The 144,179-nt window shown below is 32.4% G+C and overlaps 6 protein-coding genes, 2 long non-coding RNA genes and 2 pseudogenes across 11 annotated transcripts; 6 read left to right on the top strand and 4 right to left on the bottom strand.

Annotated features, from left to right (window-relative positions):
• Positions 1-28,433: 28,433 nt before the first annotated feature.
• Positions 28,434-33,594, top strand: LOC146939062 (asparagine synthetase, nodule [glutamine-hydrolyzing]). Its single transcript, XM_085752861.1, has 13 exons — positions 28,434-28,682; positions 29,923-30,061; positions 30,168-30,263; positions 30,368-30,509; positions 30,603-30,796; positions 30,924-31,085; positions 31,213-31,293; positions 31,900-32,121; positions 32,227-32,361; positions 32,451-32,531; positions 32,626-32,712; positions 32,806-32,913; positions 33,070-33,594. The coding sequence occupies exons 1-13, from the start codon at positions 28,603-28,605 to the stop codon at positions 33,301-33,303; spliced, it is 1,761 nt and encodes a 586-aa protein (XP_085608987.1). The 5' UTR covers positions 28,434-28,602; the 3' UTR covers positions 33,304-33,594.
• Positions 33,595-34,721: 1,127 nt separating this feature from the next.
• Positions 34,722-38,652, bottom strand: PMR5 (Pmr5/Cas1p GDSL/SGNH-like acyl-esterase family protein (DUF828)). Of its 2 annotated transcripts, none has more exons than XM_085752858.1 (5): positions 38,022-38,652; positions 37,756-37,927; positions 37,014-37,192; positions 36,613-36,771; positions 34,722-35,284 (listed from the first exon to the last, which is right to left on the bottom strand). In XM_085752858.1, exons 1-5 carry the CDS (start codon positions 38,309-38,311, stop codon positions 34,948-34,950), a joined length of 1,137 nt encoding a protein of 378 aa, XP_085608984.1. In that variant the 5' UTR covers positions 38,312-38,652; the 3' UTR covers positions 34,722-34,947. The 2 variants fall into 2 exon arrangements, with proteins under 2 accessions (XP_085608984.1, XP_085608985.1); XM_085752859.1 differs by having other exon boundaries at positions 37,756-37,941; positions 38,022-38,611.
• A 12,496-nt stretch (positions 38,653-51,148) lies between these two features.
• On the bottom strand, positions 51,149-59,308 carry LOC146939060 (uncharacterized). The gene is made up of 11 exons (XM_085752860.1): positions 59,196-59,308; positions 56,675-58,825; positions 56,447-56,567; positions 56,204-56,289; positions 55,767-56,011; positions 53,706-53,792; positions 53,482-53,581; positions 52,858-53,065; positions 52,650-52,773; positions 51,797-51,854; positions 51,149-51,536 (listed from the first exon to the last, which is right to left on the bottom strand). Exons 1-11 carry the CDS (start codon positions 59,259-59,261, stop codon positions 51,408-51,410), a joined length of 3,375 nt encoding a protein of 1,124 aa, XP_085608986.1. The 5' UTR covers positions 59,262-59,308; the 3' UTR covers positions 51,149-51,407.
• Positions 59,309-63,862: 4,554 nt separating this feature from the next.
• Positions 63,863-65,926, bottom strand: LOC146939059 (uncharacterized). Its single transcript, XR_015031537.1, has 2 exons — positions 65,852-65,926; positions 63,863-64,299 (listed from the first exon to the last, which is right to left on the bottom strand). It is a non-coding gene; the product is annotated as an uncharacterized LOC146939059 (long non-coding RNA).
• Positions 64,261-66,605, top strand: LOC146939058 (uncharacterized). Of its 2 annotated transcripts, none has more exons than XR_015031535.1 (2): positions 64,261-64,339; positions 65,920-66,605. It is a non-coding gene; the product is annotated as an uncharacterized LOC146939058 (long non-coding RNA). The 2 variants fall into 2 exon arrangements; XR_015031536.1 differs by having other exon boundaries at positions 64,262-64,395.
• Positions 66,606-73,071: 6,466 nt separating this feature from the next.
• Positions 73,072-77,970, bottom strand: LOC146939057 (2-oxoglutarate (2OG) and Fe(II)-dependent oxygenase superfamily protein). Its single transcript, XM_085752857.1, has 3 exons — positions 77,409-77,970; positions 74,546-74,861; positions 73,072-73,640 (listed from the first exon to the last, which is right to left on the bottom strand). Exons 1-3 carry the CDS (start codon positions 77,843-77,845, stop codon positions 73,413-73,415), a joined length of 981 nt encoding a protein of 326 aa, XP_085608983.1. The 5' UTR covers positions 77,846-77,970; the 3' UTR covers positions 73,072-73,412.
• A 12,432-nt stretch (positions 77,971-90,402) lies between these two features.
• LOC146939056 (PHD finger-like domain-containing protein 5A) lies at positions 90,403-93,346 on the top strand. 2 transcript variants are annotated; one of them, XM_085752856.1, is made up of 3 exons: positions 90,416-90,560; positions 91,732-91,825; positions 92,856-93,346. In XM_085752856.1, exon 3 carries the CDS (start codon positions 92,878-92,880, stop codon positions 93,208-93,210), a length of 333 nt encoding a protein of 110 aa, XP_085608982.1. In that variant the 5' UTR covers positions 90,416-90,560; positions 91,732-91,825; positions 92,856-92,877; the 3' UTR covers positions 93,211-93,346. The 2 variants fall into 2 exon arrangements, with proteins under 2 accessions (XP_085608981.1, XP_085608982.1); XM_085752855.1 differs by lacking the exon at positions 91,732-91,825 and having other exon boundaries at positions 90,403-90,560.
• A 3,441-nt stretch (positions 93,347-96,787) lies between these two features.
• Positions 96,788-97,944, top strand: LOC146939055 (putative F-box protein At1g33530; annotated as a pseudogene).
• Positions 97,945-103,498: 5,554 nt separating this feature from the next.
• Positions 103,499-104,653, top strand: LOC146939054 (F-box/kelch-repeat protein At3g23880-like). The gene has a single exon (XM_085757899.1). It carries the CDS (start codon positions 103,499-103,501, stop codon positions 104,651-104,653), a length of 1,155 nt encoding a protein of 384 aa, XP_085614025.1.
• A 7,812-nt stretch (positions 104,654-112,465) lies between these two features.
• LOC146939053 (F-box/kelch-repeat protein At3g23880-like) lies at positions 112,466-113,697 on the top strand (annotated as a pseudogene).
• The last annotated feature ends 30,482 nt before the right edge of the window (positions 113,698-144,179 follow it).

Genomic DNA, 144,179 nt, shown 5'->3' with positions numbered 1-144,179 from the left:
CGCAACCTCCAGGTCTCTTCTCTGCACAACACACAACGTTTAGAATATCATAATATTGGTATTCCAACTGCTAAGGACACAACTCGACTCACTACTTGGCCGGACGGACCGACCTGCTCTGATACCAATTGTAACACCCCGTTTTCCCAACATAAAAATTTCATTTAAAATCAGAGTATTTAATTTATAACGGAATGCCACACACTACTTTAACATCTCAAACAGATAATAATAATTATCCTTCAAATTCAACATCATGAAAAATCTTAAACTGTTGCAGCGGAAAATAGTTCAACATTTAAAAGTCTTGGCACGCAGGCCTTATTGAAAAATCTCATAAATTAGTTCATAAAAGAGACACGTAAGGAATAGAAGTAAAAGCAAGCCCCCATCCCGTTACGTATCAGAGCACCTAGACACCAACTGAGAGTCCACTCATGAACGCCTCTAATCTTTATTACCTGCACATTACCCACGGTCGAGGCAACATATACGCAGAAGGAATGAGATTTCATAATCAATACATTAAGCACATAATCCAATAAAATGCATTTAACAACTTAAACATTAATAACATATCAACAATTAACAATTAGCATATTTTTCATTTCATAACAATGCAATCATCAAATATCATTACTAATTTTCATCACAAATCATAATCAATTTAACACTCAACTTGACGACACAACTCATCTTTGACCATGCAACTCTATCAACCCAACAACAACTTGACAACATAACTCATCTTAGACCATGCAACTCTATCAACTCAACAACAACTTGACAACTTAAACATCATGAAACTTCTTGATATGCAAATGCATGTGGTACCAATCAACAACAAAATGAGCATAATAGGCTCCTCAACGTGTGAGCACAAAGGCTGCCGGGCCTAAAGCCCCCAACTTTAATGAGCATGCAATGAACATCAACTTCCAACAACTTAGACAACAACATAAACAACTCATACGACTCATAATCATGGACAACTTCTTAAACTCTTGCAACATAGACCGACTCATGCAATTTCAAGACTTTAAAGGTCAACAGCAATGAACAGCAACAGATTTACAACTTATAACAGTGTTGGAATATCTCAACATCATTTAAGGAATGGATTACATCAACATAAATATCATAAAACATCATAACATCATTCATGCAACATTACTAATCATTTCAGTCATATAAACAGACTTCTGCAACATCTGGAAACATCCTAAACCTCCCTCATTCTTACTTCTAAGGTCAGCTCAAGACCATACGTGCGAAAGGATCGCATCGGGACAATTTTGGGCAACTGACAGCCTAACTCGCAGTGGCGAGTGAATAGTGATTCTACTCGTAGTGGCGAGCTCAAAGGTCTGGCTCGCAGTTGCGAGCGATGTTACTCGCAGTTGCGAGTATCTTGGGGTAGCTCGCAGTTGCGAGTGCTCTTGCTCGCAGGTGCGAGCGATGAATGTCAGTACGGCCAGAAACCTAAAAATTCCAACTTTTCACTTAATCTCCTAATTCTAACCTCAATTCAACATATAATTATCATCTTATGGCATATCTAAGTTCTGTACACTAATTTAGCATCAACCTAACATCTTTTCATGATTCAATCATCAAATTCGGTCTTAAACCTAATTCTCAATTCTCACCAAAACTTAATCTAATCATGCTAAATTCATCCTATAGAATCATACTCTTAATAATATTGAAAATTAGTCTCACCCTTACCTGGTTATAGCAGAAATCGATAGCCTCCTTTTGTTCTTCTCTCTTTCTGACTTTTCTCCATTTTTCTCCAAAAACGTACGTATTCTGTTTTCTAACTTTTGTTGTCTATTTATCTCTCCTAATTACTCTTCTCACTACTAATTGCTCATCTCACAACACAGCCCAATTTTTAATATTTTATTTTATTTCTCATATCTTATTTTATTTAATAATAAAATAAGTCACACCAACATAACAACTTCACAACATCAATATACTTCACGTCATTCTAGAAAATCACATAATTTATCTATAAATCATGCAAACTATTTAAATTCTTAAATCATATAAATATATATAAATAAATATATAAATCCTCATTAAATTAAGTAAATAATTAAGACGGGCGTTACACTAACACTACTGGTCCTAAAATGTAGTCCTAACACTACTGGTCCTCCTGTGGACTCCTAGACCTCCTCCTCGGAACCGGCTGCTACTCAAACACACTATAGTCGATACGGAGGCCCTCCAAAATGCCAAAGAAGAGTGGATTAGAAACCACCTCTGGAATCCCCATCGCATGCTCCACTCTCTCTCTCTCATGCTGCCGATGACCTGCAATGGATCGGGAGGATGTCTGGCCCACTCCTGGTCAACAAGAATATCCTGGTATACAGGTCTCGGCATGACAATGTCAGGCTCTGGAGCAGGGTTGACGATGAGAGGGTGGGACACACGGTAGAACCACCTCACGTACCTCTCTGTATGCTTCCAAGGCTCGTCGTCTGGGACCTGGCGACCCCTCCGCTGGTGGGGAACGACATGAAGAGCAAACTCCAAGAAGGCAGCAGCCACATCTGCTGCGGCAAGAGGCATAACATCAATAGGAGGTCGGGGAACCCTCTGAACATGTCCGTACTGCCTCAGCACCCGCTCCGGCAAGTGACGCACCATCCTCTGACTGCCTGCCATGATCCATCCAGAGTACCAACACACGTCATGAAAAGGCGTCATGTCTCGTCGGTGCTCGTACGGCCTCCAGGTGACATGACAATGCTCCATCGAGTCCAACAAGCCTCTGAAGTGGTCAGCATGAGTAAACCCCCTTTGAGGTTTCCATCTACCCACATACGGGTCCTCCCGGTCGTAATCTAAATATTTGGACCTCGGAACCACATGTCTGAAGTGAGCTATAACCCATCCCTGCAAACACAAACAGACAAAATATATACATGTCATACAAGCACCTATACATTTATGTTTAACTTAAAAAAAGAGGAAAAAATATATTACCACAAGCAAGCTCATGTAACCACCAACTGAGCCAACATTTGCGTCTGAGGTAAGATTCAGCTGCTCATACAAGAAAGCAAGTCTCATCGCGCCCCATGACCACGTGCCTATGTTAGCCAAATCCCGAATGGCAAGCATCCACAGCAGACTAATGGTTTTGCTGTTCTTGCCGGCAAAAAGGGTGTAGCCAAGCAAGAGCAACAAAAATGCCTTCACACAGGCGGGCCTAATATGACTCAGCTCCTGCTCCTCCTCCTCTGATAAATCCTCCCCCAGCAACTGGTTGCACCTATTCAACAGGTAGTCATACTGGTCTTTCAGGGCCGTGTAAGAGACAGCAACACCAAAATCAGTCACATACCCAACCGCAGCCTCCACCGGAAACAACAGGTGGGTCACCAACATATCCATAGCTGCATCATGATCTAAATCCTCCTCATGAATGAGCCGTCCAGCTACGGGGATGCCTAGGAGACAAGCGACATCATCCAGTGTGATGGTCATCTCCCCAACAGGCAGATGGAAGCTGCTGGTCTCCTGATGTCATCTCTCAGCCATGGCACACACTAAATCGTGGGAGATGTTGTCGTACCCAGTCAGAAGGAGGGGCCTTAGACCCGATCTATCAACCGGTTCCCAGAACCAAGGGTTAGCATCTGCCGGCATTGGAAGGGACAGGGAAGAAAGCTTCAGTTTCCTTCCGTGAGATATGCCTTTCATCTTACGATCCGCTTGCAACTGAAATACAACAAAAAACTTCATAAATATTATAAATATGATACGTAAAATAAACATGAAATAATAAACTATATATATTATACGTAGAATATTATACGTAGAATATCATTAAACATGAAATAAACTTCATAAATAAAAATATGTAGAATATATTATACGTATAATATTATACGTAGAATAAACTATATATATTATATATAAAAGAAACATGAAATAATAAACTAAAAATATTCTACATTATACGTAAAATAAACTTCACATAATAGTAAAATATCATTAAATTAAATAAAGCAAATTATACTTACTCTTTTATCGTTCCAAAGCTTGCATGCCACGTGTCTACCGAAGTCCGGTAAAAGTGACAACTCGTAAGACCCCCTGGAAAGCCCCCATCCTCATCCTCCATAACTGGCTCTGCATGCTGCTGCTCAGGATCCTGCTCAGGATGATGCTGCTGAGGAGGCTGCTCAGGATGCTGCTGCTGAGGTGGGTCGACAAACTGATGCTCAGGCTGATACCCCTCCTGAAACTGATGCTGATACTCATACCCCTCCTGATACTGATAACCTGGCTGAAATCCAGCCTGCTCCTGATAATGCTGATCCTGATAAGCCAGCTCCTCAAACTGATGCTGATACTGTGGGGGGGGGGGGGTCCATAATCTGGGATGCACTCGTCTGTGACGTCGATCCCCCCGCAGCATCAACAGTAGCAAGACTCGTGGGCCCCACTCTCCCTCTACCTCGACCTCGACCTCGACCCTCCGGAGGATGTAGTGCTTGCTTCTCCCTACGTGCACTACTAGTAGGGGCCATCCTCCCTAACCTAAGCCTATCAGGCCTCTCCTGCTCAGACATATCTGCAAAAAAAAATCAAAAAATATTTAACACATTTTCACATATTTTCGACAGCAACATACGTGTAATCTTTAGCAATACAACAACAACACTATAATGTCCACAGTGTCATTTGAATCTATAAACTACCACATTGCAGTCAAATTAACTATACTCAACATTAACAAACATAACTCTAACTAATTACATCATTAACAATCCAATAAAACCAAAAAAATTATCATTGAGACATTTCACCGAACACGTAGTGTGCATTCTTCAAACAACTATGTAATCTAGCATTTTCAAAACCCTAAATTACCACATTGTACCCTAAACAACATCTAAACAACAATTCCTAAGTTAAATCATCACTAACAACCATAATCTTTAACATGCAAGACAATTTTTTAAAAACCTAAAAATGTTAATTTTATACTAAAATTCGAAAATTTCTACCAAAATAATGCAAAGAAGTAGTTTAATAATCACTTACTTGATATTGTGGAAGAAATTCGGTTTGAATGGTGCAAGAATGGTGAAATTTGGATTTGGGGGTGAAATTTTCGTTTTTTGAAAAGTTGAAAATAGAGGTTCTGTGTTGCTGTGTTGGCGAAAACCAACTTAAGTAACGCTGCGCAACTTAAGTTGCGTTACCGTTATAACTAACGCATGTTAACATGCGTGGCGTGCCTTAAAATGCGTAGGGTCATAAAGGTAATTTACTTTGGGACTGAGCAATACTGTTTGGGTAAAGAGCAGGTTTTGTTTCACAATTCTTCAATTTGGAACCCACAAGTTTCAATCGCTCGATTTTAGCCCTTCAGATTTTACAATTGTTTGATTCTAAACACTTAAGCTTCAATGGCTAAATTTTAAATTTACCCCCTTTTGTATTTGATAATCCCTCATCTACATTTTGGTTGAAAAACATTGATGTGACATTTAAAAAAAAATTAAACAAAAAAAGCTAGCATGACTTACCCTCTTCTCTAACAACTAGAAATTCCTATTACCTATCTCTATTAAAACGTGTTTCTTTCAAACTTTTTTTCCTATAATTTTTGTATGGTCTTGCTAATAATTAGGGCATTTGTTAAGGATTTAAAAATAGAAATTTTCATGTAGAATTTTTTTTTTTTATGTTTTAATATGTTGAATACACAATACTTCAAAAAAAAATATGTTGAATACACAAATTCTAAATAAAATTTCTAATTTAAACTTATTTTAGGATACTTGTTAGTCTTTTCCTTTTTTTTATCATTCTCTATACAACTCATCCATGGCTACACCAAATTCATCATCAAGTCCATCTAATTTTCTTAAGTCTTATTTAATAGTTGTTCACACAAAACCCTAATTTCTTCTATTCTTGTTCATTTCTTTTGTTATTTTTTCCAGCTTTTGAAGCACAAAAAACGGTATTAAGTTTCAAAGATATCAATTGATAGAAAAATGAAGAGGCAGCATTTTGAGAGGAACCATAGTTGAGACTGTCGTTGAACAACTGCCCACTTACATTCACCATGAACAACCATTGTTCTAAATTTTGAAATTCAATAAATTGATGAACTTAATTGATGTAGTGCATGTTGTTGTTATTGTTTCGTTTCACAATGGAATAGTAAAGCAGTCAATGCACACATAAACATTAATTGGGTTTCTACTTCAGGAACTTAAGTTTGTTTGGATGCCAAAAAAAGAAAAACACGTAAGAAAGAAATACAGAAGAGATAAGTAAAAGAGAAGGAAAATAGAAGATATAAATTGTTTCGATGATATATGTGAAAAGAAAGAAAAAAAATTGAATCTTTCTCTACTTTCATGAATGAGTAGAAAGAAAAAACTAAACATAATAAAAGATCAACTTTATGGATTTTTGATGGAAGACAAAAAAAGATGGTAGAGGAATTAGGGGTGTTCAAAACCGAACCAATCCAATAGTAAAACTGCAAACCGAACCAATCCAAACTAAAGCTGCAAAAAACCGCATTTGGTTCGGATGTATTCAGATCAATTTTTTACTCAACCACATGGTTTGGTTCGGTTTGTGGTTTTGATTTTACCAACCAAACCAAACCAAACCAAACCGCAATATAATAAAAACACTAATTAAATATATATCACTTGGACCAATACTCTTAGAAACTCAATGAAAACTTTAAAAAAATGGCATATTTCTCCCTTGTAAAGTTTCTTCTTTGCTTTTTCTTTCGAAAATGTATTTATGTACTGCTTGAACTCTTAGGAAATGATAAAATTTTTAGTCTTTTGTATTTCTTACAAAATATGATTACTTTTTGTTCGCGTTTAAATTTGGTATACGTAGTTGGGAACATTGTTGGATGAAAATAAAATTGTAATTTTGGAGGAAATTTAAAACATAGCTGAAAATATGTTGTGTTTTAGCTTTTTAATTTGATTTTAATGTTGGAAACAAAAAAAAATTATTGTCTATAAAAAACAGCACCAACCGATCCAATCCAAACCACATTGGTTTGATTTGGTTTGGTTCGGATTTTATTTTAAAAGTCAACCGAACCAAACCAAACCACATACTTATTTATCTTGCGGTTCGGATGACTTTTAACCTCAAAACCGAATCAAACCGCACCGCGAACACCCCTAAGAGGAATAGTGAAGTAGGAGTAGACTTAGTTGGTTTAAGCATCTTCCCAAAAATGGTAGTTAACTGCTGTTGAGTGTAATATCGTCATTTTGAAGTGTGAGAGAACAATTTTTTAAGTGTAAAGAGCAATTTCCTCAGGATTATTTCAGAAAGTTGCTTTTTTGACATCAAAAACTTCACAAAAACACAAGCAAAATACTTAAATGCCCCCAACTGTAGTTAACTACCGTTGGAATATCCGGCAGCAGTTAACTACCGCCGTCCCCAATGGTGGCTAACTACCGTTGAATTCATTTATTCAATTCACACTACACAACACTTCTTCTTCTCAATCTTCACTGCTTTTATTCACTACCCAAATAAAAGTCTTATAGCAATTTCTTGAAGCTGGGAGCTAGAGCAGTTTAACAACTTCCAAAACAATTTGATTACTCATAAATTTCTCAATTTCTCAAAAATGTTTTTCATCTTTGTTGATTTGTTGAAAAACAGTCATAAATTAATTACTCAAAAACTTATATTCAGTACCTGATTTGTTGATTTCTCAATTTCTCATAGCAGTTTTTCATCTTTGTTGATTTGTTGAAAAACAATCATAAATTAATTACTCAAAAACTTATGTTATTTACTTATCAAAATTTGGAGGATATGAATTGCTGCAACATACAGATGAAAAGAGGAACTCAAAACAAAAGTCCAATGTTTTTCTGTTATTTACGGGATATGAAGACAAAAAACAAATGCTTGGCCATGGAGAAAGAGACAGCTCTTCAGATTGATGATGAAAAAAAATTGGTGAAGCTGTGAAGAAATTAATTCAGCGGTAGTTAACTACCGCCGATGCCCAACGGTAGTTAACTGTTGCTGGATATGCCAACGGTAGTTAACTACTGCTGAAGGCAATTTGGTATTTCACATGTGTTATTAGGAAGTTATGGATGTCAGAAAAGCAAATTTTATTATTTCACGGTGAAAAATGGGCTTTAAGTTTCTAACGTGATTATGATAAATGGGCTGAAGTTTTTTTTTTAAGAAAAATGGGCTGAAGTTTTTATTTTGTTAATTTAAATTAAAATGGGTGTTATAACATTATGGGTGTTAAAAGAAGTTATTTAATCTTGCTTCTGATTGTGATTTGTGGATAACTTTGGAGTTTTGTAATTATCATTTCACCGACAAAGTAGCAGAAGGATTAATGTTGCCACTAGGATTAGTATTAATAATTGTGGCCTTGGATTTTCTTGTAACAATCAGCCATGAGGCTTTGTCTTCCATATGTATATCTATGTGCCAGCCATGAATAAAGGAGTTTGAATTTAAATAAAAATTTCACATTATGTGTTTGAGTGAGATTTTCTCCTTTTTGAGTTCTTGTATTAGAACTTGTTTATTGAATCATGAGTTCTCATAATTTCAACCTTTACCACTCTCTCAGATAGGGAAATCAGTGTGCGGACTTTTTGGCTAAACTTGGAGCATCAAATGATGTTGAGTTGTCTATCCACACTTCTCCTCCGGAGGACCTGCTGCCTCTGCTTAGCACGGATGAATTAGGAGTTCTCTTTATGACGCGCTAGCCTCTTTCCTTTTGTCTGTTTTTTTTCTTACCATTGGAGCTTGTAAGATTTATATCGACGCCCGATATAAATCTTACAAGCTCCAATGACTTGGTGAAAGTATATAAATCCAGCTCAAAACAAAACAAAACCTCATCCTAAGTTACATATCGTTGCCGGAGATGTTGATTCAGTTGGCTATCTCTATTTTTCCATGTAATGAAAACACTTGTAGAAATAATCTGCAATCAACCATATGTTCACTATTATAAATCTAACTCATTCAGGCACATCCACAAATATACATGTTTTCAATAATAATAACAATAACTTGATTCTTTTCTATTTCTATCCTTTTTCATTTGAGAGTATGTCTAATTCTTTTAAATTTGTAGTTGTGACAAAGAAACATTGCTCAACAACCATTTACTTTGTGTATCTTCCGTAAGGTATTTTTTGTATGGTCACTAGAGCAAATCTATTAGGTACAGACACGGAGATATTTTTCTCCAAAATCTAAAATCTATTTTTTATTAATTATTAAAAGAAGTAGCTCATCGTGTGTGTTTAAAAACCATAAATTTATCCTCGTGAGCTTAACTCAATATGCAAGGTCCGGGTTCAAACCCCAACCACAAAAAAAAAAAAAAACCATAAATTTACTCTTGTGACTATATAAGAATAACCCAATAAGTAAATAATGTGTATTTTTATGTATGTGCTTAAATAATTGGAATCGTGATCGTGACTAAACGCAAATTTACAGTTCAGCTAGAAGTTCGTATCTTTTGGAATTGATCCAGAACTACAGGCCCCCATCTTTGAATCTTCAACTAGCTGGGCCTATTTATTCATGTATGAATATTTTATCATTTAATTTTATTTATATTTATATGGGTAAATAATGAGAAATTCTAATTGACCATCACTCTATTTAAAACTATGGTTTCCAATCTACAGTGCATAACATATTATCTCTTCTCCCATTTAGAAAGAACTTGAGACATAAATGTATTGATTAAAGAAGAACCAAATCGATTGCTGCTAACCTTTGTTGTGTTTTAGAATAGATTATTGTTTTTCTTTGTTCAAATTGTTGTTGTTGAATGGGGTCAGCTAAATATTCCTAATACATAATTCATTAAGAGCAATGTTATATCTCTAGAAAAATAACATCAAGAATTCTTCAAGAATAAAGAATAGCCAATCACAATGCACTATTTGCCACAATTCAAGGAGGTGTGGCTGAAAAATAGGAAGTGGACAAATAAATCATCCAATTAAAATTTGCCAACTGTGTCTTGAAAAATTCTTGAAACTATTTTTCTTGAGAAGTAGTATTTTCCTTCATAATATCCTTGATAAATCAAACATGTTGTAGATTTGATTATATTAATAGTCAATATTTTAATTGCTTCTCCTACTAAATTGTACTTATGACTTGTATTGAGCATGTATATCGTGAAATTGACCTTTATTTAGACCTAATTCTAACAATATAAACATTATTGATTGCATTATAGATTTTCTACTTTTTTTTTTTTTGAAAGAAGATTTTATACATGTTAATGCATGCAACATGTGATAGGGTGTGTTTTTTTTTTTTTTTAAATAGAAATGATAGTAGGATTTTGATTCAACCTTCTTTTCAATCATGTATATATCCACCGATTTTTTGAATTGAATATCGTATTCAGCGAGTTAGATTAAACCATATAATTAAGTTCAAGATCTCTAATTAAGCTGAAAAATATTTCTACAATCTCCGTTGGAATTGGAGAATCGCAAGAGTCAAAAATTAAACTCTTAAATTATTTATGTAATATGTTCACTATCTTACCGATTGAATCAGTTGATTGTTAATATCTGGTTTTAAATTATATCTACTTTATTCTTTCAAAAAAAAATTATATCTACTTTATACAATAAAAAACTTTATTACGAAAAAAAAATAACAAACTTTATCTATAGTAATTATTTAACCCTTATCCAAATATCCAGTCGGTTGAAAAGCACATTAATTCACCTGCAACTCTACAAGTCTTAACTCATTAATCTTTGTAAATAAAAATAAAAAAAACTCATTAATCAAATTTGAATGTCATAAAGTTGAATTCGAACAAATAAAATACCAAAACCTATTGGATTATCTAAACCATAATTCTAACCATGGTTATTATCCACTAATTGATAATTTAAAGTCATTGTCCAAGAAAATGAAAATGTTTTTTAATGTTCTATAAGAAAATACTTTTTGTGGTTAATTTCGTTGCTTTTACACACGAAACTGCATCGTGTTGCCGCACACTTTAATTTTTTAGGCCTTTTTTGTGTTTTTTAAGTGATTATGATGAGGGCATGATGGTGAGGTTGGGTTGTTTGATGGCACCAAACCAACGAAAGTTGTATCATCATTTTATTTTATAATGGTTTATGTTATACTAGGTACCATAGCTATTAGATACGTCATTTACACAATGATGGATAAGAAAATTATATAAAATAAAAAATAAAGAGAACGAGGGATAAGAAAAATAATATATTTGGGCTTCGTTCCAATGGGTCATATTAAGAAAAATAATTATATGATTGTTGTTTAATAAATTTATAAACTAAAGTCATTTTCAGTGACTCCACCACATGCGTCTTCCTACGCCACATAACTTTATATATATGGTTTTATTATATTATTATAGCCAATTGCATTCCCCATCCATACCATGACGTCGAGCAAACAACATAAATAAAATAAAAAAAAATTAAGAAAAAAAAAACATGAATAAGATAAAAGAAAACTCACTTTTTTAATTTTTTTTTATTACTTGTTTGAAATTACTATGAAAAAACAATACTTGTTTTTTTGGAGGAAAAAAAAAAACAAGTTAGGAAATAAATTAGCATGCCATTTTTTTAAACGGGTCATATTGTTTTTGTTAATAAACGGGTCATATTGTTAAAAATAATTCATGACAAAGTGATGATTTAACATTTGACCTCCTTATCACCTAACTTCTTTTGTGTCAAAAAAATCATCTAACTCTCTAACTTCTCTCCATCATATCAATCTTATATGCAATAACTATTATATTAGACAAAAAAAAATATTATACTAATTAAATATGCAGCCTTTTTTTAGAGAATTTTAATATGCCAATCTTGTTGTAGTGAAATATTGCAACACATCTTATAAAAAACTTAATTATAAAAAGAGGGAATTTTCAAACTAATTGTTTAGTCCAAAATAGTAGTAGTACTAGGTTTTAAATTGATTAACTATTCATTTATTGTCTAAAGTACCTACGGAAAAATTAAATAACAACTTGTGATCTATTTTTTTTTCCACTAAAACTTGTTATCTAATACTAGGTTTTTTATCTCCCTTAGTATTAGACTATGTGCAATGGAGTGTTGAATCTGACATTCAACAAGAAAAGCCAGGCCAATGGAGTGTTTAATGTGCAGGTGAAACTGACGTGGATGAGAGAAGTGTTTAACGCATTCAACACAATTGAATGCCTCAGACTTGCCACGCGTTGCCTTCTGGTTGGACGGTTTTTGGCGCGTGTCGTGCAATCGCCGACAGGACGCGTTTACAGCAGAGGAAGGAGAGAGAAGCTGAACGTTGGAATGTGGGGGGACGCGTGTTGGCTTCTCATTGGACGCCCGGTTTCTAATTTTTTTTAATAATTGTACATTAATTATTTCGTTGAAAAATAATTTTAAAAAAATAAATAAATATATCAAAATTCATGATTTTTTTTCCTCTATAAATAGAGACTTGGTTTATTTCATTTGGACACAGAAAAAAATACCAAGTTTTTCACTATCTTCTTCTTATTATATCTTTTTATTAGCAAACTAAGTGAAGTTTTAATCTTCTTTTTAGTGAAATGGATCCCAATAAATTTTTTAAATAAATTTTTTAAATATTTTTTCAGTTTTTCTTTATTTTAATTTAATTATAATCGATAATTGTAATTTTATGTAATTATAAAAACAAAAATATAAAATTAAATAAGAATAAGAAATAAAAGGTGGTGGGGTAGAGTGTTGAATGAAAAAAACCATTGGAGAGGTTAAAGTTGAATGAGTGTTGAATTAAGAGAGAGAAGATGATGTGGAGTGTTGGGAATTGAAAAAGTGGGTGTTGAAGGGTGTTGAATGTTGGTGACCATTGTAAATGGTCTTATGCTTTATATACGATTTATGCAGTAAAAAATATCCTATTGTGTGCGTTACAATAGAAAATAATGGAATCTTTTTCCTATCTACTTTCTATTATTGACAAATTCTTCTTAGCATAACGACAAATTGAAGTCGTTTTACTCAATTAAATTTGGATTCCTTCCCCATTTTCTACGACCTAAATTTTGAATACTTAAATCATTATCATGCTTTATTCTAACGATGCCATTTCGTTGGCATTTCCTAGTACCTTCAAATTTGGAATGAATGACCATCGACTTTGCTTGATGCTTTGAATTGCCAATACTTACAATCCAAGTCTCAATATTTATTTTGGACTATTAAAAGAAGACTCATTTTTTTTACTCAACTTAAAAGGTTGTAAGAGATAATGCACTTGATTATTTTTCCTATATTCGTGATCCTCAAGCTCAATAATTTTCCAAGAAAGTATAGAATATTGTTATACTAATTGGGCTACAAAGAGGTACAAAAAGGATAAGATTAAATAATAAGACACCTTTAACACTTGTACACGTGTTTATTCGGATGTGCTTGTTTTTATCTTATATACCATGCCTCAGTTGTTGAGTTTTGACCAAGGCAATTATATGAGTACTAACTAACTCCTCCATTATACTACATGTGATGAATAATTCATCAAAAAATACATGTGATGGATAAACTTTATTTTTTTTTCTTCTTGTGGATAATGAATTGATAAGGCCAGAAGCTACACAACACCCTACATTTTGCTAAATTTTGCGATAGAGTGAATCACATCAATGTATCTAAAGTAAAGGATAAAGATGAGACCACAAATGTTACAATAATGAAGTGACTATTGATTCTTCTTTTTATTATAAAATAAAATAGAGTAGTTGATGTTGAGTTTGATTCATCATTACTAGGTCACTAGCTAAGTTTGCTCCAAAAAAAAGGTCACTAGCTAAGTTTTGTATTATGATTTAACTAATTATAAATGCAATTTTGGTCCTCTATTTGGCAAAACGGTGCATTAAGTCACCTGATATAAACATGAATATCCTAATTTCTAATAGTCTTTAAAAGTAAGGTGTGAAATGAGTCGTGAACAAGCATACAAAAAAAATCAATTGAAATGATACAATGGATTTGCACTAAACAATGTATTGTTACGTCATTCGATTGGATGATTAAAATCATAGATTATTAAAAAAATTGAAATAGTGAACAAAATTGCACAACTAGAAATAAGTGAGCAAAATTGTGGTTTTGTCAAAAGAGGAAAACCCAGATTGTATTTAAACCTATGTTTCATTAGCTTTTAGGGTTAATAGTGTTTTTCACCCCTGTAATATAGGCCATTTCCGGTTTTCGCCCCTGTAAAAATTCCGGTTTGATTAATGCCCTTGTAAATTTTTTTTTTTCCGGAAAACACCCCTCCCCCCTCCAACTCAGCAGATTCGCTGACGTGGCTTTTTTTTCATATTTTATTTTTTTTTAATGCCACGTGTAAAAAAAATTTCCAGGTCATATTTTTTTTAAAAAAATATTTAAAAATAAATTTTAAAAAATAAAAAAATCCAAAAAATAATAAAATATTCAGTTTTTTTCCAGAAAATTAAAAAAATCGAAAAAAAATAAAAAAAATCCAAAAAATCATAAAAATAAAAAAGTTTTTTAAAAAAAATTTAAAAAATCGAAAATAATTTTTAAAAAATAAAAAATCCAAAAAATCATAAAAACATACAGTTTTTTTAAAAAATTTTAAAAATCGAAATATAAAAAAACAGAAAAATAGTCATATTTTTTTTCCAAAAGATTTTAAAACCGGAAAAAAAATAGATTTTTTTGAAAAATTTAAAAATTAGAAAAAACCTATTAAGATTGTTTTTGGAAATTTAAAAAATCAGAAAATATTATCAGATTTTTTTAAAATTAAAAAGATTTTTAAAAATTCTGGAATTTAATTTTCAAAATACAAAAAAAGTAAATTTTCAAAATTAAAAAAAAGGTCAGATTTTTTATAAAACATTCTGGAAAAAAAAATAATTTTTTAAAATCTGAATACAAATATAGAAAAATTCAGATTTTTTATTCGAAAATCTTATACCACAATTTTAATAAAATATTGCGAAAAAAATCATATCATTCCAAAAATTATTTTTTTTGCCTAATGATTCTAACAAAAATCCATTTTGGGGCTATAGTAAGACTTTTTATTCTCAAATAATATCAAAGGGTTTTGCCATCGTCGTGAAAAGATTTTATGAGATTTATGATTTCTACCTCCTCTAAGGAAGAGCTTAATTATAGGAAAAATGGAATTTCCATGACTTTTATAAAAACCTCTAAATTTGTATTCACATTTTTAAAAATTAATTTTTTTTCCAGTATGTTTTATAAAAAATCTGACCTTTTTTTTAATTTTGAAAATTTACTTTTTTTGTATTTTGAAAATTAAATTCCAGAATTTTTAAAAATCTTTTTAATTTTAAAAAAATCTGATTATATTTTCTGATTTTTTAAATTTCCAAATACAATCTTAATAGGTTTTTTCTAATTTTTAAATTTTTCAAAAAAATCTAATTTTTTTTTCCGGTTTTAAATTTTTTAAAAAAACTGAATGTTTTTATGATTTTTTGGATTTTTTATTTTTTAAAAATTATTTTCGATTTTTTAAATTTTTTTAAAAAACTTTTTTATTTTTATGATTTTTTGGATTTTTTTTATTTTTTTTGGATTTTTTTAATTTTTTGGAAAAAAAACTGAATATTTTATTATTTTTTGGATTTTTTTATTTTTAAAAATTTATTTTTAAATATATTTTTAAAAAAAATATGACCTGGAAATTTTTTTTTACACGTGGCATTAAAAAAAATAAAAAATGAAAAAAAAAAGCCAAGTCAGCGCCACGTCAGCGAATCTGCTGAGTTGGAGGGGGAGGGGTGTTTTCCGGAAAAAAAAAAAATTTTACAAGGGCATAAATCAAACTGGAATTTTTACAGGGGCGAAAACCGAAAATGGCCTATATTACAGGGGTGAAAAACACTATTAACCCTAGCTTTTATAATGAAGACTTATCAGGTTTGTAAGAAGTTGACTTATGTAATGACATCATTCGTGGGTAATCTGTAAGCACTTATGTCAACTCTAAGTCTTAAGGTTTGTTTTGATCCTGATGAGTTTTCGAGACTAAGCCCAAGAATAACAACTATCAAACCTTATCCCATTAAATGGTCAACTACTTGGATCAAACGACATCAAAATATTAAATTAAATATCATATATCTATCAAACTCATTATTTCCTAAATCTTTCTTGATATGTCCAAGAACATAACTACGATGACACGATCTTAAAGCTCGTGTTGCCGACGATCTAGCACGACGCTGGAGAGCTCCGGTACTGTGGAGGTTGTTCGGGAAGAAACATGCAAAATAGGTAGCTGCTCTGACGCTAAAGTCAGTGTTTGTACTCGAGAGAATAGTGCGAGAAAATGAGTGAAAAAGTGATTGTACTTGGGGTGTGGATCCACACTTATATAGTTGAGATCAACATAATAGCTTTCGTGAAATCCGACGACGGATGCGGGAGTTAGTTAAAGATCGATTCAAGGATCGGGATTAGTCACGGGGAGGTGCTCTTATGTGGTAAGACGCATAGGTGACCTCCTATAGGTCCTTCCGTGGAGGTGACCTCCCAGTCTAGAACATTTAGTAATAGTTTTGTTCTTACCATGAAATTCACAAAACTTCTTTCTACATGCCTAAATTATCTAAGCATCATTTCCTCCATCTTATTTTTTTTCTTCTATAAGTGCTACTCCAAGTCTCTCTACTATTTTCATTTCTAATCTTATTTCAAGACCTAGCTCGCCTAAAAATAATTATTAAAAAAATACTTTGTAAAGATGAGTTGGGCTAATATAAAAATATAAATTAGTATTAGAGCTATTTGTTGAACTACACACAATTTATTTTCGCACACCAATAATGTTGAGTGTGAGGGGTGCATTGTAAAAAACATAAATTCCATAATGAATATAAATAAGAGCTAAAATAGATTTATAAATAGTGATATTCATCAGTTTGCATGTCTATTTTATTAGCCTAAGTTAGACATAACATATAAAAATAAATTGTGTTTGGATAAGTTAACCATTCTAATAAATTTAGGATTTTAGACGATATAAATTAGGCTTAATTGCATGTTTGATCCCTTATCTTTATTTTAGGGGTCCCTTATGTTTTGAAAGTTTCTAGTTGGTCCCTTACGTTTTAAATTGGTCCAAAACGTCACTCACGTTGGAATAAGTTAGTCTGTTTCGTCACTAGACCGTTTAAAGATTTGGGTTAACAATGTCGGTAGGTTGAGGATAATAGGGAAATTTCATGGATCAAATGGGATACTATTTTCTTGAAAAAAGAAGTTGGAGGGCTGGGGATGCGGAGGTTGAAGAAATTTAACTTAGCATTATTTGGTAAATAGTTTTGGAGGGTGTTGGAGGAAAGAGAGAGTCTTTGGCATATGGTTTTATGTGCTAGATATGTCGTAGATGGAGGTAGGTTGCGGTTAGGGGGTGGTGGAGGTTCGATTTGGTGGCATCAGTTGAATAAGGTCATTGAAGGTGTGGGTTATTGGATGGAGGGTGGTTGGTTAACAACGTTGGTAGGGTGGTGGGTGGTGGGTCTTCCACTCTGTTTTGAAAGGACCAGTGGTTAGAAGGAGTGTCATTGTCGACTAGATTCCATAGATTGTTTGATCTGGTAGAGAATAAATTTGTTTATGTAGCAGACATGTTCTACTTAGGTTGGGGGGTGAATGGGGAAACTTGGACGTGCAGACATAGGTTATTTGCTTGGGAGGATGAGTTGGTGAGGGAGTCTGTCGATTGTTTATCTGTTGTTGTTTTACATGTTGATGTGGAGGATAGGTGGAGGTGGAGATTTCATTCATCTTCTAGATACACTGTGAGTAGCGCCTATCGACTATTGTCCCATACGTTAGATCATGATGTGGTGGACAATGGTTACAATGATTTCCCTCATATTTTGTGGATTAAGAAGGTCACGCTAAAGGTCTCTACGTTTGCTTGTCGTTTGTTTTAGAATCGTCTTCCTACCAAAGACAACTTAATGAGACGTGAAGTGCTTCCCATTAATGATCAACTTTGTACAGGCGGATGTGGGTGTACTAAGGATAGAGATAATTTGTTTGTTACTTGTGTTTTTTATGGTAATATTTGGTATTTGATTTGAGGCTGGTTAGGGATTTGTTCGCATCATCTCGCAACATTTTATCGCATCTTCATCACTTCTGTGGCTTAGGAGGTTTTTCAAAAAACTTTTGTTTTGCTTTCAAGATGATTTGGCTAACAGAAACAAGCGTATTTTTCAACATAAGGATGGGACTATTCATTCCATCATTGAGCATATTAAAATTCTAATGTTTTGGTGGTTTAAATCAAAGATTGTCTCCTTCGATGTTCACTAAAATATTTGAAGACAAAACCCTTTGATGTGCCTCACTGCTGCAATTTAATTTTTCGCCTTCTCCTTAGTTGGTCCTTGTTTTTTCTCTTCCTAAGCACTTCTTGTGCTGGTTGACACTTTTGTGATAATATATTCAATTTTAGCCTCTTAAAAAAACAAAAAATGTGTGTAAATAATTTTACTTTTAGAATAATGAAACTAATCATTTTATTGAGAATAGTGTACAATTCAAATATGATAATTAAATAGGGATAGATGGAGTTGGCCATGTATTAAGCCAAACATTTTTGCGAGAAAAAATAAAAAGTAATCACCGACTGAGAATGCATCATGTTTCACGTGAGTCTGTTTGTGTTGGTGTTTGGCCAACATTATCGTCATCGATATCTTCTTTTTTAGCTTCTAAATAAACAAAATAAAATAAAATACGTCACTTTATACATATAAAAGTACATCATAATTTGTTGCTCAACATTTTTTTTTAACAAACAAAAATAAATTATATTAACACTATTATAACAGTCGCCTCAATACAAGATGTGTCGAAAAAACTACTAAAATAAAACAAGCAGTTCACACCAAATACAAAAAGTGTTTATTCAATGCTTAAACACGACAAATGATTCGACCACCACAAATGTTCACCAAATACAAAGCTAGCCTTTTTTAGCTTTCAACCACCATAAAGAATATGCTAAAATATGGTTTTAGTCTCTGCAAATATGTCTCGTTTTGGTTTTAGTCCCTGTAAAAAAAAATTTGTTTTTGGTCCCTGCAATATTTTTTGTTTTTTAAAATAGTCTCTGACCCCAATTTTGTGATGATTTGCATACGTGGCACATGATGACTGAACCCATTTTGCAGTTTTTGGTCCCTGCAAAATATTTTGTTTTTTAAAAAGGTCCCTGCAAAATTTTTATTTTTTTTTACAGGGACTAAAACCAAAACGAGCCATATTTGCAGGAACTAAAACCATATTTTAGCCTAAAGAATAATATGAAGACAAAACAAGCAGATTAGAAGACCTCTTAAATATGGGGTAACAGTCATTTTTCCTTTCTTTGTTCACCATATACAAAGCGCCTTTTTGATTTCAGTATTAATACATTCTTTGTAAATTTATAATTGTCTCAAAAGTTGTCACATAAATGAATGTTTAAATAACAAACCGCTTTAGTAAAATTACGTTGTCACTATAACTTCGTCCAAACACCCACTGCAACAATACTTGACATACACTTAATTATTTCAAATTTTGTTTATATTTAAATTGATCCATGTTTATTTTATTAAAAAAATTCATCAATTATGAATACAAGAGGTAGTCAAAAGCCATTGATATCTATAATTTGTAGAATATTTAATTTTAATCCCTTAAATATGAGTGAGATTAATGATTAAAAAAATATTGTACATATTAGATATAGATCAATTCTTTTTTTTTTTTTTTGAAGAAAGATATAGATCAATTCTAATATAACGAAGTTTGTTGGGACAAAAATATAACAACGAGAACCAAAAACAAAATATAGTATATACTATTATTATTTTTTGTTTGTGTGAATCGCATAGTGGGAGTTTTCAATATTTAACTAAGTTATTCATTAAAATATATAGTTTGATTAATGTTAAATTACAGCGGAGATCATTTAAATTACTTAATTGTAACAAATTGATCATTTAAGTTTTTTTTTGTACCATCAACGTTCTTTAAGTTATTTAATTGTAACAATTTAGTCTTTTTCCAAATACTTAGGTTATTTTAGTTATTTAATTGAAACTTTTAGGCTCCAAAATAACTTACATTTTTAAGATCTAAAATCCTCTAAATTGTTACGGTTAAATAACTTAAAAGACCTAATTAGTACATAAATTTTTTAAATGATCAACTTATTACAATCAATTAACTTAAAGGACTTAAGTGGTCAAAAAGAAATTAAAGGACCAATTTATTACAACTAAATAATTTAAAGAACATGTAATTTAGTCTTTGATTAATTAAACAACTTGAAAAGTATGTGTCATACGTATGACATCAAACAAATACTACTTCGACCAAGTTAGAGAATTGTGTATCATTAATATTTTGTTTAGACAAAAAAATTGGTATTATTAATGAATACTTACAAACACAGATTTAAGAATAACAATTCTTTTTAAGAGTCATCATCAGTCAAATTCACTTATGTGGATTAGGAAATAACGAAAGAAAATAACATATGAACGACCTACGGAGATACCAAAAGTCGTAAACTATGCTTAAAAGGGGTGTAAACTATATTCTTTTTCACTAAAAACAAAATGAATCTCTTTATAACCTCAAAAGTCACAAATATTTTTGGATGCAAAAGATCGACATTGTTTTCTCAACTATGTTTTCCAACATGGATGACTTCTATGGATAAGGACATGCATGAAGTTTTAGTTTTAGTTTCTTTTTGCCTTATGAACACAAAATACCAAAGATGTATCAATCATTTAATACGGCTTCAAAATTAATCGAAACTCAAGATTTATTATAAACTAATTAACAATGTGTAATTTTTTTATATAACAAAATAATGTGTTTTTTATTTTATCAATGACAATGCATATAATATAATGTACATAGAAATTATCCCCTAGGGATGTCTAAAAGCCAAAATTTATTCAAATTCAATAGCTTTTTAAGGCTTTTTGATCGTTTGTTCTTTTCTCTCTGAGATGCATTGCTAATCAAGTAATCATGATCAGATATGCGTTCATATTTTTTTACATAAAAAAAAAGTAGAGATATCTTTTTTTTTTTGACAAAAAAAATAAAGTTACCTTTTGGCGTACAAAACTATTAGGGAATTTATGTGATAATTTGTATAAATTGATTTTATTTTTAGTATTCTATTTAACTTTAGTTTTTATACTCAATTTACATGTCAATTTCGCCAAACTACAAAATTGAAAGTCAAATAAGATACTTTGTGAAAATTAAAAAGTTTATATTGTTAAATTAACTTGAATCTCACTCTTAAAAGTTTGTTTATAAGATGAGAATAATGATCAACCACATATAAAATTTAGGGTTAAATATGTTTTTGATCCCCTATAATTATTTCAACTTTTTATTTTAGTCCCTTAAAATCTTCCTTCGATGTTTAGTCCCGCAAAAGTTCCCATGCAATTTTGGTCCATGCTTTAAGTCAGGTCACATGTACCCTTTAAATTTTTGAATGAGTTTTTACATGAATGTTTAAAATGTTAGAAGAATCTATCAAAAAACTGATATTTTTAACCAAATATGAATTTTTAAGAACCAAAAACATAAAAATCCATATTTAGATCATGTTTTGTCAAAAAGAAATTAATTGTTTTTGGGACAAATTGTTATAATATTATAAATTTTCTTAAAAAACTAATTCAAATTTTGAATGATACAAGGGAGAGATTGTTATAATATTATACATATGAGTTGATTGAAAAACATAAATTAAAAGTGGAGATAGAAAACTTTTAGGGGATCAAAGTCGAAGCGAAATTTTAGAAGAAATAAAATGAAAAGTTGAAATATTTATAGGGATCAAAAACTCTTTAACCCTAATTTTTTAGGGATAATAACAAGGGACTTAGTAAAATGACTACTACTCATAATTTTCCCTTCCCCTAATTGTTTTTTAAACACAACTTTAATGCGCGCCCACACACAAATATATATATATATATATATATATATATATATATGTGTGTGTGTGTGTGTGTGTGTGTGTGTGTGTGTGTGTGTGTGTGTGTGTGTGTGTGTGTGAGTTTTGCTAGAAGCCACCCATGAAGGTGTCTTTTAGCAATCCACACCTCAAGGTGTGATTTCCACTTTTTAGTTATAACTTTGCTAAAAGACACCTTTATAAAAGGTGTCTTCTAGCAAAACCATATATATATATATATATATATATATATATATATATATATATATATATATATATATATATATATATATATAGGATTTGCTAGAACACACCCACTAGTTTTTATGTGGGAGTGTTTTAGCAAGCTACACCTTAAGGTGCATTTAATTACTTTTTAGTTATAACTTGCTAAAACACACCTTCTAAAATACCAAAGAATCTTCAAGTTACAGGGTTGAAATCTAAATAATTTTTCTTACAGAAAGGTAAACCAAAAACTGCTAATATTAGAAGGAGGTAAATATATATTAACAGTCATAATTTTGATACATTCAAATTTTTTTTTTGTCTTAGATGAAGTGGTAATCCATTGAAATTAAACTCACACACAACTGTGAGGTCTCAGGTTCGAACCCGGGTCACGACGTCCAACTTTGCAATTTCGGCATTTGTTAGTTGAGCTAGGACTTCTAGACGTTTCTACTCGACAATTTAACTTGATTAATAATGGAAGATGGAGGGTTTTCAAGCGTTTAGTGCAATTGAAAAATAAAAAAAATTTGAAATCGAATGAGGACATTCGATTAGGATTTCCTGAATCCTCTCTATTTGATATTATAAGTTCCAAATTCAATAGCTATATGAGGTTTATGTTCACGATGTTTAAAAAAGTAGATCACAATTCAAGATCTCATTTATCTAATATATAGAACCCTAATTTCTTAGGTGATACTCATATTCTCAAAAGCATGAGAGAACGTTAAATTGTGCCATACTAATCAACTGTCCTATTTCTAGTACTGATTACCTTAGCAAATATTATATCTAGATCAAATTACAAAACCTAGATTCACTAGTGTTCTATAACCTAGAGTCGTTTCAAAGTTGATTAGAAAATATTATGAACAATATATAATAAGTAAATGTAATTCAAATTGAAGAAAAAAAAATCATTGATTACATGGTTCAAACAATCTCATAGAGGTTCATCATTCAATCCTAATCTATCGAGATTAGTCACCTCTAATTGTTTTGGTCGCACCTCTATACCTTTGAGCCGTAAGGATTCCGAATCTCATTACTGGATGGATTGGTTTACCATGAAATGAGATCAATCATGTAGCTAGACACTTATTCTTGTCTTGTCCTTTTTCATTTCATGTATGGTTTACCATCGTTTAATTGGATTGGCTAAATCTTCTTCAATGCGGGATGCTGCTAAGTGGGAAAAATGGAAGAGTGTCAGGCTACTCGTATGGTTAGCTAGTAACATGGTGATGTTTCAAAGAGAAATAAGGAAGGGAAAATCCAGGCATGACTAAACTCAGATTAGTTTAAGGTTTTTGCTAACCAATGCCCTCAGGGTAATGGTTAAGGTAACCAAAATTAGTAGTTTTACATTGGAAACAACAATTTGTAAACTTTTTACAAGTTGATTTGACCACTTTTTATCACTTTCCAACACAAAATTTCTATTTTTGTTCCTTTATCCACTGCACCAAGGACACTCTTTAGCATTTCCTTTAGTTTAATAACCCAATTGAATGTCTTAGATCGATAAATTCATAATTGTATATGGATTCAAGTATTCATTCTACATCCATTAATGATATCTTTTGCTTATAAAACATTGCATATTAGATAAAAAAAATTAATTGTATACTTGTCATTGAGGAATAACTAGTTATTCACACCTTGAATCTACATTTTCATTAAATTCCATAACGTTGTCTCATCTTTTTTTACCTTCATTTTAATAGGATACATATCAATGAATTATCTTACAATTATTTACGTGTATATGTGAAGTATTCTATAACTCACTTTCAAAAAAATTAAACAAATTAATCTCGATACTTCTTAGATACATAAGTATATACGAATCTGACACATATGCGTCTCTATTTTTAGAGTATATGAACTTGTTATAGGGTATTCCAAATCCTTCAAATGATTTGAAATTAAAAAAATAGTTAGCTATATATGATTTTTATCTATTAACTAAGTGTTTAAATTCAAATAGTTAATAAATTTTAATTAAAGTCAAGTTTGTTGAAAGTGTTGGAGTTTGATTTTTTTTCTTCCTTCACAGAAGCACGATACCAATAAAAATTATTGACCAAAGTTTAGTCATCAAAATTATCCACATAATTTCTCCTTTTCTTTTAACAGAACCAACTATCAACATAATTTCTCCAAGGAATGGGAGTGTAAGACAAGAATGATCTTATCCACTTCCACATGTTCAGACGCGGAAAATATACATTGAATAACCAAAAGGATTATTGATTGAATGTGATGTGAGCAAAAGAGGACAAAAGAAATTTGAACAACTAAATTATGCATACCATCTTTTATTCAAAATTTATTAAAAAAAAACATTAAAATCTCCCTCATTAAACCGATAAGGATCTTTTCAGAGTGGATGTAGACAGTTTTTGGGAGCAAATTCACATAAATTCATAAACCATATCACATTCACAACTGAAATTATATAGATTCCATGGTATATCCATTTTGAAGTAGTTTGTTTTGTTGACTCATCCATTTTGAAGTAGTTAGCTTGAATAACATTATCTATTAATATTTCAAAAAAAGAAAAGAAGCTAGAATAACATTATCGTCGAATCAATAATTTAATAGATACACTCATCATTCTTTTGCTAAATTATATTTTTAACACTATATAAGAATGTTTTGATGATAAATAATTCAATTATCAATTTTCAAAAAATATTAATGCGGTAATAATAATAATAATTCAATTACAATGGATACATCCTATCATTAACATGCATAAATTCTCCAACGCAATCCTGTCAAAAACAAAATTCTCCTATGAAATTAGGTGGCAATATATGAAGAGAAGTTTTATTCGATTCCTATTCAAATAATGTGTTATCTTTAAAAGAAGAAGTCGCTATTCACTAATCATATCCACGTAGATAACGCGTAAGGATCATATATTGCACAAGTTACTGCCACGCAGTTTTGTTGAAAATATGCACCAATTGATTTGGACTTTTATTAATTTTATCCACCCATCATAATGTATCAATTTTTTCACATATACAATTTTGTTTTTATAATAGAGATACAATTCTTTTGAAGGAATCACGTACATTATTTGTAAGTAACTTGCTTAACTAGGTATAATTCGTCATACTTGAACTTTTCTATATGAATTGTAAATTCAATTAATACATTTTGATGGTTTGTTTAGGTTTAGGGTTAAGCAGTTCCATTTTATTTTTATTAAAAAACAATTTATTCTTTTTTAGGCAAAGAAAACAAACATTGAAAATTTGATTAAAAAGAGGGTCATTTATTTGTTAGATGAAGAAAACACTAAAAACAGTAAAAAAAAAAATTGAAAGAAGTAAAAAAATAATAATGAAATTGGACAATTTTGTACATATGACTAATACACTTTACAAATGCATCCGGTGACACATCACGATGTAGGTTTTTATTGAGACATCCTAAGAGCATCTTTAATGGGGTGAACTAAAGTGGGTGAACTAAGTTACTTTTTGTGGGGCCAAGATGCCAAGTAGGACTTAAGGAATTTATAGTAGATTTAAGTAGTTTTTACTTTAATGGTGATTGTTTATAAAGAACTCAAACTTGACCCCACATGTTTATATTTTTTTATTTGTAATTAGTTTTGATTCCGAATTAATATTAATTTAAATATTTTAATTAAAATTTTAAAAATATTAATTATTAAAGTTGCAGAAAAATTATTTCAATAAATTTTACCAAAACAAGTTGTAAATAATGATAAATATATAATATTAAAATTAAAAATGATACGAAGACACAACAATAATACATAAAAACTACGTTTTTTTATTGAAATTCAAAATAATACATAAAAATAAGCAACAAAATGTAGAAGGTGAAATTGTGTGTAAAAAAATATGAGGTAGTAACTACACTAATTTATAGGAAGATAAAAATTAGAGAAATTATTGCCGTTGGTTCTTGTAAAATTATTACCGTTGGCTTTTTATAAAATAAGGTAGTAATTGCTAGTTCAAAAATGGTACCGTTGGCTTTTTTGTAAAATTATTACCGTTGGCTTTTTTTATAAAATGGTACTACTACTACATTGTTCTTTTATTACCATTCCCTCTCCAAGACTTCAATATTTTAATAATAAAAAATGGTAATTGGTAGTTCAAAAAGAGATAGAGCACCGTGTGTTGTATAGTTCACGTGAACTAATATTAGTTCACCCACCATGCCACATCATCCATCTCCAATGCAAGTGAAGTATAAACAATGTAAACTATAAAGAATCAAGCCATTAGTTCACCTGCACTAAAGATGCTCTAAGAACAGTTAAAACTAAATCATATTGTGATGTGATTTGATTGGATTATTTGTTAAGATTTTATTAAATTGTTTATAGAAATTAGTTTCTTGAATGTAATTTTTTTTTAAAGATTGAATGTAATTATTATTAATAATTATTTATCAGCAAATTTTAGTCAAAAGAAATATTTATAAGCAAACAATTTACTAATGAGGTTGTAACCATGTGGCAGAAGTCCACTTGTTTATGGTTGTTCTTTTTAGCCAAAAAAAAAAGGATGATATTTGATTCATTCAAATTGATAGAGAAATTGATACAATACAAATTCAAATTCGTTAAAAACAAAAAAGATTAATCTTTGAACAAACTTACATAACATTCCTTGTTATTAGCATAAAACGATAGGGTACATATGTCTACAAATATAAATATATTCAAGTCTCTGAAAATACTCATGTCTTCAAATTTGCAACATTGACGACGCCAAAATTATTGATGAAATATGCACTTGATTAAATCTAATATTTCAATATGAATCAAATAAACATCGCACTTTCAATGAAAATCATAAGCACATCGCACAAAGACAAAAAATTAAAACAAACGGAGCCGTGCTAAGACAATGAAATCAGAAAACAAACAAAAAAAACTGAAAAATATGTGTAAATAACTTATTTTACTAAAAAAATAAAGAAAAATAATTTAGTGATTTCGTGTCAAAATTAACCTTAAATGACTCATCTTAGATATATCAAAAAGAAGAAAAATGGTGATGACTAGAATTTAAGAATGAGAAAATAGAAAATATACAACATCGAAATAGAGTCAATGTCATGAAAAAGAAAACTAAGGAATTGAGTTATCTGAAAATAAATAAACTTTTTGGTCAACAATAAACTAAAATAGATAATTTTTGTGATTGCTCATCTAATCCTTTAAAAATACGGGATTTTGAAGATAGTTTCTTATAGAATATATTTTTGAGGTTGATGACAGAAATTCTCATTCAAGTGACCTCTGGCAAACAGACATATTTTAACTATTTTAAATCATCATAAATACCCTAAACATTTCCCACAATTGTTTTTGACAAATTATCTTTATTATTATTATTATTATTATTATTATTATTATTATTATTATTATTATTATTATTATTATTATTATTATTATGTGAAAATGGATAAAAGCTGACGTAGCACTTGATTGGTATCAACTAGCAAACAAACAAAAAACAGTGTGGATAAACCATTCTCACACTTCTATTATTTGGGAGGAAGCAGCAAACCGCTCAAGCATAAACTAGAATCAAACAAAAGACTAAATAAATATCAATTTTTTTGTCAAAAAAATTAAAAAAAAATATCAATTTTACTTTACGTGATTGAATAAATAACATTTTGAACAAAAAAACACGAACAATAATTTTAGTAAAAAACAAGGGTCTTACTAACAAATATGGTTGAGACACTCTTTGATAATCCAAAATAAATGAGTATTTTTTTTTGAAAATATCAAATATCTTAATTTCTAATACATTAAGTATACCCATTTTCATATATACTTATGACTTATAGACCTTAAAAAATAGCCCAAGAACAATCTTTATAATTTTTCTAAACTTAAAACTAAATTGAAGAAAATTAATAAGGCGACAAAAATATCCCATAGCAAACCACGTCACACCACGTAGCAGTGGTCCCTACATCGAGTCACCGCCACCAACCGGTTCCCGGTTACCAACATTCCCAAAGCCAAAACGACACCGTTTAGCACCCACCTTACGCATATAAATACGTGTACTTAACTCATCGTATCTCAACCATTCTACGTGTTGGTTATTCCACACTCTTTGCACCTTGTTTTTCGTGTCTTCTTCTTTTCTTTATTATCCTCTCTTCACATTTTATCCAATCCTTTTTTTTCTTTGTCTCTTCAAACAAAAACCCTTATAGAAACTATTGTCTTTGATCATCACAATGTGTGGTATACTTGCTGTACTTGGTTGCTCTGATGACTCACAAGCTAAGAGGGTTCGCATCCTTGAGCTTTCTCGCAGGCAATTATTCTTCTCATTTTCATGCATACATATATATCTTATATTTCTTTTATATAAATACCCTTTAGGTTAACTTTGATATTTGTATTCAAAGTTTCTTGTTTTGCATGTTTTATCATCCATGATCAAACACTTATTTACCTAGAGTTTTTTATTTTTTATTTTTTGTATTTTTGTGGTTTACAAGCTCATGGGAGTGGTTGTCCTTTGATATCAAGGATTAATATTCTTATTTTTTAAAATTTGACATGAAGTTTTTATTATATTAAGAATTGAGTGATGAGGACGAGGAATGAAAGAATGGAAGTTCAAAATATTTTAGTTTTAAGAGGGTATAATTATTTTTAGCATGTAGTTGCTAAAAATACTAATTAATACATATATGGATATAATATAATATGATATTTATATTATTATAAGTAAATATGATAAGTGATATACAACTAAAAGATACTAGAAAAATCACCAAAATGGTGCTGCTTATTATTTGTTTCCTCGTATTAAATGTCATAGTGATGTCTAGTTTCTACTAGTCCATCCAATATTTTGCAATTGAAAAAAATAAAAACCATCAAATATTTTAAAGAGAATTATATGTAAGAGTTGAAAATATAATTATCCATTTAAATTGGGCCCCAATGCTTATCTTTCAGTTGTAGCTTGTAACTAGTAACTAGTAGTTAGTTTAGGATAAACATACTTGACTTTGACAAGGTGAGTACACAACTACACCCTCCGGTCACTAATATAAGCAAAAATTCACTTTTTAGGTTCATTCAATTAATGATGTATGTAGTCTATAATAAAGACTACATACATCATTAATTGAATGAACCTAAAAAGTGGATTTTTGCTTATATTAGTGACCGGAGGGTGTATGACACATTACATAATTTTAGCTTATTGAGAATAAACAAAAATAAGACATGGGGTCCACATGTTGTTATGATGCAATAATTGGTTCGGCAATTAACCCAACAAAATCAACGAACAAGAGATAAAATTAATTTATTTTCTTCAAAAAAAAAAAAGAGATAAAATTAATTTGTCCTACATGTGGAATTTTTATTTTAATAAATCACGTGGGAATTTTTAATTGCCCATTCATATACATAAAGTCCAATTAGAATCACTACCAAAAAAGTCCAATTAGAATAATAATCAATAAGTAACTTTGGTTAATTTGATAAGTAATTTGATTGATCATATATTAATATTTATGCATATGATGATGTCACAGATTGAAGCACCGTGGTCCAGACTGGAGTGGGCTCCACCAACATGGTGATAACTATTTGGCTCATCAAAGGTTAGCCATTGTTGATCCTGCTTCTGGTGATCAACCTCTCTTCAATGAAGACAAATCTATTATTGTCACGGTAATAATTAACCCTTGTAATAATATTCTATAGTTTATTACATTTTTTATATGCTATATAGTATAATAAAGTGGCAGTAACAAATAAATTTTATCATAAAATTCAGGTGAATGGAGAGATCTACAATCATGAAGACCTCAGGAAACAATTGCCTAATCACAAATTCCGTACACAATGTGACTGTGATGTTATTGCACACCTGGTTAGTATGTCGCGGTCTAGATTGCGGTCGCGCGGACCTTTATTTAAAACATTGCTAATTATTGTACCATTAATGTTATTGATTTTGGTAATTTTTGTTGTTAGTATGAAGAGTATGGAGAAAATTTTGTGGACATGTTGGATGGTATCTTTTCATTTGTTCTGCTGGATACTCGTGACAACAGTTTCATTGTTGCAAGGGATGCTATAGGTGTCACTTCCTTGTACATTGGTTGGGGACTAGATGGTAATTAGAACGAGTTCATTTGTTCAATTCGTAACTATAGAGCGAAAGATTTGAATAATTTGTGACAAGTTTGGCACGTTTTTGTTATTGTAGGTTCTGTTTGGATTGCATCAGAATTAAAAGGGCTGAATGATGAATGTGAACATTTTGAAGTTTTTCCACCTGGTCATTTGTACTCGAGCAAAGACCGGGAGTTTCGTAGATGGTACAATCCTCCATGGTTCAATGAGGCAATTATTCCAACAACCCCTTATGATCCTCTAGTTTTGAGGAATGCCTTTGAGAAGGCAAGACTCAAAAACAAATTGACCAAGAGTTTATAAAGCGCTTAGACAATTCTCACATTTTTAAGTCGGTTCTGTAAGGTCGAGTTAGACTCAGTATAGCTAATAGGATTGATATGTTTGATTACAGGCTGTGATAAAAAGGTTGATGACTGATGTGCCGTTCGGTGTTTTACTATCTGGAGGTTTGGATTCTTCATTGGTTGCAGCAGTTACTGCTAGATACCTGGCCGGCACAAAAGCTGCTAAGCAATGGGGAGCTAAATTACACTCATTCTGTGTAGGGCTTAAGGTATGCATCTATTCTAATTATGAATGAAAAATCAATTTTAGTGGATTATTAAAAAAAATCGATGGAAAAAAACATTCATTTAAGGTTGTTTAATTGCTTTAATCTTTATTTATGGTATGTTGATTAGGGTGCACCTGACCTTAAGGCTGGAAGAGAAGTAGCAGACTTTTTAGGAACTGTCCATCATGAATTTCAGTTTACTATTCAGGTATATAATCTGCTTCAAATATTACTTTTCTGCTCATAATTGCGAAAAGTTGCGGTCAAATAGGGCTGATGCGACTTTCATTATAATCGCATACAGACTTTATAAAAACCAATGTCGCAGTCTTTATTGTGGTCGCAAATCTACTTGAAATAGTACTTGTCTACTCAAAATTGCAAAAAGTTGCGGTCTAATAGGGTTGATGCGACTTTGATGATAATCGCATGCAGACATCAAAAACCTTGGTGTCGCTCAGAATTTATGTCACAAATCAACTTGAAATAGTACTTGTCTGCTCAAAATTACGAAAAGTTGCTGTCAAATAGGGCTGATGCGACTTTGATAATATTTGCATGCAGACATCAAAAACATTGATGTCACAGTCTGAATTTGGGTCGCAAATCTACTTCAAATAGTACTTGTCTGCTCAAAATTGCGAAAAGTTGCAGTCAAATAGGGCTGATGCGACTTTGATCATAATCGCACGCTGACATCAAAATACTTGAAGTCACAGTCTAGATTGCGGTCGCACATTTTTATAATATCATAGGGGGCAAACAAAATTATGATTCATTATTTAATTTTATTTTATTTTTGTGGTGTATGTAGGATGGCATAGATGCAATTGAGGATGTCATTTATCATACAGAAACATATGATGTAACCACAATCAGGGCAGCAACACCTATGTTTCTGATGTCTCGAAAGATCAAATCATCAGGAGTCAAATGGGTGATTTCTGGAGAAGGATCTGATGAGATTTTTGGAGGGTATTTGTATTTCCATAAGGCACCAAACAAAGAAGAGTTTCACCAAGAAACATGCCGCAAGGTAATAGACCTACATCACATCGCTCATGTTTGAAGGGAAAAAATGAAGTTGTCGAAGTAAATTTTTTTGATACGATTAGATAATTTTCTTTTTTCTTGAATGCAGATCAAAGCTCTTCATAGGTATGACTGTTTGAGAGCAAATAAATCAACATATGCATGGGGTCTAGAAGCTAGAGTACCATTTTTGGACAAGGATTTCATAAAAGTTGCAATGGACATTGATCCCGAGTACAAAATGGTAATGATACATGAATACAAAAAATGTTGCTATGAAACATTACCTAAAGATGTAACATTTTATTAAATGTTTTTATTCAATTTTTTCAGATAAAACATGAAGAAGGAAGAATCGAGAAATGGATACTAAGGAAGGCTTTTGACGATGAAGAAAATCCTTATCTGCCTAAGGTACTCTACTCTACTTTTCCATTTGCTACAATTTATGTCGATAATTTGCAAAGAGCTTGTCAAACTAATATCTTATAAATTTAATTTCATGCAGCACATTTTATATAGGCAGAAGGAACAGTTCAGTGATGGAGTTGGCTATGGTTGGATTGATGGTATTAAGGACCATGCTGCAAAACATGTAAACATAAATCCAACATTTTCTTTCCAATTTCATTTTACTTTTGTTGTAAGTCATGTCGCTAATAATTCGTTCTTGAATTTTTTCGTATAGGTCACTGATAGAATGATGCTCAATGCTTCTCACATCTTTCCTTTCAACACTCCACTTACCAAAGAAGCATATTACTATAGAATGATCTTTGAGAGGTCTTTCCCTCAGGTAACTTAATCAATCAAATCTTGATTTGTCACCAAGCGACATTGTTATAAAAATAGCTTATACAGAAGAACTTATATGATAAGCGCTTAATTAAGTTGTTTATCCCAACATAACCTTAATAAAGGCCTAATCAAATCTCTGTGTTTCGATTTGTAGAACTCGGCAAGACTAACGGTTCCTGGAGGAGCTAGTGTTGCATGTAGCACAGAGAAAGCTATTGAGTGGGATGCTTCTTGGTCAAGCAACCTTGATCCATCTGGAAGAGCAGCATTTGGAGTTCATAATTCAGCTTATGAAAACCAAGTCAACTCAGTTGCCAAAACTGTAGAGCCAGAGAAGATTATACCAAAGATGGAAATTTCTAATCTTGGAGTTGCCATTCAAAGCTAATATGAGACATGGCAAGGACTACTTGCCTAATAAAGCCAGAATATTATTATACTACATATAGTCAATAATTGCATAGAGGAAAAATTTGCCTGTTGTGTATTTTATCAAGGCAAAATGCTATGTTATGTATAAGGCTTTCTATTTAGCTGTATTTAAGTGCTGTGTCATCCACATCTAGTCTTTCTTTTAAATTGATGTGGTGATTTGAACACTATCATATTGTAATTTGGTTTTGTTTAAGAAATGTTGTGTATTATGTTAAATTTGAATGCAAGGTCCGCTATTTGAATACTGCTTATGACCAATATATTTTTAGCTAGATGAAGCATCAAGCATATTCTACATGCCATAGCAAACAAAAAGAAAATGATCATAGACATAAATATTATACTCTCAAAATTAATCTTATCAGCAGCAATGCTCTAAAAGGTTCTGTCAAGGAAAAAAACAATGCTCTAAAAGGATGTCACACTCATTAAAAGGGGGGAAAAAAATTCACCCTCCTATTTCTAATAAAACTACACATTTCAGAGAGTACCCTATAATCTATTCAGAAGTGTACTTTCAGATATCACAAAATATATGTTTCTTTTGTTTGTACATTCAAAATCATATTTGAGGTTGAGAAAGTTTTTCTCCATAAAACTTTCTGGCATATACCTTCATAACAATAGATAGTGAGACTAATAAAACTCATTTAATACGGAGCACTCATAACTATAGTTCTGAGAGGAACTTTTTACACCTCTGACCTCTCAAAGTCACTTATGAAGTACACATCCAAAAAAATCTGTTTAGTGTTTTCTAACGTTTTTTTTTTCTTTCTTTACGAAATACATTTTTGAAATCTTGTATCGTATTCTTAAAAACTTGGGTGAATAGAGCTGCTCTCATAATTTCTCAATCCACCCTCCAAAAACGCGGGGATTTACCAGAAGTATGCTTATGGCAAATGTGAGCACATAGAGGGTTTTGAAAAACTACCATGGACCCTTCTAGATTTGTGGTCATTAATCATTCATTCATTGGTATATTTGTTGTTGAAAAGGGAACTTCGAATTGGGAGGGTGATCCTCCTGGTGAACCGACTGTACCCCAAACCGACACAGGTGAACAAGTAGAGTATACTAGGGCGCTTGAGAGAACCATGTCAAAGGAACTCAGCAAAATGACCCCGTAACTTCGGGAGAAGGGGTGCTCTCCTATCTTTTGATTAGGAAAGCGGCACATACGAAGGGGTAGCAACTGTTTATTAAAAACACAGGACTCTGCTAAGTGGTAGCATAATTCATTATCTTTCTCTTAATGACACATTGGTAGATTTGCTCTTTTTTTTTTTCTTCAAAATATTATAATATAATTCATCAATCTTAGTATTTAGAGTGTATTTAACATGAAAAGTTAATTGAAGATGATGGTTAATCTCCAAAACGGGAGTAGTAATCCTAATTTTTGTAACGCACTTCGGAAATATGTCTTTACATCAATTCATTATCATAGATCTTAACATATGAATAATTGTGTTAAATGTTAAATAATTAGCTAGTGCATAAATGCATTGCCTACTTATAAAAGGAGCAACAACAAAATTAATGATAAATAATTGTGTTAACTAATTAATTAGCTAGTACTAAAACACAAAATTTAGTAGAACAATGTAGTATAGAACAATTCATTCCAAGTATCAGGTAAACCAGGAAGACACCAATGACTGCAATCTGAGTAAATAGGGTTAGCTCTTTGTTGAGGACTCAAATCACCACTATAAACTGAAGGGTGTGCATCTTTTCTAAATGCTGATAACATTGTAATGTCTAGAAGATAAACAGGGTAGTTCATTTCTCTAATCACCATGTCTATGACCTTCATTTGTTCTGGAAATACACCAGGGTATGCTGTGCCAGTGCTACTGATTGGTCCAGTTTCTCCGTAGCAATTCTTTGATGTTGCTGCTGTTACTCCAGAAGTCCATTCATTTGGGCTGCATATAATGACATTGAGTTTTAGCATAGCTTCTAAATAAATATAGACATATACTAGGTTAATCTCACAAAGTAACCGAGTTTGAGATCTATTTAAGAGTTTGAACTCTCTTCACAGATGTTTTTCTTCAGAAATATATTTAGTATATGTTCGGATTGGTGATGAGTTTGAAGAAATCACGGTGGTGCTGTGCTTTTGTTGAAGCTGTAAAGTGTAGTTTTTTGTTGAAATTATGGTGGGACAAGTACGACGTCAAACTCACTATCAATCCAAACATACAGCTGGAGTATCATAACATGTTTTAAACTTTGGAACACAACAATGTCACTTTTTTATGTGGTTTCACATCTATATTTTAATTTCAATGGACAATGCTAGTCACAATGGTAGAAAAGTTGTGATGATGAAACCACAAAACTACAAAAAAAAAATTCAGCAGTATTGGGCTGCAGACCAAGACACTCCCAATGTGCTAATACTGCTTAGTCACATTATAATAAACATTTTTTGGTCTTCCTCCATGTGACATTTAAATATATGTTTTATGAAATGGGTGGCTCGAGACCTCCACTTACAAATGTAATGTAGTACTAGTAAGTAGTTCATGGTAAAAATAAAGTGTATATATGTGTGTGTATATATAATGCATTTTATTTCACCGACATATTTATTTATTTTTGGTATTATATGATCCTGCACATGGAGAGCATAGTTCTCCAAATTGAGTCAGAATATCAAATTGTGGACAGGCAATAGAAATTGGTGAGCATTATGATATGCTATTGTGTTATGCTACTCATATAATACATTTATTACCAGCCCATACAAATGTTAGTGATAGAGATAGGGCTTGTGATTTGTGTGATAGAGATAGGACTAACACAACAAGCCCATGAATTTAAGCCTTGCGGCGTTTCTCTTTACGCCCCAAATATATCTCTAAGTCCCCCTAAATACATACTCCCGATAATTATTTACCGGATGTACAATTTTTTTTTTTTAAAACGTCTATCCGGTATATAACTATCGGATGTGTATTCAAGGAGACTTAGAAATATTAATGGGCCTAAAGAGAAACGTTCTAAGCCTTGAGACTCAAATTGCAATGAATCAAGAGAATGGGCCTCAAGCCCTTAAACGTAAATCATAGCAAATTAAATAATTTATAAACCAAATAAATTTCTAGGCTTAGGATGCTTTTCCAATTGAACAAACACAGTCAAAAAGCCTTAGACATCTTCCATAGCAATAATGTTTATAGTACAATAATGTATGAGAGAGAAATAAGGTCAAGACAGTAGAGAGAGAGAGAGTCAGAGTCCCTACTTGATATGTGATGGAGAAATTCCTAGGAAGAACACCTTGGTTCTGCTTTTATCAACCTTGCTGTCCACCCAATTAGCCCATGTTTTTAGACCCCTTTCCATTGCTGCTAAACGATCCATATCTTGGTAGAATTTTCCTCCTAATTCCATATAATCCCACCTGCACTTAAAAATAACCCCCAACAATCAAATTACTCTAATCCGATATGATAGGACACTGACGCGTATCCGACACCGGGACACATCTGATCTGAAAAATATTCGTGCTTACTAGGTAGGGATTAAAATGGTCAAAAAATATAAGGACTTAACTTAAAAGATCTGCAATCTTATAGGGACTGAAAATCTATTTAACTCTAAAATTTTTAATATAAGATAATTAAGGAAAAAACATTTGCCTACCCTTGAAGAGATCCTTCATGTGTCCACCAATGTCCAGAGTTAAAGGACAAGATATCAACATTCTTCCAAGCATCCCCATTTACATCTATCTCCTCCAGTTTCAAAACTCTCTTCCCTTGGACCACATCAACATCTACCAAAAAAGGAGCTTTATAAAATGAAAGGGTCACACCATAGTCCTGCACATACCATATCAAAACTCAGTCAAGAAAAGCTTTTGTGGCAGCTGTAAAATGTGACTTTTTATGCATACATCAACATGAACACTGATTTGCTTCCAGTTTGCATCAACTAGCCAAAGACATATATAAATGGCTTAATAGTACTATACTTTTGTGTCCCCATCAAAGACACCTTTTTTCCACTAGATACTAGCCCATTTAATTAAAAAATATTAATAACCTAACTCCCCCTGATTTTAAAGGAAATCAACAGAGGGTTAAACAACTTTACCTTTTCTTGTGAACAAAAATTGTTTTTTTGCCCTAAAATCCCAATTATAAAAATTGAAACTTTTTGAGAAAATATCTCGTAGGTCATTGTTATTATGATAGCAGGTGGTCCTACCAATCTTAAAAAAACTATGATATCATCTAAATATATGTAGATGGTCCTAACACAAGCCCACAAAACCGACTTATAAGATAATCACTGCCACCACTTATAAACATTTGTTTATGTCATATCACATGAATTAAATCTAATTTTGAGATGCATCTAGAAAATGTAAAAAAAAACTCACCAAGAATCCGAAGGTTGAGAGAGGCACTCCTCTAACAAGTTGTGTTTGTGTCTGAGGAACTTCATTATATATCATACAAATCAATGATTCCCATTGATTCCTCCCTAAAGAATCACCAACAAACATTATACTTTTTCCCTTCATTCCCATCAGAAACTGAACTCCATTGAACCTAACAACAAGAAGCTACAAAACCATTCAAAAAAAAAAACACCACAACACAAAAACACATAACAAAAAATACAAACTTTATGAATCTTTGTTACCTTGGAAGCTCACAGTTAAGTGGTCTCCATCTATATCTAAGGTAATCAGAATCAGGACGACCAAACATTTTACAGTTGAACTGTGGATCTATCATGGGACAGTTTGAAGATTGGTAAAAAGGGTAAGTGTCATCAGGAACCCATGTTCCTACAAACAATGCACATGTTGTTTGGTTGGCATGAATCATTGGTCTTTGATGGTGGAGATTGTTGTGGTGGTGTTTCAAACTGTATAGTATAGCTGAAGAAGCTATGTAGCATTGAAGGGTAAGTATGAAAAGAGTTAACATTGGAGAAGGTTACAGAGAAAAAAGTGTGAAGACAAAAGGTTATAGGGAAAGAGGGTTAAAGAGGAGGGATATTTGGACTGTTTTGAAAATTTATATTTATATTATATATAAAAATTGTTGAGTTTTTTGTTCTTGAGATTTGGTGTGTGTGGAAAAAAGATTTAGAAATTTTGTGTTTTGGTTTTGTGGATCATAACATGTGATGTGAGTATTGGATGGGAGGGATGGGAGCGAATGTGTTTATTTTGCGTCTGTCTCTACCACATGATATGAAGTTTGTGGTATGTGATTTTATTTTGTGTTTTTGGTAAAAAGCCACTTGCTTTTTATGTCGGAGAAGCAAAGATTCTTTAATGAGAGAGAACTTGACTAAGGAGAAGGGTATTTTGGGTGGGTCCTACAAAGTTGTGATTAGTAGTATTTCTTGGGAGGTGAAAGAAGATACAATAGGGAAGGTACTTGTGCTTATTTTAAATTGGTTTAAATTTACTTTTACCCCTTATTTTAATTGAATCTGCATTTTGCTTTTGAAGTTTAAATCTCGGTATTTTATCACTTCTATTTTGATTGAATATGAATTTTGCCCCTTCTTATTTTAAACTTGGAATTTCGATTTTTAAAATAGGAGGTGGCAAAATTCAAATTCAATCAAAATAGAGGAGGTAAAATTCATATTTTTAAACTAGAGGGCAAAATTCAGATTCAATCGAAATAAAAGGGGTAAAACTACATTTAAGCCTTTTAAATATGTTAGAATATTTTTAGAGTAAATTATGCTTTTTTTTTTTTTTTTGGTGAAGAGAGTAAATTATGCTTTCGAAATGTTTAAATTACGATATACTTTCTCTTATGTTATGATATATATTTTTCTCTTTTGAAAGTAAAAACCAAAATAAATTAACTCTTGTCATTTAAGAGATGAGTTTGAATTACAATCATATCTCCTAAAAAATACTTATGTACTACATTTTAATTTATTTTTACATTAATGATAATTTTACGACACCATTAAAAAAATTCATTTCTTTTTTATTTCAATCTCAATGATACAAAAAATATGTTAAACAGAATTATCAACATAAAAAAGTTCTGAAACTCTTTAATTAATCAAGGTACCATGAATGCTCCTTTAAAAATAAATAGACTAAATTCGTTAGCAAATGAAATAAGAGATAAATTGAAATGTTTTAAAATCAAAATTATGTGATTGAAAAGAAAAACTAATTTTTTTTTAAAAAAAAAGGAGAGAAGACTGGAAAAGTAAAGACTTAAATATGCAACTAGTCCCTGCAAATAGGGCGTTATTTGCTTTTGGTCCTTGCAACAAAAAAAAAAGTCATTGTAAGATTTTCTGTCTTTTAAAATAGTTCATGGACCCACCAAAGCGTTGAAGTAACATAGTTTGCCTATGTGACAGTTGCTGACTGTGCGACTTTTGCCACGTGATGCTACGTGGCTGTCCACGTAATATTAAATTTTAAAAATAATTAAAATTTTTGATAATTGTTTTTTGAAATTAAATTATAAATAAAAACTCTGAAACTATATTTAAAAAATCAAAGAACTGAAAATAAACTTAGAAATTAAAATTTAAAAAATCAGAAAAAATATTTTAAAATTTATGATAATTGTTTTTTGAAATCTGAATTTTTTGTTAGAAATTTAAATTTATTTTTTTGAAAAACAAAATCTGGAAAAAAAAATTGAAAATAAAATGTGAATTTTTTTCAAAAATTTAAATTAATTTTTTTTAAAGAAAATCTGAAATTATGATTTCAAAAAATAAAATAAAATCAACGTTTTTCAGATTATATAATTTTCAAAAATATTTTTTCATATTTTAATTTTAATTTTCAAGAATTTATATGCAGATTTTATAAAATTATATAATTTTTGAAATTCTATTTTCAGATTTTTTTATTTTTAAAAACAAATTTTATAATTTTTAAATTGTTTTTATTTTTTTAATTAATTGAAAAACCATGTCAACGCCACGTGCTCAAAGTTGCACAGTCGGTAACTGATACGGCAGCACCAAACTGACACTTCACACTTTAAGTGGGTCCAGAGATTTTTTTAAAAGAGAAAAAAATTGCAAGGACCTAATTAAAAAAAAAATTGCAAAGATCAAAAGTCAAACGAGTTATATTTGCAGGAATTAAATGTATAAGCCAAAAATAAAATATAGACTAAATATAAATTATTTAAATTTTATATTAAATTATTTAAATTTGTAGTTGTGATTGGGAATTGTGACCACACGGACAAAAAAGTTGAGGTTAAAGAAAATGGAGAAAGGGAGAAAGAAATAAAGAAAAAAAATGAGGGAGGGATGAAGATGTGAGAAGGATGAAGAGAATGTGAGGGGAAAGAGGGAGGGAGTACATTACATGACTACCCTTGTGAGACATAGCGTTGAGTGTGTATATGGTTGTTTATTAGTTCGATGAAAATGATGTTATTTGGAGTATAGATGAAAGGGATGAAACTATGGGTGGTGCTCATGGTTCAAGCAAAAAGTGAGGTATAGTAATGGGGTGTGGGAGTTATGGATTACTGACTACAAGTAACTCATGTGTTAAATATGTATGAAGTGAAGAGAGAAAAATGAAGGTGGTGTGTGTTTTGCTACTTCCCTTTTCTAATCTAACATTGTTCACAGCTATCCCCTCCCTCTTTTGTGGGTATATTTATACTCAAAAACTAGGTTAAAACCTTTGTTAGATGAGGAAGATATTAAAACTTGAAAAATGAAACACAACAAAATGTACCCTACTACTGATCAGTGGAGTTGGTGGGTTATGTTGTACTAGTGTTGGGAAGAGCAAATGATAAAAATAGAAAATCAAATGCTTTTTGATCTCCTAATGAATGAAGAAGGAAAATATATCCCAATACGAAGAAATGTGTTTTCTTTGTTGCTTCTTTTGTCAAGCTAAATTTGAAAATGGCCATGTGATAGAAATTTACGGTTTTCATACTTTTCCTTTATTGTTATTTATTTTTATTTTTAAAAAAAAGTTATGAATGCATAGAGATAGATGTTAGTGATGATGAGTCAAAACGAAAGAGCTAGATGAATAATCTTTGAATTTAGTTTATTTTTTCAGATTCTTTCATTTCCCAATATTTGTTTGCTGTATTTTTTGCTTTCCGGGTGCAATTTTTGTATGTTTTATCTGTGATCTATGAATTATTTATATTTGGGTTTTTAGTTGAAATTTAATGGTTTTTATCTCCATTAACCACTCAATTCTTAAAATATTCATGAATTATTTAATTTGTTTGTTCATGAATTGTTTTATCTGTGATCTATGAATTATTTAATTTGTTTGTTCATGTTAATTTTCTTTAAAAATATTCATGTGAACTTCGAACACTTCATCCCTCGCATTATATTATGTGATTTAGCAAATTTTCTTCTATTAACTATTTTTTTATAATAATGAGGGCTGAAACACGAAAACAAAAGAAAACTACAAAGCAATCAAATGAACTCAGCAATCCCCAAAATATCACTTAACAATAAATATCTACTAATTTGAGTCCATGGTTCATAAATCATTTTTTTTTTTTGTTGATAGAATTCTTTTAATAACTCCAATCATAGAGTTGCTAAAAAAAAAACTCTTAAGCATAGAGATAATGTCCTATTAAATACAAACTAAATCAACTTTGTTAACAAAAAAAAAAAAAACACACACAGACTAAATCAACAGGTATGGTAACATATTTTGAGTTACTTCCAATAACTAATTAATATAGTCATGCATCAAATATAATAATTTTGATAATTTAGGTGGGTAATAGGGTTGGTGTTTGTGGATACTTCCCTTCATAACTTGGTATTTTGAAAAGGATCGAGACGAGAGAACACTTGTTCTATGAGAGCATATATGGCCAAAAGGTCAATTGGTTTGTCACTTTCTTTGAAAGAAGAACCTTAGCCCTTTCCCACGAAAGAACACATCAATATTGATAGGGGAATTAGTCACTTTAGTCCCTGAATCGGAAGGGATTCGTCATTTTAGTCCCTGAATACAGATAAATTGCAAAATAGTCCCTGAATGTAGACTTTGTTAGTCAATTTAGTCCCTGAATGCAAACTTCGTTAGTCAATTTAGTCCCTGAATGTAGACTCCGTTAGTCACTTTAGTCCCTGAAATTGACCATGCAGGGACTGTTTTGCAATTTCTCTTCATTCAAGGACTAAAGTGACGAATCATCTCTCATTCAGGGACTAAAGTGACTAATTCCCCATATTGATAAGGTATATGTTCTTTTCTTTCCTTAGCTCACTGTTATCGAACATAATTGTATTATTATCTTCTGTTATTGTTGAACATTTAAGATGTTTAATTTCTTGACAAAAAAAAAAAAGAGATCTTTAATGCTCGTTTCCGGCAAAGATTCATTTATTTCTTAGGGTGTGTTTAGTTTGCACCACCAATAAGATTGGTCCAACTTAAACCATTTTTTTTTTCACCTGTAGATAAAATCACCCATCAAATCTTACTATGCACCATCCACACCAAATCCTATCCATAAAATATCTCTCTCTAATTCTCTCTTTTCTCTTTAACAATTTTATTCAATGTTTTTTTTTTTAAGAAAACAATTACGGTAACTGCTACGGAACCAAATCCATTGGACGTATTCTTCTTCATGTTGTTATTTTTCTACTCTTCTTCATGTTGTTATTTTTCTACAATCCAAAAAAATTTAGATTTCATTTATCTATAAATCTACAAGTTTAAACTTTTTTAATTCAAGGATTTTCCATTTTACAATGTTCTTAATTTTTTCAAAATAAAATCCATTAAAACTTTAGAGATTGTTCTAATCCATTGTTTTTGAGTTTCTAAGAAGTAAGAACAGACTTTAATCCAATAACTTTTTTATAAAAAAAACAGAAATCTAGAACCCTTTTCTTCTTCCTCTCATATTTCTATTGCTTTGAAACCCACACACATAAACACAACCAGAGAATAACAATTTGTAGATAATATGAGTGACACGAGGATTTTAAGGCAATAGAAATAGAAATGCATTTCTTAGTTGAAGAACAACGAAAGATGAAAGGAAGGATTTGTTTTTCATGTTGAAGATGAAAATTCATTTCTTAGTTTTCTAGATTTATGTTTTTTTAGTTGTGGTTGGTGATAATGATGATAAAGAGTTTTTGAGTTATTAGATCATGATGGTTGGTTTAGATTTAATTTTGCAAGTGTCTGATTTTAAATCCAGATTTGATTAATGATAATGAGAGAAATAATGGTTTAATTGGAAGTTGGAAGATGACCAGGGAGAGAGGACTCCAACAGTCCAATGAGATAAATAAAGTTTATGGATCATATTTGGTGTGGATGGTACATAGTAAGATTTGGTGATTGATCTAATCTAAATGTTAAAATAAATGGTCTAAGTTGGACCAATCTAATGGGTGGTGCAAGCTAAATGTCACCTATTTCTTACTCCCTCCGGTCACATATATAAGCAAAAAACAACTTTTTAGGTACATTGAATAACTAATGTATTTGACCTATAATTATGATCGAATACATTAGTTATTCAATGAACCTAAAAAGTTGTTTTTTGCTTATAAATGTGACCGGAGGGAGTATATTCATTGAATAACTTATCTAAAAATTTGTTTCTTAGATTAATTGAATAATCAATGTATTTACCAGTTATTGAATGAATTTGAAAAAATAAATTTGTATATCAGTTATTCAATGAATATAAGAAATAAATGGGAGGTTGAGACATAATCCTCAAACAGAGGTTTCTAAAACACATACCACCACCCTTGACCTTGCATATAGAAAGTTTCTCCCAAACTAACCATTTAATTCCTTTAAGCTTTGTTTGGGAGTTTGGAGGGGAGGGGAATGAAGGGCATTAGGGGGTCAAAAACTTAGAGGAAAATTGAGAAATCTCATTTTTTTTAAAGAGTGATATAAATTAATGTTTATGATTAATATATTTATAATTTTAAGAATATTATAACAACATATTAAATTTGAAGAATTCATATAAATCCTCCAAAACCCTCCTCCAACACAATTTTTTTAGTTCCCTCAAATGAGAAGGGTTTTATATTTTGAAGAAAAATAAGCCCCCCAAAACTCCTCCTTCCAATGTCCACTATTTCTTCCACTTACTCATTCCTTTTTTTTGTTTTTCAAACTCTCCCCTCCCCTACCTTCTCCTCCAAACTCGCAAACAAAATCTTAGTGTCTCCAAATTTCGTCCCCGCCAAAAAGAGTTCACCTTTCTTTCAGTTTCATCCCCAATAGAGGAGGGAATGAGAAAGATGGTCATTGCATAGTTAGAACTAGATTGTATGGCTCATTTGATAAGAACTTATCTTCTTACCTTTTATAGAGTCTTTCCTGACCAAGAGCTGAGTTTTTTTTCTCCAAATTACATCTTTGATATACTTGAAAGTCCTTTTCTTGTTCCGCTTATCATGGAAGGCCAAATACTTTCCAGTTCCAATATTTGTGTATACACTAGGATAGATGACAAGTTATCATGATTCTCTTGAAATGTATTTCTATTGAAAAATGCATCCTTTTTTTTTTAAGAAGCCAAAATGAGTTCTTTTAAAACACAAAAATATCTTAATCAACATAAGAAGTGCAAGGTGAGGAAATAAAGACCCTTGCTGTTTTCACAACCAATGTTTTCTAATAACACATGAAAATGACAAAAAAAAATCAGCAGTAGTTAACTACCGCCGGTTTTCTAGTTATAAACCAGCGGTAGTTAATTATCGCTGAGGTGTTTTTGGTCATTTCCATGTGTTATTAGGAAGTTTTCTATGTTAGAAAGGAAATTTTCAGAAACAAAAGTCATTACAAAGAGACAAACAAAGCGACAACCAACAAAACAAAAGCAACAAAAACAATAGCCAGGAAACAAAACAAAGTCACTAGTTAGATAAGATGACTGAAGCACTAAAGAGAACAGATCCACCAGAGATGAAAATCAAAAGCTTTTTTTTTGTTTTGTTTTTAGCTTGCAACCACCAAAAAAAATAGAAGCTTCATTTTGCTGGAGAATGCAAAAATTATTTTCTTTTCAAATAACCCAAACACAAGACAGTCAAATCAAATGTAGAGAAGGTCGACATTTTCTAGACTCTCCTCATAAGCTTTCAAATTGAGTAAGGTGATAAAAAAGAGTCATCAGACCTGCTTAGTGAATACTTAAACCAATGCAAAATGATAAATCAAACGCTGCCATCAAAATCACAACCCAAAAATAAGTGATTAACATTTTTCTCCACCCCGCAAGAACTGGAACAAACATTAGAGTTAGACGGTAGAATTCCATATCAGGTAAGATTGTCCTTCGTCGATATACGATTGTGAATAATCGCCCGAGATGTCATAACGATCAGTCGGCTCCACAACATGCATTGAAGAGGACTAATCCACCAAAGATTAAAAATCAAAAGCTAATTTAATTAATTTTTTAGCTTTCAACCACCAAAAAGATAAAAACTTCATTTTATCAAATAATTGATTCAGAGACGACTCATTTTGCTGAAAAATGCGACAACTATTTTCTTTTCAAATAACTCAAGCACAAGACATCCAAATCAAATGAAGAAACACAAACACAAGACAACGAAATCAAATGAAGAGAAGGTCGACATTTTCTAGACTAACCTCCTAAGCTTTCAAATTGAGTAAGGTGATCAGAAAGAGTCATCGAACATGCTTGATGAATACTTAACCAATGCAAAATAAGAAATCAAATTACCATCCAAATCACAACCCAAAAATCAGTGATTGACACTTCCCTCCATCCTGAAACCACTGGAACAAATATTAGAGTTAGACTGTAGAATTCAACATCATAGCAGATTGTCCTTCGTCGATATATGATTGTGTATACCCGCCAGGCAAGCAAAAAAACTCTTCGAAGGGGCATATTTATTCTAGACAACATCCGAGATGTCATAACGATCAGTCGGCTCCGCAACAGGCACTGAAGAGGACTAATCCACCAAAGATAAAAAAAAAATCAGAAGCTAAATTTTTTTGGTTTTTAGCTTTCAACCACGAAAAAGATAGAAGCTTCATTTCATCAAATAACTATTTGAGAGACAACTCATTTTGCTGAAAAATGCGACAAATTTTTCTTTTCAAATAACCCAAACACAAGACAGCCAAATCACATGAAAAGAAGGTCAACATTTTTTTAGACTCTCCTTCTAAGCTTTCAAATTGAGTAAGGTGATAAGAAAGAGTCATCGTACCTCCTTAGTAATACATAATGAGAAATCAATTGCTAACATTAAAATCACAACCCAAAAATAAGTGATTGACACTTTCCTTCATCCCGCAACCACTGGAACAAATATTAGAGTTAGACTGTAGAATTCCACATCAGAGCAGATTGTCCTTCATCGATATAAAATTGTGTATAATCGTCAGGTAAATAAAAAAACCTTCAAAAGGGCATATATTTATTCCAGACAACATCCGAGATATCATAATGATCGGTCAGCTCCAAAACATGCACTAAAGAGGACTAATACACCAAAGATAAAATAAAAAAAAAAATCAAAAGCTATATTTTTTTTATCTTTCAACCACAAAAAAAAAAAAAAAACAAACTTCATGTTATCACATAACTGATTCAGAGACGATTAATTTTGCTAAAAAATTGCGACAATTATTTTCTTTTCAATAAAGCCAAACACAAGACAACCAAATCAAATGAAGAAAACCAAACACAAGACATTCAAATCAAACAAAGAGAAGGTCGGCACTTTCCGGACTAGCCTAAGTTTTCAAATTGAGTAAGGTGGTGAGAAAGAGTCGTCGAACCTGCTGAGTGAATACTTAACCACTGCAGAATGAGAAATCAAATGCTACCATTAATACCACAACCAAAAATTAAGTGATTGACACTTTCAACCCACTTGGGTTGGCCTGGTGGTATTGGCTTGGGACCTGGGAGTGTGCTCCTCCTCGAGGTCTTAGGTTCGAATCTCTCTGCTATCAATTTGGGTGAGCTAATTTAGCTTCTTCAAAAACAAAAAAAAAAAATGATTGACACTTTCTTCCATCCCGTAACCACTGGAACAAATATTAGTGTTAGACCGTAGAATTCCACATCAGAGTAAATTGTCCTTCGTCGATATACAATTGTGTATAACCTACAGGCAAACAAAAAAAAGCCTTCAAAGGGGAAGATTTATTCCAGACAACATCTGATATGTCATAACGATCAGTCGGCTCCACAACATGGACTGAAGTGGACTAATCCAACAGAGATGAAAATCAAAAGATAATATTTTTTTTAGCATTCAACCACCAAAAAGAAAGAAGCTTCAGTTCATCAAATAACTGAACTAGAGACTACTCATTTTGCTGAAAAATGCAACAGTTATTTTCTTTTCAAATAACCCAAACACAAGACAGCCAAATCAAATGAAGAAACCCAAACACAAGACAACCAAATCAAATGAAGAGAAGGTTGACATTTTCTAGAATCGCCTCCTAAACTTTCAAATTAAGCAAGGTGATCAGATAGAGTCATCGCACCTACTTAGTGAATACTTAACCAATCTAGAATGAGAAATCAAATGCTACCATCAAAATCACAACCCAAAAATAAGTGATTGACACTTTCCTCCATCCCGCAACCACAGGAAAAAATATTTGAGTTAGGTTGTAGAATTCAACATAAGAGCAAATTGCCCTTTGTCGATATACAATTGTGTATAAACGCTAGGCAAACCAAAAAACCTTCAAAGGGGCTTATTTATTGCAGACAACATCTGAGATGTCATAACGATCGGTTGGCTCCACAACAAACAACATAAGATAGACACCCTAAAGAACACATGTCCTCCACATACACCAAAAAATTCTGTGACAACTCAAAAAGACGTCTGAAATTATCTCGTAAAGGACCTCTAACCACTGGTCTAACCAAAAGAACGTTTTTGCCCTCATCATCAAGAACCTACCTACCCACATCCCGTTAAGTCTACTGATATTCACTATTTCTTTCCACCAACTTGACTTCGTTCTCTCTCCCTCCTTCACCCACCATCATCCCCATATGAAGCTACTAAAATCTTAAATAAAGGACCATCTGCTCCACATGCACCATCAAACATCACTTACCCAACAAAGCCAAATTAAACTCTCTAATCATCTTAACCTTAATCCCTTGTTCTCGTTGTCCAAACAAATAATGTCTCATTTAATACAATAAGTTTTCCTAACATCCTTTGAAAAGAAAAACATATTTTAAAACATATTTGATAGAGGAGATGATGCATGAGAGAGCTTTGAAGAAGGACAATGTGTTCTACCAACCCGAAGACAAATTTTTACTTTTCCACCTAGATAACTTCTTTTAATATGTTCTACCAACAGATGCCAAAAGTTTAACCAACAATGATCACCCTCTAAGAAGCTAGCCGTGGAGGGTTACCTCCAAATAGCTATTTAGCATGATGAGGTCTCGTTCGTTAACGGAATTAACCACCTATTGTAAGACCAAGAGACAACAAAGCAATACAACCAGTTTACAGTTCAAAACAACAGATGACTCAGTCGGCCAAGAACCAGACACATTCACACCCAACTTGCTTTTGTTAAAATTCACCTTTAGGCTAGAGACTACCTCAAATAAAATGAGATTGACTTACAAATCTCTGGTATTAGCCCAACTTTTCTCTCACAAAATCAAAGTGTCAATAACAAACTCTAAGTGAGAGATACAAACTGCATTTCCCTTGCAGATTTTATAACCAGAAAACTTGTCAGCCTCAACGGTTGCATTTAACATAATATCCAATCCTTCAGAGGATCATCTTGGTGCAAACCTCTTTTCAAATTAAATTCATCAGTTTGGCTACCATTCACAAGAACCGATGTTGCTTCCATGCTCACAAATTCCATAATCCATTTGAGCCAAAATACACGACAGTTCATCTTCCACATAACAACATCCAAACAATTCCAATCAATTTGAACATTAATAATTCCTTTTTGAACTTACGCTTCATCCACCACTTCGTTAGCAATAAGAATCTCATCAAAAATCAGCCTCTCTTTGATAAAGACCGACTGAAAATCAGATATGACATTGTCGATAACCTTGGGAAGTCTATTTGCTAAAACCTTTGACAACATTTTGTACACACATCCAACAAGAGAAATTGCTCTAAACTCCGACAAGCCTTGAGGATATTCGTCAATCTTTAAAATTGGAGCTATAAACGTACAACTCAACCCTTTTACCAACTTTTCATTTCGATGAAACTCCAATATAAAGCGCATATCCCAAAAAATCCTTGATGAAACCAAAGTTAATTCCACCCCGACCAGGACTTTTGAAGCTATCACAATCCACACGGCTTGTTTAACCTCCTCACTAAACAGCCTGGTCAGCTCACCTCTTTTCATAACACGAGAGTATTGAAAGAAAAATCCTACAAATTAGGTCTATTAATAGTATCTGACTTAGAATGATTAGCAAAGTGATTATAGACAGTCACTCTAACATTCGTCACCCCTTCTATTTGAGTACCATTGACATTAATAGTAATAATAGAGTTGATCCTCCTTCTGCTAGACTTTTAAAGTTGAAGAAAGAGAGTGTAACTCCTCTATCTCATCTACCACGAAATCGTCCACTCCCCCTTTATTATTCATGGTTAATATGCGATCTTTTACCTCTTTTATTCTGCCAACCAATTTTGAGGGGTTTAAAGCCAATTTTTTAGACTGTTTAACTAATGTCTTTTATGCTCATATTTATTGAATGGCTTGAGGATCGTTCATACGTGGTCTAGTTTCATCTTATACCTGAAAGATAAAAGACAATGATATGCAAATAAAATGCAAGTAATATAGGGTACCCCAAGACAAATTTTGGTTCCATCCAATTCCCCCATGATGTTCAACTAACCTTCAACAAAAAGGACAGAGATAATGAGACAACTAATTTGCATCTGTGGATGGAATTCCCTGCGGGAGCTGCCCCATTTGGGGATCCGCGGACGGTCCCCCGTGGGGATAAGGATGGTGCCCTTGAGGGTAGTGCGGAGACAGGGACCCGCTCCCAAGTAATTCACTAAAATACATTTTATAATTGTTTGTATATACAAATATTTCATGTTATATTTATTTGATTTTTCACACATGTAGAAATTATTTTCTATGTAATGTTTACCATAATGTCTTATTTTTTATTTGATTTTAAATTATTTTTACAAATTAACTGATTAAAAATAAATAAAAATAGTTATTTTTTCATTTTTACTCAAGTTCATCTTTATGTGTAGTACTCCCGCGTCTGCCCCGCTGACATCCCTAGAGACAACAGACTCCCTTGTTTTAAACCTCGTGAAGGTGCCCCGCTGACATCCCTAGAGACAACAGACTCCCTTGTTTTAAACCTCGTGAAGGAAAAATAGAACCTACAAGATCAATATTAATCAACATAAAGTAATTAACAGTGGTAACATGCAAAAGCATCCAATCACCCCATCTAGAGGCAAACCCTAATTTTTGCAACATAGTTACATACCTGATTACAAGCCAAAGAAAAGATCTCAGAACCACATAGCTTCCAAAACCACTTATAAAAGACAATTTTCAAACCATCAGTGTAAATTTTATAATGAACAATTACTTCTCATTATTTGATGGATTTATTCAGTCATCATATGAAATTAAACTCTTTTGGTGTTTCTTAATTGTAATTTATTCACTAAACTTGTCTAAATCTTTGAACATATTTGAAGAATTTGACTCTGGATTTCAAATATATAAAAAATAAAAAATAAAAACATTATTATAGTTTTTTTAAAAAAATCCATTGCTATACCCAAAAATGTAGACAGTTAGCTCTATCCATCCCACTAGAATTTACCTCGTGAGTTAGTATAAACACATGCAAAGTCTCCCACTTATGCACATATATACTTTGTACCAAGGAAACACAAACAAAAAGAAAGAAGCTATAACTGTGGATATAATGTGCATTGATGAAAACCACTTCATTCTCCTTCAACAAAATCTTGTGTTTCCATTTTTACTCCTAATTATAAACCCTACGCTTCATGTTCCCCTTTCGCCTTCCTTCGTCTAGAGTAGACCAGTCCACTCCACTTTACAAAAGAGCACTCTTGAGTCGTTACAATCTGGCAATGTTGTCGATCCTCAGGAATTGGTTGCTCCGCCTATAAACCAATCAAATTATCAGTCTCAACTGAAACAAGAAATTACATAATATACAAGGAAATAAGTAGAAAGCAAATTGTGAAGTAGTGTCAGTGTTGTCAATGTCAGGCGCAGATTTCTGTTACGCTGCAACACTATAGCGCCACAATAGCATTAGCGGTTATTTGACAACAATTTGCATGAAATAACAAATCACTGCAGCTGCTTGCTGCTTGACAACACTGTGTAGTATAACACGATGGAGACAAGATGAAAATACCATGGTGACACAGTCGATAACAGCACTGCCAAGATTATCATTATCGCCTTCAGAAGTACTGCAAAAATATCAGGTTCGTTAGATACAACATCAGTATCACTACCAAAAATCGTCTAAGCAATGTACTTACGTAGTTCCACTAAAGATGAAAAAAACTTATTTTGAATTGTTTATTATCGCAAAAAACATCAACCATCACATATCACAAGAAGGAAGCTAAACTTATTTAATGATGCCATAAATCATTATTCATGTCAGCACTTTTATTAGATGGAAAAAAGACAGCAATATATGTGTGCTGCTTTCAGCAATGTGAATCCTTTCCATTTTTACTTTCAGCAATGACAAACCCATTGATACATAACAGAAACTTTTAATACTTTCAACAACAATCTCTGTGCTGTAAAAAGAATGTGGGATGCTGGTGTTGTGGCATCTCTAAAAGTATAAACAAATGAAGTAAATATAGAATCCATAACAGAAATAGATATATGCACTAATATATTAATAATATTATCAAGACTTGCTTCGATTACTAAGAGTATGTTATGTTCCAAATAGATTACAAGATATATTATGCAGCAGACAAAAACTATCTTATAAAAGAAGTACCAGGAAAATTAACTTTCATTACAATTTACAACTAACATTTTAAATTCCACATCATCAACATATTTAATAACAATACGACTGTACAGGGGGGTTCATTTTTACGGCGAGAAAATACTCAAGCGACTTTCCTTTTCAGGGCCACAATATTAGATCGCCTTTGCAGTCACTCTATCACAATTATATATCAAGCATTTAACGCCATCATTTTTGTAAGGATTAAATAGACAGAGGTGAGACATACTCCATCATTTGTTGATCCAACGATTCTCTTTTGTCTATCTCTTCTGCTTGGTAAACTTCAGAAACTGGAGACTTATTACTAGCACTACTGCTTCCGGAGATAGCATCTTGTTTTCGTTGGAACTCTGCAAAAAGAAACATTGAAGTTGTAAATGCAATCACCTTGGCAAGGTACACACTTGTCTCCAATAGGCAATCAAATTACATACCAGTTGGCAAAACCGAATTTGGAGAGGGAATATTTGCTAAAAACTTCTGGCACATGATGGTACCCGGAAAATCTAGGAAAGTATAGTTTAGAAATTGTGATCTTTCAAAGTTTGGCATCTTTGAAAATCCAAAAGCGCCGGTCCATGTATCTACCACAGTGGGAACAGCAGGTAAAACGAGACGTTCCACTCCTAATTGCGTGAGCTTCTGATGAAAGAAAATTATTATATTAGTGTATATTAGTGAGAAAGTGGAAGTAAAAAGAACCATTGAAAGCCAGGAAAAAATTGACAAGGAAGTTGCTAATCAAACCAGGAAAGTTTGATAAAATAAATTGTCATTAATGTAGTTTTAGTTAATAAATGAAAGCAAAAATTTGGACCATTAGTCAACCTTGATATCTTTGATAATGATAACAAAATCATAGAATACAGTTCGGAATTACTTTTGCCATAATCTCAAGATTGCAATCACCATTGGAACTAATTAATTAAGATATAAAGTAGGAATGGGAGTATTATAGCCAATATACAAATCACATATATTATGATGATAAAAATGAAAAGGGGACGTCATATGAGGGATCAAGACAAAAAGGGAAAATGTGTTCCTCGTTTATTTACCTTCTCCAATTCATCCATTAATATGCGACACATTCCATGACGACGATACTGAAATCTGGTACCAACAAGAGGTACTTCAGCTACCTTATCTCCAAGGACCCTAAGAAAAATGAAATAGTTAATCAAGACGGCCATTACAGAAGGCATTAAAAACAGCAGCTCAAAAAGAAATGCAATCATTCAGTCAAATAAAGCCTACTTCTTCATGATAACAATATACTCACCTAATAGTTGCTACACTGACCAGATCTTCATTTCTCTCCAGAAGTACGGAATAGAAACCCTGGAAATTCATTCGATTAAGTTCTGACCTGAAAAGTTCATAAACACAGATATCAGGTATATGCCGAAAAATACAACAATAATTCACACAATTTAAAGACAGCTATAAATCCATTGGTAAATTGTATAAATGTTTATAGGCCCAAAACTTCCACATTTGTCGATTATTTTAAATGAAAGTTCCCTGTCGATTATTTAAAGACAGGCTGTCAGAACTGTGATATCTTAAATGATACTTTCCTATCAGAACTATGAAAATTTCAAATCGAACATCTTAGCAAAACTGAGGATAGCAGATATGATATCATCAGGTTGCAATTTCAAAATATATGGTAAGGAACTATGATCAGCAGGTTTATACCAATAAACAAACAAAATCTGTTCGAAACAAAATAACAGAAAAAAGGGCAGCCCGGTGCGCTAAAGCTCCCGCATACGCAGGGTCTGGGAAAGGGTCCCACCATTTTGGTGTATTGTACGCAGCCTTACCCTGTTTTTTACACAAGAGGTTGTTTCCAAGACTTGAACCTGTGACCTTTCAGTCACGTGACAACAACTTTACCGTTGCGCCAAGGCTCCCCTTATCATGAACATATAACAAAGGCTTAATTGCACTTTTCACCCCTATATTTTGCCAATTGTGCGATTTTACACCCCATTGTTTTAATTGAGCGATTTTGCCCCCTATCATTTTCCCCCTTTCTGGTTTGGAGGCCCCTTGGGTGTTTTAGTGATGATGTGTCCGTTTTTGATGACGTGTCAGCATTTAATTTATGGCATGAGTGTAAATCATATTTTTAAAAAACAAAAAAAAAAAAAAAAAAATTTGGGAATTAAACAGAGGAGTCACGTGATCTCCTTCCCTAATTTCCCCATTCCTTCGATGCCTCCTCCATTTTCTTCCTAATTGCTATCTTTCTCCCCCATCCCTAATTGCTCGCTTTCTCCTACCCTGTTATCTCTCATCTTTTCTCCCATCCTTCCTTGATTTTGAACAAATCATGTATATACGTTGTATTTTTCTGTACTTTCATTGCATTGATAGCTCATGTATCAAACAAATATCACAGAGAAAATTGTCTCCTAATCAGAGAAAATTATCATTTTATTTCTTGTGTCTGTGAAGATATGCTAGACCAAATAAAAAGAGCCAAAGAGGAAGTATGCAAATGTGCAAAAAAATAAATCCTAGATATACAAGTGCTTTGAGAAGTCAATGACTTCTATGTCTATATAATTTATACTTTAAACAGCCACAAATTATAAAGGGTAAAGGAATTTGGGTGAGAAAAGTTAATGATAAGTTGCTTGATAATAGCAGCAGTGACAATGTTTTTTGCAGTTAAACTAATAACTTTTCAATCAGAAAATGTTTATAGCATTGACAATGTTTATAGCATTAAAGTTTACGTTCCTGTCATCAATCAGAAAATGTGATGCATATAGTTGGTATCAGAAAGTTCAAGCCTTTTGATCATGAATTCATATACCAGGCGTCTCTCAACATCATGAATGCAACAGCCAAGTAGTTTCACAATGTTTGTAAGGCTGAAGATTTGCAATTAGCTTAACTTCATTTATGAACTCATTTGGTGATTGTCCTGAAGTATTGCAAAGCCTTTTCACAACTATATCTTGTCATTGAAATGGAGGAGGCATCGAAGGAATGGGGAAATTAAGGAAGGAGATCACGTGACTCCTCTGTTTAATTCCCAAAATTTTATTTTTTTTGTTTTTTAAAAATATGATTTACACTCATGCCATAAATTAAATGCTGACATGTCATCAAAAACGGACACATCATCACTAAAACACCCAAGGGGCCTCCAAACCAGAAAGGGGGAAAATGATAGGGGGCAAAATCGCTCAATTAAAACAACGGGGTGCAAAATCGCACAATTGGCAAAATATAGGGGGGAAAGTGCAATTAAGCCTATAACAAAATATAAAAGGTATTCTAATAGAACACCATGAACATATTTTGATGGATATGAAACTCTTACCATCGGCTGAATAAAACATTTTCCATCAGATCTCTGCAAGAAGAGGATTCCTTTAGGGGCTCGAAACATTCATGCATCAATGAAAGAGCAACATTGAGTTTGCTGTAACTTTCTGCCAATAATCCACTTTTACTATTATCAAGTTCACAACTCTCAGAGTCGGCACACTTCACTAATGTCCATGTTAGATTGTCCGCACCCACTGAAACTGGCTGTCCTAACAGACTTTGAAGGGCTGTATATAACTGAAAAAATAGACAAAAGTTTAGAGTGTCGTTAAACTTAATTGTACTTGCCAAGTTATAACATGCAATGTCGCCCAAATCAAGTCTCAATGCTCGTTAAATTCATTAAATCTCAAGTACAAGCATTGATAAAAATGACATATACAGAAATATTGGCTAAACTCAATAAACAAGGGGATGCATTTAATATACCTTTTCACAGTCTTTTCCGCAGAACCGGCTTTCCACATAACTTCCGGATTTACTGGTATCTCTACTTTTCAGGCACGCAACATGATCTACATTAGGTTGACAAAGATGACATAGTAAGTACAGTATATATTGATTCAGAGATGCACACAATACACATCAAAATCAAAAGATGTCCAAGTACGGTAAGTACAGTATGTATTGATTCAGCAATATGAAAGCGGATATATGTATCGGCACACTTACATTTATGTTCACACTGAATGCATGTAAGGAAATGCTCATCCTCACCACCCCCGTTGAATTTGCTTTGGCTACAAATCCCGCATCGACACGATGGACAAAACCATTCACCATCAGGGAGATCCTATACATGAAAAATGAAATCCAATTATCGGTGCAGAAGAATAAAACTGAATTAAGTACGAGATGCACTAAATATAGCATGAGCGAGAATGAAAATAGTTAACCTACCTCCAGACCAAGACACGTCTTATGATATGAAGACGGGCATTGATCACACAAAAGAAGTTCGCCTCCAAAGCGGCAAACGGAACAAATGTAGTCGTTTTCACCTTGACGCAAATGACTGTGTGGTTTTATCATAGCCTCCTTAGACTTGTGATCTTGCATTATTTGTATCTGGCAAGATAAGAGCGATCTACCATCGGCCAGAAAGATATTGGCACTTGGTCTGATGGTATTACTGCCAGTAGCATGAAATTCGAAGGAAACAAGACTGTATATTCTTGAACAACAGTTACACTTGATGCCTTCATGAGTTATTCGCCCAGAAAGCACAGTACGGTGCCCACGTTTTGCTCGACAAAAAACTTTAGACCTTGGTAACAACATGTTGCTGTCTATCAACCAAGACAGAACATTTAAAGGTTTATGATGTGAAAGGCAAGAGGAAGACGCCTTTGGCACCCTTTCATTTGATCTCAGTACCCTTAGAGTTGATTCATCCCTTCGGCGCTTTGGCAGGCTGCCATCTGAATTCCTCAAGCGTTTTCGCTTCCGATTTGCACTTGATTTATTCGCAGCAACACTGTCTCTACTTGATAAATCATCACTCAATACCTGATCAACATTTTCCTCATGAATGGTCAAGGTATTTAAAGGTTGCATGCCAGAAATAGTCGATTTCTGAATACTTTCTTTAAGTAAGAAACTGCATACTGTATTCAATGAGAAGAATTTCTGTTTCAGTGGAGAAATGTATAAAACACCTCTTCTTCTATTATTTGGAGGTGGATCAATTGAAATCCATCCTTCTGCTTTCAGATGATTTCTTACTTTTGAAATAAGTTTCCTTTTAACTGCCCGATTGCAGGTTTTCTTGAGTGCATGTTTGTGGTATTCCACAATGGCTTGAGGACAATAAGCTTGTTCATCTGCCACTGCAACAGATGGAAGCCCCACAACTAGAGGAGATACTCGGTTCTGAATCTGTTCAGATGGACTAAGAGGCACATTTGGAACATGACAGTCACCGGCAGGATGCCTTATACCAAGACCATTTTCGGACGGAGAAGAGTTCATCATTGATTCAGCTTTACAAAGTTCAATAAGTGAGTAGTAAACTTTCTTATTGCAATGGATTCCATTGGGTGGCTTGTACCTGTATTGTTTACCACCCTGGTGAATGTCAATTTCCCATCCAATATATGCAAGATGTTTCCATACTTTTTCCTTCAAAGATGTCATAGTTGCCTTGCCGTCAAAAGCAAGCACATATTGCTTAACAGCATCGGGACAGTATTCAGTTTCAGACAATATTACATGTTCCCACGGATTATTTGACTTTAAATCAGTTGACAATCTGTGTTCTTTTTTCTCAAAATTGATGGCAACCGCTTCACCAGCACCGTTGCATGAAACTTCATTTTGAAACTTACGCAAGTCCTTTCCAGACGAAGGAACAACAGGTTCTTTCTGCTCAAACTTTTCCTTTTCAGATAATAGTTCACCTGATTCCATCTCCGGAAGTTTCAAGGCTGAGAAAACTTCCTTTACTGTAACAGCCAAGTAGTCACCGACTACCTCCATTATCAAGTGTCTCCACAAATCCTTCTTATCATTCAATGTCCATTCACCAATCGCGGCGAATTCCTTTTTTTGTCGCACATCGTACCAAATTTGCCTTACCGATACCGGAAGATACAACTCCTCAATCAATTCAAAAAGCAACCATTTCCCTCGTCGCTCCCACTTCTCCGTAACTTCATCCCAATCCTGAGTAATCCGCATTTCCTGAATTCCGACCTTCATTTCATCACCCAAATCAGGGAAAAACACAGTCCTCTCCTCCATTCCATCACACTTATCATTCACAACACCTTCCCACCAAGCTTCCTGGTAATTTACATCAACACACAAACCATACTTAAGATCACATTTCTCAAACTCAACCAAAGGAGGCACTGGCCTAATCCTCCCATGTTTACTCCATGACCCGATATCACCATCCAAAACACTTGAAACACTCACTACCTCCACAAAATTACCCAACCCATTATCATTCAGAATATTCTCATATCGAACATGACGCTTCAGCTTCTCACATTCAATAACTATCCCTGGATGCCATGATCCCAGAAACCCCTCTTCAAAACTCTTCACCTGAAAATTAAAAATTCAAACTTTTTAAAACCCATAAACCAAAAACTTCAAATCAAACTACCAACACTAATAAAACCCCAGGTTCCAACAATCAATAATGGGGCCCACGAAGAGAAAGTGGGTCCCACGGATTAATGGGTCCTGATACCACTTCTTTCTGTAAACAAGTGATCAAGAACCTCATTGCAAGAACCCTAGAAACCCATCAAAATAAAAACTTTGCATGAACCCTAAAACCCATCAAAATAAACATAAAAATCAAACCTTTTCAACATCATAACAGTCACATTATCAACAATTTCAAGAACCCACAAAAAAAACAAAAACCCACAAAAAAAAATCAAGAACCTAGAAAGAATATCGACATTACCTCAACCCTTTCATTGATTTTCAGCTTTGATTGCGAGTTTGATGAAGTCTCGAAACCCTCCTCCATTGATAGGGTTTGGAGCTTCCAACGTTTTCTTCGTATTTAGTTGAAACAGGTTTTGTTACTGAACAATGTAGGTTTTATACGAAAGGATTATAGGAGAAACAAAAAAGAGAAAAATAAGGTAAAATCTTTTGTTGTTTTTGATTTGATAAGGTCTCTTTCTTCTCTTCTGAGTAATTTTTTTAAACTTTGCTCCCAAGTAAACAAACGTCACACTCCTTTATTGACACCTACTCTCTCTCTCTCTACACACTCTCAATAATAATAAATTAATGTCAAAATCCACAATCATATCTTTCGGTTTTTATTGACAAAAAACGATAAAATAACTTTTATTTAATGGTGTTGGATTGAAACTTGGGTTCCAAGTCTTATGTTTGATTTTTTGTATGTCAATTTTAATGGACCAGCAGGTGGAAGGTGAGATTAGACTTCTCAGATAAATCAGTACTTAAGTCAAATACTGAGTTAAAAAAATAACGATTGAATGATTAAAAGAACTAGATAATGAAACATATAAATGTTATGAACATCTTCTTCCTTCAACCAATGAAAAATGTCTACTCAAAACATAGATTTTGCATTAAATAGTATTTTAGTAGAAGATCCTATCAAAAAAAGTATTTTTATTACAAGATTTCTACTTAAATTAACATAAATTTCGTGTTACAATTTTTTGTTATAAAAGTCTCATTACCAACACAATAAAGCTACAATTAAGAGGATAAATAGGGTTGGATCAAGCAAAAGGTGATTGAGAGATGAGATAGGCAAGTGTACAAAATCCCGATAAGTAATAAAGTAGTAAGTTTATCCTTTTTCACAGGGATTGCCGTTCAACTTAGCAATTAGCAAAACTTTTTTTAAATAGTGAAATTAAAAGACGGATTAATTGTCATGCACAATGCAAGATTAGGTTTATGATTCGTGATATTAATAACGATTAGGGAATCTTTGAATTCCCCTTCGTCTTTATTGGAATTAAGATAGAGAACAATCAGTTATGTGGTGTCTACTCATGATTTAAGAAACTAAATTTAGAAATCCTTATTAAACCTAAAGACAACATGTGCAGCAAGATAACCTATTTATAATTACGGTGTTACCGAAAGGAAGATTTTGAAATTACGAAGTTTCATACTTAACTTCATTGATTATAATGATGAAATAAGCAATTGGAACTACCATGAACAAAGTAAATTCGGGTTGTCAATCCTACTAATACCCTACAAATCAATTTTCAAGATTACCAATACAGATCTCAATTGAAAAAGCATTAAGAACAGGCATGAACAAATTAAATCAAACACAAGAAAAATCGTAATTGAATATAAACTTTATTAATTGAATCCAACAAATAAGAATGGGTTCATCTTAGAACCCTAATTAAAGAGGTTTAGTTGCTCATGGCAACATATATCATAACAAACAATAGAAAAACATACCCTAGAGAGAACAAGAGAATGATGGAATCCTGCATTAGAACTCTGATGTTTGACCCTTGCCTTGAACCGCTATCTTTCTGAATGAATAATAATGTGCACAAGGGTCTCTATTAATAGCATATGATTACTTAGGGTTTAAGAGAATAAATCTGGGCTTTTTGCACCAATCCAACTTGAAAAATAAGCAAACTACCGTTTCTGGGCGTGTCTGTGCGTAGGGGCGCGTGAACCTAGGCGCAGGGGTGCATGAGGCAGTAGCAAATGTTGCCTCATGCACAGGGGCGCATATGCCAAGCGTATCTGGTAGCATCTCCTGTGTGATTTCTTGCGTTTTCGTTCGTTCTTCCGTCTAGAAACTCCTAAGAACTTGAAACGTATTTTCTTCACTTAGTATTGTCTCCAAAAACCTTCTAAGAACCATTGGTCTTCAATTTCATATCCCCAATTTAGGATAAAAGTGAACTACAACTACTCGAGTGAAAACAATACAATATGTTCCTCAAACCATTGACAACTCGTCTAATTCTCATCTTATTTGTCTTCAAATGCAAATAAAGTACTAAAAACATAGCCAAAAATATCATATGATGCTTCAAAGTTTAAATAGAACTAGTAACAAACCCGTGCTGACGCACGGGTACAGTAAACGTTTGTTATTTGTAAAAAATCATTAATTTATATAAGAGTTATTGTGTAAATTAATTATTTATTTATGTGAATAATTTATGTGTTGTCCAATTATTTGTGTATTATATGTTTGGATGTTATAATAAACTAAATTGCATTGATTATATAATTTATACTTCTGGGAATAAGTAGAAAACAGTTAATTTCGAATATAATGTAGAAAATAGAATTGACAGGTAATGCTAATGCTTTGGTACAATCTTATGAATATATAGTCATAAATAGACTAATATAAAATAACCCACATAGTCCTATTTTACATGAAATACATGACAAACATAACAATTATTGATCGAAAAATTAAATCTGACAGCACATCCTGGTCGGAATTCATTAGTTTGGACGAAATTATTCCACTTAGGTCAAATTTGTGTAGTTAATTTGCGATCTTTATTGACAATGATGTTCAAAGTTTGATTTTCTCCAATGTCTCTAGATAGAATTAGGTTGTCGTATATGTTGTGCTTTAGAAAATTTGCAAATTCACATGATAATTTCTGCATAAGAAAATCATATATTAGACGAAGTTAATATATTATAAATAATTATCATAGGTATAACAAAAGTTATAAACGAAAAGTTGAAAATGTAGAAGTCAAGAATACTTAACCAGTTTGGTTTGTTCAAAGTATTTCCACCATAACAACTTCTCTCGTGTATCATAGTTAGTTTAGTCAAATAACAACTCATCCCGTGCATTTAGATCTACAATTTCTGGATCTGAAATTTTACTCAATGCTCGCTTCTCCCATGCATTTTATTTATTTACAATATTTTAGACAACATCCATTTATCATGTGCATTTTATCAGGAGAGTTCAATATAATTGTAGAATTAAATTGATGTAATATTCTAAATAGTATACACGTTTTATCAGGAACAAATTTTTATAAATGACAACTTGTCCCATGTATCAAACTTAATTTAGTCAGAGATAACTTATCACGTGCATTTGAGTTACTTTTGATATTTGAATCAATGTTCGCTTCTCTCATGCATTTTATTTATTCACGATATTATAGACAATGTCCATTTATGCCGTGCATTTTAGTTGATGAGGATTCGATATAAGTATAGAGTTAAAATGATGTGATATTCTAAATAGTATAAACGTTTTATCAAGAATTGATTTTAATAAATGACAACTTGTCATGTGAATCAAAGTTAATTTAGTCAGTGTCAACTTATCTTGTACATTTGAGTTAAATCTAAAATTTTAGTCAATTTGTCCATTTGTCCCGTGCATATTAGTTGATGAGAGTTCAATATAATTGTAGAATTAAATTGATGTGATATTCTAAATAGTAAAACGTTTTCGCAAGAACAATTTTTTATAAATATCAACTTCTCCCGTGTACCAAAGTTATTTTTGTCAGTGACAACTTATCCTGTACATTTGAGTTACTAATGTCAATGCCTGCTTCTCCCGTGCATTTTTTTATTTACGATGTTTTAGACAATCTCACTTATCTCGTGCATTTTAGAAGATGACAATTCAATATCATTGTAGAATTGAAGCGAGGTGATATTCTAGATAGTATAAACGTTTTATCAGGAAGATTTTTTTTTATAAATTACAACTTGTCCCAGATATCAAAGTTAATTTAGTCGGTGTCAATTTATCTTGTACATTTGAGTTAATTCTGAATTTTTAGTCATTGCCCACTTCTCCCATGCATTTTATATATTTACGAAATTTTAGACAATGCTCACTTATCTCTTTAATTTTAGTTGATGAGAGTTCAATATAATTGTAGAATTAAAGTGATGTGATATTCTAAATAGTATAAACATTTTTGCTAGATCAATTTTTTATAAATGACAATTTGTCCCGTGTATCAAAGTTAGTTTAGTCGGTGACAACTCATACCATGCATTTGAGTTACTTTTGGAATTTTCGTCACAGTTTCTCTCATGCATTTTAGTTGTTTACAAAATTTTATATAATATCCATTTATCCCGTGCATTTAGGAGTGATGAATTAGTTATTGACAATTTTTCCGTGTATATTAATTATTTACTTGATTATTTTGAATTATAATTATTTTAAAATTTGTTTAAGGGACGACTTGTCTCGTGTATGATAATTATTTTAAAATTTGTATCAGGGATGATTTGTCCCGTGTATAATAATTTTTACTAAACAACTTGTCATGTGCATAATAATTATTACTAAATTTGTATTAGTGACTACTTATCCCATATATAATAATTATTTTAAATTGTTAGCGGTGACAATCTATTCTATGTATAAAATTTATTTTAAAATTAATATCACTTACAGCTTGTCCTAATACATATATTTAAATAATTACATATATTTAAATAATTAATTGAGTTCCTTGGAGAAAAAAATAATTAATCTTAAATAATTACATATATTTAAATAATTAATTGAGTTCCTTGGAGAAAAAAATAATTAATCTTCCGTATACCATAAAAATTGAAGGGAACTTTTGGCAAAAAAGAAAATCTTGAGATGCAATAATAATTTTTAATAAGAAAAAATAAATAACAGGCATGGGCTTGTTTAAATTTCGGCCCAATAAAAACCAACAACCCAAATATAAATACCAAGAAAATCATAAAGCAGTATTCATTTCAGCTTCCCTTCCTCTCTCTGTCTTCTCCGCCCCTAATAGAAACCCTAGCCGCTGCCACTCTCTTTCTGGCCACCAACCCCTCCGTCCAGCCTCCTTTTTCCAAAAGAAATGCATATTTTTGATGCTCCCTTCATCCTCTATCCTTCTATCAAATCATAATTACAAAAGGAGGAATCTTGAAAATCAAGTAATTTTTTTTATTTGTTTGTAAAATTTGACCATTTTTTCTGTTGACCACCGTACTGAAATTTTCACCACCGTATCAGAATGTTTGCACAGTAACAACATGGTGCTATTTCTTCTCAACTTTATGCTATGCAACAACATAAGAGATAGACATTAAAATGTAAGTATCAAATCTGGTTTGGATTTGGGAATTTTGTTTGCTAAAATGTTCCACAGGTAATTGAAATTTAGTTTCATCTACAATTTTAGAGATTTTTGAGGCATTTTCTTTCATCTGGCTATTGGTTTGTGTTGATACATTCTCATGAATTAACTTTGTTGATAAATTAAGCAAAAAAAAAAAAATCTAAGCCATATGGATTTGCTTTTTTACTGTTTGCATTTCTCTTAATTGATTTTTGTAATAGAAGTTGTATGACATGATTTTCTAGATCCAAAAACTCATGTGTAATTTTGTTTTTACAATGAATAAAAATCGGATGTATCATTTGTTCCTTTACATAACATAAATAAAGTAATGAATACATAATATTTTTATTTCCATATCTGTTCTGTAGAAAAAATATGTGAGCAGGACATTTATTTTTAATATATAATAACTAAAAATAGTGCTTAAATAGTGTTTTTTTATATAGTAACATTTGTTGAATCTCTAGAAATAGGTTAGCATAAAAAGACCATTTATCTTGTGTTTTGAAGAAAAGAAAACATAAAGAGTTCAATTATCCTCAAGGCACTATTGACATGGATTTATCTCCTAGTTCATCTATCTGCAACAAAAAATTTCAATTTTTTTTCTACCACAGCATTATACAAAAAAATAGTGACACCTATCACCACTGTTTTTTCTATTATTATTTATTATGATAATTTTTTTATCACACATCAATTCCTCAACTGTTCACACGTGATATGTCATAACAACAAATCAATGACCCATCAACTATTTCTTAAAAAAATACACATCAACTCTTTATTTATTGTTATTTATTAATAATGAATAGTTATTTTTTTAACCTAACCAAGTAAACATAATTTTTCATCTCTATGCACCAAAAAAAAAACTTAACCTCCTTTGCTTTTTCATCTCCACCGTGTACCACCAATTACACCAACCACCTTTCAGTCACACCCATTTCACCTCCGGCGACTTATATAATTTTTTTTTGAATATTATCCACCATTTCATTCTCCTCTCTTTCTTTTCAAATCAGATTTTCTTCAGGAGTTACCTTTAAAATTCATCACTTTTTTAACTCATAAAATTGAAAAATACATTTATGACCACATAGAAATATTAGTACTCTTCTAGCTGTTTTTCATCATTTATTTACCCTCTTTAATGTTTCTTGGAGAGATAGAACATTGTTTAACATTCCTACTAAGAAAAAAAAAATCCACTGTTAAAACAAATGAAGTTAAAGATGACAATGACAAATAATGAGATTAGCATTTGAAGGATAGATATTTGAGCATTTGATTTTGTAACACAAGAAAGCATGTCTATGAATGAAAGTAGAAATGTGTCCAAACATGTATTTTATGTAGATTTTATTTTATTTCTTGAACTCTTATTTTGACTAATTAGTTATATATATTTTTTTCAAAACAGCAAGTATTACTAAAATCCAATAGAAATTGAAGAAAAAAAAAGAAAGGATCGTTCACTTACCCATGTTTTCTCATCATTTACTTCTGCTTTTCTTTTAACTTGTATGTGCTTTTCTTCTTGTTTTATAGTTTGCTGGAGACACAAGAAGATCATTCAACATTCTTGTAACATATATGAAGTAGAGATATCTAAGATGAGAAGATGCAAAAGCTATAAAATGTGTCCACTCACTTCTTCTCCCACTTATTCATTGTTTTATTTCCTCTTATATGTATATTGTTTCTTATGCATTCATGGAGAATCTTACAAAAAAAGAAGCTTCATTTAACATGTTATAGAGATTTGATATGAAGAGGGAAAAAAATTAAAGACAATGCACAACCAAAAAATGAGTTTATTATCATCTTCATACCTTTGTGATGATAAAAGAAGTTTCATTTATCTTCAAGTGTTCAAGATTTTTCTAAATGGTTAGAAAAAATTGAGAAGAAAAAATAGTATAAAAACAGTATTTGAAGGAGTATAAAAACAGTGAAAGAAGAAAAAGGGAGAATGATATAATAGTGAAGGAGTATTAGATGATATATAAAAGAGTATTTGAATTTTGAAATTTGAATTTTTGCCCCCCAAGAGTACAACTTGCAGCATTGGTAAATGATATAAATGCTGACGCAAAAGCAATTTATCTAGTTGCAATGTAAGTGAAAGAGTGTTTTTATAGAGCAAATAAACTGAACCAAATGCCTTTAGTAGTTACATGACATCATCATAGTTAATTTTGGTCATTTAGTTCAATAAAGTAATTTTTAGACAACTTTTACCCTCAATTGTGTGATTTGGCAAGCAACCAGCTTAGGGTAATAATATATTTTCCACAACATCTTCTCTTCTTATATTAAGAGAGATGTTCGTGGTGCAGTTTGGATTAGTTTTGAGGCAAAAACAAACATACACAAGGATAATATCAAAGTTTAAATAGAATGTTCGTGGTGCAGTTTGGATTAATTTTGAGGGAAACAAAAACATACACAAGGATAAAATCACGCCTGAGCTAGTTTGGGTTGAATTACTCATTTTAAAAATCATATACGATATGATGATTAAATGTAGTGTTATTTGGATTGATTTTTGAATATATAAATTTCAATTATAAAATTCTATTAATATTAATATTATAAGAACATGATATAGTAATACATTTAATGCAAAATACAACATATAATTATTGAAAAAATAACTTTATAAAATGGTTAATTTTGCTTGAAACATGTGAAATAGTAAAAATGATAGATTAAATTGAACTAATGAGTATTATTAAAAAAAATTAAAAACAACAGATAATATTTTAATACATAATGTCATACTAATAAATAAAATGAGTATGTCCCCTAAAATAATGTGTATTAAATTTATGTATGCGATTTGGTTTGATTTTGATAAAAAAAAAAACAAAATCTTAAATCTAACTCAAGAGGTTGAGTCAGCAAGGACATGTTATATTCAACTTTAATTTGTCCAAGTCATTAACTCATAGGTTATGTTTGAAACAACAATTTTGTTCATTTAGGGTCCTAAAGTCAAAATCCATAGTGGAGAAATTTATTGAATACAACGTAATCAACAAATTTTGTTCATTTAGGGTCCTAAAGTCAAAATCCATAGTGGAGAAATTTATTGAATACAACGTAATCATTGTTGATTTATAGAATATTGAAGTGAATATTGATGAACAAGATAAGGATTTACTCCTGTTGAGTTCGCTACTCAAACCTTTTAAGCATTTCAAGGATTCACTCCCTTTTAGAACTGAATCCACTATTTGTTTGGAGGAGGTCCAATCAACGATCAGGACCAATGAGCTAAACATGCTTAATTACTTAAAGGTGGAGAATACTGGGAAAGGCGTGAGTGTGTGTAAAGAGGAAGAGGTGAAAATAGAAGAAACTAGGTTAAATCAAAATCAAGGAGGCAATAAGTTAAAGTATAAATGCTTAAATTGTCACAAGATCAACCACTTCTAGAAGAATTGTCTTCGGATAGAGGGCAATGATCGATGTTTTTGTACAAGGAGCAATTTTCTTAAAGGAGGATTGAGAAAGTGCAGAGGTGTTAATGGTGACAAAAAGCTAGGAAGCAGAGAAGAGGTGGGTCATGGACTCTAAATGTTCTTATCACATTTGTCCAAGGAAGAAATACTTTGAGTATGTGGATCTGAAATGAGGTGGAGTATTTCACCTTAGAATGGCAAAACATGTAAGGCTTAAGGTATTTGGTAAGCATCATAGTTGTGAATCGAAGGAACGTACAAGTTTTTCTGACTATATAAAGTCGAAAAATATAAAGAAAAAACATAAGTGCACAAGTGTGCGAAAGAGAAAATGATTGACCAAAAGGATGGAATACCAAGGTTTTGTTAGGGTTTGAGTGTTGTGTATCTTTTGATGAATTGGGAATACATTATGAACATCATTGATAGTTAGGAATCATTAGGGAAAGAATTAAATCTTTCTCTAGTGAATTCTTGAGAGAAAAATCATTGAGAGGTTTGAGAGAGAAAATGATAAAAATTAGGGATTAGTCTTGGTGAGCATTGAAAATAATTTCTTGGTCACTTTTACAACCCTAGTAAGAAAATGGAAAAGGTTAGAAAATAGGGTATGTTCATCTTGAATTCTTGAAACTAATTTATTTTAACTCTTTTGTATATATTGTAAAAATTTATTGATGGTGGATTGAAGATTAAAAATTTATTTTAACTCTAGATATAGGTCAATTTTTATGTAGAGCTGGGTAAACAATATTTTGGTGTGAATCACCTATCCTCTTAAGCTTTTGTTGTTTGGATTTTTTTTTTTTTGAAATATATTTTGTTCTTTGGATTGATTGTTTGTTTAACTCTACACATAAGTTCTAGATTTGTTCTTGTTGAATTAATTGTTGCTTGGATTGTTTAGTTCGTTTGTTGTCATAGTTGTTTGTTTCAAATTTTAAACATCTTGAAGTATTTCTCACATAAGAACATAGATCAAATACTTAATTTCTGAAACATATTCTTAACGAGAAACATACTCAAGCTTTTAGTAACATTAAATATATCTTCCCATTGCTTCTAAATTCTTTTCAATTTTTTTTTGACACAAAATTCTTTTCAATAATTGTAATTTAACTTCAAAACAATTTGCTTTTCCATCAATATTTCAGCCCGATGCACTGTTTTAACATTATTTTACTTATTGCTACTTTTTCAATTTCACAGTTTAATATTCAAGTCATCTTTTAAATTAAAGTCTTTTTACATTCAAGTTCTTTAAATTTCATAATCATTTGAAGTCAAGTCATTTAATTTTGAAAACAAAGTAACCTTAAATTTTTTTTTATTAGAAAAGAAATACTCGTATATAGATCTATATATAATGAAAAGTTTGTATGAGAATTCACCATCGAGAAAAGAAAACTATCATGATAAAAAGAAAAAAAGTTACTAAAAACTCTTCTACAAATATTCAATCCATGGAGCTAACCACTCTCTTATGCAATATTTTATAGAAGAAAGAAAATAAACATTTCCCATAGAGCATATATGGAGGTAACAAATGTCCTTGACAAAGGCCTTAGTTTTCCTGGGGCCAATAAGTTCTTGGGAATGTTTCATGCTTATCTTTTGCAACAAGAAGATTACAACATGGTAAACTAGACACCACAACCAAGAATTTGATGACACTGTGTAGGAACATAATATCTATCAAAATTGAGAGTTAAAGGACTAAATACAATGTTTTACATTAGGTAGAACAAGTGTACTTTGAATTGAAAAAAAAATAAAAGTCCCATATCAGATTGATCATACATATGAGTAGTGTTTATATAGTGGGGTGTACATATTTTTGTAGAGAGTAAGCACAAGATAACTTGCTAAAAGACACCTTCTATGAAGATGTCTTCTAGCAAAACCCTATATTATATATATATATATATATATATATATATATATATATATATATATATATATATATGTATGCATGCATGCATGTATATAAATTTTGGAAAAATCCGTATCAAGTTTTAATTTTGACGGACTTTATTTATTTCCAGAACATGAACAAGTAAAAATATATTCCGAAGAAAAAAAAAGAAAAAAAAATCTTATTCGAGGCAATTAGAATTGATTGGAACAACCAAACCATTTTTAATAGAAAGAAATGTAGTGGGATAAACGAAATCAATAAACAAGTTCCTCGATGGTCATACAACTTAATCGACGAATTAGAGCAAGTGACGGAAAGACTGACAAAAGAGGCTCAAATTCGTTCCCCAAGAGTCGAACGTATAGTAATTTTTAATGGGAATACAAAATTCACTGAATTTGAATCTTGTTCCTAGAAATGACAATGAGTCTATTCCTGAACCGGACCTAAATCACGAATTTATTCTACTAAATTTTTCACGCGAACCAGATTATGACCGAGATATAATTAAGGGATCTATACGCCCTCTAAGACGTAAAACAACGACTTCGAAACTTTTTCAAGCAACTGCAAATAATATATATATATATATATATATATATATATATATATATTATTTATTATTCAGAAATGTTGAATTAAATAATTAATTTAAGGAAAATGCTAACATGTGCCTCAAGGGCACATTTTAAGGAATTTAAAATAGAAATGAATGTCTTGAAAGTTGTGCATTCCACTTTATTTAACTTTTTAAAGTCAAAATCTTGTTCTTTTCTATAAAAAAAAACTTTTAATTTTATATTCTAAGGGCACAAGATAACAAGACCCTTAATTTAAACATTATTATATTGAGTACCAAAATATTTTTGATCAAATACTAAAATATATTAGATTGCATACCAAAATATTTCAGATTGTACACCAAAATATTTCAGCAAAACAATTTGAGATATTTTTTTTTTGTACAAGATCAAATATCTGAATTACTTGTTTCCCAAGTTTTGCTAAAATATTTTAGAATGCTATCAAATTTTTTTTTGGTGCACACAATCTGAAATATTTTGGTATGTCATCTAATATATTTTAGTATTTGATCAAAGATATTTTGGTGCTAAGTAGAATATATTTATGTACCCAATATTATATTTTTGTATTCAATTTGAGATATTTTTTATACAAAATCTAATATGTGAATTACTTGTTTCCAAAGTTTCTCACATATTACTTTTTCCTCACAATCCCAATTCATGCGACAATGTCTCTCCCCAAAGATCATCTCTATTCTGACGACCACCTCTCCCTCTCTCTCTCTCTCTCTCTCTCTCTCTCTCTCTCTCTCTCTCTCTCTCTCTCTCATCATATCAACTTCTCTTTTATTTCATCTACACATGCATTCGAACAAGTCCAAGAAAAATGATATGTTTGTTCACTACAAATAACATCGCCCACACACACACACATATCCACAAACGCCTTTAACGAGATCAAATGAGCAATTTCTCTAGAGAGCAACCCATAGATGATAGATTGATATGGGGTGCGTTTGTTTCAGCTTTAAAAAAAATAGATTTTGTGTCAAAAGAATCTAGAGATTTTTTTTTAGAGATTTTAAAAAAAATCTAAAGTTATTTGTGTTTGCCTACGTACTATCCATAAAAATCCATTTTGTTAAAAAAATGAGTTCTAACATGCACATGTGTTATCTCCTTGTTGTTGAAAAAAATAGATTTTGAGAAAAGCTAATCCTAATAGCTTTTCATTTTAGGGTCAAAATAGATTTTTTTGATAAAATGATTTTTCTAAAATTCCTAATCAAACACTTAAAAATGAAAAAATTGATTTTTTAAAGGAAAAAATAGATTTTTTTTGAAAAAAATTGAAACAAACGGGCCCATGTTTAATCCTCTTGTTGGAAATCTCTTTCTTTAGAGAACAACCCATATATCTATAAAAAAAAAATAGACATAATCGATTTTAAACAGATAATGGATTTTTAGAAAGATTTAAAAATGGATTTTCGATGGAAGACCATCAATTAATTTAATGGTTAAGATTTGGTGTAAATAATTAGATTTACATCTTGTGTTAATCCTAACTCTATATAAAATCCAAAGTCTTACTTAGTCATTCAAAAATGTAAGCTATATCTTAAAAAAAAAATTGTTTATTGTTAACTCTTTGATTTTTGGGAGAATGAAACAAAGATGAATATTGTGAATTCTTGAATGTCATATTCAATATAATCAAATTCAATCATATCTCTTTTTTTGTTATCTCTTCAGTTTTTGGGCTTTTTTATTTGGGGTCTTGTTAACGAGTGCCCTGGAGCACTCTTTAAGCATCCTATATTTAGTAATTATTCTTTTAAAAAGTAAACTATTACAATTTCCAATGCATTCAATGTACAACTTTTCATAAAAACTTACTAATTAAAGTGCTTAAAGAGTGCTCCGGGAGCACTCGTTAACATTTTCCTTTTATTTGTTATCTCTTCAGGTTTTGGGAGAATGAAACTTTAATAATTCAGAGTTTGTCTTAGATGCAAGTAAAGTCTGATTAAAAATTATTCTAATTTATGAAGATAACATCTAAATTACATTGTTATGACCATAACAATATCCAATTCATTAAAATTAACATTCTTTTTTAGCTTTTATCTAAGACTTTGATCTTTTGTCAAAAAAAAAAAAATCTACGACTTTGATCTCGTTATTTTCGATAACAGTCAAATTTTGTTTATGAATGATGAAACATTCTGTATAGTATTAACATTTAAAGAACTGAGAACGTGTACATTATGTACTGTAGTATAGTATAACATTTAAAGAACAATGTACAAATATATTGACAGTGAATTAAAATTTGGTTCGACGGACGCTGTAAATATTTTTAACAATAAATAACAACTAATTTGACAAAAATATAATATAATAAAGGACCTTTTTTTTGACAAAAATAAATAAATAAAGGGTCTATGGAGTAGTTTTGTCAACTTTGCATAAACCAAATATAATAGATAAACAACTATTACTTGCGATCAAAAAACAAAAACAACTTTGCATAATAGTTAAATTTGATTCGTTATGATGGCTAAAAGCTAACAATGCCACGTTTGTGTACGGCTCTCAAAGATAGTGGTCGGACTCTTTGTTATATTTGGGTATCGACTAACCTTTACTCATGTAATTACCTTGTACGACTGTTTGTTTTAGGGGTGGCCATTTAGTACATCTTGTACTAAGGTGGTTTCACTACCTTTGTTAATATATTCCATTTTTATGTCTTAAAAAAAAACAACTATTTCCCACTTTTCAATTTGTCCAATTCTAAGCGGGTGAAAATTTTAAATTATAAAAAAAAATCCATTATAGCAAAAACAATTTAATTATTTTTAGAAACTAGATATCTGATCTAAAGACGAGTTGATTCGGAAGAGCAATCCTCTAGAATAGCTAATAGTCTTCTTTACGAAATTCTACTACGGTCATAAACATAAATTAATAGTGTTTGAACACTTACACATAAATTTTTTCTAATAATAATAAAAATTGATAATAAAATGATTTGGTATTTTAAAGAAAAACTTTTTTATATGTATGTGACCAAACACTATTGATTTATGTTTGTGACCAAAAAAAATGTCGTCTTCTTCGCAATTAGCCTTGGTTCTGCTGAAACCTTGAAAGCCCAACTTTATTTCCAAGGGTTTTGATGTCTTGTTGCACTTGTGCCCTGAATTCATTGTAGGTAAATGGCTTGTACTTGTTGCTCTCAATCACAACGTCTTCACCAGGAAATACAAAGTAGCATATTGAGATCCTCTCTATATCTTTCTCTACCTTCACTCTATGTGACACACTCTTGTATCTATCGCTGCTAATCGCCTAAACCAAAATAAATACATTAGAATAGACACAGTTATATAACTTTAAAATAAAATCCTATTTATTGTTGAGAAATGGTAAATTTAACATTGACCCCTTTATTTTTCTAGAATAAGTTACAAAAGTATAAATTAAAATTGGTCAATATACACATAAATGTATAATTTGCTAATGTACTACTACTCATTCTAAAAATTAAATAAGTGCATAGGGGGTCCATAGGGATTAGGGAAAGCCTGTACGACAGCTTTAGGCCTCTAATATTAAGACTTGTAATATTTGAGTGTTATTTTTGGATTTAAATCACCTCATGATTGAATCAAATATAAAGTCTATGTTCATCATCTCACAGTTAAAATTTATGAAGTCTCATTTATATATATTTTAAGTTGTAAACTCTAATAAATTTTAATGGTAAGATGATGAACACAATCACCTCATACTTGATTCAAAGGTAAAAGTAAATGTCCCTTAAACCACTTGGTTGTAGGATTCTCTCCTCAACTTTATGGTCCTTAGTTCGAGACTTAACACCTTAAAAAAAGAGAAGTGTTATTTGAACAACCAATTTTTTTTTTTTGAAAGAATTTGAACAACCAATTTGGTGACAACTTATTTGACAACCATATTTTACAAAGAAAAAAGTGGTATTGACACGGAAACCATAGCAATAGAGAGATAAAGTAAAAAGTAATGTGAGTATGAGAGAGAAAGTTGTTGCAAAAGTTGTCACTAAATGGATGTTCAAATATCATTTCTCTGAAGAAAAAAAAAAGTAAGAGAATCAAAATCTCTATTTTTTGGGTATATATATATGTATATCTAAACAAAATATTTACATTTACTAATATCACATATATATTGCAGACCAAATTAAATTATGAGTAATGAAAAAAACTTTAGACCTGCATCATGTCACCAAGGTTGACAATCAATGTATTGGAAGCTGGCTTTATAGTGAGCCATTGATCATCTTTGAGAACTTGAAGTCCACTCACATGGTCATCTGGGTTCAATATGGACAAAACTGAACTATCTGTATGAACCTCCATGCCCCAACCAACATCAGTGGGTGGATAACGATAGACACGTATGATGCCAGTGTTTTCTGATAAATATGACTTTGTTGTTTTGTGATTCAGCTCAAGATTCTTAACCATTGCTTCAAATAAAGTTGTAGCAATTCTTGAAAGATGGGTTGCATATTCCATTAGTAAAAGCCTTGCAAAGGAAACATGTAACTATTAGAATAGATTTAAATAATCGGTTAAAAAAATTCTTTAAATTCAAGACATGATATACAAGATATAGAATTTTACAGTGGATTTTTTTGTCAAGATAATTTTACATAGCATTAGTATAACTTTGTGCGTTATATTAATAATGTGAAAACAAAGATTTGTTAAAAAATTGTACCAAAAAAATAAATTTGTTAAAAAACCATGAAAAAAGATGAAATAATATAACCAATTCTATGTTAAATTAATCATTTTTCAGGAACAAACCGTGATTATTGTGTTTTGGTGTTAACTTTCTGTTTTTCAGAGGAAAAGCGATCAACTTAATTTAATAAAAACGACAACAATCAAACATTATTCCATTGCCTTAACTATGAGACGGATATTTGTTGAGATGCTTAGTCACAACCATTTTAAGTCCTATATAATTCTTCCATCCAATGTAGAGAAACCACATAACACAAAAAAACTTAAAAATAAATTTAATATGATCTATCTTCAAATATTTTTTTGGCCTACTTTTTTTTTTTGAAAGAATCTATCTTCAAAGATATTAACAGGACTTGAGTGCAGAATATTTGGGATTACTGGGAGTTTGTCCTTTTTTTTTATTATAGGAAAGTTTGTCCTTTTCTTCTTACAATGAACAATTATTTATTTATAGGAAAGTTTGTGTCTTCATGTAAGATTCTTTTTCTTTGTTCCAATTTTCTTTTCAATTGTTTTTGGTTTATAACAATATTTTTTATAGATGATGAAAAGGTAATGACCATTAAAAATTTATACACACAAGTTGAGGAATTGGAATTTAAATCTTAGTCGCAATGTTTATGCAAAACAATTTCGACAATTTTTATCGGTTGAAATAAGAATTGTAAATGGTTTTTAATAAATTTTTTCAACTAAAAATAATTATATTTGAGATGTATCAAACATTAATATAGATATCACTAAAAAAAAAGATATCACTCATATATGTGCTTCAAACCAAGACTAATATAAAAGTCTAACATCTTTAACCGGACTCTCTCTCTAAAAAAACATTTAACTAGACTTAACTCATAATTTTTTTTGCTTGTTTTTTACATTGAGAGCAATAATTGCAAATGTTATCTAAAACAGTCGGCCATGTTTGTCTTTTCATTTTTTTTAAGGAATATTTGTCTTTTCACTTGATTGTTTTCTTTTCTGAATGAAAATGAAATTTGGTCCAATTTATGAGAGGACCTTAAAAATAATGCTTAGTAATTTTGCTTAACATGAATTTCCACAAAGGTCCGCTAGAAAATGAATTTTAATGTTGTGAGTTTAATTATGTTAACAAGGATATTGTATAATGCATGCAATAGTCGAGTTCTAACCGCTATACTATTTGATAAAAAGAATTAAATAGAGTTGACAAATATTATTCTCTCCTATTAAATAAAAAGATACACTACTACTCATTTTCAATTGTATAGAAAGCTAAAAACAAAAAATCACTCTCTCAAAAACAGTAATTTATCTTTGGGTCATGTTAACTTGTGCCTTTAGGGCACAAGTTAAGGAGCTTAAAATGGAAATAAAAAATAAGTTTTATATTGAAAATATAACTTTTGAGATTTTTAAGACATTAAATGCACAATTTCCAAGCAAAAACTTCTACATTTGATTTCTTAACTTAAGTCTCAAGGACACAAGTTAACATTTCTCTTTATCTTTTGATTTCTGATGGAGTATAGTATCTTGTTTAAACTGCACGTTGGATAGTATCTATCAAATCTGATAATCCATTTCAAGGATTTGCACAATCCAAATATCCAATTGGTCAAAACACCGGTTCATGCAGTGTTATTGGGCACCAAACAAAATGTCACATTCTCAATAAAACAAATATTTGCACCCAACAACCGACCCATAAATCTATGTTATAATTTTCCACATGCATGGACAAACTCCCAAAATATAAGACACAAAAGATGGCCAAGAAAGAGACATACAATAAAACAATACTCTCTCTCTCTCCTTCCACAATTATTTTCAGACTAAATCCTTTTACACAAATTAGAAAGAAGCCATCAATGGAAAATATTAATGATAATAACAACAATAATATCAAGTAAAAAAAATAATATTATTGTCCATTTGACTAAATCCTTCAAATTAGTTTTTTTTAACTAAATTATCAAATTGGTCCTATTGACCATTTGTTAGTTTATTATTATTGTCATCATAAATATAAAGTAAAAAATAATATATGTTTATGACTAGAAGTAAAATATAATAATTGATAGTAAAATATACGTTGAAAATTAAACTATAAGTTTTTGAAACGATAATTTTTTTGTTGCAAATGTGATCATTATCATGAAACACAGCTTATAATAATAATAATAATAATAATTCCTCAAAAAATAATCCCTTCATAGTAGTAGTAGTAGTAGTAGTAATAATAATAATAATAATAATAATAATAATAATAATAATCCCTTCATAATATAATATAATATAATAATAATCATAATAATAAACTTGTTAATATTGTGCATACCTGATGGACTCGAGTGAAGGAAGTTGATGTTGGAAGTGAGAGAGTTGACACAATGGCACATCAAAACCTTCAACCCAATTGATATTTTGAGGACCTTTTGTTATTGCTGTCCGAGATGGAGTTAGGGCAGGGGTACCCCAAAAGTATTTGATAGGGCTTTCATTGCATGCTTCTTGTTTTGATTCAAAGGACAAAGAAAATAGTTGTTTGGTTAAATCTTGAAGTTGTTCCAAAAGGGTTATTGGAACACCATGATTAACCAAACGGAATAGACCCCATTCCTTGCAAGCCTCATCCAAATTTTTGTGTTCTAAGCACTTGAGATCTATGATTGGAATAGGATCTGAGTCTTCAACTATGTCATTTGGGACATAAAGGTTTTGTGGTTGGTTATTGTGTTGGCGGAGAATTGGAGGGTAGGAATCCAAGTTGTTCATTTTTGTTTCATGTAAAAAGTTGAGAAGTTGAGAGAGGGAAATTATTGGAATAGATTATGAACACATGTTGTGAATAGAGAGAGAAGGGATTAGAATGATGAGGTGACTATCAAATTCATATAAGTACAAAATATATACAAGGGATTCATTAATATTTTATTTATTTATTTTACATATCTGTATCTATACCATAATATAAAAGCAACTCGATTCAAAGATAACTAACTTTTAACTAATTTTTTATTGAATTATTTTTTAGAAAAATTTACCTTTGAGAACTTATTCTTTTTTAAATCCAAAATCCAAATCTAAGTATACGTTTGGTTTCAATTTTAGAGGGTCAAAAGTTATATACCGTAATATATAAGCAACTCGATTCAAAGATAAGTAACTTTTAACTACTTTTTTATCAAACTTTTTTCTCGAAAAATTTACTTTTGATAACTTATTCTTTTTCAAATTCAAAATTCAAATCTAAGTATGTGTTTGATTTCAATTCTAGAGGGTCAAAGGTGATTTTAGAGGTTGTAGAATTGATTTTATGATGATTGAATGATTTAAAGTATAACTGATTTTGCTCGTAGAATTGATTCTACTTGAAGGTACAATTTCTAGCTTTTGGATTCTACAATTGATTTTAACCTTAAACTCATCGCTAAATCTACTTTTACATAAATACATTCAAACATAAATCACTTTACACTCAACTCACTTTTATCCAGAAACAATTTTACATAATCAATTTACTAAAAATCAATTCTTGTAAAAAGCTGAATCAAACATACACTAAATCTTATAATTGTAGGAAATTTGAAAACTATCTCCTAATAAACTATCCATTTTATTTGAATTTTTTTCTTTACAATTCTTTATCAAATACAATTTTTTTACATGATAGGAAAACCTATACTATAAACCAAAAATAAATTAAAATAAAAGATAGTACGTACGTACGTACGTACGTATGCATGCATCTATGTATATATAATTTAGAATAACAAATATATTTTATAAGAGTTTATAAATAATAATTTGTTTGGATTGGTGATATGGTGTTGATATTCAACTTTAAAATGTATTCCTCTCAACGTCTTAGATTCATTCTCTTCAATATTAATTTCAATAAAATAGTTTGACATTTTTTTTCTTCTAAAATGGTTTATGAATAATAGCACCCTCATTTTACAATTCGATTTTTTACAGGTACTAGTTAATATGGAAACATTTTCCAAATTAAAATTAAGTAGAAATGCGGATGACTATTATTATTATTATTCGTAACTAGCAAAAATTATGATTTTTTTATTTTATGAAATTTTGATTTTGATTAAAACTAAAAATATAAATGTTTGTTGCTTTCTAGTTATGACAAACCAAATTAAACATGATTATATATTTCAATAACACCAACAATATAACAAAAAAAATATAATCTAAATTCCTTTTTTTTTTTTTGTGACACCAACAACAATCTTTATTATAGAAAAAAATTGTTTAAGGGTATAATTGAGATAGTAAAAAAGTAAGTATAAATATACTCATCTAATTTGTTAAACTTTTTTTATAGAAAAAATTGTTTAAGGGTATAATTGAGATAATAAAAAAGTAAGTATAAATATACTCATCTAATTTGTTAAACTTTTTAAATGATAAAGGAAAAAAAAATCAGACATATATATTTACATCGTGTTTGTTACATTTTTTTAATATTTAAATTTATTCTTATCTATTTGTTACATAAGTTATTTGTATGGGAATTAATCACTTTAGTCCCTGAATAGGAAATGAGTCGTCACTTTAGTCCCTGAATGCAGATAAATTGCAAAATAGTCCCTAAATGTAGACTATGTTAGTCAATTTATTCTCTGAATGCAGATTCAGTTAGTCAATTTAGTCCCTGAATGTAGACTTCGTTAGTCACTTTAGTCCCTGAAATTGACCAACAGAGTCTACATTCAGGGACTGTTTTGCAATTTCTCTACATTTAGGGACTAAAGTGACTACTCTTTTCCTATTCATGGACTAAAGTGACTAATTCCCCTTATTTGTATTGAAAATTAAAGACATTTTTAAAAGAAAAAAGTCAGTTCAAAGATGCCGTTGTTTTCTTTATGCATAATACTGATAAAATCACAAGTGTTGCCATTCGTGGGCAAAAGCATTACAAGTCGACAAGTGTCCATATGGCTCCATCTACCCAAGAGCATTGCAATTTGCAAGTGTCCAAATGGCTCGTTAACTATTTTTGTGTTTTCTATGATAAGATGTCCATATTATTAGACATACACGTGCAATGAAAACAAATTTATAAAAAAATAATGTTACATTTATTTTTAAATAACTCGTTTTGTTAAAGTCACAATCATTATGTAACCAAAAAAAAGTCACAATCATTATAAAATGGGATGAGTAATAATTATATAAACTGCTCCTCCCTTTTTAATTGTCACTTTTAGAGAAAAATTTTGTTTCTATTTAACTGTCATTTTCAAAATTCAATACAACATTAAATGTTGTTTTACCAATATTATCGTTAGATATTTATTGCAAAGAGATAAACATATGAAATGAAATATTAAATTAATAAGGCTATCATAGTAAAAGTAAAAACAATTGTATCAAAAGTAGTAACATTTATTGATTATCTTGGTTTGTGTAAAATGTCAAAATGTGACAATTAAAAAAGTACGGAGGTAGTACCAAATATGATGGATAGGTACAAATGATAAGGAATTTTAGCTCCTCAAACATGTTGTCAAATGTTCGATTTCTATTTCATTTGTATGAAAAAATCGGGTCGGTAAAGGAGAATTTGTCTTGTGTATCTCACATGTTCTTCGATAAAGATTAATCATTGTTAAACGACAATAGAAATTTATACCAACGTCGCGTTGCAGTAACTAAAAAAACAATCTACAACCTATATATATATATATATATATATATATATATATATATATCAATTATATTACAACTATTTTTAGTATAGGTAAAAATTGTCAAATGATGTCATAAATAGGTTGGAAAGAAGTGTCAACAATTAGTTATCTTTCATAAAGGCTATGTTTGGATGAGAAGAGAAAGTAAGAGAAAAGATAGTAAAAGGAAAGACTGTAAGAGGATAGAAAGGGAATGAATTGCTTTGGTTGTTTGGTTTAATAGAAAGTGGATTAGAAAATTGGAGGAAAGAAAGATCTATTTTTTCTAATTGACATATATACCCTTATCTTATATCTATGCACACCCCTTTAGAAATAAAAAAAACAATAAAACTAGGGGTGCTTTGGACTTTTTGAACAAAAGTTAGTTGTTTCCCCAACCTTTCTGCACATATTGCCATGGAAAGGTTTTTAGTGTGGGACCCATGTGTCTCATTCTTTCCTTAGTTGATTTCACTTAATCCAAACCATGGAAAATGTTTCTTTCTCTTGTTTTTATCTTCCCCTAACTATCTTTCCATAGAAACAAACACACCCAAAATGTTAGGCGTAGGACCAACTTGTTTTTTGTCAAGTTTTTTTTCTTCTGTTAGGTGTAGGACCAATTAGATTAGACAAACCAAACTTGAGGGAGTAATAAACTTAGGACAAGAGGTTGGTGATAATCATTAAAACCTCACATATATATAAATGGAAGATTTGATTTGATGTTTAAATCTCGATGACGACATTTAGTCTAATAAACATTCTTAAGAGGAGTGTTAGCAACGCCCTTTCTAATAACATATGTATTTTTCAACATATTCTCTTTTATTAATTAAAATTCATATGAATTTCATAGAATTATGTGAGTGTCATAAACTTGTTAAACTTGTTGTGATTTATATGAATTTCAATAAATAAATAAATAAATAAGAGGGTTTTAAAAATGTGTTTTTAATTTTACCAAAATCATATGTGTAGATAACTTTTTTTTTTCGTTTTTAACTAGAAAATTCGAATTGTTTTTCTTTATAGTTACTTTCAAGACCGGAGAACAAAAATTGTGTCAAAACAAAAAAACACCAGAGGACATAAATTAATAAATAGTTTATTTACTAAGAAACATCTATATAATATTTTTGAAAAGGTTCATGTGATGATAACTCAGTTGGTAAAGACATTGCATTATATATGAAGAGTTGAGTTTGAATCTCAAATTTCCCACTCATCCACCTTAAAATTGTAGAATTTTAGTCGTTAGATTATTCGATCAATTTTTTTTATTTTCAATAAAATTAATGATTATATTCCAAAAAAAAATTAATGATTAATTTCTTGACCAGTCTTTTAAATTAAAATACGTACATGTCTTTTTGATTTTGTTAATTTTACTAAGGAAATTACTAATATATGTTAGAAAAATGATATTTGTACAGTCATTTTAGGCTTAATTGCACTTTTGGTCCCCTAAGTAATTTCTTGTTTTCATTTTGATCCCGTAATTCGTAAAATCATCATTTTGGTCCCTCTTGTTTTGCTCCGTTAATCAATTTGGTCCAATCCGTTAGTTTTTTAATGTCTAAAATTTTTGATTTTATTTTAACCATTTGATTACATGTACATTGTATTTAATAGTGTACCATCAGCATCTAGTTTTTTTTCACTTTTCATCATCTTCTCTCTTCTTCTTCCTCATATATATGTCAACATTTTCCAGATTTTTTTTCTTTCCAAAATACAAAAAGCTAAAGAAACACATCACAACACAAAAAATACCTATTTTTTTCTTCTAATTACTTCACTCTTCTTCTCCAGAATCTTTCATTTGCATCTCTCTCTCTCTCTCTCTCTCTCTCTCTCTCTCTCTAGTGGGAGAGAGAGACAAAGCAACAATACAAAATAAATGGCTTCTCAATCAATCATCAAAATCAAAACCAAACCAAAACAAAACAACAAAGTCTTGTTTGTTTTCACAATCACTTCTCAAAAAACACGTTTTGCATAATCATTCATAAGAAGAAGAAAACGAAGAATAATCGTGGTTGGGGTATTCAAGTAATTTCATCTCATCTCATCTCCTTCGTGCTTCTCTGACGGTGCCGGCACTACCATGTTCTCATTCATGAGCACGGTGGCCACCTCTCTGATTACGGCGGTGCTCTTCACGACAGTGGCCGACATCGCTCTCGTCGTCGTCTTCTATGGTGCAAGTAGGTATACACAAAAAATTCCTCAAATGAACGAATCATAATCGCAAAAACCCTAACTCAATTCTTCACTTTGATTCAAGCATTATCAGAGTGGATACAACTCAATTTTTGATTCTAATTCAATCACAATAGCTAAAAACACCATAGCCAAAATTGATTATGCAACAAAAGCTTTCGATTTCGTTTTTTAGTTTTTGATTTTTGGTTTTGTGATTGTAATTTTGACATGGTGAGATTAGGATCTGATGAGGTTTGTGAAAAGATTAAAACTTTGGTGAAGATTTGATTAGTTGGAGATATGATGAAGATTTTTATAATTAGTTTCTAGAATTTTATAAAGGTTTTTGGATCTGATGAGACTTTAGGAGATTTTAGGCTTAATTGGATTTTTATAATTTGTTTCTGGATTTTTCTAGGTAAATGATGAAGATGATGATGGTGTTGATGAATTTATGGAATTTTTTTTATGAAGTTTGATGAAAGTGATGAATAAGAGGAAGGAAGAAGGTGAAGAATGAAATATAAAGTTAGTTGTTGTTGGTTCACTGTAAGATACAGTAGACATATATGATCTATAACAGTCATCTTTTAATAAAAAAGATCAAACAATTTAAATTAAGAAAATTAATAGGATCTATGGTGGACCACTCTTAAGGTTGGTCCACCATAAACATTTGGGGTTAAAGTTAACGGTCAGGAACCTTTTTGACTAATGGAGCAAAACAAGAGGGACCGAAATGTTGATTTTACGAGTTATGAGACCAAAATGAAAACAAGAAATTACTTGGGGGACCAAAATTCCAATTAAGCCATCATTTTATAACAACTTTTGAAACAACTATCTTATTTTTATTGTGTTCTTAATACTTTCAATTATTATGACTTTTATGTCAATATCTAAATACATTTCTAATAAATCTTTAGTTGTTTTATAAATTATCTCAAAAATAGTTGTTTAAATAAACTATACCTTTGTGGATTTGCATAATCCAATTGGTAGAAACACCAATTCATGCAATGTTATGTTTAGTTTTTTGACGCAAAAAGGTGATGAGGCAACTAATACAAAACAAATCATTTTTGCACCCAACAAGCGGGTGGCATTTAACATGGGAAAGGAAAAGAGCTTCCCACCATGGGAAAGTTAATCTTGCCCATTAGATTAAGTAGAGAACATATTTTTATCATAGTCTCTCAACTCCATATCTAACCACCCACCCTCTCCAACACATCTTCCTCCTTGCCTCCCCCACCTACCTCATTGGACTTTCTCACTTCATCCTTATCAACAGCTCCGATGTTACCTCAGTCCATCACAGTAACAGAAAATACCCATATCAAACAAAAGTAACTATGTTCAGTAGTGTGGATCCTTCGGAAACAAATGTTCAGTAGTGTGGAGTAACAAATTCATCTCATTGTTTGTGAATCAACTTTTGTTTACAAATTACAAAAAATAATACAAATAAATTCTAAACTTGATTGAATCTAAAATAAATAAATTCAAATCAACCAAAATGGATTAATATCTTTTACGATGAATTATATACATTTATTTCCTAGCCTTCCATATTATCAGCATCATGAAAATTATTTAAAACTGGATTAATTTCAGATGTAATGGACAACTAAGCTTGCATCTGTGGAGTTTGGTTTTTTCATGGATTTTTTTTTATGTTGGAACCATGCTCCAATCTTATAATGGTGAATTTTTGTTTCCAATGTACGTTAGATTTGTTATAATTGAAGGGAGAAAGTACAATGAGGTAGGTGGGGGAGGCACGGAGGAAGATGTGTTGGAGAGGGTGGGTGGTTAGATATGGTGTTGAGAGACTATAATAAAAATATGTTATCTATTTAATCTAATGGGCAAGATTAACTTTTCCATGGTGGGAAACTCTTTCCCTTTCCCATGCTAAATGCCACCTAACAACCGACTCATAATTCAATGTTCCATATTTTCCACGCATGCACAAACTTCCACAAAACAAGACACAAAAGGTGGCCTAGAAAAGGACATAAAATAAAATACCACTACTATACTAACAAACAAATTATAAAAAACAAATAAACAAAAGTTGAAGAAGACACACGACAAATTACAATTGTTAAGGAGTCTAAAATAGAATTTTTATTTTAGGATTGATGCATTCAACACATTAAAACTTGAAAAAGTAATTTCTTTTACATAAATCTTACCAATTATTTCTATTTTAGAATTCTTAACAATTTAGGGCACTTGTTAGCAAGACCTTACAAATATTATACTAGTAATAATCATTGTGAAATTGTTAATTGTCATATTGCGCATACCTGATGGACTCGAGTGAAGGAAGTTGATGTTGGGAGTGAGAGAGTTGACATAATGACACATCAAAACCTTCAACCCAATTGATATTTTGAGGACCTTTTGTTATAGCTGCCCTAGTTGGAGTTAGGGCTACCCCAAAAGTATTTGATAATTAGGGCTTTCATTGCATGCATGCTTCTTGTTTTGACTCAAACGACAAAGAAAATAGTTGTTTAGTTAAATATTGAAGTTGGAATAGGGTCCGGTTCATCACCCTTTATGTTATTAGGGTCGTGTAGCTAGGTTTTGTGGATGATTGTTATGGATTTGAATAATTTGAGGGTAGGAATCCAAGTTGTTCATTTTTGTTTTCCTATACAAAACGTTGAGAAAGGAAAAGTTATTGGAATAGATCATGAACACATGTTTTGATTCAGATAGAGAGAGAGGATTAGAATGATGAGGGGACTATCAAAACCATATAGTACAAAATATATACAAGTGATTCATTCATATTTTCTTTTAATGATTTTTTCTATTCTCTATATATATTATATATATAAAAAAAATCACGAGTTTTGTGGCTGTGGGGCAAAAACATTGCAAGTCAACAAGTGTCCATATAGCCCCATCTGCCCAAAGACCTTTAAAAATCTAGAGAAAGTCCTTGTACTGTACGGGGTATTTCCGTTTTCAATTCAGCAAAATATTTAATCTCTTTTGTTTTTTAGTTGGTAAATGAAGTGATATCCATCACCTTAAATTGAAACATAGAAGTGCGAGTGTCAACATAGATAATACATGAACATTTGAACAAGAAGAAGAGAAGAATTCATGGAGGTTAGAGTTTCATAAATATAATGAGGACAACTTAAATGCATGTACAATAAGAATATATACTAAAGAATATGAAAGTTTAAAATACCGTTAATAACAAATACTCCATCCGTTCCAAAATATTAGCAAAAATTGGTCAACAAAAGTTAATGTATGTGGTTCAAAAATTGTACCAGACACATCAACTTATGTTTACCCATTTTTGCTTACATTTTGGGACGGAGGGAGTAATCAGCTAAATTACATCAGAGGTCCTTTAAGTTTGAGGTTTGTAACAGATTGGTCATTTAAGTTATTTTGGTCACACATAAGTCCTTTGTGTTTGTAAACGTTTTCAATTTAATCCTTATGTTAACTACAAAAACGATGATGTGGCAGAAGGACTAAATCGAAAACGTTTACAAACTTAAAAGACTTATGTGTGACCAATATAACTTAAAGGACTAATCTGTTACAAACCTCAAATTTAAAGGACTTATGTGTGACCAAAATAACTTAAAGGACCAATTTGTTACAAACCTCAAACTTAAAGGACCCCTGGTGTAATTTAGCCTAAATAATAACTATAGTCCCTCCGTCTCACAATAATTGTCTCTTTAGCATTTTTTCTTTTTCTCAAAATAATTGTCACTTTAGAATACCAATGCAACATTTATTACTTTTTTCCATTATTACACCCTTATTTATTGAATTTTATTCAACTTAACTACTCCACTAACTACATTTAATAAGGGTATTTTAGTAAATGATATTAATTTTACCATTGAAATCAACGCAATTAATCATTTCCTTAATAATCGTGCACAAACCTTAAACGACTATAATTTAGAGACTGAGGGACTATTATTTAACATCTTTCCTTAAACTCATGATGCATTAGTTGAAAGCACCGAGAGTTTGCCAACTAAAAATCGAAAAAAAAAATGTTACTTGGAGTGCATCTTTGTGAACAAATCAACAATCTTTAAAGACGAGGATGTAAACGGTATAGTGATTATTCCATGCCGAAGATGATGACAAGTAAGATGGGAGCCGATCTCAATGTGTTTGGTGTGTTCATGGAAAACCGAGTTATGAGCAATTTGAATAGAACTCTTGTTATCACAGTACATCAGAGTTAGTTTAGAAAGAAAGATAACCTATCAGTTAAGAGCCATTGCAGCCAAATAATTTCAGTAGTAATGGATGTCATAGCACGATACTCAGCTTATGTAGAGGAGCGAAAGACATTGTCATGTCTCCTACTTTTCCAAGAGATAATAGAGTATTCAAGAAAGATACAAAACCTTGTAGTGGACTTACGATATGTAGGATCACCAGCCTAGTCCGCATCAGAATAAGCATACAACTCCAATGATGACGATGAGGGAAATAGAAGACTCTGAAATTGTGATCCCCAGAGATAACAAAAAAATAAGAAGAATTGTTGCCCAATTAACTATAGTACTGTGAGAGATAACAAATTGACTGACAATATGAACAACATATGCAATATCAGGTCTAGTAATCGTAAGATACACCAGGCTGCCAACCAAAGTACAGTACAAAGTGAGATATGATAAAAGAACACCATCAAACTAATATCATTTCACATTTAACTCAAGAGGAATATATGCTAATTTAGTATCAGAAAGACGAACCTATTCAAGAATATTGGCGATGTACTTAGATTGAGAAAGAGAAGATAGCCTTTAGGAGAGTAGGCAACTTCAATCCAAAAGAAGTAGCGAAAAGTACCCAAGTCTTTCATCTCAAATTGCTTGGCTAACTGTAATTTCAAATCATCAATCCCATCAACATCATTACTTGTAATAATCATATTATCAACATATAATGAGAGTAAAATACGACCGTGTCCTAACAAACAACGAAGAATCATGATCACTGCAACAGAAGCCAAGAGATATAATCACAGTGGTAAACTTCTCAAACCAAGCTCGAAGTGCTTGTTTTAGACTGTATAAATCCTTCTTTAACTTACACACTTCCCCTGATTATGAGAATCACCTTGTCGAAGTACCATATAAACTTCTTGAAGATCACCATTTATGAAAGCATTATTAACATCCGTTTGAGAAATATGACACTAACGAATAGATGCAACAACAATAAGGGTACAAATAGTAGTTATCTTGGCCATGAAAGCAAAAGTTTCTTCGTAACCCATACCATTTTGTTGAGAGTGTCCCTTACAGACAAAACGAACTTTGTAACACTCACAGACCTATCAGACTTGGTTTTAATCTTAGTGGAAGAGGAACTTAGTCACAAGTGTCTGTATTATGAAAAGCAGCAAGTTCCTATGCCATAGCCTACCAAAGAGGATCAAGTATAACTTCCTTATAGGAAGATGGTTTAGAGAAATTGTGAATAGAGCTTAGAAAATAAGCAAAAGAAGAAAAATAAATGGAATAGACAAAATAAGAAGTTGAGTAGACTTAAGGTCACGAGAAGGATAACAAGGAGGATGAAAAGAGGATGAGGTGGAGTAAGATGAACAGACGTAACATGTTGTAGGATAACCATGGGGACAAAAGGGATATTTGTGTATGGAGTAGCCATGGTATCATCCTTGCAATTCTCAACATTACAATCAAAGCAAATATCATCATTAGGACAAAAAGGATCAATATTAATTAACTTAGAACTTCTAGGAGTATGAGAATCAAATGAAAGACAGTAAATTGGTATGTGCTCAAGAAACACAACATGACAAGAAACATACAATTTCATACTTTAAAGATTATAAAAATGATAACCCTTTTGACCATTCCGATAACTAAGAACAACACATATTGTTGAAAAGAGGAGACCATTTATTACATTATACTTGTGGAATAAGAACGAAACAAGTAGAACCAAAGACCTTTAAAGAAGTATATTCAGAAGCGACACCATACAAATTTTCAAAGGGAGACAAAACTAAAGTGATAGATGAAGGAATTCAATTAATAGTATGAACAATAGTGAGAATTGCTTCGCCCTAAAACTCACTTGGAACAGAAGTAAACAACAAAAGGGAACAAGCTGTTTCAACACTATGACGATGTTTTCTTTCAACAATGTCATTTTGTTGAGAAGTATTAGTGCAAGAACTCAGTTGAATAGTACCATCATAAGAAAGTAACTCAAATAACTAATTAGAAGTATATTCACCATCTAAATCAGAACGGAAACACTTTATAACAACATTATGTTTGGTTTTAACCATGGCAAGAAACATAAGATAAATACCAGAAAACTCAAAACATTTTTTCATAAGATATACCCAACAATAACGAGAATAATAATCAATGAATTGAACATAATATCTAGATCCAACTTTGGTAAGAACCAACGATGGACCCCAAACATTAGAATGGACTAAATCAAAAGGTGCATGAGACATAAAAACACTTTTATTAAAGGGAAAAGCAGAAAATTTAGCAAGCTTACAACCATAACAATAAAAAATGTCACTAATTTTCAATTTTCCCAAAGCTCTGGCAGAGGCTAAATATCTTAATGTAGATGTAGAAACATTACTAAGATGAGAATTCCACTGACAAAAGTTAGAAGATGATAAATTCAAATAAAAAGATGATAAATCAACATTGAAATTAGCAGTTGAGGATGCATTATCTAGAATTTTGATGATGTTTTACATGTTTCTATCTATTGACTGTAGATACAATCTATGTGTTTACACTATAAATTTCCTTTCTTTCTTCCATATTTTTCATTCTAAAGTCATTTTTTTTCCTTCTTCCCCCTTTTTTTTGGGCGGTTATAATGTCATGGTTTTACTATTAACCTTTCATACGAAGGGTCAACAGAGACCTTGATATCAATAGTTCAAGGGTTATCATGATTCGTCAAAGGGGATAATCCCACATCAACTTGTATTTTAGATCAGTTTGAATTTGGGATTGTTCAGATCAATTTTCACTTTCTCCTGCTAAATCATCTTGTTTTCATATCTTCTTTGAAGAGCACGCAAGAGGGATGCCTTCTCCTTGAAACTTCTTGTACTGCAAATTTATCTTTAGTTTCCAAGCATTTTTTTAATACATATACAACGTGATGTTAATGTAAATGAATCATGAAATTCAGTTAAATTAATAAATTGTGTTGTAACATTTAAATTGTATTATCTCTTTAAATCAAATTGAATTTGCACATCCAGAGTTTCAGATTTTATAATTCGAAAAACATTAAAATCATTTCGGATTCTAAAATCCAATCGGGATAAAATGGGCAAATTAGAGAATGCGCGAGAAAGGCGGAAGGTGGAAAAAGAAATTCTCAAAGAATGTTTGTAAGTTTGCGTTGGGCTTTGGGCTCATGAGAATCTTGATTGTTCTATGAAGTTCCACTACGTTCTCTTCTCCACTCTCAAATTTCTCACTTTTCGCATTTTCTCATTTCCCTCTTTGCACTTCCGCCAAAGCGACATCGTTTAACACTTCTCAGCACAGGTTCGTTTTCTTCATCTTCATCTCGCTATGCTTTTCGTTTCTGCACTTTTCCATAACGGTTTAAATTTTCATTTTTCTTCCAATTTATGGTTTATTTAGTGTGCTTCATGATTAATGATATAAGTAATATGGTTGAAAAAGTTAGGGCTTGTTTGGATTAGCTTATTTGAGCTTATCTACTTACATAAACACTTTTAACACTATTTTAGAGAACTTATGAAAACAACTTGTGATTTTTCTTATAATGTTTTTTCAGCTTATTTTCATAAGCTCTTCATGATAGCTTATATATACAGATTATAGATTATACAAAAATGATTTTATTCATTTTATGTTGTTTTATGGAGATAGCTTATTCATAAGCGCTTATATGATAAGCACTTATACTATATGCTTCAAAGTAAGCTGATTCTGTCATAGAGAGACCCTTTTTACTGTTTGTAAGCAAAGAAAGCTTGACATAGATCATCGTCACATTAGTCGTGGTTATTATAAGCAAAGAAAGCTTGACATAGAGTCATAGACCATCCTCAAGGCAGACATCGATAGAAAAGTAGACTAACGATGTGCATTATGTTGTGCTAAGGTTGCTAATTTTTGGTTTGTTTGTGGCTGCTTCAATTGATAAACACACACACACACAACCACACACGCACATACAGTCAAACTCTGACAAGATTTAAAAAATTGATGCTTAATAAGTGGACTTTAGAGCACCATGGTCGTCTTAGTAGGTTAAAGGAAATCAACAATGACATTTAAATATCTCGTGATCATCTTTAGGACGCCAAATTATTATAATAGATAATTGGAAGTGGAAGAAGAACTTAAAGCTATTATTTCATTTTAGGACAAATGTAAAGAATATTTTAGTTGGCTAAATATACTATGATTACTGAGGCTGCGTCTTTTTTTAGATAGCTAAACTTTTTTCATTTTTGGAAGTTTGAATTACAAGATTACGTGCAAAATGAAAGGAAAAAATATAAATACTTATGGAAGTTTTATCTTTTATTTCTTTGGCTGTAAGCAAGTGGCTAATATTTAGGAATGTTGATTCTAAGAACTTATGTCTTATATTTGCATACCTTTTGTTTGTTTACTAGTTAATTCGACAAAAGCAAAAGCTAGGGTAGGCAGTATGTTTGTTAACACTTTTTTCAATATTTAGGATGTTGGACTCTCTTGACGCAAATTCCGAGGGGAATGGCCGCCTTTGTGAGTAAACACTTAAGGGGGCTAGAATTCATTGATGGGTGCTGCTGGTAAACATTATACTTGAGATTCTGATAAAATATCTGATTTTTTTAAAGACAAGTCCATGCTTTGGCCTTAGTTCACTAGGTTCAGTGCCCTTCTCAATGAGTGGGCTTTGATGCTTCTTGGGGGTTTTTGTTAGAGTGTTCATATGGATGAGTAAGGTGTGGGTATAAAATAAAAAAATCAGTACCTGTTAGAGCATGTTAGAGGTTTTAGAGTTTTTGATAGTTGTTAGTTGTATCAGACTATGTGAGGTTACTGTGACATTGTGGCATTTGTCAAGTGGGAACTTGTTTTATTGATAATTAGTGATCTACACGTTAGACATTTCAAAATCCTTCATGCATCGACCTGAGTTTTTAAATTTTCTACACTCTTTACTTTCCGATTCAGTGTGAGGTATATGGTGTTAAACTGTAAGTTATAATAGTTTTAATGATGTAATTGTTGCGAGGCAAGGCTTACTAGCATGTTATTAGGCTCTTGAAGTTTTATAAGCTAGCTAGGATTGATAAGCCTTTCACTACCATGGTTTTGGGATATTCTCTCAGGAGTGATAAAACAGAATCTAGAGCCTATTGTGGGGGTGGTAAAATTATCACTTTTGGTTAGCCTTATGTGGGAAACTTGGTAAGAAACAACATCATTGAACACTTGCAACAGCAGTGGCCCTTCCTTTATGTGTAGGATCCCATCAACTGGAAAATTATAAGTTCTGCTGTTATGTTTTTTAGGTAGTCAGTTATCTATTATGATTATTAGCTACTACCGGAATCCATATTTTTCATATCGAAAGGTCACGATCATGTTTTAACTACTGTGATGAAGAGACTATCTGATCCGCTGATTAAAATATATTTCAATCTCGTTTGCATTTTGCATATTTACCAGGAAAGATTATTCCCAAGCTACAATGAAACTTATCTCAATACTTTGTTATATATTTAGTTTTGCTAGAACTTTAGTGTTTTCGTGATTATATTCTGTTCAACTTTCAATTGTAAACAAAACTAATGATTTTGTTTGCATATTCAGCATCTAGCAGGTTGTTGAAAATATGGCCAAGCATCATCCTGATTTGATCATGTGCCGTAAGCAGCCAGGAATTGCTATTGGACGATTATGCGAGAAATGTGACGGCAAGTGTGTGATATGCGACTCCTATGTGCGTCCTTGTACACTTGTAAGGGTCTGTGATGAATGCAACTATGGATCATTTCAGGGTCGATGCGTTATATGTGGAGGAGTAGGAATATCCGATGCTTACTACTGCAAGGAATGCACACAGCAGGAGAAAGATAGGGATGGCTGCCCCAAAATTGTCAATTTAGGGAGTGCCAAAACTGATTTATTCTATGAACGCAAGAAGTATGGGTTTAAAAAAAGATGAAGATGATGGATTCAACATTTGTGTTTCTATTGAACTTTTTTACTCAATGTATGCCGTGATTTGATATTAGCACCATAGGATGAGACTTTTTGCATGTAAACTTTTATATCGGATACATTCATTGTATGTTTAGTTATATCTTGGGTGTTTCAGATCATAACATACAAATTACGAAATATTTAATTGATAAGTAGATATTTATTCTTTGTGGTTACAATTGATAAACAGATTAGATTATTATACCAAATTATGTCTGAATTCTAAATAATCTAAAAAAAGTTTATTGAAAAGAGTGTTTAGTATTTCTTTAATTTTTGTTATCAATTTTAAATATCACATTACTTAGCGAGGTAATAACAAGTTGAACCGGAGTAGGTACTGATTCAAGGTTATATGCAATCAGATCGGAATCGATAGCAGTCAAATATATAAAGCAACAATAATTTATATTTATATAAAGAAAAATCATAAAGAAAAATGGTAACAAGTGTCCTTAAAACAAATAACGGTCGGAAAAAAAAAACCATTTTATGCCCAAACATTAATATTTCACCATTGTTTAACCCTTAAGTTTGAACTGGTTTCCATGAATTGATGTTTTTTAAATATTTATACCATTAAATTTGTTATTAGTACACTTGTAGGTAGTGAGGCCATCCTTAGCATGAACCGTTAAAATAAGCACTAGGTTCGATTCCTGAGTTTGATCTAAGTTTGCAAGACTTCAAAAATTATTGAGTTTTGTATGTCCTGTTTCAAAAATTATCGAGTTTAATATGTCCTATTTTCCGTCATAGACTCATTTTTAATGCATTACTTGATCGTTTTAAAGGTATGCTGAAGACTTAAAGCCTATTTAAAATCATATTTTACACTAAGTCCTAACAACACCTATAAACCTACTACTAAATAGGCCAAGTCTTATAAATAGCTAAAACACACAAATTGATCTACTATTAAATAACGGAATCTTACGAAGGTCTAAAATACCGAATACCTACTACTAAATAATCAAATCATACGAAGACTTGAGTTTATAAAATGAACTTCAACGATATCAATAATAGAATATATATTATATATATAAAAAGCTTAATAGGTCGGTCTGACATGCTTAAACAGTCTTTTTTTGTAAGCCTTAGATTGACCTATTTAATTAAATAGACTTTATAAAAAGCTTGAGCCTCACCTTCTTATTAAACGAGCTGGACCAAACTAAACTTTAAAAAGATTAGACCGTAGGCTCCTATCGACCTGACCTATTCTCATCCCTATTATACGATTAGGTATCCTTTCATCTTATTATTAGTGTTACATTAATAATAAAGAATGCCTTATTTTGTTTTCTATGTAATACAATTAGTTTTTTTTATTTGTAACCTCTAATTAATTCCATGTACATTATTTCTAAGTGATTATATTTCACTTCGTATTGACGATAATTAACATTAATGCATCATTGTTTAACAACAACAAAAACGTGCATAGAAATATCACCATGCAGAAACTTATGCATTCAATCATCAACAATAATATAACGTTAACAAACATCAAAAATAAACTGATTTTTACGACTCAACAACCTAATATTCAATTAAACATGATTTTATTACTTAGTTAATCCATAATTATCATCAAAACCTAAGATATCACATGAAGGATCAAGGATATGGAGATTGAAGATCAATGATTTTTAGAAGGTTTTTGAAGATAATACAAAGTGAAGAAAATTTATTTCAAGTTCCTAAGAGTTTTCTGAGGGAAGAACGATAGAAATTGGGACGAAAATGCAAGAATTTGCACATGAGGGGCTTCCTGATGCGCGACTGCGCATGGGGCAATGTTTGCCATTGCCTCATGCGCATCATGCTCCTCAGGGATGCGCAAATGCGCTTTTCCGTGGGTTAAAGTCACTCTTTGCTTGTTTTCCTTGCTGGATCGATGGAAAAAACCCAATTTTCTTCTCTTAAACCCTAAGTAATCATATGTTATAAATAAAGATTCTTGCACAATTTCTTATTCATTCAAAAAGATAATGGTTCAAGGAAAGGGTCAAACATCAGTGTTTCAAGGAAGAGGATCTCCGTCCTCCTCTTGTTCTCTCTAGGGTATGTTTTTCCATTGCTTTGTTATGATGTTTGTTGTCATGTGAAATTAAACCTTTTTTATTAGGGCTTTAAGATGACCATCTTCTTATTTGTTGGATTCCATTAATAAAGTTTTTATTCAGTTATGCTTTTTTGGTGTCCGATTTAATTTGTTCTTGCCTGTGCTTAATGCTTTTTCAATTGAGAATCCATATAGGTAATCTTAAAAATTGATTCGTATAGATTAGTAGGATTTACAACCCGAAATTTTTCTTTTGTTCATGGAAGTTCGAATTGCTTATTTTTTGATTCTATTTAATGAAATTAAGTATAAAATCTCATGTTTTCTAATTCTTCCTTCTGAGAACGCCGTAATTTTAACTAGGTTAACTTACCACACATGTTGTTGTTAAGGTTAGTATGAGTTCTAAAACCGGTTTCTTAAATAATAAGTAGACACAACATAACCGATGTTTTACTAAGTTAATTCCAACAAAGATGAAAGGGGGGATTCAAGGATTATGTAATCGCTGTTAAATATCTGAATCACAAAGCAAATCTTGCACTGGGCAGGACAATTAAACCCTGCAACCTTTTTCTTAACCTCTTTTAATTTCACTCTCTAAAATAAGTTTTGCTAATTGCTAAGTTGGACGACAATCCCTATGAAGATGATAAACTTACTACTTTATTACTTGTTACAATTTGGTACACTTGCCAATTTTGTCCATCAATAACATTTCTCCAATCAATGAATGTTAGCAACACTTTCTTTTGAATTCTCTCTATGACTCACTCTCTTGCTGTTTAAATCAATGTGAGTCTACACTTTAAAATGAAACCCACATGCATTGATTTCATTCACTAAGATAATAAATATTAGAGAGAGTGTTGCTAGCATTCCTCTATTCTTAATAACTAAAATGTTTTTAGTTTCTTCTTATTTCTTTCAATTGAGAGGGTAACACTATTCGTGACTCATCCACATTAAAATAACAACTAAAATATTTATAAATAATTAAAATAACAACTTAAATATTTATAAATAAAACTTAGATGCAATTCTTTAAGTGTTTTTCGTATGGCTAGAAAATATTCATACCTACCAATGATTTCTCAAATCCACATTTTTCTTTAGCCGAAGAAATTTTTTATCTAATATTTATTCGGCCGAAGTTTACGCAAATAGTAATTATTTGAGTATTTGTAAAAAAAAAGAAATTATTTGTCCTCGTGAGCTTAACTAAGTTGGTAGGGACAATGCATAATATATGTAAGGTCAAGGTTCGAACTCCGGGCATAAAAAAAAAAGGAATTATATTATTTGAGTATTACATAAAAAATAGTAATTATTTTGGGTATTACATAAAAAATAGTAATTATTTTGGTAAAAAATAAAATTAGTAACTTTTCGGTTAAAGCGTACCACAACTACTAAAGTAGATTGTTTCAGAGTCAAAAAAACACAACTTCAAAATGTTTCCTTCAGTTAGGAATCGGCGGTTGGCTAGGGTTCCACGCAAAAGACACCGCTCAATGGCATCAGCAGCCTTCCTCCCTGATGAACTTATAGTGGAAATCATCTCTTGGCTCCCCGTGAAATATCTCATACAATTTAGGTGTGTTAGCAAGTTCTACAAAACTCTCATCTCCGATCCTTATTTCGTTCAAATGCATCTACAAATCTGCACGAAACCCGCGTCTCGCATTAATGTGGCAAGACGACCTAATGCGTGAGGATGGTAGTATCATACTTTTGTCGGTTTCTCGTTTACTCCGAAACAAGTATACCTCACCCTTTCAGAGCAGTACATTCTACCAATGGTGCATTATTGGTTCATGCAATGGGTTGCTATGCTTGGTTGATATTCATTGCCCTGATTATTACTATTATCTCTATTTTTGGAACCCAGCGACTGGAACCAAATCTAGACATATTTTTATCACTTTATCTAGGGATTTTAAGTTCTCTTTTGGTTATGATACTTTGAGTAAAACTTATAAGGTAGCGTTCAACGTGGACGTGGAGAGTGTTAATGTAACAAGTGTGGTGAAAGTTCTCAGCTTGGGGGATGATTCATGGAGAAACATTCAATGTTTCCCTGTGCTTCCACTTTATTGGTTTATTCATGATAAGAACCAAGGTGTTTACTTGAGTGGTACTATTAACTGGTTGGCCCTTCGCGATTACTTCTATTCTGATTATGAATTTGATAATGTTAGTAAGATTACTGTTGAGCAATATGTGATTATTTCGCTTGATCTCGCCACTGAGTCATACACTCGGTTGTTGCTACCTCGGGGTTTTGACGAGGTGCCACGTGTTCAGCCAACAATTGTGGTTTTGACGGACTCCCTTTGTTTTGGTCATGATTTCAAGGGAAGCCATTTTGTTATATGGAAAATGAAGGATTTTGGAGTTCAAGAGTCTTGGATTCAATTATTAAAATTAGCTATCAGAATTTTTGTTCAAGCCAATGTTTATTGAAATTTGAAAGGTGATGCATTGATATTAGCAAATGATCAAAACTACTCACCATTTATCTATAATTGCAGAGACAATAGAGGCGAGCCAATTCAAATTCCGAATAACGTATGGTGGTTGTGGGCCATGAATTACGTTGAAAGTTTGGTTTCAACTAGTTGAAAGTGAGTTTCTCTTTCGCATATCACTCGATAGAATTTATGTTACTTCTTTACAGCCTTGTCGGTTTATAATACTAGAAATAGATTGTGTGAATATTTTGTGGGATTGCTTAACCGATTCAGTTGTTTGAAATCAAATTTTTCCCCAAATTATATTTTCGTATTTTCTTGGCTAAAGTGCAACTTTGGCCCCCTAAGTTTGAAAACTACAATTTTGATCCCCTATGTTTTAGCCCCTTTGCATATTTGGTCCTTTTGGTCAATTTTGACCAAGTCAACGCATACGTGGCATGCCACGTGTGTAATTAATTAATTAAAAAAATAAAAAATCGAAAAAATCAATTTTTAAATTAAATAAATGAAAAAAATAATAAAAAAATCTTATAAAATTCTGGAAAAATGAAAAATAATAAAAAAAATATTAAAAAATTCTGGAAAAATGAAAAATAAGAAAAAATAAAAAAATTTAAAATTTTTCCAGATTTTAAATTAATAAATGAAAAAAATACAGAAAATCAATTTTTAAATTAAATAAATGAAAAAAATAATAATAAAAAATAAAAAAGTTAATGAAAAAATTCGAAAAAAATAATGTCAAATTTTCCAGATTTTTTAAAAAATTCGAAAAAAATACGGATTTTTTTTTTTAAAAAATCTGAAAAATTTGACATTATTTTTTTCAGAATTTTTTTTGAATTTTTTTTTTCAAATTTTTTCCAGAATCTTTTACAGAATTTTCTAATGTTGAAAATTTGACATTCTAAAGGCGCAAGGAAAAGAAAAAAGTATACACAAAAACACCGACGAGAATACAACTTGGCCACAAATTTGGTACATATTTCTTCTTTAGGGAAATGAATGTTTCCATGACATTACTTTTTCGAATAAGTGATTCTTGGAATTGTCCAAGAATTTTTGTGAATTTTTTTTCGTTTTTTTAATCATTTTTATTAATATTTTTTATTTTTCAAGAATTTATCTCATTTTTTTGTAATATTTTTTCGTTTTTTAAATTTTTTTATTTTTTCATTATTTTTCATTTTTTCAAATTTTTTTTATTATTTTTCATTTTTCCAGAATTTTTTAATATTTTTTTATTATTTTTCATTTTTCCAGAATTTTTTAATTTTTTTTATTATTTTTTTCATTTATTTAATTTAATAATTGATTTTTTCGATTTTTTATTTTTTTAATTAATTAATTACACACGTGGCATGCCACGTATGCGTTGACTTGGTCAAAATTGACCAAAAGGACCAAATATGCAAAGGGGCTAAAACATAGGGGACCAAAATTGTAGTTTTCAAACTTAGGGGGCCAGAATCGCAACTTTTTGAAAGATAGGGGGCCAAAGTTGCACTTTAGCCTATTTTCTTTCTTCAATTTCGTTTTGATTTCATGGTTGTTACTGAACCTGTTTGTAGTATTCGATTTATTTTCTTCGATTTTTCTGTGAATTCGGTGCTTTAGTCGTTTTGGTTCATGCGTAAGTTATGTGAGATTTTTTTGTCAACTTCTTTTCATCATGTGCTCATCAATTGTTATCATAGATTTCCTGAATCGCGAATGTCTGATGTGAATTCGCACACGATTCGTCCTCTTTCAAGTTAACCTATTTTTCTAATTGGTGCTTGAGGTTTTTCTTCAGGATATCCTTGCTTACTTCAAATTTCTTTTTCACCCTAATATTAGGGATTTCAAAAAAAAACTTCTCAACTAGAGGATTCAAATATTTGGTTACTGTTTTGCCTTGCTTTTTCATTATTTAACTGCTCGCTTCTTGTAGGATTTTGGCGAGTAACGCAAAGCCTGTATTGATGTTCTGCGGCACGTGAAATCTCAATGAGTTGCAAGATGCATACATTATTGCCTGTATTGATGTTCTTCTTGCTACAGTTACTACTCTAATTTAGTTACATACATTTGTTTTGCATTGCTTTGTAATGATTTGGTTTGAGTATCGCGAGTTTTGTTATAATGAAATATAACGAGTGTCGAGGTGCGATCTATTTTGTGCTGGAACTGCAATGCAGACAATAATGTGCAGCTATGACTGTTTGCATATGGAATATGGAACTATGCATTCAATTTTTTTCTTGTGTTTTGCTGTTTCACTTCTGTATTTCATGATGTCTTTTTGAAACCAATCTTTTTATCCATAGCCATGTAGCCTAGTGATACAAATTCTGGTTTGATCCTTCATGTTTCAATGATCACACTTTTCTCCAATTTATCTAATGGCTATACTAGATCTTCAAACTTTATGATGTAGGTCACTTTACCTCTCAAGAAAAGAGAATGTAATTTTCAGATTATGGTTACTGTGTAATCGACATCCTTTTGTAGAGAACATTATAGAATATGCTGAAAAATGGTTAAATTTTCATGGCAATAGATATTAAATTCAGCATGAAATCTTATTTAGTTATGCATGCTTTTAATTCAGCATGAAATTTTCATTTAAAAATGAATAAGATTGATGAAATGTAAGATTTTCCCTATCAACGCTCACCAACTAAGCAATTTAACTCAAGTTGTTAAATTCACTAAGGAATTAATGATTTTGTCACTAAGGAATTAGGGCAAGAATAAATTAGAGAATTCGGTAATGATTCGATAAGTCAATCCAATAGTCATATTTAAGTTGTTAACTCAAGGTAGTCATCTAGTAAAACTCATCTCTGACAATTTTACTATTATAATTTGAAACCAATTTCACTTTGCTTAATTTTCATTATTGCTATCAAACAAATTCATAACCTTTTTGCTGGATTAAGTTATAAATATTATTCGACAGTATAACGCGATCCTCGAGTTTGACACTCGATCTTTACGTTTTAATTTTACTACTTGCACGATTACGTACACTTGCGAAAATCGGCATCAATATACGTATAGAAAATAACTGCAGAATCTAAACCGCTAAAATCTGCATGTCTTCGTCGAACACTGCATGCCTTCCACGTGTTTGGATACTTGAAACTCGCCTTTTTATTCAGTTTCTACCTTTCTGTCGAAGCCTTCCAATGCATGTCGAAATATGACTTTTATAGAAAACTCCCATTATCTGTCGAACTCAACAACTCCAATCATGAACTTAGAGAATTTTGCAGCTTTAAACATTCTTTTACCTGTCAAATGATACCAGATAAAATTAGTCTAACAAATACATCATTAGTTGAATGAACCTTAAAAGTTAAATTTGCTTATAATTGGAAACAAAGTTAGTATATTTTTTAGACAGGTACCCACACCCGTCCCACCTACCCACACACATACATACTTAGATAGTCTTTTGCTTCACCAAAACATACATATACTCTTTAAAATTGTGTAAAAATTGAAAATAAATAATTAAATTGATTGATATGTTTCAGTTTAAAAGATTAAATTTCTATTATGAAATTTTTGGGAACTAAGTTAACTTATCCTTACAATCTTTAATTTTTTTAAATGGTCAAAGTATGTTAATTATTAATTAATTAGTTAGTTTATGCGAGGTGAGAATTAAGCAAGCAACCACCTTATCACTTCACGTTTTATCTCTTGTATAAAACCATTAAGTTGGATAACTCAATTGATTTAAGGGGTAAGAAGTTAAAGGTTTTGATTTCAAATCCAGACAAAGAAGAAAAATTAACATAACATGTAATTTCTAACATTTGTCATTAAAAAGAGACCAATCCATCAAATCAACTTTATATTCCTTATACTTTGGGATGTTTTTAGTTTCCTATGATTTCTTTCACATGAGGATAATCTTATTTGGGACTCATCAACATTAAAATAACAACTAAAATATTATTAAGTCGAAGTTCAAGTATAAAGTAATCATTTGAGTATTATATAAAAAGTGGTCAACTTTTTAAATTGACCTATAGTATACACTAACTCTAAAAATTGTCTTCAAAAGAAAACACAGATTCTATCCTTATAATTTGAGATTCTTTCTATTTTTGACATCTTATTTTCTCTATAGACATAAAGTTCAAAAAAGTGACATAGAGGTTGAATTATTTCACGATTTCATGTAGTCATGTGTAGGACGTTAAAATATGAATTTTCTCGTAAAATTAATTTTTTTTCGACAAAGAACAGATTAATTATAAATTTTTTAAGCATAAAAACTAAAAAAAAAAAACAAAACAAGGAAAATATCGATCTAGAAATTGAATTTTTAGTTGGTTTTTTTCCAGACACATCTATAAGAATTCACATAGAGGACCATTAAAGTTTCATAGAATTCCGACTATTCCTCAATTTATTATGATTTTTCTACCAAAATATGCAAAATTGCAATTTTGTTCCAAGTAAGCACGCACTCACGGGTCAAATTTTGTATCCTAACTTTGTTGGAATGGTTAGAACATCATAAGAATCTTCATCAATAAACTTTATAGTTTTTAAACGAGGGACAAATTAATTATAAATTGTTTAATAATTTCAATCATAATTATGGGGAATGCAAATTCATAATTGATTCGTCCCTCATTTAAAAATTTGAAATTTTAGTGGTGGTGGTTATCATGATGTTATAAACATGCTAGAAAAATTACTCCCTCCGGTCACTATTATATAAGCAAAAGTTCACTTTTTAGATTCATTCCATAGTTGATGTATGTGGTCTATATATAGACCACATACATTATTTATTGAATGAACCTAAAAAGTCAAGTTTTGCTTATAATACTGACCGGAGGGAGTAAGTAAATAAATTTGACCCGCGAGTATATGCTAACTTGGAGCAAAATTATAATTTTGCACGCTTTGGTTGAAAAATCAAAATAAATTGAGTTAAAGTTGGAATGCTACGAAACTTTGCAGATCCTCTCTATGTATTTTTATAGAGTTTTTTGAATAAATCCAACTCAAAATTCAGTTTTTAGATCGAGATTTTCATTGTTTTGTTTCTTTAGTGTTTGACACTTTAAAAAAATTCATAATTAATCGGTTCATTGTAAGAAAATTCTAATTTTATGTTTCTTTTTAGAGAAATTTTTTATGTTGAAATCTATATTTTGAAGTCCTAAACATGCATGCAAAAAATAATGAAAAAAAATTCAACCTCTATCACTTTTCTGGACTTTATGTTTATAGGAAAAAATACGAGGTCAAAGTAGTAAGAATCTATAAGACTTCGTGTATATTAAATGTTTGAAATAAGGAGAATGCTAAACAGTGTCATTAGGACATTGGTTAAGCAACCAAAACAAATAACTTTTTTTTTTAATAAAAAAAATGTGATTATTACTTAATCAATAGTCAAAATTTATATTTTCAAGACAAATTTTCCATATATAGTTTTGTTAACTATTGCCCACTGTTTAGCAATACCCTTTAAATATTGTCCACTGGTTAGCAATACCCTTTAAATAATTAACCTAATAAAAATGGTAATTATTTTAGAAAAAAATTAGTAACTTTTGGGTCAAAAAAGCCCACTAAAGCAGATTGTTTCCGAGTAAAAAAAACACACAACTTCAAAATGTTTGCTGCAGTTTAGAATCGGCAGTTGGCTAGGGTTCCACTCAACTTGGAACGGCGACTAGTGCTCAATGGAACAAGAAATGGTATCAGCAGCCATCCTCCCAGACGAACTTATCGTGGAAATCATCTCCTGGTTCCCCGTGAAACATCTCATGCAATTCAGGTGCGTTAGCAAGTCTTACAAAACTCTCATCTCCGATCCTTATTTCGTTCAAATGCATCTCGAGAAATCTGCACGAAACCTGCGTCTCACATTAATGTGGCAAGACGACCCCATATGTAAGGATTGCAGAACTATGCTTTTACCTGTTTCTCGTTTACTCCAAAACAAGGCCACCACCTTTCCTAGCGGTACACACTACAAATGGCAGATTATTGGTTCATGCAATGGACTGATATGCTTGATTGATATTCAGTCCCCTGATTATTTTTATTATCTCTATTTTTGGAACCCAGCCACTCGAACGAAATCCAGAAAAATTTTAATCACTTTGTCTCGTAATTTTAAGTTCTCTTTTGGTTATGATACTTTGAGTAAAACTTATAAGGTAATAGCGTTCATAGTGGAGAGTGTTAATGTAACAAGTGTGGTGAAAGTTCTCAGCTTGGGGGATGATTCATGGAGAAACATTCAATGTTTCCCCGTGCTTCCACTTTATTGGTTTGATCATGATAAGAACCAAGGCGTTTACTTGAGTGGTACTATTAACTGGTTGGCCCTTCGCAATTACTTCTATTCTGATTATGAATTTGATAATGTTAGTAAGATTACTATTGAGCAATATGTGATTGTTTCGCTTGATCTCTCCACTGAGTCATACACTCAGTTGTTGCTACCTCGGGGTTTTGATGAGGTGCCACGTGTTCAGCCAACAATTGTGGTTTTGACGGACTCCCTTTGTTTTGGTCATGATTTCAAGGGAAGCCATTTTGTTATATGGAAAATGAAGGATTTTGGAGTTCAAGAGTCTTGGATTCAGTTATTAAAAATTAGTTATCAGAATATTTGTTCAAGCCAATATTTATTGGAATTTGAAACGATGGAGTTCTTGCCATTGTACCTTTCCAAAAAATGTGAGACATTGATATTAGCAAATGATAAAACCGACACAGCATTTATCTATAAATGCAGAGACAACAGAGGCGAGCCAATTCAAATTACTAATAGAGTATGGTGGTTGTGGGCTAAGGATTTCGTTGAAAGTTTGGTTTCAATTAGTTGAAAGTGAGTTTCTCTTTCTCATATTACTTGATAGAATTTATGCTACTTGTTTACAGCCTTGTCAGTTTATAATACTAGAAATAGATTGTGTGAATATTTTGTGGGATTGCTTAACCGATTCAGTTGTTTGAAATCAAATATTTCCCCAAATTTTTCGCATTTTCTTTCTTCAATTTCGTTTTGATTTCATTGTTGTTACTGAACCTGTAAGTAGTATTCGATTTATTTTCTTCAATTTTTGTGTGAATTCGATGCTTTAGTCGTTTTGGTTCATGTGTAAACTCTGTTGAGATTTTTTTTTGTCAAGTTCTTTTCATCATGTGCTCATCAATTGTTATCATAGATTTCCTGAATCGTGAATGTCTGATGTGAAATTCGCACACGATTTGTCCTCTTTCAAATTAACCTATTTTTCTAACTGGTGCTTGAGGTTTTACTTCAAGATATATTTGCTTACTTCAAATTTATTTTTCAGCCTGATATTAGGGGATTCCAAAAAAACCTTCTCAACTAGAGGATTCAAATTATCATCCTTTAGAATTAACTAGAGGATTCAAATATTTGGTTACTGTTTGCCTTGATTTTTCATTATTTAACTGTGCGCGTCTTGTAGGATTTTGGCGAGTAACGCGAAGCCTGTATTGATGTTCTGCGGCACGTGAAATCTCAATGAGTTGCAAGATGAGAATGAATTTCGCTTGTACCTGCAGTATGTGCCTAGAGGTTTTGATTATTCAGTATGAATCTGGTGTTCTTATTGCTAATGTTACTGCTCTAATTTAGTTACATACATTTGTTTTGCTGTGGTATCTCATCAAAGTATGGAACATTTGTTTTGCATTGCTTTGTGATGATTTGGTTTGTATCGCGAGTTTATGATATAGGCCACTTTACCTCTCAAGAAAAGAAAATGTAATTTTCAGATTATGGTTACTGAAGATTAAATTGTTGTTATGCAAATTTTGGGAACTAAATTAACTTATCCTTGCAATCTTTATTTTTCTACGATCTTCATTTTTGGAATTAATTAGTTAGTTTATGCGAAGGGAGAATCAAACATGAAACTACCTTATCATTATTTAACTCTCTCACCAAACCACCAAGTCAAGGGGGGTTTGGATAGTTCAACTTGCTTGAGTTAAGTGAGAAGGAATTGTAGGTTCTTATTCAAGCTCGAATGAAGGAGAAAAACTAACATAACAACTAATTGCAGACTTTTTCCATTCAAAATAAAGAAGAAAAGTCAAGGGGGGTTTGGATAGTTCAACTTGCTTGAGTTAAGTGAGAAGGAATTGTAGGTCCTTATTCAAGCTCGAATGAAGGAGAAAAACTAACATAACAAAACAACTAATTGCAGACTTTTTCCATTCAAAATAAAGAAGAAAAAAATAAAGTCAACCTTATACCCCCTTATACCTACAATCTTAAGACGATTAGGTAGCATTTCACCAATTGAGGAATGTTGGCAACGCTTTCTTTTGAATTATCTTTAATACTTATTCTTTTATTGTTTAAATCGATGTGAGTCTACACTTTGAAATGAAACCCATATACATTGATTTCATTCAATAAGAGAGTAAGTATTATATACAGTATTTCTAGCATTCCTCTAATCTTAATAACTAAAATGTTTTTAGTTTCTTATGATTTCTTTCACGTCATGGTAATATTATTTGTGACTCATCCGCATTAAAATAACTACTAAAATATTTAGGCTTAATAACAGTTTTGTCCCCTTATGTTTCAAGAAGTTGCGATTTTGACCCCCTAACTAAAATAATTCGATTTTGGCCCCTATGTTTTGCCCCCTTTCCACTTTTGGCCCCCTAGGCCAATTTTGACCAAGTCAATGCTGACGTGGCGTCACATGTGTAATTTTTTTATTTTTTATTTATATTTTTTAAATTAAAAAAGTTTAAAAAAAAGTATTTTTTTATTTTTTAATTAAAAAATAAAAAAATTACACACGTGGCGCCACGTCAGCATTGACTTGGTCAAAATTTGCCTAGGGGGCCAAAAGTCCAAAGGGGGCAAAACATAAGGGGCCAAAATCAAATCATTTTAGTTAGGGGGCCAAAATCGCAACTTCTTGAAACATAGGAGGCCAAAACTGCTATTAAGCCAAATATTTATATACAAAACTAAGGTGCAATTTGTAATATCCCGCTTAATAAGTAGAGACGTATTATCTTTCGACGATGTTTTGTGCGCGAGTTTAATATAAGGGCACTTTAGACTTTTGACCCCAAAATCTTCATTATTCCCTCAAGTTTCTCTCTCTAGGTTTTTGTAAACATTCTTGCTCTCTTCCATCGATCCATTTCTTCACTCTTTTGCCCAATCTTTCTTCAAGCTTTCTAAGCAAGAGATCAAGCAAACTTTGGGTACATAGGAACAAGCATCTTCATCTTGTTTTCTTTCACAATCAAGAGTAGTGATTCTAGAGTTTTGGTGTAGGAAGGCTTGTAATCAACTTCAACACTTCAAAGTGAGTTCTTAGTTAGTATTCCTTTCCCTTGGGTTGTGTTATGGTAGCAATAATCTTTTTGAGGCAATAGTTTGAACATGTATATTTTTGTCATGCTTGAGATTCAAGAATATATTGGTAGTTGATGAAATATGTGTGCTATGTTTTGAAATATATATGTTTGCCATGCTTTCTGGTCATTTAGGGTTGTAAACAGGTTCTTGAATGAGGGTTTGCCATGCAATTTCAGAAATTCTGCAGATTGGACTCAAGAAAGTCGCTAATGGCGAAATTTTCACGCCATTAGCGAAATTTTCCCAGCACTAACAGAAGCTTGCGCTATTAGCGAATTTAGCAGAGGTGCCATGACCAATTTCGCTGATAGCGAAACTCTCTGGAGTCTCAGGGACGTTTCGCTATTAGCAACTCTTGCACCGGTATTCGCTAACGCCACTTCGATTCTTTACTTTTAGCATCATTCAAACACTTGAGTTCAACACTAAATCTCTTTAAAAACAATAGAAAATCCTCTTCACTTGAACAAACAATCATATAACTCTAGATTTCTTAAATTGGAAAGGTATGGAAATGTATGAGAAATGCATAGTTTCATATATCAATATAAAACCCTAAGAGTGAATATTTCCTCATATGTACACGGGATAGACATGAACTAGCAAGGGAATAATATAGAGCCTTGGCCTAGTATGCCGAGATATAGAATAGTACGCATGAAATCTTAATCATGCTAAGACGTGAACGAATAGAAATCATATTCAAGAAGTTTTGAACACATTTAATTATTCTTATGTATGTAATAGGATGTTTGTTATGTATAAGTTTAGAAAGCAAGTAAAAAAAGTTTTGTCGATGACGAGTTAGGTTTTACTTAATCGTCCGACTCAGAGACGTGTCATGATTATGATATATGTATCTCGATGCGTAGAGCGTATCTTGACATAGCGGCCTTAGACTTTCCCCTTGACCGCCATGACACGTATAGATAAGCAAGACCTTTGATAAAATTAAAGAAACTATGACGGATCTAGTATGCACAAACGTCTAGTCAAACAAGACCACACACGTATAATCAACCGGCAGGTTGTATCTTAGACACGTGATAACCGTAGGCTTTTCCCTGAGGTTATCAGTAGCCTAGGGTTAGAAAGAACTCACTGAGGCATTATGTCTCATCCCTCTCATTATTTGTTCAGGTTCACAGGTTACTCGAGGAAAAGGTAAGGAAAAAGCTTTGGATTGACCGTGTGATCGTGGGAACATAATTGGAGTTGGACTTATGGATGCATATGTTTAATTATAAGATGTGTTGTTTTGGCTTATTGTAACCACGTTTCTTTTGGATACCTTGTGAACTCTATGTAACATAAGACTTTGGATGTTTTGTATCTGAATTCTCGACTTGATGTCGTTCCAGTATTGTAAAATTAATGTATCCAATATCAGTTATAGCACACTTTTGAATATTCTAGACACTTTCAAAATGGGCGTTACACAATTCCTTAAGGTCTTCACATAAAATACACATAACTACCGATGATTTCTCAAATCCACAATATTTATTCGGTGGAAGTTCAACCTATATAGTAATTTTATTAGTACAAAGTTAAAATATATATTAATTATTTGAGTATTATATAAAAAATAGTAAGTATTTTAGTAAAAAAATAAAAGAGTAAATTGCACTCATTTCCTTTGAGAGATGCTTAAATTACACTAACTATACTGGCGGAAGTACAATAAGATAATCTAGGATTTAGACTGTTTATAAGATATCTTGAGAATGATCTCAAGTGGGGTATTTATAGCCCTTTGCAGGATTATTTTAGTGTAAATTAAGCCTTAAGCAAGCTGGGCTTGAGGACTTTTTACCAATTTCTAGATGCTTCTAGAAGCTGGTTAAGGCGACGCCTTTAGAACAGCGCGCCTAGTCCTCAGGAGCCCTTCTGGAGGGCGCCTGAGCCTTTCTAGAAGGCTTTTAGGCCTTTAGAAATATATTGACGGTCCACAACCTCCCAAGCACGAGCTTTGGAGGCAAGGCGAAGTGATGAATCTATGAGTTTTGATTTTGTTGTTTAAGCCATTTGTGTTTTCAGATGCCCGTTTAGGGGTGATGTTTCTTGTGAGGAACACGCCTAGACTTCTAGGAGTTTGTTCAAGGGCGCCGGAGCCCCTTTGAGGGGTCATTCAAGCCTGTAGGTGTACATTGATGGTTCACATCCCCCCAAGCACAAGCTTCGGGAACAGGGCGAAGTGGTGAATTCTTTTCCCTTTTGTTCGCCTCTGGCGAGATCGGCTTTGTCGTAAAGATTTTCATGGCAAGATGTTTCTTGCATATTTATTTTATAATTCCATGGTTTGTGACTTTCCTTATATTTGTTTTTCTTTATTCTTTTATGCTAGCCTTTCCTTGTTGATAACTTGTTCTCGCCTAAATGATTTCTTATTTGTTGGGTGTTTGAGCGAAACCCTTTTTGGGCTTTAGCATTTTTCTTTTGTTCTAATTTTTGGACTTGTGATGCTGCTTATGATGTTTAAATGTTGGTTCGGTGATGATATGTCGCTGCCAGAACCCCTTTGAGGTTTGGCGGGTTCGTCAGAGCCCCCTTTGAGGGTTGATGTGGCTTCCAGAGCCCCCTTTGAGGGTTGGTATAGTTTCCAGAGCCCCCTATGAGGATTGGTTTAGATTCTAGATCCCCCTATGAGGGTTGGTTTTAGATTCCAGACCCCCCTCTGAGGGTTGATTTAGATTCCAGAGCCCTATCTGAGGGTTGGTTTAGATTTCAAACCCCCATTTGAGGGTTGGTTTTAGATTCCAGAGCCCCCTCTGAGAGTTGATTCTTATTATTTAGGAATTTCAACCATGTTGATTCTTCTATCGTGGGATGTCTTGGATATTTAGGAACTTCAACCTTATTATTTATGAATTTCAACCGTTGATCGCCTATGCGAGGTCTTTACGTAGTCGCCCTTTTTATCTATTCATCAGCAAATTGCAAAAGAGGTTTTTAGTGAGTAAGGTGCCTCGTTAAAAACTGCCCTAACAGGAAAGAGAACACTAGCCCCCCCTAATGAAATAAGAATAATAATGAAATGACAATCGAAATAATGATAATAATGTACTGCTGGGTTGCCTCTCTGCTTAGAGGTGAGTTTTTTGCGCATTATTTGTTTTTCTTATTGTTTTTGGGAAACCTACAAAACAAAACTCAAAATTCGAGAGAGGTTAGGACAACTCTGTGTTTCATCTTCATATTGTTAATGGTGGGACAATTGCTTCCTTATGCGCTCTTTTTCTAGAGTTTATTTCTGGGGTGTTGTTTGACGAGTTCTCTCCTTTTGTTAATCTCGCCCTTGGCGGGCTTGTTTGCATCCCAAACATATTTCTTTGAAATATAACAAAACTTGCAGGAATCCCAATTGGTAATAATGTAATCTCAAATATAGTCCATCAATATCACTCAAAACTAACTACTTTCTTCCTACTAATTTGGAGCCAACTCTCCAATTCAGATATTTTATGTATTTCCCCTTTAACTTGAAACAACTCTTCCATTAGATAGGAACACCCTCTGTAAATACTTCCACACTTTCCAAAGTAAATAAATAAAGGAGTCTTAATCATACTCAATCATATTCACTGGGAACTATCTACTCTTTGTCTTACTCCTATTAGCTCGCCTATATTTTCTACTCCTCTTCCTCTCCTCTACATTATCCTACTAAATTTGGAATAAATATCTTATTCAATTTTACTCTTTTCGGTTCTCCTACTAACTCGGGACTATCTCGCCTATTGACTTAACATCCTCCTATTAAATTCGAACTAACTCGCTCACTCCATTATTCTCTATGCCTTTACTTCCTCCTATGAAGTTGGAACTAAATTTGCTGCTCAATTTTATTCTTCTACATGGGTATGGCGCTATTAATCTATTATTTATGTTTTTACTATGCAGTTAGTTCAGTTCGCAAAGTAAATGATACATGAAAGGGGTTTTCAGGAAAGAGAGGTGGGTCACTCGGACCTATTAAATACCAAAGCTTTCCTTGCCAGAATCCCTCATATGCGACCTTTTAACAATACTACACTCTACTTCTGCCACGGGGTACCTAGAGTAATCTTTCTTCTATTAACTTGGTACTACCTCTTGTGTTCTACTCATCTTTCTTTTTCTATCAAATTGTAACTAGCTCGCACAACGGGAATTATTAGCAAGTGAAACAAATTAAGCTAAAGCTAATTGTCCATAAGACTGATTATCCACAAATTATGTATATGCACCAAAAAACAATTGCATAATAAACAATATCGATAAGAAACTTTCATCGATTTATTCTTTTTTACATATATTCAGATTTGGTCCGAAAATATATTGAACAAAAATTTATTTCAAACCAAAAAGTGTAGATATATTGAGCATAAAATTTTCTTTAAATAAAAAAGTGTAAATATATCGTCTCAAAATATATTGAGCAAAAACTTTTCTTCAAATCAAAAAGTGTAAATATATTATCTCTAAATATTTTGAACAAAAAAACAAAAAAATTTCTTCAAATCAAAAAGTGGAAATATAGCATCTCAAAATATATTGAGCAAAAAATTTTCTTCAAATCAAAAAGTGTGAATATATTGTGTCAAAAAATTTTCTTCAAATCAAAAAGTGGAAATATATCGTCTCAAAATATATTGAGCAAAAAATTTTCTTCAAATCAAATAAAAAAGTATAAATATTTTGAACAAAAAATTTTCTTCAAATCAAAAAGTGGAAATATATTGAGCAAAAAATTTTCTTCAAATAAAAAATTGTAAATATATTGTCTCAAAATATTTTCAACAAAAATTTTCTTCAAATCAAAAAGTGAAAATATATCGTCTCAAAATATATTGACCAAAAAATTTTCTTCAAATCAAAAAGTGCAAATATATTGTCTCAAAAAATTTTCTTCAAATAAAAAAGTGTAAATATATGGTCTCAAAATATTAAAATGTAGTACATAAATAATTCATTGAGGATAGGGTTGTAGTTTAAGTATCTCTTAGCGGAGGGGAGTAAAATTTATTTTATGTTTTTATTTTCAAGGGAGAGGAGTGTATATTAAAACATAAGAGGGGAGAAGGGTGTATTTCAAGTTTCTAGGAGAGACGGGAGTGTAATACACTTAAAATAAAATTAGTAACTTTTTGGGTCAAAAAGCGTATTAGCACAACTACTAAAGTAGATTGCTTCTCAGTCAAAAAACATACAACGTCGAAATGTTTGCTTCCGTTTGGAATTGGTGTTTGGCTAGGGTTTCAGTCAACTGAACTGCTGCGGCCATCGCTCAATGGATAAAGAAGCTTTTGTGCCGGCGGATATTGTGTCGGCGACGTTCCTCCCTTATGAAGTCAAAAAACACTGCTCAATGGCATCAGCAGCCTTCCTTCCCACTGAACTGATCATGGAAATCATCTCCTGGCTCCCCGTGAAATATCTCATACAATTTATGTGTGTCAGCAAGTTCTACAAAACTCTCGTCTCCAATCCTTATTTCATTCAAATGCATCTCGAGAAATCTGCACAAAACAACCCATGTCTCGCATTAATGTGGCAAGACATCTCATGCATGAGGATTGTAGAATCATAACTTTATCGGTTTCTCGTTTACTCCACAAAAAGTATACCACACCCTTTCATAGCGGTAGCGGTACATTCTACCAATGGTGCGTTATTGGTTCATGTAATGGATTGCTATGCTTGGTTGATATTCAAAGCCCTCATTATTATCATTATCTCTATTTTTGGAACCCAGCCACGAGAACGGAATCTAGAAAAATTTCAATCACTTTGTTTAGAAACTTTAAGTTCTCTTTTGGTTATGATAATTTGAGTAAAACTTATAAGGTGTTAGCTTTCAGCGTGGCGCATGTTAATGCAACAAGTGTGGTTAAAGTTCTCAACTTGGGTGATTATTCATGGAAAAACATTCAATGTTTTCCCGTGCTTCCACTTTATTGGTTTAATCGTGATAAGAACCATGGTGTTTATTTGAGTGGTACTATTAACTGGTTAGCCCTTCGCAATTACTTCTATTCGGATTATGAATTTGATAATGTTAGTAAGATTACTGTTGAGCAATATGTGATTGTTTCGCTTGATCTCTCTACTGAGTCATACACTCAGTTGTTGCTACCTCGGGGTTTTGATGAGGTGCCACGTGTTCAGCCAACAATTGTGGTTTTGATGGGCTGTCTTTGTTTTGGTCATGATTTCAAGGGAAGCCATTTTGTTATATGGAAAATGAAGGATTTTGGAGTTCAAGAGTCTTGGATTCAGTTATTAAAAATTAATTATCAGAATATCTATTCAAGCCAATATTTACTAACATTTGAAACGATGGAGTTCTTGCCATTGTACCTTTCTAAGAATGGTGATACATTGATATTAACAAATGATAAAAACGACACAGCGTTTATTTATAAATGCAGAATAAATAGAGGCGAGCCAATTCAAATTACTAATAAAGTACGCTGGTTGTGGGCCAAGGATTACGTTGAAAGTTTGGTTTTAACTAGTTGAAAGTGAGTTTCTCTTTCTCATATTACTTTGTTAGAATTTATGTTACTTCATATATGTTGCTTACTTGATTTAAAATCCTTGTTAGTTTATTTTATAATAATAGATTGTGTGAATTTTTTGTGGGATGACCTAACCGATTCAGTTGTTTCGACCATTGTTGAAGGTTAGGCTCTGATGAATTGGATAAATTTGTCTTGATTTTTATGCTTATTATAATTTAGATGCTGATTTTTTTAAAGGTAATTTGCCAGAAGACTAAACTCCTAAACGAAAATTCATTCTCTCTCAAAAACTAAATTTTATCTAAAGTTAGAAGCACCAATAGGAAGGCAATTGTTAGGACCCAGTATATGAAAGAAAATCTTCTTTGGTTTGTGTTTCAAGGTTTAAATTTAGGCAGAAGACTTAGGTAGGCTTAGTTGAAGAAGAGCAAGATTTGGACTGGGAAGATACAAAAAAATCCAGAATCCAATGACATGCTTTACTGTTAATGCATATGAAGGTTTCCTATAAAGATTTATTTGTTCAAACTAGCCCGCCGAAATTGAGTTTAGCATAACCTTTTTATTTTTATTTTTAAAGAAGTCAAACTAGCTCGCCAAAATTGTATCAGACCTTTTCTTGATTTCTATTGCAGTTAAAGATCGGCCCTCTTCTCAATTTTCTATTTAAATATTCATAGTACGTTGATTTGTGTTTCCCCTCGTCTTCACTTAAAACTCAGATTCCATATATCTTGCCAACTAATAATTTATTAGGAGGAAAAACAGCTTTCAAACTAACCTATTTTTCTAACTGGTGCTTGAGGTTTTACTTCAGGATATCCTTGCTTACTTCAAATTGATTTTTCAACCTGATATTAGGGGATTCCGAAGAAAACTTCTCAAGTTGAGGATTCAAATTATCATCCTTTAGCATTAACACCGAATTATGATAGTCATCTTTATTCCAATAGACTCATTATTTGTCTTTTTACTCACAAATTTTTGTTGTTATCTTGTTAGTTGGAGGAGTTGAATTCACAATCTTCATCTCGCTCTTAAACTATGGCAAATATTTGGTTCGTGTTTTGCCTTGCTTTTTTCATTATTTAACTGCTCGCTTCTTGTAGGGTTTTGGTGAGGAACGTGAAGGTTATAATGATGTTCTGTGGCACGTGAAATCTCATGAGTCGCAAGATGTATACATTATATCGCTCTTAACGCGAAGGCTAGAATGAATTTTGCTTGTAGCAGGAGTTTGTGCCTAGAGGTTTTTATTATTCAGTATGAATCTGATGTTCTTCTTGCTACTGTTACTACTCTAATTTAGTTACATACATTTGGTTTGTGTATGGAAATTATGCATTCATTTTTTTTTTTCTTGTGCTTTGTTGTTTCACTTATGTATTTCATGATGACTTTTTGAAGCCAACCTTTTTACCCATGGCCATGTTGCCTAGTGATACAAATCCTGATTTGATACTTCATGTTTCAATAGATCTCCAAACTTTACGATGTAGGTCACTGCAGCTCTCAAGAAAAGTGAATGTAAAATTTTAAATTATGGTTGATGCTACTGTGAAATCAACATCCTTTTGTAAGTTGGGATGAAATATTGCTAAATTTTTTTTGGTCATAACTACTTCATATGTTGGTATTTCAATTCAATGATGTTATTTGATATTTTTAACTATTGAAACGTCATATTTCACTTTTTTTTATAAGTAGAAAAATGACGTCAAAAAGAATAGTTTTCAAGTAAGTTGGTATGCTACTTAATTCTTTTGCCAATTGTTCATATATATTATCAAAAAAAAAGGAAAAATTACTTAAAATTTGGGGGGACATAAAACCTGACCCAGTCAATCCATGTGAATCAACCCTAACGGTAATACATAAAAAAAATAACAACATAGTGAATCAACCATTAGCGATAGACGTTTGTGAGTACCAAACGGGTCTATAGTTTGGCGAATGAATCAATCGTTAACACAAAACTGGAGCACATACCATCAACTCCCTGCAACAACAACAAGCATTAACGGCTCTTTCGACTCCACACAGTCCCATTTCAATCTACGAAACCACAGACAATTGAGAGTGGAGAGTAGATTCGACCACCAACACGGTAATTAGCGAAACCACATGCACCAATCGTTTACTGCGATCTACAACAAATTAACAGTCATTTATGGCTCAACAATAGTACCACAACCACCTCCAAAGAAAGCGAACCGGAGACAAACTGTCTTTGAGATATGGTTTATGAACCGACCGCCAATACGGATTAGATTCATGTACCAGCCGCCCCTGTGTTAGATCATAGCAAGCCTTACTAGCTCTTTCGAGCCCAACGATCCTCGCACACACGACGACGACAACGACGACGATTTGAATCAACATCTAAACTACACACTTAATCAAAGCATTTTGAACCTACCACTGCCCCAAGGTTGCGAACCCAAAAGACGGTGACCATAAAACACCCGAGCAGTGTGTTTTTGATAAGAGCAATGCTATATCTCTAGAAAAATAACATCAAGAATTCTTCAAGAATAAAAAATAGCCAATCACAATGCACTATTTGCCACAATTCAAGGAGGTGTGGCTGAAAAATAGGAAGTGGACAAATTAATCATCCAATTAAAATTTGCCAACTGTGTCTTGAAAAATTCTTGAAGCTATTTTTCTTGAGAAGTAGCATTTTCCTTTTGATAAAACCTTGGACCAAAACCCGTATGGGTTTTCAAACCGACGACGAAACAGAGAAGATCCTTGTTCTAAAGGAACCGAAACGAAAGGACAATCCAACCCATAAGGGGTGGATCGGTGATGCGGACTAGAAATCTCGTCGCACCACCACCAGGGAACCACTACATGAGGACGACGAAAGGCTTGGAGTAGTTAGAAAGGGATGCGACAACGGTTGGGTTAGAAGAGAGAGCTCATAGCGTTTTAAATTCAAAGAAGAATTTGAGTTTGAAAGGATAGATACATGAAACCAGCAAGATTCTTCCCATAACAATCAAGATAGATACATGAAACCAGCAAGATTCTTCCCATAACAATCAAATATTTTTTCAAATTTATATGAAATTACAATAGCAATGATAACTATAACAAAATCGTGCGATAGCACAGATATTTACCTAGTTGGAAATGAAAAGAGCAAACACATTTTTATTTGAAAACTCGGTATCCGATCTAATGACCAACTATTTCGAGTGGATCAATCCCACCGCTGATTTGTGAGGACTCCATTTAAAGCCACTTGTACGGACTTACCCACCAAAATTGGCATCAGAGGGAATCGAACTTGAGACCTTGAGAGAAGCAAACTCCAAGATCCCAACTAGACCAACCCGAAATGGGTAGAGCAAACACATTATTGCCTTAAAAACAACATTCTTAGTTTTATTTAATTGAAATGATGTAATACATAATGTATAATATATTCATGTAATTGTATACATGACAAGTCATATCATTTGTTGTTGTTAATCTCTAGATGGTTGATCATTGCCGCCGCGACAACGCTTAATTTTCTCGCAGCCTCTTGTATATGGGTTAGCAGGAATTCGGACAGCATTAAGTTGCTTTCGTCCAAATACCGGATAGGCATCAATTGAGGCCTCCACATCTTGAGTGAATGTTGAGAAAATCAAAAGAACACTAAGAAACACACTCAATATTGCTTTTGACATTGCCATAATTATTCTAGTATGAAATTGAGGGTGTCAAGGCTACATTATATACAAATTTTTTGACCAAATTGATCCAAAATATCTTATATGAGTTAAAGCTTATATATAGAATAAAATTAATAATAGTCAACAATTTTTTTTTCCTTGGCTACTTTGTGGTAGTTTGTGGATTGTCTTATTGTAATTTTTGAATACTTTAAGTTCCTTTGACCCATTATTAAATATAAACAAATATAACATAATAAATGCTAATAACATTACAATCTCAACATTCCTAAAACAAAACAAAAAAACTCTCTCTAAAGCTTAGGGTTATTGACGCTTTAAAAAATTTATAATTAATTTGTCCTTTGTCAAAAAATTCTAATTTTATGTGAAATATCATATATCAACGTCATGAACATGTCCTTTAAAAAAATGTCATAAACATATGGAAAAAAAAACATGAAATTAAATTTTCAACCTCTACGAAACTTTTATGGACTTTATGTCTACCTGAAAAAATATGAAGAACCTCTACGTAACTTTTATGGACTTTTGTTTTATCTGGTTTTTTTTTCTAGAGTTCATGTATATTACAGGGTAAATTTAAATAATTAACCCATATCAATTTCTACAACCATAAAATCGATTTTTGTACCCCAAAAGCAGTTTAAAACTCCCTGAAAAACACAACAATGTCATAAATCATATGCCGATTATTTTAACATCAAAACAATACATAATAATAAACGATGTAGTGTGAAAAACTACTCTATTCGTAACAAATATAAAAGTAGTAATATGTTTGCACCAGACTTGGATCCTCTCCAATGAGAATTTCACTGGATGCTCTGCAGTGTAGATCTGAACTTTTAATTACCCTTTTTAATAATTATAAATGTCTGCAATGAAAAAAATTAAATGGAGCGGATCTCACTCAAGTCACAGGAGAGAATCTGCTTCCATTTCCACCGTTCCTAATATCATAAAACACACTCAAATAACATAAACATCATTGCTTATCTCGTATTTAATTACCACAAGAAACAAAACTTATCCAGTAACAATCTCAGTAACGAAGATAGCAACAGGTTGGAGCATAATCATTGGAGTCTCAATATAAATAGGGAGTTTTACTTAACATATTCACATAATTGCTATCTACTTGCACCATGTTTTACTTTATCACCATAGTATGTTTTGCAGGTACACCAGAGGCACATAGCATAAACACTTGACTTGAAGATCATATCACCGATCCAGGTGATAAATCTCATAAATTCACACAAGAACAAGATCCTTATTAAATCTTTCTTATGGATCAATTTATCCTCTCAAATTTACGAAACAGTAGCACATTAGTCTCTTAAATTAAAGAATATCAAATAGTATATAATCCCTTCATCAAAATATATTTTTTGTAAAGATCGATCAAAACTAATAAAAGACATATAGATTGACTTAAATATTCTTTCGCTTTACTAGGACAAACATACAATCTATAACATTATTTAAAATTTGAAAAAAATAATAATTAAATTGATTGATATTTTTCAATTTAAAAGATTAAACTGTTATTTTGTAAATTTATGGGAATAAATTGACCCACCCTTACAATCTTTTTCTTTGGTAGAAATGGTCAAAATATGTTAATTGTTAATATGTTAAATTGACCCACCCTCATCAAGGCAATGTTTTGTATTTGATATAGAATCAAAATGTTAGAGTTTAGATAGCTTAGGTTAATTTTTAATGAATTGATATGTCCCTTAAAAAAAAAAATGAATTGATATGTCGAAAAGCTAATCTCAATAAATTGATTTAGCCTTTATCTATATTTATTTTATGAACTAGACTTTTGACCCGTGCGACGCACGGGTCTTCTCGACTATAATAGAGATCAATAAATAATCTTTAACACGTAAGATCATGGGCCCATCAATAAACACAAATTAGATTATTAGAGACACAATATTACAATTAAATGATAATAAAAAAAATTATAAAGAAAAAAGATAAAAAGAATACAAAATTATATTGTTGCACGGGTCAAATTTTTTTTTTGTCAAGTAGCCTAGTGGCTAGAGCTCACACAATTTAATTGTGGAGAAGTGGAGTGTCCGGGGTTCGAACACCGGCCCCTGCATATAAAATGCAACATCCCTACCAACTGAGCTAAGCTTATGGGGGTTCGAACCCCGGGTCAATTTTATTTATTACTTTTATAGTTAAACATAAAAAATTAATGCAGTTCATGGTTCCTAACAAATTATTTAGGGTAGCCAAGTTTGCATGGAATTAGGGTATTCTGTTTGAAAACGTATTAAATAAGTGTACAACAAATTGTCAAAAAAAAAATCTACAGAAATAATAGGTTAAGTTGTTGCAGATCTAATAAAGTTAATAAATAGTGAGGATAAGGATTAAAATATCTATTAAATTAAAAAAAAAATCTCCAGAAACAGTAGGTTAAGTTGCTGCAGACCTAACAAAATTAATAAATAATATGGATAAGAATTAAGATACCTAACAAAATATTGTCAAAAAAAAAAGATATAAAATTGGTGCGATGCATTTTTTAGTATTAAACAAGTGTACAAAATATTTCCTTAAAAAAAATGTACAAAATATTGTCAAAAAAAAAGGCATGAAATTGGTTCAAAAAAAAAGTGTACAAAATATTGTAAAAAAAAAAGGCATGAAATTAGTGCGATGAATTTTTCTAGTATTGTGTACAAAATATTGTCAAAAAAACAAAAAGGCAAGAGGATAGCGAAAAAAAAGGCAAGAGGATAGGAATGAAATTGGTGCGATGCATTTTTTTAGATGAAATTTGTTAGGTTAAATTACTGCTAACCTAATACAGCAAATGAACGGGAAAATACTAGGTTAAACTGCTGCAGACGTAACAAAATTAATAAATAAGGATAAGGATAAAGCAAATGAGCGGGAAAAAATTAGGTTAAGTTGCTGCAGACGTAACAAAATTAATAAATAAGGATAAGTGTAGAAAATATTTCCTTAATGTAACAGCCCGATTTTCGCTAGTTTTATTTTATTATTTATTTATGTGTGTTATATGTGCTCTTATGTGATTATTTGCCTCTGTGTGTATTTTTGGTTGGGAATTGTAGAATTCGGTGTAGAAGGGTATTTTAGTCATTTTGGACTTAGGGGCATTTTGGTCATTTTGAGAGCAGAGGTAATTTTGTAATTTTGTAGGAGGTTATTTTAGTGCTTAGTAAGAGTATTATTTTACCAAGTTACTAGAGAGGGTGTAGTAATTATTTTAATTACCATTAAGTGACCGTTAGTGATAATTTACCATTAAGTGAGTAGTGACATTTTGGGTGTTAGAATAGAAATGGGTTAGGCCCATTAAGGTTTGGGAGATAAGCCCAATTGAGTAGAGCATATATATAAACTCTAGTTGTTGGTGAAATTAGGTTTTTCAAACATTTCACATTTCATTTGAGAAGAGAAGAGATAGAGGCTAGAGAGAAGAACAACAACAAGGGTTAGAAGGCAAAGAGGGGATTCATCATCTATGAGCTAAATTGAAGCTTGGGTTATAGAATCTTGGTGTTAGAGGTAAGAGGGTTAGATTTCAACCATAATTCACATCTTTTTTTCTCTTTACCCATTTTTGTGAAATTGATGAATTGAACCTAATTGTTGTAAAATTCGTGCATACTTGTTGTTGTTATGTTTGAGAACATGATTTATATGATAATTGCATGTTAGTATGTGAATTAACATGTTTAAATGCATAGTTGTTGGTGCTTTGTGTTCTTGAGCAAATTTGATGAAAAATGATGTTGTGATGTTGAATTGTGCATGAATTTGTGTTCATTAGTTGTTGTTGATGATTGTTGAACTGTTAGAATCGAATTGGTGTACCTGAAATCGTTATTTATGAATTCATGAGGAGATTTGTGGTTATGTTGGTGTTTTGAGAAAATTTCATGATTTTGATGAAATGAGCCAAATTGTTGTTTCTAATGCATGATTCATGTTTGTTTAAGTGTATTGAACCTATTTTGACCCATAAACACTTTCTGGAACTTGGTTTGGGAGTTGGGGATTCGAAAAATGGGATTTTGGGTGAAGATGATGTGAAAACCCGTAACTACTACATAATTTCGGAAGAACGGCGCTAATAGCGAAACTATCTGGACAATTTTCGCTAATGGCGAAAATTTCGCTAATAGCGAAATTGTCTCAGGAATTTCGCTAATAGCGCAGATTTCGCTAATAGCGAAACTGCCCAGAAACAGTTTTTCTGTTTTGTTTGTTTTGAGCTTTGGGGGACCAATCCAATACTTCTAAAATGTTTCTTTGGACTTAATTAACATCTGTTTATACCTAATCCTACTGGAACATGATTTGTATTGGTTTGGACTTGAATTTGTGAAAATCGTCTAACTTTTGTAAAAACGGTCCAAACATTGATTTTTCCGAAAACTCGTTTTCTTCCGGAATTTGAAGTGGGATTAGAGTTATATAATGTTTATATGATTTCTAAAAATGGTTGTGAGTGGTTTCTTCAAGTTTGAACTTGTTTTGCTTTGAAAATGGAAAATTTTGTGAAAAGTGAAAAAGTGAGACAAACTTTGGGTTTTTCTTGAATTCGTCGTATTTGGCCGATGAAATGCTTATGTAACCTCTACTGCATATATATGTGACTTGTGGGAGTACATGACATAGGCAATTGAGCTTGTTTACTTGGTTTTGACTTAAATGTTCAATTAATTTAATGTTGTGATTTTGAGAGACGAACTTGACTAAAGATGACTTTTGAGAACCAATGGATTGTGAATCCTTTATGGAGAACTGTTATATGTTATGTGAAGATGATTGGTGGTGTAATTATGTGACAACTTCATGTTGTGTGATTTTTGATGTTGTTGGTGATGGTATATATGTTAAATTGGTGGTGAATTGTCGATAATTGCATATATACAAGTATTGGTGATGGTGAGGTGATTATTGTTTGTGTGAACATATGCATTTGTAGTTGAGTCATATGTTCATGCATTCATGACTGATGGTGGTGGATTTTATATCCAAGACTGATGGTGGCGGATTTTATATCCAATTGAGGTGAGTACGATGTTTTTGTTGCATCGAAGATGACGACCTGGAGGTGATTTGGTACCACATGCATCTAGATGAGTCTAGAATCATTGCATAAACTGTTGGTGAATTGAATTGCATTGCAATGTGTTTGATGATTGTTTTGCTAACTGTAATTGTGGATTGAATTATCGATGGCTAATTGTTGTTTGACAAGGTGAATTTGAGATATGTGTATGATACACTTGTGGAGATGAACTTGGAATGATGGTAAAGAATAATATGCATGTGTTGTGATTACTTGTGAATATATGTGGATTGTTATTCTTGAATATATTCTTTCATTTCCAATGTTCATGATAAATGTTTTTCGTGGATTATGATGATGTAATGCTAACCCTCAGTGGTTTACCACCTACCTTTCTGTATGGACGGGTAGATGGAGTGCAGGATGCCTAGTTGTTTGCTTATCAATGACGAGGAGTGGAGTTCCTCTTTTTATGCAAGTGTCTAGATTAGGGCTCTGATCTAGGATAGCCCTTGCATATGTTTTATTTGACTATGTATTTTGGAGTTGTTGAGATATTTTGTTATTCGAGATTTGGAGGATACATTTGTATTTTGTGGAGATCTAGAGATGTTTTATGAATTATATGTATGTTCCGCTGCTATGTTGTGTAACATGATCTTTATGCATGTATGTTTTGTGGTTTATTCGGAGACGTAGCATCTATTTCTAGAATATGTATGATGTATTCGCGCGTTTTACCGCTTATTAGAAATAGGGTGTTACAAGTTGGTATCAGAGCCGTAGTCAGTCTTGTCTGGACTAATAGACTAGTAGACTAGTGTTTGTTGATTTACCTGTTAGTATGCGAATGGTAATGAGTTACCTTCGGTACTTGTTCTTGTGTGGTTGTGCTTACCTGTTGGTTGGTTTTGTGTAGAAGTGAGATGGCCGGTGGTAGAGATGATGGAGCAATTGCTCAGGCTTTGACTTCGGTGGCTCAGGTGTTAGCTCAGGTTAATGAGCAGGCGGCAGTTGGTCATCGTGATCCTGGTGAGGCGGAAGAGCGGAGGTTGAATCGTTTCTTGCGAAACAGTCCGCCGACGTTCAAGGGTAGGTATGACCCGGATGGAGCTCAGAAGTGGGTGCAAGACATGGAGAGGATCTTTCGTGCTATGGTGACTAGTGAGGACCAGAAGGTCAGGTTGGCTACTCACATGCTTGCTGAGGAGGCTGAGTATTGGTGGACCAATGCTAAGGGAAGACTTGAGGCTGGTGGAGCTATGACTTGGGCTAGGTTCAAGACCGAGTTTTTGAGGAAGTAATTTCCTGAGGATTTGAGGACCAAGAAGGAAGTGGAATTCTTGAACTTGAAGCAAGAGAACCGTTCAGTGGCTGAGTATGCAGCAAAGTTTGAGGAGCTTTCGAGGTTTTGTCCGTACATCAATGCGGAGGATGCTATGGTTTCCAAGTGGGTGAAGTTCGAGAGCGGTTTGAGGCCCGACATCTATCAGTACATGTGTGTTCAGGAGATCCGAGACTTTGATACTTTGGTGCATAAGTGTCGCATGTTTGATGATGCTGGAAGGGCTAAGGTTAATCACTACAAGGCTCAGAATGAGAGGAAAGGAAAGAGTTATGGATTTGGGAAGCCATACAACAAGGACAAAGGCAAGAAGAGAGAATCTGGTGGAGGCTCTAAGGTGAATGTTGCTGAGGTGAGGTGCTACAAGTGTGCCACATTGGGTCATTTTGCTAATGATTGCAAGGGTAGTGAGAAGTGCTACAAGTGTGGAGAAGCAGGTCATAAGGCTGTTGAGTGCAAGAAGGAGATCACTTGCTACAATTGTGGTGAGAAAGGGCATATCAGTACTAGGTGTACCAAACCGAAGAAGGCTGCGGGCAAGGTGTTTGCATTGAATGCGGAAGAGGTGGAGCATCCGGATAATCTCATCCGAGGTATGTGTTTTATCAATAGTACTCCTTTGATTGCAATTATTGATACTGGTGCTACTCATTCTTTTATCGCGGCTAGTTGTGTTGAGCGTTTGGGTTTGGTTGTGACTCTGTTGTCTCGTGGGATGGTTATCGATACCCCAGCTAGTGGTTCGGTGACTACTTCTTTAGTGTGTGCTAAGTGTCCTGTTAGTTTTGGCAATGTTGATTTTGAGTTGGATCTTGTGTGTCTTCCGTTGAAGCATATGGACGTGATTTTTGGTATGGATTGGATGTTGACTTTTGGTGTTAACATTAATTGTTTGACCAAGAGTGTAACGTTTTCTAAGCCGGCAGTTGAGGAAGGTAGAAGGTTCTTGACCGCGGAGCAAGTGAAGAAGTCTTTGGACGGTGAAGCTTGTGTGTTCATGATGTTTGCATCCTTGAAGGAGAGTAGTGAGAAAGGAGTTGGTAATTTGCCGGTAGTGCAAGAGTTTCCAGAAGTTTTTCCGGACGACATTACCAAGTTACCGCCGGAGAGGGAAGTTGAGTTTGCAATTTATTTGGTACCTGGAACGAGTCCTATTTCGATTGCGCCGTATCGGATGTCTGCATTAGAGTTGGGTGAGTTGAAGAAGCAGTTGGAAGAGTTGCTCGAGAAGCAGTTTATCATGCCGAGTGTTTCTCCGTGGGGAGCTCCAGTATTGTTGGTTAAGAAGAAGGATGGAAGCATGAGGTTGTGTGTGGATTATCGGCAGTTGAACTAGGTGACAATCAAGAATCGGTATCCGCTTCCAAGGATTGATGATTTGATGGATCAGTTGGTTGGTGCGGAAGTGTTCAGTAAGATTGATTTGAGGTCATGATATCATCAGATTAGAGTAAAGGCGGAAGATATATCCAAAACCGCGTTCAGAACGAGGTATGGACACTATGAGTATTCTGTGATGCCATTTGGAGTATCTAATGCGCCAGGTGTCTTCATGGAGTACATGAATAGAATATTTCATCCTTTTCTAGATCGTTTTGTGGTGGTGTTTATAGATGATATTTTGGTGTATTCGAAATCTGAAGAAGAGCATGCCGAGCATTTGAGGATTGTGTTGGGAGTTTTGAAAGAGAAGAAGTTGTTCACTAAGTTGTCGAAGTGTGAGTTTTGGTTGCGGGAAGTGAGTTTTCTTGGTCATGTGATTTCTAAAGGTGGTATTGTTGTGGATCCGTCGAAGGTGGATGCAGTGTTGCAGTGGGAATCACCTAAGTTTGTTTTTGAAGTTAGAAGCTTTCTTGGATTGGCAGGTTATTATCGGAGGTTCATTGAGGGATTCTCTAAGTTGGCGTTGCCATTGACGCAGTTGACTCGGAAAGGACAAGCTTATGGTTGGGATGCTAAGTGTGAGAAGAGTTTCCAAGAGTTGAAGAAAGGTTGACATCGGCTCCAATGTTGATTTTGCCGAATCCGAAGGAATCGTTTGTCGTGTATTGTGATGCTTCTAAGATGGGTCTTGGTGGTGTGCTTATGCAGAATCGTCAGGTTGTGGCTTATGCTTCGAGGCAGTTGAAAGTGCATGAGAAGAACTATCCGACTCATGATTTGGAATTAGCGGCCGTTGTGTATGTGTTGAAGATTTGGAGGCATTATCTGTATGGTTCTAAGTTTGAAGTGTTCAGTGATCACAAGAGTTTGAAGTATTTATTTGACCAGAAGGAGTTGAATATGAGGCAGAGGAGATGGTTGGAGTATCTTAAGGACTTTGATTTCCAGTTGAGCTATCATCCTGGAAAGGCCAATGTTGTTGCTGATGCCTTGAGTAGGAAGTCGTTGCATATGTCTGCTTTGATGGTAAAAGACTTGGAGTTGATTGAGCAGTTTCGAGATTTGAGTTTGGTTAGCGAGTTGACACCGGATGGTGTGAGGGTGGGAATGTTGAAGCTGACAAGTAATATTCTGGAGGAGATCAAGAATGGTCAGAAGGAAGATTTGGAACTTGTAGATCGAGTAGTGTTGGTTAACCAAGGTAAAGGTGGGGATTTCAGGTTGGATGAGAACGGTGTTTTGATGTTTCGTGATCGTGTTTGTGTACCAAGTGTTCTTGAGCTTAAGAGGCAGATTTTGGAAGAAGGTCACAGAAGTAGTTTGAGTATTCATCCAGGAGCGACTAAGATGTATCAGGATTTGAAGAGGTTGTTTTGGTGGCCTGGAATGAAGAAGGATATTGCAGAGTTTGTGTATGCTTGTTTGGTGTGTCAGAAGTTTAAGATTGAACATCAGAGACCGTCAGGTTTGATGCAACCGTTGTTTGTGCCAGAGTGGAAGTGGGATAGTATATCGATGGACTTTGTCGGAGCGTTGCCGAAGACTGTTAAGGGTTTTGATTCTATTTGGGTGATTGTTGATCGGCTGACGAAGTCGGCACATTTTGTTCCTATTAAGACCGGTATGTATGTGGCTAAGTTAGCTGAGATCTACATTGAGCAGATTGTTAGATTGCATGGTGTTCCTTCTAGTATTGTGTCGGATCGGGATCCGAGGTTTACTTCTAAGTTTTGGGAGAGTTTGCAAGATGCTTTGGGAACTAAGTTGAGGTTGAGTTCTGCTTATCATCCCCAGACTGATGGTCAGATGGAAAGGACTATTCAGAGTTTGGAAGATTTGTTGAGGGCTTGTGTGTTGGAGCAAGGTGTCAGTTGGGTTGAATGTTTACCGTTGATTGAGTTTACTTACAACAACAGTTTTCATTCTAGTACCGGGATGGCACCGTTTGAAGCTTTGTATGGTCGGAGGTGTAGGACTCCTTTGTGTTGGTATGAGTCAGGTGAAAGTGCTTTATTAGGATCGGAAGTCGTGCAAGAGACGACCAAGAAGGTTAAGATGATTCAAGAGAAGATGAGAGCATCTCAGAGTAGGCAGAAGAGTTATCATGATAAGAGGAGGAAGATCTTGAGTTTTAGATTGGTGATCATGTGTTTTTGAGAGTGAATCATGTAACCGATGTTGGACGTGCTTTGAAGTGTCGAAAGTTGACTCCTCGTTTTGTTGGACCTTTTGAGATTGTTGAGAAGGTAGGGGTTGTAGCGTATAGGATTGCGTTACCGCCATCTTTGTCGAATCTTCATGATGTGTTTCATGTGTCTCAGTTGAGGAAGTATGTTTATGATGCGTCTCATGTGATTCAAGTGGATGATTTGGAAGTAAGAGATAATTTGACCGTTGAGACTTGGCCAGTTAGGATTGAAGATCGTGACGTGAAGCATTTGCGTGGCAAGGAGGTCGTTTTGGTTAAAGTGATTTGGGTTGGACCAACCGGTGAGAGTGCCACTTGGGAATCAGAGAGTAGGATGAGGGTTGCGTACCCGGAGTTGTTTCCTTCAGGTAATTTTCGAGGGCGAAAATTCTTTTTAGTGGGGGAGAGTTGTAACAACCCAATTTTCGCTAGTTTTATTTTATTATTTATTTATGTGTTATATGTGCTCTTATGTGATTATTTGCCTCTGTGTGTATTTTTGGTTGGGAATTGTAGAATTCGGTGTAGAAGAGTATTTTAGTCATTTTGGACTTAGGGCATTTTGGTCATTTTGAGAGCAGGGGTAATTTTGTAATTTTGTTGGAGGTTATTTTAGTGCTTAGTAAGAGTATTATTTTACCAAGTTACTAGAGAGGGTGTAGTAATTATTTTAATTACCATTAAGTGACCGTTAGTGATAATTTACCATTAAGTGAGTAATGACATTTTGGGTGTTAGAATAGAAATGGGTTAGGCCCATTAAGGTTTGGGAGATAAGCCCAATTGAGTAGAGCATATATATAAACTCTAGTTGTTGGTGAAATTAGGTTTTTCAAACATTTCACATTTCATTTCATTTGAGAAGAGAAGAGATAGAGGCTAGAGAGAAGAACAACAACAAGGGTTAGAAGGCAAAGAGGGGATTCATCATCTAGGAGCTAAATTGAAGCTTGGGTTAGAGAATCTTGGTGTTAGAGGTAAGAGGGTTAGATTTCAACCATAATTCACATCTTTTTTCTCTTTACCCATTTTTGTGAAATTGATGAATTGAACCTAATTGTTGTAAAATTCGTGCATACTTGTTGTTGTTATGTTTGAGAACATGATTTATATGATATGTAATATCCCGCCTGATAGTATTGGTATATTACCCGTTGACCGTGTCAGATGAATTAATTCATGGAAAATAAGTTAAGGGAAAATATTTTATGTCATGTCAGCTTTTTACGGGAAAAGTATCAGAGTCGTTTTAAACACGTGCAAGGCAAGGGCAATTTGGTAATTCACGCAAAAGAGATATTTGAGCAAGTTGGGGCCAAAATATCTCATTTTCCCTTTGTGTTTCTCTCTCTAGGTTTTGGCATAAGCTTCTCTTCCTTCTCTCCTCTCCATCGGCCTTCTCTCTTCTCTTCCCACTTCACAAATTCATCAAATCTTCTTCCCTCAAGGCAAGGCTTTAACCTATGTTTCTTCAAGATCATGGAGAAGTATGCAAGCTAGGATTTTGTTGGAATCTCTCCTTTCCTCTCATCTCTCACGCCACTCTCTCTCTCTTTCTCTCTTCACCAATCTTTCAGACACTCCATCCTCATATGGTAAGCTTTCTAACTTGTTCCTATATGGTCACTTAAGATTAAGGAAGTATGTATTATGTTTGATTCTTCTATTTTCTCCTCTTGAAGAAGTGATTGGAAAAACTAGGGTTTGGTGTATGGTGAAGATGGATTATAAATTGGTACAAGGAATGGTCTCTACATGATCAAGGTAATAATATTAAGTTTGAATGGATTGATATCTTTATCCTTCCTCACAAAGAATTCCTCTTGATTTTAAGGTTTGATTATGTGTTTTGAGGGTGATGGTTGGAGCATGGTTTTGAGCTTGATAAAGTGTCTTGGTTTGCAAGAAAAAGATGACAAGTTTGAATGGTATGGGTTAAGATTGCAAGAGAATAAAGTTATGGTTTGATGCTTGGGCTTGAAAGCTTGGAATGTCTCAAGAAGCTTGATTAGGTGAGTTCCATAGATAGATTTCCCACCCTTTGGAATTATGTTTAAGCTTTGTTAATTAATATGAATCATATGATATTTCTAGGGTTTTCAAGTATATGTTTAGTTGCCCTTTATCTTGCCATGCTTACTAAACGTGTTTATACTTGCCAAATGAATGTTTTACAAGTTTCCTATGATCAAATATGTTCCAAAACACTTAGGGACACTTGGTTTGAGGTTTTTGGATCAAAAATACCATTTTTAAGTGTTCTGGACTGTCACTACTCACCACGGCGAGCTATTACTCGCCACTGCGAGCTAGAAGGCCGAACAGGGGGTCCTGCTCGCCTCCAACTCGCAGCTGCGAGCAGCTACTCGCCACGGCGAGCAAGCTTACTCGCGAGGCGAGTGGACAGTGCACGGTTTGCTCGTTTCGCGTATTGTTGGCATGTCCCGGCTCAGGTTTTCTTCAAGCAATCTTTTATAAATGAAAACCCCTCAAACCAAGGTCCTAAATGATGATCATTGTAAGCAAGATTTCTATGATAAAGAAGCAAGTAATAAGCATATTAGTAAGGCATGGCATACGAGAGAATCATGTCATGAATGGGGTAGCAAGTTAACCTTTAAGTAGGGAAAACTAGAGCCTCGATATAGTTGTCGAGAATTTGTAAGTTAGCAAGATCCCTAGAATGCTAAGATGCGAAGTATATTCTCTTCGCACATGAGCAAGAATAAGATTACAAGCATGATAAGTGTGGTTTGATTAGTTAATCTCTCCACCATGATTTGGAACGTACAAGCATGAACAAGTTTAAATTTATCGCTAATCGGATCGACTCAAGGGTCCGAGGTAATAAGCAAGCAAGTAGGAATATGTTTAAGTATATGTATGATAAGAATATGACAAGTATAAGTAGGTGGCATGTCTCTTGCTATCCACATCAGGGGGATACAAGGGGTTCTCATCATGAGAACGATTCAAGCCGTAAGGGATCCGCATGTCACCGAAACCGCAAGACTAAGATTATAACCGCATGGCGGTGCTCGTGTCTCTTGTTATCCACGCCAGGGGGATACGGGAGGTTCTCGACCTAAAGGGAACGGTTCAAGCCGCAAGGGACCCGCACGACACCGAGGGAGTCCGATGTACGTACATCGGTCATGTATGGGATTGTTCTCGGGGTTACTCCACCCGGGACTATCCGTAAAATGAACCAAGATAATAATGTTTGTTCAACGCTAACATAATGAATAATGAATTTAGACGCGATTATGTATTATATGATTATGATCATGAATGAACTTATGTATGATATGTTAAGTGCAAGTTATGACTAGAACAAATAAAGAATGTGATGCCGATGACGTTCTTAGGTTTCCCTAATCGTCCGGCTTAGGATGGTGTCATGAATATGTTACATGAAGACCTCGATGCGGTTACCGTATCTTGGCATAGTGGTCTTAGGTTCCCTTGACCGCCATGACACATATGAATATAATAAGCCTATAACAAGTAAGATAAGACTATGACGGCCCCAGTATGCACGACCATCTAAGCATGCAAGTCCCCACACACGTATAATCAACCGTCAGGTTGTAATGTAGACACGTGGTGACAGTAGGTTTCCCCTTGAGGTTGCCTATAGCCTAGGATTTAGGGGAACTCACTGAGACATTATGTCTCATCCCAATCCCTATTTGTTTCAGATAAGCAGATGGTTGTGCAAGTTTGAAGCTGGATGGATGATTCAACAAGTGTTCGTTCGTATCGGCGATTGATGAGATGGACGTTCAAGGATGTACCTTTATGTTTTGGACAAGTTGAATTGTATTTTTATGTACGAACGAATTTAGTTGTAAAATGTATTCATTCGAAGTATTATTTGTTGTGAAGTCTTAATGTATCCAGTACTAAATTAACGCTCTTGCTAGATTTTCTAGATACGTCTAGTATGGGTGTTACATGATAATTGCATGTTAGTATGTGAATTAACATGTTTAAATGCATAGTTGTTGGTGCTTTGTGTTCTTGAGCAAATTTGATGAAAAATGAAGTTGTGATGTTGAATTGTGCATGAATTTGTGTTCATTAGTTGTTGTTGATGATTGTTGAACTGTTAGAATCGAATTGGTGTAACTGGAATCGTTATTTATGGATTCATGAGGAGATTTGTGGTTATGTTGGTGTTTTGAGAAAATTTCATGATTTTGATGAAATGAGCCAAATTGATGTTTCTAATGCATGACTCATGTTTGTTTAAGTGTATTGAACCTATTTTGACCCATAAACACTTTCTGGAACTTGGTTTGGGAGTTGGGGATTCGAAAAATGGGATTTTTGGTGAACATGGTGTGAAAACCCGTAACTACTGCATAATTTCGCAAGAACGGCGCTAATAGCGAAACTATCTGGACAATTTTCGCTAATGGCGAAAATTTCTCTAATAGCGAAATTGTCTGAGGAATTTCGCTAATAGCGCAGATTTCGCTAATAGCGAAACTGCCCAGAAACAGTTTTTCTGTTTTGTTTGTTTTGAGCTTTGGGGGACCAATCCAATACTTCTAAAATGTTTCTTTGGACTTAATTAACATCTGTTTATACCTTTAATCCTACTGGAACATGATTTGAATTGGTTTGGACTTGAATTTGTGAAAATCGTCTAACTTTTGTAAAAACGGTCCAAACGTTGATTTTTCCGAAAACTCGTTTTCTTCCGGAATTTGAAGTGGGATTAGAGTTATATAATGTTTATATGATTTCTAAAAATGGTTGTGAGTGGTTTCTTCAAGTTTGAACTTGTTTTGCTTTGAAAATGGAAAATTTTGTGAAAAGTGAAAAAGTGAGACGAACTTTGGGTTTTTCTTGAATTCGTCGTATTTGGCTGATGAAATGCTTATGTAACCTCTACTGCATATATATGTGACTTGTGGGAGTACATGGCATAGGCAATTGAGCTTGTTTACTTGGTTTTGACTTAAATGTTCAATTAATTTAATGTTGTGATTTTGAGAGACGAACTTGACTAAAGATGACTTTTGAGAACCAATGGATTGTGAATCCTTTATGGAGAACTGTTATATGTTATGTGAAGATGATTGGTGGTGTAATTATGTGACAACTTCATGTTGTGTGATTTTTGATGTTGTTGGTGATGGTATATATGTTAAATTGGTGGTGAATTGTTGATGATTGCATATATACAAGTATTGGTGATGGTGAGGTGATTATTGTTTGTGTGAACATATGCATTTGTAGTTGAGTCATATGTTCATGCATTCATGACTGATGGTGGTGGATTTTATATCCAAGACTGATGGTGGCGGATTTTATATCCAATTGAGGTGAGTACGATGTTTTTGTTGCATCGAAGGTGACGACCTGGAGGTGATTTGGTACCACATGCATCTAGATGAGTCTAGAATCATTGCATAAACTGTTGGTGAATTGAATTTCATTGCAATGTGTTTGATAATTGTTTTGCTAACTGTAATTGTGGATTGAATTATCGATGGTTAATTGTTGTTTGATGATAGGCGTTTGGCAAGTGCACCAAATACTATCGAAGTAGTAAAAATATCGATCCCACGAGGACTGTTTTTAACTTCAATAATTCAATTGCGTTATATAATCAGGATGTATAAAAGTTATTTTTAGTTTGCCATTAGGCAGAAGATTTGGTTTGATTTTATGAAATCAAATAAAAGAAATAGATTTGGTTAAGAAAATATGGAGAGATGAGATCAGATCCTTTGAATCCTTTAAGTTCCCCTGATTGGTCTACTGCACCTATTTGTTGTGAATCCTCTTCTAATTTACGATGATTAACAAAATAGCCCTAATCAATTCCTTGAGTTAGGACCCTCTTCTTAAACTACAACCCCTAATTCCTTAGGTGGTCTAATAATTCTTGAAGGTTTTACCGAACGTTAACCTATTATCACTAACAAACAGTTATCTATTCCTAGTCTAACCCTGTTTATTAGAACAATTCAATTAGGTCTAAGTTGAAAGCCATGGTCAGTGGTCATTCATTCTCACGAAATCAAGTTATATGTGATCAAGATATAAAAAGCATTAAGAACAATTGAATTGAATAAACTAGAATTGAATTCATAAACAAAATAGAGTTTCACAGCAACATGTGTCAATTAGGGTTACAAAGATTCATCTCGGATCTAATCTCTAAGAGATTTAGCTACTCATAATCGAGTTTACAAATAGCATAATCAATGAAATAATTAAAACATACATGAATTAGGAAAAGGTTGAAGAAATCGTCCTTCTAGCCGTCTCCGATGTCTCAAAATAGCACTTTGCTCTCCAAAATCGTAACTCTTGTTCTTCAGGATTAGTGCAGTATTTATAGAGTTTTGGGCCTGAAAGCATAAAATCGCGCCGCGGCTGTATAATGGCGCGCCGCGATTCCTCTAAAACAGGGAGATGTGAAATTTCTCTTCAAAAATCGCGGCAAGGCTTGAATTTGGCGTGGCGCGATTTGCCTCAAACAGACTTCAATATTTCAGCTTTTTGCACTCCAGAACAGTATAAATTTCATGAGAACTCTATCAAAATGTCACAATAAGTCCTAAAAATTACGTAATGACAGCATGTCATCATTTGACAAGGTGAATTTGAGATATGTGTATGATACACTTGTGGAGATGAACTTGGAATGATGGTAAAGAATAATATGCATGTGTTGTGATTACTTGTGAATATATGTATAGATTGTTATTCTTGAATATATTCTTTCATTTCCAATGTTCATGATAAATGTTTTTCGTGGATTATGATGATGTAATGCTAACCCTCAGTGGTTTACCACCTACCTTTCTGTATGAAATGGTAGATGGAGTGCAGGATGCCTAGTTGTTTGCTTATCAATGCCGAGGAGTGGAGTTCCTCTTTTTATGCAAGTGTCTAGATTAGGGCTCTGATCTAGGATAGTCCTTGCATATGTTTTATTTGACTATGTATTTTGGAGTTGTTGAGATATTTTGTTATTCGAGATTTGGAGGATACATTTGTATTTTGTGGAGATCCAGAGATGTTTTATGAATTATATGTATGTTCCGCTGCTATGTTGTGTAACATGATCTTTATGCATGTATGTTTTGTGGTTTATTCGGAGACGTAGCATCTATTTCTAGAATATGTCTGATGTATTCGCGCGTTTTACCGCTTATTAGAAATAGGGTGTTACACTTAAAAAAAAAGGCAAGAGGATAAGAATGAAATTGGTGTGCGGTACATTTTTTTAGATGGAATTTGTTAGGTTAAATAATTGCAAACCTAATAAAGCAAATGAGCGGGAAAAAATTAGGTTAAGTTGCTGCAGACGTGACAAAATTAATAAATAAGAGCGGGAAAAAATCAGGTTAAGTTGCTGCAGACGTAACAAAATTAATAAATAAGGATATTTGTCTTGCACAATGAGTATATTACACATTAAATCTTATTTGATGAATCTTAATTGATGTTTTTAAAACATCTCCGGACATGTTAAACATCAACCTAAATGTTGCATATAATTAGTTCACATCGTCTAAGTTGGAAAAACCTTTTCTACTAAGAAGACATCTTAACATCATCATGTTTTACTATGACTGCTTTTCACTTATCATAGTTTCTTCAATAGAATGTATCAATAGCTTCAATCAGCCATTAAACAATAATCATGGTTTATTTTTTATTTCTTTTGACCGGATAAAACATAATCCTTTAAGTGTCATTTTATCTTAGTTACTTGACAACAATATATGACTTTTTCTACTTTAATTTGTCAATGAGATAGTTACTATTAAATAATTTTTTTTTGGGGGGACTATTAAATAATTTTGTTATCTACCGTTTATTATAAATAATTTCCATTTGCAAGCAATTCCACACACCATTTCAATCAAAAATTGTATTTTTTTTAATCAAAAGGTTTATTTAGTGTATATAGTAGCTATCGGAAAGACGGACACAACCATCTCTTTTTTTTTTTGTATACTTCTTTTCATTGTACCATATATATATATATATATATATATATATATATATATATATATATATATATATATATGCATGCGTGTGCGTATAAATTTATATATTTACTTTAATTTAATTCTTTTTTTTTTCTTCATAATATTTATGTTGTCTTTTTAAAATGTGAATTAGTTATAATAAAAAATTTAACAAGAAAATGCTGAATTAAAATGGATCGTTAGTTTCTTTCAAAAAAAAAATGGATCGTTAGTTTTTTTTTTTTTTTTGGGGTCAAGAATCGTTAGTTCCCTTTAAATATAAGGCTTAATACCTCAAATAACAACCGTAATTTGAGTGAGTTATGAGAATAGCCTATATAAAATAAAAAAATAATATAGGTTTCACCCATGTAATTTTGGATTCTTCATATTTTTCCTTCCCCATATCAATGAAACATTTGGGCTAACCGGTGAAGTCTGAATTATAGCCCTTATAAAAGGTTAAAATGTCTGAAAGTAGATCGTGGTTAAAATATAAGGATTTCAAAATTACAGTAAATATAAGGATTTCAAAATTACAGTGATGGAATCAGTGTTTTTATTTTTACATAAAGACTATTTTTCAAAACCTGTTAAATTAAATGGACTATTTGAGGTGTTAACCCTAAATATAATCTGCGGAAAAAAACCTAAATATACTATTTTATTTAATAATAAAAAATAAATAAATATTTATTTTAGTTAAAGAATTAAAAAACAATATAAAAACTTTTAGGTCAAAGTGTACTACTTCTTGCTTATGTTAGGAATTGGTGCGGTGTTTGGCTAGGGTTCCACTCAACTTGGACAACAACGACCGCTCAATGGAAGAAGAAGCTATTGTGTCTAGGGGTGGCAAGATGGATGGATTGGATGGATATGGATTTGGATCCTGGATGGATCAAAAGAGGTTCATTAGTCCATTACAATCCACTATTTTGTTTTCTTAAAAAAACTCATCCAATCCATCCAATTAGAATAAATTCCATCCGGTCCGGTCCATAAATCAAAGTGTATTATTTTTTTAGAAAAGTGTATTATTAATTGAATTGTTTTATTTGTGAATTCAATCTAAATAAATTTCAATAAAACTTATCTTATACAAAATAGATTATTACGATCTCTTTTTAAAAAACAGCTTATTTATGCAAAACAACTTATTATGATCTTGTTTTGAAAAACGACTTATAAATGCAAAACAACTTATTACGATCTCTTTTGGAAAAACAACTTATTTATACAAAACATGTTATTTTTTTTAAAAAAAAAACAACTTATTCAAAAGAGCTTAGTTATTCAAAACAGCTTATTACGATCTCATTTTCAAAAACAACTTATTCAAAAGAGCTTAGTTATGCAAAACAACTTATTCAAAACAACTTATTTATGCAAAACAACTTATTTTGATCTCTTTTTTTAAAACGGCTTATTTAAAACAACTTATTTATGCAAAACATCTTATTAAGATCTCATTTTCAAAAACAACTTATTCAAAAGAACTTAGTTATGCAAAACAGCTTATTACGATCTCATTTTCAAAAACAACTTATTCAAAAGAGCTTAGTTATGCAAAACAGCTTATTCAAAATAGCTTATTTATGCAAAACAACTTATTTTGATCTCTTTTTTTAAAACAGCTTATTCAAAACAACTTATTTATGCAAAACAACTTATGAAGATCTCATTGTCAAAAACAACTTATTTATGCAAAACAACTTATTAAGATCTCATTTTTAAAAACAACTTATTTATGCAAAACAGCTTATTAAGATCTCATTTTCAAAAACAACTTATTCAAAAGAGCTTAGTTATGCAAAACAGCTTATTCAAAATAGCTTATTTATGCAAAACATCTTATTTTGATCTCTTTTTTTAAAACTGCTTATTCAAAATAACTCATTTATGCAAAATAGCTTATTCAAAATAGCTTATTTATGCACTAGATTATTCTGTAACACTGTAGAATAGAATTTTAACATGACCATGTAGCTTGAATTGTTTAGAAACTTGGATCTAGAATAATCTATCACAATCATTTAGAAACTTAAATTGTTTAGTAGACACATAATTAACAACCAGTAACAGAGCTAATAATAGGAAAAGCATATCCTACCCATGAGTTACAACCAGCTTGCATAGCATGGCCAATAAGTCTGTGAGCTAGAACATTTAAGTTTCTGCAAACATAATTAATAGACACACTACTAAATTCTTCCGTAAGGGTCTTACAATCTAGGACTATCAAATCAACACTAGCAATAGAATTTGAACCTCTAAACCACTCAACAATGATAACTTCTTCCTTATTGCAGGCTGAGAAATAGACACTTTCTGGACCATCCTTAAAAACGCAGCCAAACATGGTGAAACCTTCCGGAAAAAGGCATATGCTTCATGTTAAATTCATAGAAGAGAAGCTTGACAGTTCCTCAACAAATTGAGGACCATCATGAGATATTCCAGCTACAAAAGAAAGAAAATTCACTGAATTAAAAAAGGCACATGTTAAATGAAAAGATTATAAATAGCAAGTGTAGATACTAACCAGGAGTTCCACAAAGCCAATCATGTGAGCACAATAATGCATCAACATTATCCAGCAAAAGAGCACTTCTGTATTTATCAAGGATTCGTCCACCAATACTGAATGAGGACTCTGATGCGACCGTAGTGATCGGGATGCTCAAGATATCACGTGCCATCTTAGAAACTTCGGGGTATTTACCCTCATTCACTTTCAAATACTCAAGACCATCTAAGTTAGCAAATTGATTATGATCAAGTCTCTCTTCATCCAAATAAGTTTGCAAACCAGTCTCTTTTCTTGAAGGTCCACACAATTTACTTTGAAAATTACTAAAACCTTCTAAATCACTTGAAGGAATGATTGGACTACCTCTAACAGACCTTTGTGAAGATGAAACAGTTAGCTCATTAGAGGACATGAGATATTCTTGAAAAAAAAAGTTTCATCTTATCAAGAACCTCATTAGCAATTTTCACTCCTCCATCATTACCATACAACTTCACATAGTAGTATTCAACAAACTGTAACTTATATCTAGGATCTAAGATGACCGCAAAAGAAAGAATAACACAGTAACAGCTCCAGTATTTGTCAAATTTGGTCTTCATGCTTTTGGCCATGCAACATATTTGATATGAATTTACAGATACATCATGATAAACACATGCAACTTCCTTGAGTTTCATTTGAATTCTTAATACAACACTGAAATAGAGGTTTGCAGTTGGATAATTGATACCTGAGAATAAAGTTAATAATTATCGGACAATTATCGGACATGATTAGCTCAACTGTACTAAATAAATAGCTTTGCGTGTCAAAAAGGAAAACTTTGTGCTATCACACACATCAGCAAACGATGAAAAAAAATGAACTAAAGACAATACTTTGTGATATCATGACTTTTACTCTCTAACAAGCAAAGGCTAACTGTCATCTAAAGACAGCCAAAGTGACTTCAGAACAATGTATTCTCATTGAGATACTTCGGCATAAACTGTGATTTACTCACTCTTGCATCATTCATTTAGACATACCATTCCACAAAATCCAAATTCATTCTTACACCAAACTAAGATAACTAAGATAACTACACTTGAGTTCATAATTAAGTGACTTGACAATGGTCAGCATCAAAACACAACAGTAGAACAGAACATAGACCTACCAAATTAAGCACATAAAATTCATAATTTCATCAAGAGATACCATACAAAATCAATATGAATCTATGTTCCCCCTGGAGTCAAATCATCACCATAGCATATAAAACTTTAAATACAAGGCAGCAAGATAATTACCCAAGAAAATCAAACACGAAAAAGTTCATTGCTGTGTGATGAGAAATAATTTGGAAATAATAATTGCAAAGCTAAGTGATGTTGATAGTTTGGATAATTGCTACCTGAGAATAAAGTTGTGATATCATAAAATGGCTTCAAAAACTCAGTAATTTTTTCTGCCTCAATCCACTCGCTATCCGATAAACTCTCAAAATGAGGATCAATGTCTTGTAGGAGGGAAAATGCGTCCCTTAAACCAACAGCACTGTCAAGCATCAAATAACTGGAATTCCACCTAATAGGCATGTCTTGCCGAAGTTGCTTAGAACTTACGTTTGAGAGTTGGTCTAAACAACTTTTGAACTTTAACTTTCTTGCCTCCGAGCCTCTTATATACTTCACACACAATCTAATCTTATCCAAAGAACCTTCAATAACTTTTATACCATCATGAACAATTAGGTTTAACACATGTGCCCCACATCGAACATGAAAATATACCCCATCAGCCATAAGAGAAGTTCCAAATGATGGATGTTTCTTCAAAATATTGGCCATTGCATCATTATTGGATGCATTATCCAAAGTAAGTGTGAAGATTTTTTTCTCGATACCCCAATCCTTTAAGAGACTTACTAACTTCTCGGCCAAATTATTCCCGGTATGAGGTGGTGGAAAGTGAAAGAAAGCTAAACTTTTTTCTCTAACTCCCGTCTCATATTAACAAAATGGGCAGTCGAGACCATATATTGGTATGTATTTATTGATGACCACAAGTCAGATGTTAAGCAAATTTTCCCTGGGATTGAATGTAAATAGCATTTTAAATTTTCTTTTTCACTTCTATATAACTTTAAAACATCAGCCTTAGCCGCGTTTCTAGAAATCCCCTTAGCATGAGGATGCAAAAAAGAGTGTAAATCGTGAATCCCGTCATGCTCAACAAAGGAAAAAGAATAATTGTTCTTTACAATTACCAGAGCCATCTTCTCCCTATACTTTTCTTGATCTAGTGGTGGATAAGATGATATGTCCATTCCTTCGACACATATCAACATATGCCTTAACAGATTTTTTGCCCCACTATCCCCTTTTGCTACATAGCTTGTACCACATTTTAAGCATCATGCCATTGCCAGTCCTTTCTCATCAAAATACTTCTCAAAATAATCCCAAGCTATAGATCTTCTTGTTCTTTTTGTACTAGAAATTACATTTTCCTCAACATCATCAGGAACATCTTCTTGATTAGACATATTTCCTATAACAGTTTAACACGAGTTAAAATACTTCTCAATATTGAATTCAAAGATACAACTCTCAATGCTAAAGCTTAGACATATACATACACACAGAAAGGATTTACAACTCATAATTCAAAGATAATGAAGCCAACAATTCCAATAAAACATAATACCAAACATCATATATAGTATACATAAAAGACCTCAATCAGTCATGGAATGTAGAGCTTATACAAGATTACTAATCAAGCAACAGCCGTAAGCCTCCTTAGTACCATCAAAATTCCAACCATTCCAATTTAAATTTAAACAATTGCAATATACATAAAATGTATCAAAATATTTCCAAATACAACTAATCCATTAATAAAGATAAAAAAGGGTAAGAGAATAGGTAACCCTCAAACGATCAGATTGAATAGACGATGTAAGTTTATACAACACTCAGAGTTTATAATCTTTATACACTCACTAAGCACTGATTATTTGCATCTCGTGTTCGATTTTCAACTCCTACAACTATTTCACCAAACTTTCCTTCTAACTAAACCTAACATAACTCACATTCTTCAGCTATGATGAACTAGATTTTTGTTTTTCAGTTTTCTTTAAATAATAAAAACCAATAAGGCAATGCAAAGACATTGCAACACAGACAATGGTTTCAAGTTGACAAAATCTCTTAACAAAACATTCAAACTTTGTCAAACAAAAAACTAAGAAAACAAAACATTCTTCTCATTTCACTCTTATCAATCTTCAAACTTTGTTAAACAAACACAACAATCTAACATTTACAAAAATCAGTTGTTAAACCCAATTTGGAAAACTCAGCAAAATCAACTACGAAAACACAAACAACAATCTCAGAAAACCCAATTCAGAAAATGCAACAAAATCACATTACAGTATAATAGAGACTCACAAAGGCATAGAAGAATCGATTTCAGATTTGAAGAGGAAGAATCGGATCGTCGGAAGAGAGGAAGAACGCAGGAATTTGAATCAATAGGAAGTAGGAACCGAAGATTCGATTTCAGATTTGAAGAGGAAGAATCGAATTGCTGATGATTGCTACATGATTTGAAGAGGAAGATCGCTGATGATTTCAGATTTCTATTTCTGAAATTGGGGTTCAGTTTTAAATTTGGGGAAGAAATTAGGGTTGAGTTTTTAATTTGGGGAAGAAATAAGCTATTTTTTTGTTACTAGAAATAAGCTATTCATTATTTAGCTTTTAATTTTTTTAATTGTTTTTTTTTAATTTGTTATATTTTTAATCAAAGTGATCCATTGGATAAAAAATAAACAATAAAAGTGATCCATTGGATCTTTAAAATAATTGGATGGACTAGATTCATCCATATTATTTAATGGATGGATTGGATATCATCCATTAAAAAAAATTGCTTTATGGATGGATTGGATGGATTTTGTAACGGATGGACCGGATGTATATGGATTTCATGGATCCAATTGTCACCCCTAATTGTGTCGACGGCGTTCCTCCCTGATGAACTTCTCGTGCAAATCATCCCCCCGACTCCTCCCTGATGAACTTATAGTGGAAATCATCTCCCGGCTCCCTGTAAAATATCTCATACAATTCAGTTGCGTTAACAAGTTCTACAAAACTCTCATCTCTGACCCTTATTTCATTCAAATGCATCTCAATAAATCAACATGAAACCCATATCTATTACTAATGAAGCAATATGATCCCAACTGTAAGGATTGTAAAGCCGAACATTTCGCTAGTTTACTTCAAAACAAGCATAAAGAAATAAACAAATACAGATCAAAATAATTTCATCATCATCATCATCAATATTAATGACATGAATAAATAAAATTAAAACAAGTTGAACAAATTGAAACAAAATAAAAGTAAAGAATGAGAATATGATTACCTCAAGGGTTTTCCGAACACTTTTTGGTCTCTTATTCGGCTTCTGACCGGTGAAAGAGCATGAAATCATGTTCAATCTGTAAGACTCAACTTCACTCCATACTTTACGCTGCCACTGGCCTCTCCGCCACCGCCGCCGCTCTACTTCTCTTCATTCTTAGCTGGCTTCATCGGCCTCATATTCCATAACTTCACCCGCTTATTGTTTGATTCTTCCTTTATCTAAACAATGAGCGGAAGAAGGTATGGAATCTAAGGCGGATGAACCGTTTCAGTCTGATATCATACAAAGAACATAAAGAAAGTAATTATATAACGTAATTTATAATTACAGATACTGAATGGTAACCCACTAACTATTGATGCAAGAAATTATAACACACAAGGCTTTTATTTATATGGCCAAGTTTTTGCATATTTCTTCAAATTATCCGATGTGGGACATTTTCTCATAATAATTATTATTATTGATAAAAACTTTTTTGTCAAAGTATTAAAAAGAGAAAGAAAATGATAAAAATATAAAATCTTCCATGTTTGGTATTTGATGGCCACGCCTACTAATCATTATAATTTATATGGTTTGTGTCTCGGGGTTGAAATTGAGGCAGAAGACTTAGTAGGCTAAGTTGAAGAAGTAAAAGATTTAGATTGTGAAGATAAAAAAAAATCAGAATCCAATGACATGTTTTACTATTAATACATATGAAGAATACCTATAAAGATTTACTTGTTCAAACCCATAACTAACCTATGACTTTGAGTGTTCATTCTTTTTAATTACGGGTTTCTGAATTTTGGGCTCTGTTTGGATAACTTAAAATGAGCAGAATGAAACGGAATGGAGCAGAGTGGAATGGAGAGCGATGGAATGGAATGGAATAGATATTTCATTCCACTGTTTGGATATTTTATGATGGAACGGAATAAACTTCTCATTTTATTGTTTGGAAAATGGATGGAACAAAATTGTAATTACATAATTAAGGTTGTTCCATTTCATTGCATACACCCCAAATTGGGGGGAATGAAAAATTGAAAGAGTGGATGGTATTGGATGGAATGGGTTCCATTATATTCCATTTCATTCCATTCACTTATTACAAAACCAAACAATGAAATGATGTTATAACTCACTCTCTATTCCATTCCGTTCCACCACATACCACTAATCCAAGCATAACCTTAGTGTTGAAAGCACTAAATTAGTTTAGGAGGCTCATTTTATGTGTATTGGTTACTTTCATATTAGCAAAGGTTTTTATTTTGTTCTATGGATAGGGTAAACCATAAAAGAAGGGAGTTACTTATAAGTTGAATAAAAGGGACATACCAAGGGGTTTTATTAGAACAATTGAAATTTCAAAAACACTTTTCAATAAATGCTAGATTGTGAATGCACTATTCTAAACTCACAGTCTTGACCCTTTTCCTTGTCTTTGCTCTGTGAGGTTTTACTGAGGTATTGGGGTTTTTGTTTAGGAAGAGAGTAAAAAATACACATGTTACCTTAATAGCAGATGATTTGTTGAGTTTATCAGACCCTATGAAGCACATACTCAAACATGAATATGACATGTACACGAACACGTTGATACTAATAGTAATTTGAGAAAATGACATAATTCAATATAATCGTACGTGTCAAGTTGGTATAGGACACGATCCTGAGTTGTGTTATAAAGTGATCTATCTTGTGATAGAATAGAACTGCTATTCAGACAATATTGTACAATAATTCTCTCTAGAAACCACGACATGATTGATTGTGTTTTGCTTTCTTCAAGAGTTTTTGGGAGGATATAAATGTGGAAGTTAAGGTATTATTT

The sequence above is a fragment of the Medicago sativa genome, chromosome 3, assembly GCF_051527215.1.
Source record: "Medicago sativa cultivar Bolivia chromosome 3, Bolivia_mono, whole genome shotgun sequence".
Taxonomy (NCBI): domain Eukaryota; kingdom Viridiplantae; phylum Streptophyta; class Magnoliopsida; order Fabales; family Fabaceae; genus Medicago; species Medicago sativa.
The sequence above is the reverse complement of the archived record's forward strand: the minus strand, read 5'-3'. Positions and strand labels throughout refer to the sequence as shown.

What these genes read in the sequence shown, in the direction of transcription:
- LOC146939060 (XM_085752860.1), bottom strand. Translation starts at nt 59,261, where the DNA reads ATGGAGGAGGGTTTCGAGACTTCATCAAACTCGCAATCAAAGCTGAAA. An exon ending in AAATCAATGAAAGGGTTGAG is followed by an intron (nt 58,826 to 59,195) that starts GTAATGTCGATA and finishes TTTAATTTTCAG; the next exon opens with GTGAAGAGTTTTGAAGAGGG. An exon ending in TTATCGACTGTGTCACCATG is followed by an intron (nt 51,537 to 51,796) that starts GTATTTTCATCT and finishes ATTGGTTTATAG; the next exon opens with GCGGAGCAACCAATTCCTGA.
- LOC146939062 (XM_085752861.1), top strand. Translation starts at nt 28,603, where the DNA reads ATGTGTGGTATACTTGCTGTACTTGGTTGCTCTGATGACTCACAAGCT. An exon ending in CATTCTGTGTAGGGCTTAAG is followed by an intron (nt 31,086 to 31,212) that starts GTATGCATCTAT and finishes TATGTTGATTAG; the next exon opens with GGTGCACCTGACCTTAAGGC. An exon ending in AGGACCATGCTGCAAAACAT is followed by an intron (nt 32,713 to 32,805) that starts GTAAACATAAAT and finishes TTTTTCGTATAG; the next exon opens with GTCACTGATAGAATGATGCT.
- LOC146939057 (XM_085752857.1), bottom strand. Translation starts at nt 77,845, where the DNA reads ATGAACAACTTGGATTCCTACCCTCCAATTCTCCGCCAACACAATAAC. An exon ending in CCTTCACTCGAGTCCATCAG is followed by an intron (nt 74,862 to 77,408) that starts GTATGCACAATA and finishes TTCCTTTGCAAG; the next exon opens with GCTTTTACTAATGGAATATG. An exon ending in ACCTTGGTGACATGATGCAG is followed by an intron (nt 73,641 to 74,545) that starts GTCTAAAGTTTT and finishes ATTTTGGTTTAG; the next exon opens with GCGATTAGCAGCGATAGATA.
- PMR5 (XM_085752858.1), bottom strand. Translation starts at nt 38,311, where the DNA reads ATGTTAACTCTTTTCATACTTACCCTTCAATGCTACATAGCTTCTTCA. An exon ending in TCTCAACCTTCGGATTCTTG is followed by an intron (nt 37,193 to 37,755) that starts GTGAGTTTTTTT and finishes TGGTATGTGCAG; the next exon opens with GACTATGGTGTGACCCTTTC. An exon ending in CATGAAGGATCTCTTCAAGG is followed by an intron (nt 36,772 to 37,013) that starts GTAGGCAAATGT and finishes TTTTAAGTGCAG; the next exon opens with GTGGGATTATATGGAATTAG.
- LOC146939054 (XM_085757899.1), top strand. Translation starts at nt 103,499, where the DNA reads ATGGAACAAGAAATGGTATCAGCAGCCATCCTCCCAGACGAACTTATC.
- LOC146939056 (XM_085752855.1), top strand. Translation starts at nt 92,878, where the DNA reads ATGGCCAAGCATCATCCTGATTTGATCATGTGCCGTAAGCAGCCAGGA.